Raw genomic sequence first — 142857 nt, 5'->3', positions numbered from 1 at the left:
TAGCTGACAGGAACTCATTAAAGCTAGTTTAAAGATAAAGGAAGAATAAGAGAATGGGACTTTTATCACAACTATTACAAGTATCAGAACAAAGGCTTTAATAAAGTAGTCACAGTTCTCTGTACCGTCCAATTCTTCTTATGTGAGAATGTCACTGTCTCTTGTCACAAGCAGGTTCTTTCCAAGTGACAAGAAGCTATGGCTCAAGACAGACTAAAACTATGCCTCTGAAGTTAATACTTCAGAAGAAATTGGTACCCTTTCATGGAGACCACACAGGAGGAAGAATTGGCTCACACGGTCTCATGCCTACCATCTAGGCATGCCCAGTCTGAGACCCACTGTCTTCCACACACATGCAAATACCATAAATAAATAATTGTAATTTGATTTCTAAAATTTGTTGAATAAATATTGAACTCATTAACACATCTCTTTATATCATTACCTATTTTATATTATATAAGATATGTTATTAGTATTTCATTTATTATCATTACAAATTATAAATTTATGTAATATTACTAATGAGTCTCTGCATACCTTGATAGCTTCCTAAGTGCCTAATGGGTGAATGTCACGGCTATGGGAAGGAAGACAGGTGCAGGTGAGATCATTATTATTCTTCCCACTTCTCAGAAAGAGAAATACAGTCGATGCAGTTCACTGACTTGTCTAGGATGGTGTATCTACATTAAAATTCTGACTGCATCTTATGGCAGCTGTTAGCCAGATGCTCCTACTGCCCCGTGGAATATTAGCAGCTAGAGGAAGGGAGCAGAAGAAGGAATGGAGAGAAGCTAATTACAGGCTCCCGGGTTCTCTTCTTCTGGTATCTGCTTGTTGTCTAAATGGAATCTCTTTACCTGTGTTGGCTAGGACACAGTTGCCTGTTCCCATTAACACTAATATCCAGAGAAAATCCACACAAACGTGTGTGTGTGTGTGTGTGAACACACAGAAAAGAAGCCGATAAATTCTCACCAATGCCACCCGACACTGATACTTAACCAGTATAAGATACACCCTGGACATAATACAAGCTCCAGTTACATATTAAGTTCAGCCTTTACCATGTGTCTGCACATGTGCATGCTAGGGTCTGATGCATGTTTGGGTGCATGACCTATGTCTGTCTGTCTGTCTGTCTGTCTGTCTGTCTCTCTCTCTCTCTCTCTCTCTCTCTCTCTCTCTCTCTCTCTCTCTTTCTCACACACACACACACACACACACACACACACACACACACACACACACACACACACACTATTAGACGTGTATGCATAACGTGTAATCACTCTCAAGTACATGCATACTCGAAATGCTTGGAAATGCTCTCTCCTGACAGCCTCGGATCCACCGAGAGATAGATGCCCGCTTGTACATACAGTTGGTTCTGCAGATACTGGCAAACATACCAGTAACCATGGCTCGAGTACTATAAACCTTCAAATACTCGGGCAACTTCTACACACATGCTTGCATCGGCACACCCAAGTTGTCCCTGACGCTGGAAGTCTTTCTCAAATCCGAAGGGATAAAGAGCGCCAGCTGCTGGCCAGTGCACGTGACCGGGAAGGAAGGCGCTCCCTCCCATGACGGGATGGGAAAACTATGTCTGCGGCCCCTCATCTGCCGTCGCTGAAGGCAGAACCGAGCACCACCAGAGCTGGACGTGGCGCGGGGTAGAGAGGGTGAGTGTCGTGCCCTGCAGGGCAGAGAGTGGGGAGGACCTGGAGGAACCTTGGATGCTGTAGGCGCGAGATGAGGTAGCAGAGAACTCGCCCCGGGATGGGGAAGGGTTTCTGCCTCTACCCTTCTAACTTGGTCATTACAGCAGGAATTCAAACTTTTCTAAAGAGCCTGCCATATGCCAGGCTCCGCCTGGGTGGCTCACGGGTTAAGAAGGAAAAGAGCCTTGTGGTTTACTGAGCACCTATTTGGTGCCAAGTCCTCGGGCCTTGAACTTGTGCGCTTTCGTTTCCATGACAACGAGTTCTCTCTCTCTCTCTCTCTCTCTCTCTCTCTCTCTCTCTCTCTCTCTCTCTCTCTCTCTCTCTCTCTCTGACTCAGTTACTTTAAAGACAGGCTCAGGGTTGCACAGATAGCAAAGATACTTAACCCTTTATGTCTGAATCTAATACCCGGAGTCACAGGGTTAACATCTCATTTATTCTGGATATTTCTCTAAATACATTAAAATGGGGGTAGACTGAACTCAGATAAAATAATGTAAATGATGGTCAAAAAATTAAATCAAGTTTCTCACAGTTCTCTCCTCTGTCCCTCTTTCCTCAAACAGCTTGTCTCTAAGCCTTGTCTTTGTTTTGTTGGAGACGGGGCCTCCTGCAGCCCAGTCTAGCCTCGAACTCACTATGTAGCTGAGGATGACCTTTGACTCCTCCTGATCCTCCTGCTTCTACCTACTGAGTGCTGGGACTGCAGGGGTGCAACACCACATCAGATTTGTGCAGTGCTGGGGATCGAACCCAGGGTTTGTGTATGCTAAGCAAGCACTCTACCTGCAGAGCCACAGCCCCCGCACCCAAACCTCATTTATATCTATATACTGTTTAGAGTCTCTGTGACCCACCCCAGGACCTTCACGCTCAATCAAGCTATGACAGTGGCCAGAGTGGCCTCCCAGCCCAGTCCCTCCTGTCCATCACACAAGAAAGCCTTTATCCATCTCAGTGTGGTGCTTCTCTGTTCTGCAACCACAGAACGGCCTGGTTTGTAAGCTTTCAAATGTCCTTCCCTTAAGTGACCATCTGCCAGAGACTGTCCCCCCTAGACCAGCAGCACGAATGGTGACAATGTCATTTAGCATTGTTAAAAATCTCTCTTCTCTTGGCTTTATTTATGCTCTTTCTTCTGCATGGAATTTCTTTGTTGTCGGCTGCTTGCATTCCTCAGCTTTCCACCACCCACGAACTCAGCTCCTCTACACATTTCTCTAGCCATCACCTCTGCCCTTCCTTCTAATTGAACTAGTGCGGCATATTCGAATGTGCAGTGCCTTTTCGGGTCCTAGCAGGGACATCAGATGTAATTCTGTAGTGTGCCATGGCACGGGTGAATTGGAATTCTTTACACAAGCTCAAAGTCATCTTTGAAGCTATTCTGTCTCTTTGAAGTAGTAAGAATGTTACCTCCAAGAAAATGTGTGTGTGTGTGTGCACGTGCGTGTGTGTGTGCGTGTGCTGGTGAGTACATGTACATTTGAGGAATGTAGAGATCAGAGGACAATCTCATCTGTCATTCCTTAGACATTGTTCACCCCATCCACCCCCAGTCAGGAGTGAATTGCTTGGAATTCACCAAGTAGGCTAGGCTGGCTAGCCAGGGAGTCCCAGAGATCTGCCTGTCTCTACTTCTCCAGGAATGAAATTACAAGTGCATTCCACCCTACTGGATACCTTTTGTGTCTTCTTTTGTTTTTATGTTACTTCTGGGGATCAAAATCAGGTCCTCATGCTAGTATTGTTCCCCAGCCCAAGAAAGTGCTTTTTGTCTCTACCTCCTTCCCTGTCTAATCCTGACCCTGCTGATTGGGCATCTTTTCTATACTCTGATACCGATGCTTCCTACTCCTCAGTGCTCCCCAAGGGGTACCAGACTGATGCTCAAAGTTCCCCAACCTTTTCCTGCCAGTCAGAGCCCTGAAAACTGCATTGAGTTCCATGAGAGGAACCCTGCACAAATCAATTTGCTCAGATAATCCCCGGCTATTGTCAGTCCAGTTTTGAAAGCAATTCTGTTCCAAGCCCTTTCTAAAGCCGACGGTCCTCCCCCAGATGTGTCCTCTTCTGTAAGTGCCCTATTTCTCTGCATACGTCCCTGGCCATGCAGACATCACTAACCTCTTAGGGGCCCTCCTGCTAGTGAAGGGGCTAAGATGGATGACCATGACCTTTGGGTCTGGCATTGGCAGGGCTGGTTCCCCCAGATATGCTTGACATGGGAAAATGGTTTCCATTTTTCTGGGCTCTGTTTTGTCTTCTGCAAAGTGGAAATGCCAAAATCAGGCTCTTAGAGGCAGAGACCCACAGAGGAACACTAAGCTGAGCTCCCAAAATCTAGCTGAACAGTGGGACGAGTGAGAATATGAGCAAAGAGGTCAAGACCAGATGGTGACACCTACTGAAACAGTTAACTTGAGCTAATGTAAGCTCACCCATTTCAGCTGTACAGGGAAGGAACCAGCATAGGACCAAACTAGACCCTCTGAATGTGGGTGACAGTTGTATGGCTGGGGCAGACTGCAGGGCCTCTGGCAGTGACACCAGGATTTATCCCTACTGCTTGTACTGGCCTTTTGGGGAACCCACTCCCTTTGGATGGATACCTAGACATATTATGGAGAGCCATGGACTTGCATTCCCCAAAGCAATGAGGAATGAATGGGGGCGGGGCAAATGGAAGGAATGGGAAGAGGGGAGGGAGTGGGAACTGGGATTAGTATGTAAAATGAAAAAAGATAATTTCTTTTCTTTTTTACAAAAAAAATAAAATAAGATAAATTGGACTCTTAGGACTATGAGAAGAAATGCAGGACCAGCAGGATGCCAGGCCCCCCAGAAATTCAAGGGGTTTCCCCCTCTCTTCCTCTCTCTCTGCATGTTCACGTGCCTGAGTGTGGACATACCTGTCATAAGCGCCACATTGGGCTGCTATCTGTCATAAGCCACCTTTTGGGGTGACTTCTGCCACAGTGCAGTCACAATGGGGTCATTCCTTCCAGAGTAGGGGCGTGAGGATCAGAAATGTTAGGTAGGAGGAACAGAGATGTGGAAGAAACAGAGGGGCATAGGATGGTACCAGGAGGGCAACTCAGTGGATACGGAAGCTGGTCTCGCACACATGCCCATGTGCCAGTGTGCATGCAGAAGGCACAGGACAGCCTCAGGTGTCGAGCCTCGCCTCCCACCTTGTTTGGTGCTCAGTCTCATGCTTGCTGCTAGCTGCCTTGTGAATTTCCCAGGTGTCCTAGGTCTCCACCTCCCATCTTACTATAAAAGCGCTGGCATTACAGACTCACACTACTGTCTCCAGCTTTACCTGAGTTTTAGGGATTTGAACTTAGGCCTTCTTCACACAAGCATAGGAAATGCTTTACCCACTGAACTTCCCAGTCTCCAGCTGATGACTCTCACCGAATGGAATTTCCTCAGTGGCAAAGTTGTTTTCAGCCTCTCTCAACCTGTTCTTCCATGTTGTAATCTTAAAGAAATTGCTATGTAAGCTTGCTTCTTACAACCTTCTTTAGAGTCCGGCATGTCTGGTGTATTTTACACAAATGTAGGCATGTGCACCATTTGCATGCTGTGCCAGTGGAAGCCAGAAGAGGGAGTTGGAGCCCCTGAAATGCCAGCTACAGAGGGCTGCCATGTGGGTGTTGCCAACCTGAGTTCAACCAAAACCCTCATGGTAGAAGGAAAGAACACACCACTAATCTCCACATGCACACTGGGATGCACTGTGGAATGTGGAAACACACACAGATACACAAATATAGACACAATCAATGGACATTAATAAATAACATTAAATATTGAGTCATGAGTGTGAAAAACCTCACAGGATTTCAAAAGTTAGTGTTAATTAAATATTGCAAACTATGGGACTGGAGAAACGGCACAGCAGTTAAGAGCACTGACTGCTCTTCCAAAGGCTTCGGGTTCAATTCCTAGCACTCCCACAGTGAATGTCTATATTCCAGTCTGTATTCCAGTTCTGATGTTTCCATATCCCTATTCTGGCCTCCACGGGCACCAGACACACATGTGTTGCAAATACATGCATGCAAGTAAAACACCCATACCCATAAAATAAAAATAAAATACATTTTTAAAAATTTTAGGTTATAAAATGTCTCACTAATGATTTTTTTGAAGCTTATATGTTCAAATGACATGGCACATTGACCTAAACAACACTGAAGCTAATTTCACCTGCTTCCTTTTGCCTTTTTAATGTGACCATGCGATAATTTTAAATGGCGTTTATGGCTTGTGTCCTTTCCCTATTGGAAAATGCCCATCCAATTATTCTTCCCACCATACAGGTTTGCCATGCCCAAGGCCGACCCTCTGGCAACATGAAGACAGAAGTACAAACACCCTTCACATCCCACCCAGCAACTGCGTCCTTCTCCTTTGTTGTCCTCCTTGGTCCTCCACTTGGCACAATAGCCACAGGCAGGGTGGAGCTTGCTGGTCTCCATTTCAATGACCAGGAGCCTGGCTCCACCCCTTGACTCCTGTAGCAGGTTCTTCAGTGGAGGTTCACACCTGAAGCAGCCTGGGCCAGAGGGCTGATCTGCGCTGCCCACCATGGTGAATGTTATAGTTGTTGATTTTGAAGGTCCCGCAGTATATATAGATGAAAATAGGATCCTTCGATATTATTTCCAAGACTTGACTTCCTGTGTGCCTTCAGAAATGCTTGCTGAGACAAGCACAGCCAGATCCCAGCTCCTGAGACCTCTCATTAGGTCGTAATTTATCTTTAGACCTCTGTTCCTAGGCAGAGCCAAAAGTAGGGAGGGAGAAAAATGGGAGGAATTAAAACATTTCTCAGCAAGAAGACCCCCCTGCTTTTCAACTCTCTGTATTCACTTTAAAATCCTCTGTCTCTCTTTCTTCTGAGCAGTGCTGTTTCCAAGTGGGCCCCAAACTTGAGGTCCCAGAAAAGGGGGTGTCCTGAGAGCTCTGTAAGAGCTGCAGCCAGCCCCTCTCTTCCAGGCCACCTCAGCATTTGGAGAAACTGGGAGAGGACTGCTTCCAATTTGCTTCCTGGAATTAGGGAAGGCAGGGTGTTTTCCATTAGAGAATTCTCACTGCCATCAAAGCAAATTTTTCAACGGTCTTCATCCATCTGCAAGCAAGCTCTCTGTAACCCCAGCCGCCAGCCTGTGCCTTCTACAGCTGTACATAGGGAGAATCGCCCTGTTGGATCCGATCTGGAGGTCCTCTTCCGCTGAAAATGAGGCAAGGCAGGGCAGCATTCCAGGGTCTCCTGGTGGAGGTGGGGATTGTGAGCCTCAACTGAAGCTAAAACTGCGCTTGGGTCTCTACATTCTTAGTAGTAGTTAAGTGTGACTTTGTCAACCACAAATGTATCAAAATTCTGTTGGTATTTCATGGATTATGAGCGACCATTGCATCCAAGGTCTCTTAACTCGTATTGAACATACACTGTATGTGTCACTGTACTAGGCTCCAGTGTTAAGGCCAGAGACAGGCAAGGCCCCCACTTCCCCAGATCTCCCAGTAGGAGGAGAGAGAAGCGAATCATCACTACATTTGGGTCGTGTGCCTTGAAAGGCAGAACAGGGCAGCCCAAGTGCATTATGGGTCAGATACCTTAGACTGTAGGCAGTGTTCCCAAGGAGATGAGACTAGCCCTAAGGCTTCAAGGGTAAGGTGGGCAACAGAGAGAACTTCTGGGGAGCAGGGTAGGAGGGGGAACAGGTAATCACCTGCAGTGTTGAGTGTATCTACCCCTGGATTGAATGTTTAGTGATGCAGTCTCAGTCTTGACACAGACTCTGTGGATTAAAAATGGTTAAGAAAACAAGTGCCTGCTTTTTCCGGGGCTCTTCACCACTGAGAAAAGAACTGTTCATTTGAGATCTTCAGATCTTCGTGTAAAGCGTGGTCAGCACCTGGGTCTCACGGCCTCACTCAAGGCCCAGAAAAGCATTCCTGGAATTTGCGCTTGCAACCACATTCCAGAAAAATACAGGGAAGGCCAGTATCCCCACCTCTGCCCCTTCTCAAGTCACAACATCGACAGAAGGCCCTCAAGAATGAGCCAGAGGCTATGTCCTGTGAAGTGTGGAGGGAGACGGGCTCCCAGGCTGGAGCCATGGGCTCCCAGGGCTTTCCTGGAACATGCGTACTCATGAATCACTAGCTACTTTTTTGAGCGGCTAGAAGCTCAGGACGGGACAGATTAAAACCAGACTTCAAAACACATCCAAGTTTAACACCTCATAATTCCATTTCTGGGATTTAACTCTCGTTACTTTCCACTTTAGCAAGAAGACTTGATGAAGGCCTCCTTTCCAACCCATAGCCAGAAAGAACAATTTAGATGACACTGTTTAAGGTAAGGGGGCGGTAACGGTTCATTTCTTTTTCTAACCAATTGAACCCCTCTTTGGGGAACGTTTGCTGTATGTGTGGCATTCTGTAAGCACAGCCCCAGAGACAGGGACAAAAAGGCAGACGCCTGTCTGAGCAATCCCAGGGAGAATTTCTGGCTGGGTCAGGTAAGAAAAAAAATGGAAAAGAAAAGTTGCTTGAATGAGTGATTTCCATGCCCTCTGGCGTTTAGACTCCTTTTCTCTTTCAGCAGACTCTCTGAGTCTCAAACATTTATTAATCAGCTAGTTTTCTTTTTTAAGATCTGTGTGTGTGTGCGTGTGTGTGTGTTTGTGTAGTGTGTGTCTGTACACCTCATATATGGGGAAACCCTCGGACGCCAGATGAGGACATTGGATGCTCTGCAATTATAGATGGTTGTGAGCTGCCCCATACAGATGCTAGAAATCGAACCCAGGTCCTTCGGAAAAGCAGAAGGCACTCTTAGCCACTGAGCTATTTCTCCAGCCCCTAGGCAGATAGTTCTTAAATATCTGTATATGCTTGGAAGTTTATAAACAGGTGACCCGCTGCAGTCCCATGCTCCACAGGATTCGGGTATGAAAGGGATGATAACACAAACCCCTGCAGGAGCGAGGGGAAGAAACAAAGAGTTAGGACCGAAAAGAGAGCAGCCTCGGAGAGGAGGTTAGGGGATACCTGGAAGAAAGGCTCATGAGCTTGAGGGCAAGGTGCTACCTCAAGAACAGAGATGCTGGGCCTTTGCCTGATAGAAGCCCTGTAGCTGGCCAACAAGCAAGGAAGGGAGGAGCAGAGGCTGGGGTGAGACTGAGGCCAGGTCATTTAGGGCCTTTGTGGGGTCTGTTAGGGATTCCTGTGTTTGTGGCCTACAACCAGAAGTTGCTGGACCAGCTTGAAGAATGAGGCGCCTGAGGGACGGTTTTCAACTCTGGCTGGGGTGCGTGGAAGAGGCCAGGAGTTGTGGAGTGTGCACAGGAAGGGAGGACGTTGAAAGTCCAAATGAGGAATTACTAATGGGATGGGGTGGGCTTTGCAAATCCCAACCCTGACCTCTTGGCGAGGACCCTAGCTGGACCCCACATCATGAACACTCCAGAGGGGGTTATGGTAGAGTCAGGGCTCTGGATGATCCTGTCCTTTAAAGCAGAGAGTTTTCAAAACACAGGAACTATTTCATTGTTTAGTTCTCGCTGTCTGTCTGTCTGTCTGCCTCTCTCCCTCTTCCCCACCCCCCACCCCCGTGTATGTGTGTGTGTGTGTGCTTAATTTTATTTTATGTACATTGGTATTGTGCCTGTATGATAAGCCAGTGTGAGAGTGTAGGATCTCCTGGAATTAACTGTGCAGACAGTTGTAAACTGCCATGGGGGGGGGGGTAGGAATTGAACCCAGGTCCTTTGAAAGAGCAGCCAGTGCTCTTCACTGGTGAGTATCTCTCCGGCCTCCTTTTCTGTGTGTTTTTGAGACAGGGTGCCCTGTAGCCAAGGCTGGCCTTGAGCTTGCTCTGTATCTGAGGATGACTTTGAACTCCTGATCCATCAGCTTCCACCTAAGTGCTGGGATCACAGGTGTGCCCCACCACACCCCAGAGGACAAAAGGTTGTCCTCGAATATCTGATTACCCGAGTGTCCTGAGAAAGCAGAAATATCACTTGGACGTTTTCAAAGTCATGTGGTATGCGTGTGCATAAAGCTATAAAACAGAATACAACATATCACACGTGTGGCTTCGGCGTGTGCTTCAAGGTCCCGTCTATAATTTGGGATGCTTGGAAGGAAAAACATCTAAGCAATGCTGACAACATGAAAAGCATTTGTATATCCGGGGTAGCCAATGCCAAGTTCAAATATAACTTCTGCCACTAACTACTTGCCTCTCTGGGTGCTGGAGGAAGTTATAGAAGGGAAAAAGGCAATATGGGGTAAGCATGGTCACTAGAGATAGCTGACCATGGGTAGAGCCTACTCCCTGATGGCGTGGCGATGGGTAAACCACTTCACCTCTTAGAGCTTTGCTTTCTTCCTTTGATAACGAGGGTGATTTTTGCCTTTGTAGGGCTTAATGTGCCTTTCCAATAATACAATGCAGGTAAAGAGGTTCATGTAGACCCTGGAACATTGGGGATGCTTAATAATATCAGTTTATCCCTGCTCCAGTGTCATCTCTAAGTGAAGGAGTAGGATTTGACACCCTCCCCAAGTTGGCTCTATGTTTATGTAAAAGGCTGCGGGAGAGTTGCTCCATCTAGATGGCTTGGGGGCTTGCCGCCTTCTAAGCATGCTATCCCAGTCCCCGGTTTTCTCCCCAGGGCCGTCGTGTGGATGGTGGTGTGAGCATGGGGCTCAGTGGGGAGCAGAGCTATTTGGAGTCTTGTTTTTCTCGGAGGTGCCTGGGAAGCAAGGAAACTCGTCTCTCCCTTCTGCCCTGAAAGCAGAGCTAGTCCCGCCTTTCTTTCCAAAGCTATTCCTGGCTCCAGCTGCAGAAAAGCCTGTGGGGCTGCAGGAACCTTCAGGCTCCAGCTCCAGTAAAAAAAAATAAAAATAAAACATCTCCCTGTGTGTCCCAGAGCAGCCCGCCTCATGGGCTCTGGGGCCCGCTCCAGCCAGCTGTCACGGAGAGGCCATTGACCCCTCTCTGTCAGAGAAGATTAGACTGGCGAGAGCAAGTTTCTTCCTCTCAGGGTCCTTGTAGCTGTGCTTCGGGGCAGAATAGAGAACACTGTGGTAGATATGCCCCTGTGCCCATTCCGGTCTAGCTGTCTCTTTGCCATGACTTCAGTTGTTCTGGGAGTTCGCGTATTCTTGTAAAAGTCACTCCGCCTCCCTCCCTTCTCCCCCCTCTCCCTCCGCCCTCCCTCCCTCTCTTGCTAATCTGAAATGTTTACAGGTCACAACTTTCCAGATCAGTTTAAAACTGCTCGGAGTCTTCCATTCTGCAAGACTCTGGGTGTGCGTTCGCTCCTAAATAACAGAGCTGTGGAACGTAGCTCAATGGCCGAGCACTTGTCCAGCGCACACAAGGCCCAGGGTTCAAGCCCCAACTGGGGGGGGGGAATCCGAATTACACCAGCCGTTTTCCCACAACTCTCATCTTATTTAGCAGGAAGAGGAAAGAGAGAAAGGGGTCTGAGGAGTGTCTGGGCCAGTTTTCGAGAAGCACCTGCCGTTGGTGTCATATTAACACACGTGATTTATTGTGCTGAGCAAGCCTCACACACAAAATACAACCAAGTATGGTCACCTATGCTTGTGTCTCTGTGTCCCTTTATAAACTAGCATCAGCGAGGGGAGCTCAAGCTAGCCTGAGAGACTTCCAGAGACCTTGTCTCAGAAGGAAAAACAAGGGAGCTAGCTGTGCAGCCGAGGTGTAGAGCTTCCCGGGGATGGGTGAAGCCCTGGGTTCACTCTCAAGTACTGAAAAAAAAAATGTCCTGACCCGGAGAAGACCAGGAGCTGAGAAGGGGTCAGATCGTTCCAAGGGGAACAGTCAAAGACAGCCCCAAAGCCTGGGTAGCTGTCAGCATCAAGACCAAAGCAGGGTGGGAAGGAAGGGGGCGGAGGGAGACGGGTAAAGGACCCAGGAAGAGCCTTGACCTCCAAAGCTTAAGCAAAGTCCCCACTGCCTCCAGCATCCCCACCACTCATGAACCCTGAATGAGCTCTGAGAGCATAGTCAAAGGCTGTGTGGGAGCCATGGAGCCAGCTAGTCTTCATCTCCACAAAGAGAAGGAAGGCTGGAGATGGAAAGGCTCGACGCCAGAGCTGATGGGTCTCAAACAAGGACTCAGATGACCTTCAGCCCCAGCCACACTCAGAGACTTACTACGAAAGCAAATTGTGCAGCCCCGTCCCTGAGCTACTCCCATGAGGTACCTAAAATTAGAGGGTGGGACTCAATCGTCTGCATTTTAATGAGCCCCTCCTCCACAACCTGATTGGTAGACTTTCAGATCAAAGACCACTGATTTCTTCTAGCCCTTTGCTGTTCAGGGAAGGAAACTAGGAGTCAGCGAGGGAAAGGGGCTAGCCTGAGGTCACAAAGCAAGTTACCACTGAGAGCCATCCCTGTAACAGGAAGTCATGCCCAGCGTGTTTGTTCTCTGTCCTAGCTACCTCGAAGAGGCCCATTGGTAACAATGCATCAGATCTAGTTTGTTGATAGGCCTGAAGCAAAGACGCTGATTTCTACTCCAAGCTCCAGTATGTGTATCTGCACCATGTCTGTGGGCAGAAGAGGAGCTCCCAGGATGCTCCACACTGATATTTAGTGGGCTTATGCTATTGCCACAAACGTTAAGGATGGCCCAGCCTGGAGTAGGAGGGGAAAACTTTGGAGCTGTGTAGCCTGGATCAAACCTCAGTCTACCACCTGCTAGTCACATGACCTAGCCAGTCCTGTCACCTAGTTTTTCTGAGCCTCTTTTCCATAAGGCTGTTACACTGTGAGATGGGGTGTGAGATTGACAGCTCTGAGCCTTGAGTGTGGACCTGGGCACCAGAATCACCCAGAGAAGAGTTGTTACCAGGGCCTTCCAGCACCGAGGTTGCCACGCTCATGTGGAATCACCCTCCCTCAGTCGCTGAACCCGTGTCTCCTCACATTTGCAACCCCTAGTGCCTGTGGGAAACAGCCTAAATCACCAGCAACAATCAAAGTGTGCCCGCTCTTCTAACTCGATTTGCATATTTGACCAAAGCCGTGGTCATCAGTCACTGGGGCTGTTGAGTGGCGGGGTAGGTAGGTTCTTTCTGCATTTCAGCTATGTGGATGAATGACAGCCTAATGGTGAATGGCTTGTTCCCTGCAAAGTGTATCTGAGCACAGGATTCAGCTATCCAAATTTGCCCTTAAAATACGCTGGCCCTGCCAGGTGGTGGTGGTGCGTGTCTTTAATCCCAGCACTCGGAAGGCAGAGACTGGCGGATCTCTAGGGCTACACAGGGAAATTCTCTCTCAGGAAACAAAACACAACAAAATAAAATGATGACACTGTCTAGATTAGTAATTCTCAACCTTTCTAGTGCTGCAATCCTTTAATACAGTTCTTCATGCTGTGGTGACCGCCAGGCATAAAATTATTTCCATTGCTCCTTCATAACTGTAATTTTGCTACTGTTATGAATTATAATGTAAATATCTATGTTTTCTCTATGATCTTAGGTGACCCCCATGAAGGGGTCATCCCGTCCTCAAAAGGGCTTGTCTAGATGGCTGTCTATGATGCAGGAAAGAGAGGCAGGCAGGAATGTAATTGCATCTATGCCTCCTCTTCCTGATGTCTTCAGACTGACCAGGAGCGTGTCAGAACTATGTCCACTCTCACCTGCCACAGCTCCCTTGTCACCTGCAGGTGACCACCATGATCTCCTGGGTGCTCCTGGCCTGTGCCCTTCCATGTGCTGCTGACCCGCTGGTTGGTGCTTTTGCTCGAAGGGACTTCCAGAAAGGTGGCCCTCAACTCGTCTGCAGTCTGCCTGGTCCCCAAGGTCCCCCTGGCCCTCCAGGAGCACCAGGATCCTCAGGAATGGTGGGAAGAATGGGTTTTCCTGGTAAAGATGGCCAAGACGGCCAGGATGGAGACCGGGGGGACACTGGAGAAGAAGGTAAGTGACCTGTATATACCTGCCCACTTGTCCAACCAGAGTTGACAGCATCTGTCATGGAGCAGGGGGGATGATTCAGAGTTCCTGAAACTAGCTTGCATTGATACCTCTTTATAACCAAATGGAAGAAAACAATGGAGACTCAATTCTGTGTTCCTGCCTCTGTAGAGCTTTGAAATTGCTGGGGGAGGGGAGGGTGGGCAAGCCTGTGAGCTGTTATTCAAAGGGCTTGGTTTGTAGGTGACAGCAGCCCAATTAATGGGCCCAAATGAGATTACTTGACTCACTAAACTGCGAAGACCAAGAGATGAGCTTCAGGAATGGCTTGGCCCGGATTTTTAACTCTTGTTGTCTGGGCTCTGCTTCTCTCTGTATGTCAGCTTCATCCCCCTTAAAGCCGGATGCTCTGAAATAGCAGCTTGTGCATTCAGGTCTCCATTCCAACAGCTTCATCCATATCCCCTTTTCACCTTTTCAAACGGAGATGCAGTACCACCATTTGCCAAGGTTGGATCAGATGCCACCCTAGATGTTTTTGAGTGGGTAGCAGAAGTACTTGATACTCCGTTGTAGTTGACAACCCCATGGGGACCCACGGGGTAGTAAGAGGTGGCATGGACCAGAACAGATACTGCCTTTAGGTTCCTTCCTCCTTGACATTCCCTCTAGCTCTGACCTTGCATCCCTGCTCTTGATCAGCATCCTCACACACACACCAGAAACACAGGGAGATTATAGTGGTTTTCTGTTCTTGATGCTAGAAAGTCAACCCTGACCTTGTGCGGGTTAAGTACATGCTCCACCCTGCCAGCCCAGGATAGCATTTACTTACATGGTGTTTTAACACTGAGAAGGCATCTTGAGTAAGTCACTCATCAGATCGTCCTGTAAAGCAAATGCCCTTATTATTGCAAGTTTCAAATGAGGAAACTAAGAGTCAGGTGGCAAGATGAAGATGAGCATGTCATTGCTTCAAGCACTTTAACTCTGAGGACAACCTTGAATAGTGTCTTAACTTCCCCTAACCTCAGTGTCCCCATATCTACAACAGCAATATCAACAGCACCTACCTCACCAGAGCGGATGGCGAGAACTGTGGGAAGCTCTGGTCTTGAAGACAATGTCCCAGTGTTACTTACCCCAACCTGATTTCCTGAACGTAGATTCCAAACCCAAGATGTTTCCTATCACATGAAACCAACTCGTCCAAATGTACCTCTTCCTAGGGGAAGACTTCTGACAATAACGGAAATGCTTGGACCCAAGGAGGTCTGTACGCAAATGTTTGTGAATCCACAGGAGCCCAGATAAAAGGATAACAAAGATTGTTAGAAAACACTCACAAATAACAGCAAGGTATAGAATTGCTGCAGGCTTCCATTCTGCCCTGGGGTAAACGGAAGCAGTTATCCGATCCGACCTCGAAATTGTAACAGATATGTAAAAATATCTTGATCAGAGGTAGAAATGTATAGTGCAATATGATAAAAATATCCTTAAATTGTATCAATATACAAAAATCTTAAGCAGGTATAGAGACATACATACATACATACAGCATGACAAAAATAATTTTACATTTGTTTGCAAAAACATTGTAGACAAATAGGAACGTATACAATATGACAAATATAATTTTGAATTAGTATCAACATACAAATTATTTAGACAGGAATACAAAAGCAATTTTGCATGTGTATCAAAATATAAGAATGTATGTCAATGTAAATTGTCTACAATTAGTAGTTGCTAACATAGTTTACAGGCAGGTATACTAAGCTACCCTTATTATCCTATCCTATCCTATCCCCCTTTTTCTATACCAAATTAGATTCCTGAGCCTAACTATTATTATTATGCCTCCAACCCTATAATAACTTATAACCAACCCTGAGAAAAGCCAAACCATACATCTCAACTATTGGGAGAGGAGGCATTGTTTTCTTAGAATTACTTCCAACTGTCTTGGGGTAACAATCTCTCTATGGGATCCTGTAAAAAAAAACATCTAAAACAATGGTTAAGTCTCAAGAGGACTAGCTATAACATTTGTAGCCAGTCTCTGAGTAGTGGTAAAGCCTATCTGAAGTTCTGGTTAAAGTATTGTAAGGAGGTGGACCATTTCAGCTAGCCGATTTGGAATTACCTCGCACAGTTCTCATCCAAAGCCAATCTTAGAGTGATGTTTCTTGGCACAAAGGCATCATTTATGAACAAGGTAGAATCATTGTTGTAGGGCCCCATCTTCTTACTGGAGACTTCAGAGACTGCTATTAGGAAAATTTATTGCTCACTGAGGAAAACTTAAACATTATTAATACTAGCTCAGTCAATAGAGCATGAGAGTGAAGGCAGGCAGAAGCAGCATCCTCTTCCTCAGATCTCTTTATATCTGGGACGCAGCCAGAGGTGCTGTCCACTCTAGGACAGTATCTTCCTCATCCACTTTAATCCTTCCTTCACAGCCCTACCAAGAGGCATGTCTCCTGGCTGATTCAGATCCAATCAAGTTGACAAGATTAACCATCACCCAGAGATATACCTATATCCTACGTAGAGGAAACAAAGTACCTTGTTGAGGCAAAAAAATTGCTAAAAAGTTTCCCCCATCCTCCACTTCAGTGTGTTTAACCCTGGTTGCCCTGTGGCTGGCGATGCTCAGATGTTCATTAGCACCAACACCTCTCGGGAACGAGACCTTGATGGGCATTTGACATGCCTCTCACAGCCCTGCCATTCTACCAATGCACAGCTGCGTTAAGGCAGAAGCCAAGCTCCCTCCCATATATGCTTTCCTTAAAAGGTGTTGAAGAGCCAGGGCTGGTGGCTCATATTGGAATCCCAGCATTTGGGAGGAAGGAGAAGAGTCGGAGCTCTAAAACTAGCCTTGGCTTTGCAACATGGTCACGCCAGCCCTAGGCCACGTGAGACTGCCTAAAAAATAAATACAGTTTTGTACTAAATAATAGTAAAGACAAATGCTTTTTATGGAATCACTGGCCCAAAAATGTTGTTTGTAGAAAATGTATATTTTATGAATTATTAGAATTAAAAACCAAGAAGTGTTCTCTGAGTAAACATTCGGGAATATTCTGCAGGGTTTACCAACTGATGTTTAACGTTTAGATGGTGTTTGCCAGGCACTGTCCAGTGCGCTGAGAGAACACAGGGACCAGTGACATTGCCGTTTCCCTGGAGCCTGGGAGTTTCTGGCACCCTTTGCTGTTTTGGCTAAGTGGACTCCACAGTGGTTTTTACATAACATGTAAATCTCCCTCCTTTTTGTTTTCCTGAGTCAGTCAGGTGTAGCCCAGGCTGGCCCCAAACTCACTCTGTAACCAAGAGGATCTTGAACTCCTGGTCCCCCGCACACACACACACACACACACACACACACACACACACACACTCACACACTGTGCTAAGAGTGCAGGAGTGTGTAGTTTGCCACCGTGTGCAATTTTATGCAGTGTTGGGGATTGAACCCAGGACTTCATGCTTGCTCAGCAAGCACTCTATCAGCTGAGCTGCACTCCAAGCACAGTGAATTATTCTGCTGCCGTGATTCCTAGGGCTTCCAACAGGCGTAGCAATCCTGGTTTCCCTGAAAAGACCAAGAAGAAGCACCTCTGGTCACGCCTTCAGCATTTGTCGGCTCCTGTGTCCCAAAGCCTTCTCATCGTCCTCCATCATACTCTGCCTCGGTTTTACAGGTCCCTTATAAAACCAACTGTTCTGTCTTCCAGGTCCACCTGGCCGGACAGGCAACCGTGGAAAACAAGGACCAAAGGGCAAAGCTGGGGCCATTGGGCGGGCTGGCCCTCGAGGACCCAAGGGGGTCAGCGGTACCCCAGGGAAACATGGCACACCAGGCAAGAAAGGACCTAAAGGCAAGAAAGGAGAACCGGGTCTCCCAGGCCCCTGCAGCTGCGGCAGCAGTCGAGCCAAGTCGGCCTTTTCGGTGGCGGTGACCAAGAGCTATCCACGCGAGCGGCTGCCCATCAAGTTTGACAAGATTCTGATGAATGAGGGTGGCCACTACAATGCGTCCAGCGGCAAGTTCGTCTGCGGCGTGCCAGGGATCTACTACTTCACCTATGACATAACCCTGGCCAACAAGCACCTGGCCATCGGCCTGGTGCACAACGGCCAGTACCGCATTCGGACTTTTGATGCCAACACAGGCAACCACGACGTGGCCTCGGGCTCTACCATCCTGGCTCTCAAGGAGGGGGACGAAGTCTGGCTCCAGATCTTCTACTCGGAGCAGAATGGACTCTTCTACGACCCCTACTGGACCGACAGCCTCTTCACGGGCTTCCTCATCTATGCTGACCAGGGAGACCCCAATGAGGTGTAGAGAAGCTGGAGCTGAGCCTCCAGGCAGGGACCAAATTTCTGGGGGTGGATGCTGACAGAGGAAGACCTCTGGACTGGGACTGGGGTCTGGCAGTCTTGGGAGCTTCTATTCCCTGGCTGGCCTCCTCTGTTGCTGCTTTAAAAAAAAAAATCATTAAATCCAATCTTTTGCTTTATTATTTTTCTGTTTGCTCACTAATTATCTTAGGGTACAGGCTCTGGACTAAACCATGTTGGTTACATACAACACTGGTAAGACAGTTCCTATCCTCATGGGAAATACAATTCACAAACAGAAAATATGCAAGGCATAGGGGAGTGGCTGAAACATTTACTTTTATTTAGAGTTCATCTCTGAGGTCTACTTGTAAAGAGGCATAGATTTTCAGCAGAAAACTCAGGGATTTTTACTGACGTGCGTGCCCTGTATATCCTAGGAACAAACCACTCTCACTCCCACCCCTGTCTCCCACAGCTCCCGGGAGTGTTCAAACCAGAGCAGATGCTCCTCGACTTACAGTAGAATTATGTCTGAAACACAGTACGTTTAAAATATTGTTCAGTCGAAGATACATTCAGCAGGATACATCAGGGTCTGGCCACACAGGACATGGCTCACCCTCATGGGTCGCCCACTGCCCATGCCCTGCATTGCAAAGGCCGCTCTCTCCTGCATATACTCATCGAAGGGAAAGATCAAAATTTCAGGTGGTTTCTACTGAATGTGTGTTATTTTTGCAGCATCATAAAGTCAAAAATCCATCAGTTAAATTATAATCGTGATAAATCAGAAATCATACGTGCACGGAAAAGCTGAGCACCGAAGCAGGGCCCAGGGCAATGGGAGATTGTGAAGGGACTCCCCCAAGCAAAATGACCAGGAACAGATGCCTTCGCCACCCAGGGAAGAGTGGGCGCGCTTGAGAGATTGACTGAGTTCAGAAGAATTGGAATGTTAGGAGGGAGAGATCACACAGACCCTCATGGGCATAGCCCAAGTTCCTTCCACTTAAGAAAACAGATTTACCCAGAGTATGGTAGCTTGTGCCATTATTACCAGAATTCAGAGGGAGTGTGAATAATCTCCCCCCCCCAAACAGGGTGTCTCTGTATCCTGGCTATCCTGCAACTCACTCCATAGACCAGGCTTGCCTCAAAACTCAGAGATCTGCCTGCCTTGGCCTTCTGAGTGCTGGGATTAAAGACCTGCACAACCAACACCCAATAGGGATGACCTTGAACTTCTCAGAGCAAGAGTACAGTCCTTCAAGAACCTGGGCGGGGTTTTTGTTTTGTTTTGGTTTGGTTTTTTTGTCCCAATGCTCAGTGTGCAGGGCTTAAGAAACCTCCATGCAAGAGGCTGGTGTGAGCCCAAGATCAAATTGCTAGAGCATTTCCTGATAGAGCCTTAACTCTCAAGCAGTTGGCTCTCACTGCCCCCTGGTGGATACTCATAGAATAGCAAGTAACGCCTGGACTGGTCCTGGGGAGTGGTTTCCTTAATCGTCCTCACTGAGTCACAAACAATATGGGAATGGGAAAGGCCTAGAAACCTGGCAGGACTCTGGGGCCCAGACATAGCAACATGTGGTCAAGGACCCTGTCCAGGGCTCCCATCGATGGGTCTTCCTCTGAGATGGAATGGCACCTCCATTTATTCGAAAACAGTTTTTTCTTCCTTTCCTTTCTTTACAAAATTGTTTTATCTGGCATCATGGTGAGTGCCTTTAATCCCAGAACTCAGGAGGCAGAGGCAGGTGGATCTCGGTGAGTTTGAGGACACCCTGATCTGATTTGTTATAATTTCAAGCCAGCTAGGGCTACACAATGAGACCATAATCTTTCATCCTATCCCTGGTTTCTTTTTGAGGGTCTTGGGACCTGGGACTGTCTTTGGGTCTTGTCATTATGTAGACACTGAAGAAGAAGCACAGCGGCACATCTTAGTGCCGTAAGAAGGTCTTTAGTCCAAACATCTTCTCTCATTAATACACTCTTTGAAAGGCCCCTTCTGAAGAAGCTCAGAGACCCCCAACTTTGATCACGACGCTGCAGGGAGCATCCAGTCCAGACGGAAAGATAGACATTAAGTTTGTCCTGATGAATGCATCCTGTTCTTCATGTACTAGGGCTCTTCCCAGGCAGGCTTAGGATCGAGATTAGACAGAAGAGACTGAACATTCATCTCACAAACAAAATTTAAATGTCAAAAAACCCTCAATACTTAATAGCAGTAATATTTAATACAGAATGTTAATAAATCAAAAATAATGCAAAAGCAAGGAGCAAAATTTAAAATTTGGGTAAAGATGGGATCTGACAGAGCTGGGATTCCGATGAGGTAAAGGAGGGAAGGACGGAGGCGGGGAGAGAATTCTACAAGTATAGACTGCATCAAAGCTGCACTGGAGTTTTGACCCACCCCATCTCCACCCCACCCCACCTACCTCCGTCCCATCCCACCCTCCACCCCCACCAGAACAAGAAGAAACGGCTTCCTTGCTGCATGTCATCCTCACTTGTGACACTAGAGGGCGCACGCACCACACAAACCTCCAACAAACCACAGGCGTCTGGAAGAACCAGCAGGCCTCTGCAGCAGTTTCTTAGACTCAGAGGCGCAGACAAAAGGGAGAGACTCCAGCCAAGGGTCTAGGGTGGTCATGATCTAGTTCTGAAAATAGACCAAAAAAAAAAAAGAGGAAAAAGAATAAAATCAGTCCCACCTTTCCCTACCGTTTGTTTGTTCTCAGGGCATTTGGGGGCACCCTGTGTGTGGTGTGGCAGAGAAAGCCCGAGACAGTGCCAGGGCACCTGCTCTCGGAAAGCAAGAATGGGGTCCAGTCCTGAGTGCCTTTGGGCTCCTTGTGTGGTTTGGGCCATGTCATTAACATTTGTGGCTTCAGCAAAATGAAGGGTTGGGCCAGATGCTCTCAGAACCAATTTGGGCATCAGATCTTGATTTCTACCTCCAAAGCAGCATCAGGAGAGGAGTGTAAGGTTCTAAAACACAGTAGTAACTCTGCTGGAAGAAGCTTCTGGCATGTCGGGTCTTCACACTCAGGCCTCTGCTTCCTGTGCATGTGTGTGTGTGTGTGCACACATGTGTGTCTGTGTGCATGTGTATGGTGTATGTGTGTGTGGTGTGTGTGTGATGTGTGTATGGTGTGTGTGTGTGAGGTGTGTGTGGTATGTGTGTGGTGTGTGTGTGAGGTACTTATGGTGTGTGTGTGTGTGGTGAGGGCACTGGGGGGGGTGTTTGTGTGCATGTGTGTGTGGTGAGTGCATGGTGTGTGAGTGTATTGTGTGAGGTGTGTGTGTGCATGTGTTTCTGTGGATGCAGTATGTGTGTGCAGTGTGTATGAGGTGTGTGTGTGTGCGCGCGTGTGCAACATCCGAAAAGGACGTCAGTTGTTCTCCATCATTTTCCATCTTACTCCCCTGAGGCAGCATCTCTCACTGATCTCGGGTCTAGACTGACAGCTAGCGAGCCCCAGCAATCCTCCTGCCTCTGTCCCCAATAGTGCCGGGGTAACAGACCTGCGCTCAAGCATGCCAGACTTGTATGTGGGCTTTGGGGATTTTCACTTAGGTTCATGTGATTTTTTTTTAACTTTTTATTTATTCTTTGTGGCTTTCACATCACGCATCTCTATCCCATTCATCTCCCCATCTCTTTCTATCTGCCCTTACAACCTCTCCCCGCAAAATAAAATAAATAAAATTTAAAAAAGAGAGAAAGAAAAATCTCGTTATGGCAGTTGCGGTGTGACCCAGTGAGTCACGCGGCACGCTCTTTAGTCCATGCATCTTTCCTTGCAAGTGTTCGCTGCAGTGAGTCACTGGTCTGGTTCGAGGCCCCTGGCTTCTGCTGCACCATTGATGCTGGGCTCTCCCTGGCACTCCTCTTGGATATGTTGTTGTCCTGTGTCGTGGAGATCCTGCAGCTTTAGATCTGCAGGACCAGGCCTGCACTTGCTCCAGCAGATCATAGTTGGGGTGGATGTTCGGATGGGCCAAGTCATAGCCATAGTTCTGGGCCTGAGTGATTAAAAAGTTGGTCAACCGGCCAGCTCTCCCCAATCCTCACCACCAGGGGGAGCTCTGAAGCACAGCCCTTGCTAGTTCACTCTATGGAGCAAGGAGCAAGAGGCAGGGCCTGTTGTCCAGCTTTCTCAGTCACCACCAAGGCCAGCTCTACTGTGTTGTGGGTGGGGTGCAGGGGCCACTCTCAGAGACAGCTCTTCCAGCCTATGAGGGGGTTTGAGTACCAGCCTGAGTACCCCCTCAGGGCTCAGAATAGAATGTCTATGGCAAGCAAGGATCCAAGGATAAAAGTTACCTCAAGCACGTTACCTCTGCATGTTCTTTATTTTTTCAGGAGAGGGTAAAAAGTGGAGTGTGAGGAAGTGGAGAAGAAGGGGAAGAAGAAGGAGGAGGAAGAGGAGGAGGAGGAGGAGGAGGAAGGAGAGTAAGGACTGATCTCCACAAAATTTCTAGTTTTTACTGACAGAGTTGGAAAATTCCACAGGCAAGGACAATAATAATATGCATATCAAAATCACAAAAGGGGCAGGTGGAACCCTACAAAGCAACACTCCGGAACAGGTGACGTAACCCAGGAAAGAGCCAGTATTCAAGGGGAAATACCTGACATTCCAAACCATTAGGTAAGGTTACTAAACAACCCTGAATCCTGGATTCACCCATTTTCCTCATCCAATCTCTTTTGTGATAAGCAGCTTTGGGGACACTCAGATTTGTTTGTTAGCAAAGGTGGGCACGCTGTCTTCCTGCTCAGTGCCTGTCTTCTTTAGACATTTCTATGTGGTCTGTTAGCAGGTAATTTTGTGGGATTGACTCTATTGACTGTTAGAACAAAGAGCAAATATTGTTGCTCTAATGTCTCATGGTGTGGAGGAATGGAAAGGTCATTCTGCTGCCAGTGCTGGAGAAGTTACACTGCTGAGGTGCTTCGGGAATGAATCCCATTTTGAAGGGAGGAATCATGGCTTCACAAGGTTTTTACAGATATGACGTGACTTTCCCAAAACACAAGTGTTCCTGCAACTCTGCAAAACAGACAATTTTATGTGGGCGTGTACGCATACACTTCCCAGGACTCTGCCTATTGGTGTGTCAGCCGTACATTTATTGTAAAGTCTTGTGGGCTCCAACACACCACCTGCCACAGGTGGTGAGAGGCAGGGGCATCTCTCGCTTGCCCATGCCTCCCTACGGCATATGGGGGGCAGGACCAGATCATTTATGTTCATTTTCAGGGCTGGTTCATGCATGCCCCTGTCAACAGGGTCAGCTCTATTGTGCTGTGCTGCCCAGGCAGGGTGCAGGGTCTGCTCTCCCAAGTGCTGCAGCTGGTGAGGAGGGTCAGTTCTCCTGCCTGCTGCAGGTGTCCGGGGCCAGGGGTGGGGGAGAGCATCCTTCCTTCCTCCTGGCCACCACATGGCTTCCTGTTTAGTTATTTTATCTTGATATTTATTTATTATTTGTATGTGTGTAAACATGTACACATATATGTTCTTTTGGACACCGTGCTACAGAACACATGTGGAGGCAAGATGAAAACTTTGTGGAGTATGTTCTCTCCTACCATAACATGAGTTAAGGGGTTTCCTGCTTGCCCAGTAAGCGCGTTTACCCTCAGAGCCATGTTTACCTGTAAGGGCCTTCTGTGACCAGATTTGGTTACTGCTAAGTCTACATGGGAGCCACAGCCCTCAGATGTTGTAGAATAATCCTTTTGTACACTGAAAAGATGTGGCTCTCCTTGAGGCACCTTCTGATTGGTTTAATAAAGAGTTGACTGAGCAATAGTTAAGCAGGAAGAATAGGTGAAACTTCCGGAAGAAAGAGAACCCTGGGAAGAAAAAAGGCAGGGATTCGCCAGCAGACTCAGAGCAAGTCAGACATGCTGTACTGAGAGAAGGTAAAAGGCCATGTGGCAAAATGTAGATTTGAGAATATGGGTTAATGCTGGGTGGTGGTGGTGTACTCCTTTAATCCCAACCCTTGGGAAGCAGAGGCAAGTGGATCTCTGAGTGTTCGATGCCAGCCTGGTCTACAGAATGAGTTCCAGGATAGTCAGGGCTACACAGAGAAACCTCATCTCAAAAACAAAGCAAAACAAACAAGCAAACAAAAACAAAGAAATGCAGAAAAAGAAAATAGATAATCAAAAGGCCACCCCAAGTCATAAACATACCCCCCCCCTATTTCCTAGCTCCTTGCTAGAAAAAAGCAGCAAGAGGTGAAGAAGTGTGTTCTCTCTCTCTCTCTCTGTGTCTCTCTCTGTCTCTGTTCTTTTTTCTGCCTCCCGAGTGCTGGGATTAAAGGCATGCGCCACCATCGCCCGGCTTCTGTTCTTTTTTTCTTATCTTCTTATCCTTCCTATAAACCAGCTTATACTAGCTCCTGAAAGTCTCTGAAAGTCTATTTCTACATTTTCAGGAATTTCAGGAGCTATCTGTTGAACACAGCCATTATAAAACATCACCTTTGTCTTTCTTCTGGGTTTGCTTGCTTGCTTTTTTATTTAGGCCTAGGGATGAACTCAGGGCCTCTCACATGGTAGAGAAAGTGGTCCACCACTGAGCCACACCCCAGCTCTGGCTGTCTTTTCAAACTTGCCTCTGCAGTGTTAATCTCCAGAAAGGGCAGAGTTCCTTATTATCCAGAATAATAAAAATAGAAGTAGCAGATGGCTCGATGGGGAGGACAGGAGTTTGAATCGGCAGCAGCGACAGAAAAATCAGGCAGGCATGGCAACTGTCTCATCCCTAGCAAGCTGGCTCTGTTATCCAGACTCAGTGAGCTCTGGGGTTCAGAGACCTAGCTTCAATAAAATAAAGCAGACAGTGATCAAGTAAGACACCCTATTACACACACACACATACACACACACACACACACATACTCACATACACACACACCTTTGTAGAACTATTAAGAAGGTAACTTACAGGACTGCAGAGAAGGGTGAATCTTCCAGATTTCCAGAGGACCTGAATTCAATTCCCAGCACTAACATCTAGTAGCTCATATCTGCCTGTAATACTGGCTCTAGAGGATCCAATGCCCTCTTCCAACTTTGGTAAACTCCATAGACACATAAAAATGAGTCTTTAAAGCAGGGCAGTGGTGGCACACGCCTTTAATCCCAGCACTTGGGAGGCAGAGGCAGGTGGATCTTTGTGAGTTCGAGGCCAGCCTGGTCTACAGAGCAAGTTCCAGGACAGGCTCCAAAGCTACAGAGAAACCCTGTCTCGAAAAACCAAAAAAAAAAAAAAAAAAAAAAAAAAGTCTTTACAAACATAGCTTCTTAAAAAAGATTCCGGTCCCTGAGCTCTGGCCTCTTCTCTATAAGATATATGTGCATCTTCGCCCAACCCCGTCTCCAGGGCCATCACATTGGTAACTTAAAATCCACTTATGGCCATTGCGTTTATGCTTGCAGCTATATTTATAGAGCAGAAGCACACCCCTCTCCCTGAAGAGTGGGTGACTCTTTAACATTTTCATCATTAACCATGAATCCCTCCCAGTGCTTCTTATACCCCGACACCCTGGAAGGGTTTGTCAAAATGCAGGTTCCAAATTAGATGTCCATAAGCAGAGAAAAAAAAATTCACTCTAACCTCACACTTTGTTAAAAATGACCTCAGAGTGTCTCACAGCTGTTAATATAAACCACTGAGCTAGAAACAGGAGGATAACTTTAAGACCTGGTTAAGCAACGACATCTTAACCTTGACACCAAGCATAACTGTAATGGTCTGTCCTGTCCCTTTAAGAGATAAGCCATGACCACTTCCACCCCCATCTACCCAGGCAAGCTGATCGTCAGCTTTCAGCCAGAGTTCTCTCATTTCCGTCTCTCTCTTGAAGAGGCAGCTTCTGTCTCTCCCTTCTCCCCACTTCTCCCCTTCCCCTCTCTCTGTTTCTCTCTCTCTCTGAGTCTCTCCTCTTCCCCCTTCTCCCCATTCCTTCCATAAACCACTCAACAAATATCCAACTTCACTCTGCATGGCATGCCTATCTGTCTCAGTCTCTCATCTGCCACACGGCTTCCTGCCTGGGACCTGGCTGCCTTTGTGGCCTGCCATGGTCTCGGGACCCACTGCCCACTGCCTGCCGCTGCTCAGGGACCTGTGGCGTGGTCTCATGGCCTGTTGCCCGCTGCTCAGGGATCTACAGCATTTTACTTAAACCATTACAATAAACAACTCAAGGAAAATTAGTAAATTGGGCTTTGTTTTAGTTAGGGTTTCTATTGCTGTGAAGAGACACCATGAACACGGCAACTCTTATAAGGAAAACATTTCATTGTGGTGGCTTACATTTTCAGAGGTTTAGTTCATTTCCATCATGGTACAACATGGTGGCATGCAAGCAGACATGGTGCTGGAGAAAGAGGTGAGAGTCCCACATCTTTACCTGCAGACAACAGGAAGTAGTCTGAGACACTGGGTGATATCCTGAGCATAGGAAACCTCAAAGCCCACCCTACAGTGACACACTTCCTCCAACAAAGCCACACCTCCTAGTAATGCCACTCCCTATGAGCTTATAGGGGCCAATTACATTCAAGCTATCACAGACTTTATCAAAAACCATAAAAACATTTACTTTGTGAACAATCCTTAAAAGGAGAAGAAGAGGCATTGGGGTGTTTCAGTGATTAAGCCCTGCCTAGCATGTGCTAGGCCCTGGGTTCAGTGCCAATACCACACATACAAACACATACCTGGGGATGGGATGATGGGGAATCTCATCCTGTAAATACCTCTTTCAAAGTGAGAGAAGCCATTTTCAAACCATATCTATGATAAAAGACTAATACACGGAATGGCTAAACTTTCCCAAGTCAGTAGTGAGACAGCAAGCGATGCAATGAGACTATGAGCCAAAGATATGAAGAGATGTGTCACTGAATGTCTTTGTCCTTGTTCTACTGCTGCAAAGAGACACCCTGACCAAGGCAATTATTATCAAAAAAAGAAGCCTTTAGTTGAGGGCTTGCTCACAGTTTCAGAGGCTTAGTCCATGATCATCACAGTGGGAAGCAGAAAGGCATGGAACCAAAGAAGTAGCTAAGAGCTTTATATGATCCAGAGAGAGAGAGAGAGAGAGAGAGAGAGAGAGAGAGAGAGAGAGAGAGAGAGAGAGAGAGAGAGAGAGACTGAGCCTGGTGTGGGCTTTTGAGACCTCAAAGCCCATCCCTAGGGACACACCTCCTCAAATAAGGACACACCTCCTAATCCTTCCCATACAGTCCATCAACTGGAGACCAAGCATGCAATTATACAAGTCTATGTGGGCCATTCTCATTCAAACTACGACACTGAAGACCATATATAGAAGAAGAAATACTACAAAGGATACACATAAAAGATGTTCGAGATTCTACACAGAAGAATCATGAAAATGAGAAGCATGACATCATTATATCCCCACCAAAATATCTTTTTTAAAATATTTATTTATTTATTATGTATACAATATTCTGTGTATATGCCTACAGGCCAAAAGAGGGCCCCAGACCTCATTACAGATGGTTGTGAGCCACCATGTGGTTGCTGGGAATTGAACTCAGGACCTCTGGAATAGCAGGCAATGCTCTTAACCGCTGAGCCATCTCTCCAGCTCCCCAAAATATCTTTTTAAGAAGTGCTGGAGAGATGCCTCAGCAGCTGAGAACACTTACTGCTCTTGCAGAGGACCTGGATTCAGTACCCAGCACAACAAATCCAGGGCTCCCAGCACCCATGTCTGACCTCCGTGGGCACCAGGGACACACAGAGTTCACATGTAGGCAAAACATGTATACACATACATTTTTTAATCCTTTCTTCAAAATGACAGTAAGAGCTGGTTAGATAACTCAGTAGGTTAAAGGTGCCCGCTGCAAGCTGGATGACCTGAGTTTGATCCCAGGAACCTATGTGGTGGATGAAGAGAACAGACTTGGGCTGGCAAGGGTACAGAAAGCGATATCATTCCTGCAATGCTGGTGAAGGGGCAAAAATGTATCATCCTATGCAAAACAGTTCAGTTTCTGGAGAATAAAACCTAACTACTGATCAACCAACATTGATACACCTGAACTTACCCTCCACACCCGCCCGCCATGACAGGGTTCCTCTGTGTAACAGCCCTGGCTGTCCTGGAACTGACTTTGTAGACCAGGCTGGCCTTGAACTCATAGAGATCCACCTGCTTCTACCTCCCAAGTGATGAGATCAAAGGTATGAACTCGTAGAGATCCACCTGCTTCTGCCCCCCAAGTGATGAGATCAAAGGTGTGCACCACCATGTCCAGCTCACAACCTGAGCTTTTATCTCGGAGAAGAGAGTGCATTCCCACCAGTGACTGTCAGTAGCAGCTTTATTCCTGGTTCCAGTGGCTCCAAACTGGAACCAGCCCTTCTGTCCTTCAGTAGAGGATCGAAGCTCATCAAGCCTGAGCATCCATACTGTGAAATACTACTCAGCAGTGAAAAACCTACAATCGATACATGTAGCTGCCGGATAAAGAACTATAAAAAATACAACCCTTCCTGGGGCCGGTGAGAGCTCAGTGGGTTAAGGAGCTTTGCCTACTGATCTGAGTTCAATCCCTAAAACATGGTAGAAAGAGAGGGCTGTTGTCCTCTGTCCTCCGAAAGTGCAATTTGTGGCGTGAGCACACACAAGCACGCATGTGCGCGCGAACACACACACACACATATTTATTTATATGTTTGTTTGTTTAAAAAGAAAACTATTAAATGCATAAGTAATAGCTATAGAAGTAAATACTTGGTGCCTATATATATGTACATGGGCCCGATTTGGGCATGGGCGATAAACTAAATAACAAAAGGAAAACTTCTTCTTCCTGGAGCTTATGTTATACTAAAGAGACGACCAAGTAAATGGTAAAATGGCCCAATAGGCACGACAGGAGGAAACTAGGGGCGGGGCAGGGAGCCCTCTGGGCAGGCCGGTTACAACTGAAGGGGGCTGGTCAGAGGTGCTTCTGCGGAGGTGGCATTTTAATGACAAGATGAGAAGTGTGAGGAAGTGTGTAAGTTAGGCTGCTGGTGGTGACAGCACTCCAGGCAGAGGGAGCGTCAGATGCCAGCGCCTGTCCCAGGAGCACGTCTGAGCGGAAGGAAAAGCAGCTGTGGCCTGAGGAGCCGACAGAGAGCTCTCAGCGAGCAAATCACCAAGGGAGCATGCGCTGTCCATCCAACACGCACCTTGGGAATGTTTTGTCTAATGATTTTAAATAAATAACTTGGCATAAACAGGAAACAAATGACAGCTCCAGATTCCCTGGCAGAGATGCCAAACAGAGGGAACAGAGTATGACCTTGCCCTGAAATGGGTTTCCTAAAGGATTAAGAAAAGAGCAAGTGTGTCGGAAAGAGATCAAGGGACAGGCAGGCCCCTCAACCTGGTTTCCACAAATTACAGATAAGAAGTAATCCTGCAGGACAGGCTGGTGCTGTCTCTTTCTCCCCTTTATCAGCTGTACTCTGATAAGGTAACGTGGAAATCTTAACAGCTTGGGGCCTGGGAAGTGGAACACCCTGAGCCTGCAGTTCTGCCCGCCCCCCTTCAGCTCACCCCAGGGTCAGACAACTCTCCCAGATGTTTTTCAAGCAACCTCTCATTTTGCAGTTACTTTGTATTTGTGACAGGGTGTCTTGTTGCTCAGGTTGGCTTCAAACTCAATGTGTGATAAGCTTCTGATCCTCTGGGGGCTACCTCCTAAGTGCGGGGATTACAGGTCAGGGGTTACAGGTCACCAGGCCAGGTTTTAAGTGGTGCTGAGAATCAAACCCAGAACGTTGTGCACGTTAGGCAAGCACTCTATCCACTGAGTTACATCACCAGCCTTCAGAGGACAACTCATTTAAATAAATGCAATCCTTACAGCTAGCTCCTAGATATTCAGTTACATTAAGTCAATTCCGTGAATAAGAGATAGCTTCGATTGTAGAATTTTTCCATTAAAAGGCAACCTCTACCTCTGCGAATAGATTAATTTCCACACACACATTCTCATGAGCAAAAACGTCAAAAATAAATGAAAGGATTGAGGAAACTCAGAGTGACCACATGTACTTCACAAATAATGGAATCCAGGCTCCTCTCATTAGGAGCAAACCGTGGGAGTCAGGGAGCTGGCCCCACAGTGCACCCTGCTTCTGCAGAGGACCTGGGTTTGCTTCCAAACAACCACATCAGGCAGTTCACAATGCCTATAAACTCCAGCTCCGGGGGGACCTCACCCTCTCTTCTGCCCTCCAGGGGTATGTGCACATATCACCCCCATACAGAGACATGCATATACACTTAATTTAATAGGAAAAGAAATCTTTTTTTAAACCAAAACTTCCTTTATACAAATATTAAAATACAATCACATTTCTAAAGTGAAACCACAGGTACACAGTTGTAGTCATAAAGCTACACAGAGAAGCATCAGTGGGGCAAATGTTGAACGAAGACACTCCTGAATTTCACATTTTCACCGAGCATCGAAAACCACCAATCTTTTAGTCCTTTTCTTTTCTTTTTTTTTTTTTTTTTTTTTTTGATTTTTTCAAGACAGGGTTTCTCTGTGGTTTTGGAGCCTGTCCTGGAACTAGCTCTTGTAGAGCAGGCTGGTCTCGAACTCACAGAGATCCGCCTGCCTCTGCCTCCCAAGTGCTGGGATTAAAGGCGTGCGCCACCACCGCCCGGCTTTTAGTCCTTTTCTTGTACATTATTCTGTATCCACATTCTCTGCATCTGATTGGATCTCTGAACTTTATTTCATTTTCGGTGTGACACTCTCCACAAATATATATCATCGGCTGCTGCTTTAGGGGTTGGACGTCTTTCTGTGTATCCATTGTTTGTGCCTCGGCAGCTCAAACAAGCTCTGTGCACGCAAAACCTTTCCCCAGGAAAATAAATCTTTAATAAAGAAGAAGCAGCGAGAAAAGGACTTGAACCCATAGCTATTTCTCCCAACACTTTTCCTCCATTGAGTGACTATAGCTCCATCCATACAGTCAGCACAGAAGTGTATCAACCTCCACCACGGAAGAGTAGCTTCAGTCCTCTCTCAGTGGGACCTTGGACTGGCGGGGGTGGAAGGGTTGGGGGGTGCGTGCTTTTCTCTTGTGACTCCTGGCTCCATAGTCCTGCTCCTGAGTTTTGATGTGACGTGTTACCCTTTAGAACCCACACAATTCTGACACTCTACGCATTCACGTCTCTGCTAGCACAAACATAAAGACAGAACGCTTTCCTTGGGCAAATCTTTGCATAATACTGAAGCAGGAGGAAAAAGGGCCTTGGCCTTGAGTGTCTGGAACACAATGATAAAGCCCCTCTATTTGGTGGCGGGTTTCCAATTAGCCGGCCACAGCTTGGGACTTGGCAGCTACGGTTCACAGATGAGGAAGCACCCCGAATGTCTGCCTGAATGTGACTGAAGCCAAGTCAGGGAAGACTTGCAAAAAGGGGGATATATTTCAGAGAAAAACCACAGCATTATAGGGCTGTAATATTTTGTTTTGTTTTTGTTTTTGTTTTTTTCTGTTTTTTTTCGAGACAGGGTTTCTCTGTGGCTTTGGAGCCTGTCCTGGAACTAGCTCTGTAGACCAGGCTGGTCTCGAACTCACAGAGATCCGCCTGCCTCTGCCTTCCGAGTGCTGGGATTAAAGGCGTGCGCCACCATCGCCCGGCTTCAGGCTGTAATATTTTGGAGATATATATTTATGTACTGAAATCAAAGAACATATTACTGATAAATTCTTTTTTTTTTTTTTTTTTTTTTTTTGGTTTTTCGAGACAAGGTTTCTCTGTAGCTTTGGAGCCTGTCCTGGAACTAGCTCTTGTAGCCCAGGCTGGTCTCGAACTCACAGAGATCCGCCTGCCTCTGCCTCCCAAGTGCTGGGATTAAAGGCGTGCGCCACCATCGCCCGGCTTACTGATAAATTCTTGAGTGGAAGAAAAAAATAATGGCTTTTGGTGGTGGTGGTGGTGGTGGCGGCGGCGGTGGTGCTGATGCCCAAATTAAGTTTTAGTTATTTTCACCCAAAGCACTTAACTATATCTTGACTATTTTCCTTGTCTCAGGTGTTAGTGTTTCATCTTCAGTATCATCTCTCCACTGGAGACCGGAATGTAGTTACAGGTATCAGGCCATGGAGGAGTAATGAAGGTCATTTGGTCAGGACATTTGGGGGCTTAAGGGTACTCAGCCTAGACTTAGGATGGATGCTTGTGGTTACAGCAGCTCATGGTTCTTGAGCCTTTATAATGTGCCAGGCCCTGCAGTAAGTGTTTATATGTATTACCTAACTCAACGACCTCTTTGCCGGCTGCAGTTTTCGAGCCCAACATCAGTAAGTGTTCCTCTGCACCACTGGCTCTGATGTCCTTGCCCCTCTCACCTCACCATTCTTTCTCAGGAAAATACTGATCTGTCTTGACCTCACCTCCCCTTTTCTCCACATCACACACCCCCAACTGTATGGAGAGAGAACACACAACTGTTTTTGATGAGTCTCGTTTTAAATCCAAAACAGCCTCATACTATGGTACACATTCAGGAGACTGAAGGAGAAGGACCCACATTCCAGACCCACCCTTATAAAGGAAGTTCAAGAACAGCTGTGGAGCTGTAGAGATGGCTCAGGGGCTCTGTGACTAAGAGCACTGGCTACTCTTCCTGAGGACCCGGGTTCAATTCCCAGGACCCACCTCACAATCATCTACAATGCTAAGTTCTGGGACTTCAGGGTAGAGCCCAGCTTTTTGCCTGTCTGTCTGTCTGTCTGTCCGTATTTACCTTTTCTTCATTCCTTCTCACCACCCCTAGTCAGACCCAAGTCCCTAGAACTGGGCACAGAATTGGCAATCTGTTTAAAGAAAAAGAAAACAGAAAAGAGGGAGAGCAATCGAGAAAGACAACTGATGTCAACCTCTGGCCTTCACAAGCGCACACATGCACACATGCACATGCTCGCACACACACGTCTACAAATCTCACATGGCACAAAATGTACCCTGGTAATCCTACTAGCTCCCTCGAGGCCCCCCGGTATTCTCAATGAAGATTCATTTTGCTAGTTCAGAATCTGGCTGATAGAGGTGGCAAGAGACATCAGAGAGGTTCCAAGAGCCAAGTCACAAAGGCCCTTCTGGGATGTTGGGTACCATGAGAACCACTGGAGAGTTCTGGGTAGAACAGAGATGCAGTCTGACTTAGATTACAGACTGGAAACGACAAAAGAAGTGATATAGGAAGTCATTGTCCTAATCCAAATCCAAATAAGAGACGATGTTGGCTAGAACCAGGTAGTCATAAGGAGGGAGGAGAAAAGTGATCTGATTTGTACTGTGACTTTGATAAATTTATATATTAGCTCCGGTTGCTGCTATGTGTGGATTCTTTTCATATATATATGAACACATATTTAAACACAGTGCTGACAGTTTCACAGCAATTTGACTGGAATTAATGACCCTGAACTACACATTTAAGCATTTAAAAGACTGTGGGGTGTGTGTGTTGAGATAAAATATCATATACCCCAGCCTGGTCTAGAGCTTGTCAAGTAGCTAGGGATGGCCTTGAACCCCTGATCCTCCTGCCTTTACTTCTCGGGTACTGGCATTACAAAGCATGACACCAGTTCAGCTTAGCTCTCTTATCTTGAAAATCGCGATGCTCTTAAGGACATGGGAGTTGTGAGGACTGAGAAGCTGGTCGTGTGTAACACACATGGACATTGTTACAGAAGACAGTGGTGGGACTTGGCCTGGGAATCCTGGATAGTCAATGCATATTTCTTATTGGAGAGGTCTTTAAAGAGTTTAAAATTAGCTGGGCAGTGGTGGCAGACGCCTTTAATCCCAGAACTCAGGAGCCAGAGGCAGGCGGATCTCTGTGAGTTCAAGGCCAGCCTGGTCTATAAGAGCTAGTTCCAGGACAGGCTCCAAAGCTACAGCAAAACCCTGTCTTGAAAAATAAAAACAAGGGGCTGGAGAGATGGCTCAGTGATTAAGAGCATTGCTTGCTCTTCCAAAGGTCCTGAGTTCAATTCCCAGCAACCACATGGTGGTTCACAACCATCTGTAATGAGGTCTGGCGCCCTCTTCTGGCCTGTAGGCATACAGACAGAACATTGTATACTAAATAAATAAATAAATATTTAAAAAAATAAATAAATAAATAAAAAATTAAGCCGGGCGGTGGTGGCGCACGCCTTTAATCCCAGCACTCGAAAGGCAGAGGCAGGCGGATCTCTGTGAGTTCGAGACCAGCCTGGTCTACAAGAGCTAGTTCCAGGACAGGCTCCAAAACCACAGAGAAACCCTGTCTCGAAAACCCCCCCCCCCAAAAAAATGAAAAAACAAACAAACAAAAAGTAAAGTGCCTAAAATTGAACACATTAGCAGGTACTATGTAATGCCTGGGAAATATATATGTTGTATAATGTCCTAACAATGTCAAATTATCTATATCCCCAAGCATTAACATTCCTTATTGAGTTCATGCTCACTGAGTTTATTGGTTCATGTCTGCAACTATAACACTCTAGAAGTCAGTCAGATCACTGGGGATTTAAGGCCAGCCTGGGCTGTATAGTGAGTCCTGGGGGTGGGGGGGGTCAATAAAGGGTACTTAGCAAGACCCTGTTTCAAAGAAACAAAGGAAGGAAAGAAAGAAGGAGAGAGGGAGAGGGGGGAAAAGGCTAAGCCAGTCCAAGCCAGGCACCCGTCTGTAAGAGGATCAGGAATTCAAGGCCATCCTCAGCCACAGAGTGAGTTTGAGGTCTGCCTTGACGACTTGAGACCCTATCTTAAAAAACAAACAACCTCAAGAATATTTTTATGTAACATATACCCCATTCACACTACAGTCACCCTGCTGTGCAGTAGCACCCCATAGCTTCCTGCTCCTGTTTTGCTGTAATTCAGTGGCCCTTGCTCATCCTTTTCCCATGGCTCCACACACAACCCACTCGCCTCTGGTGATTCTACTCAACCTCTGTGAAATGAACAGCTACCTTCTCTGAGTGACTGAGAGCTTGCAGGATCCATCTCTCTGGGGGAGACAGTCCTAAAGCCTTGTCATCAGAAACTGGCCTGATAAGAGCTAAGCAGCCTGGGGTTCAGGGATGGGAGGTGGAGAAAATCCCCTGGGCACCAAGGCTGCTGGAAAACAGGATAACACCTGAATCTCACAGTGTGGATGGCCCACCCAGTCTCAGGAGAAGGATGAGTGTGCCCAAGCCCACAGAAAGCCTGGAAATGTCTTGGCAGAGATGGAAGTCTATCTCACCGGCACACGGATCTCCACCTGATGCTGAGCAGGTCGAGGTGTTCCATCATGAACCCTGGGGTGTCCACGGGGCCTCGACTTCTATAAGACATTGGGTCTCACTATGGTGGGCCCTTCTGTGCTGGCTTCCATACTCTGTTCCCCATTGGTAACTCCAGAATCCACACTTTAGAGCCTCACGTAGGTGAGACGGTAGTGGCTGTGTCAGATACCTGGCCTAAAAGGATCCCAGTGGCTCAGTGTGTGTATTGACCTAGCAGAAGTTTCATAGCTTTGCCCAGAAGTCGGTTTCCCCATGGTGGGCCTGGTACTGGCTTCCAAGACGGAAATCCTGAACATAACTCCCTCCTCCAAGCTGGAGGTGTCTCCTACCATGCTGTTAGGAAGTGGGGGAGGGGTGCCCTAGGCAGCCCCTTTCCTCTTTCCTTCCCCGTGGTTATATCTTTTTGTTTGGCTAACAGCAGGCAATATGCTCTCTCACCCGACTTTTTTGTGATATCAGTTTAACATGCGCAAAGTAGCCTGACTTGGTATGTTTCTGGAGCCGACACACATTGGAGGATCTTACTGGGCACAGTCTCGCTCTGACTCCAGCAGATCCTTAACAAAAAGGCAAATAGAGTACGTGGTCACAGACATACCAACTGATGTCGGAGGTGAGTCACCCACCCCTTATCCACAGGCTGCTTAGCTCTTGCCAGGCCAGTGACTGAGGTCACAGAGAGACGAATACTGCAAACTCTCACTCAGCCAGAGAACATAAGAGTTCATGTCATATAAGTTGCTTGTAGATGTTCCTCTCATTCTTCCGTGTTCTCACACAGAAAAAGGAAGCGTTCCATGTTTGCACAGGAGGCGACAGGATGAAATAGTTGCCTAAGAGAAAGGAAGACGGAATGAATTAGAACAATGGTTTCACTTCGAATTCACACATCAGACTCACCCGGGAGGGCCTGACAAAGCGAGCGGAGAGGCAGCCTCAGGAGGGCCAAGCTGGGGCATGAGAATGTGAAAGGCTTCCAAGCTCCCAGGTGACACCCATGTTACTGGTCCAGGGACCAGATTTAAGAGCTGTTGAACGAGAATACAGGAGGCTTGCCCAGCTGAGTATAAGGTTTACAGTGGGAAAATGCCCCTCGCGGTGGTGAGTTCACCGGAAGGCTATCCCTGCGACTGTATGACTCTCCAGCCAGGCACGGCTGCTTATTGGATGGTGTGTTACAAGTAGACTCTTCAACCTGAGTTGAAGGAACTCCAGCTGAGCAAGCGCATGTCACCCCAAGACCCAAAAGAGGCAAGGGGGCTAAAGGTGGTTGTGGCGCATCACACCCGTCTGCGCTCTATGCCCTGCCATACAGTTCGTGAACCGGGCAAGCGGCTGGAGATTGAAACACACAAAGACTCACAGACAGAGACAAGGGTCATCTTTGAAACCAGAATGCCCCAAGAATGCCCCCTTGAGTGTGTACCAGAGCCACTTATTATATAGGGATCCTTAACTGCTAGCCACACCCCAGCCAAACCCACCAGAAACCACTCTCCTGCCCTCAGGAACTCCTGAGGGTCTCGTGCTCAGAGCAGCTGCAGGCTGTCTCAGAGCAGAGGAAAACAAGTTGTTTACAAGAAATTCAGGATCTGGAGGTTCATAGCTCCCAACAGGTGGTCACTTATGGCGGGGGTGGGGGGCGGTGGCTGAGTCACGCCGGAGTTGACTCTGGAAGAGGTGAAGAAAGGAGGTGAGACTGAGAGGCGGGGAAGGGTCCAGGGTTTCCAGGCTGTGCGGTGTCCGGGGCTTAGAGGAAGTGAGCTGGAGAACGGCGGAAAACAGAGCCCAGCGAGTGATTCAAAGTTGAGATTGGGGAGTGAGGGGACACCAGAATCAGAAGTGGTGGAAGGTGGGCAACTGCAGGAAGGGGCAGGGTTCTTTGAGACACGCCCACTGGACTGGGTGTTGCCGACACCGAGAAGCCAGCAGGTGCTGTGCTGGCTGGTGACAGCAAGCCAGGCATCAAAACCTTCCAGCAATCTCCGGTGACCGTAATGAAGACAAGGGGTGGGAGGTGGACTCTGAGACCATGAAGTTCACGGCCGGAAGAGTTTACAGCAACAACGACAGAGAAAGAAGCAGTTGTAGTGAGGGGACCAAGGAGGAACCCACCCCACAGCCACACCCACCATCCGGAGGTTACCCGAGATAGATAGCTCCCCCACTGAGGCAGCTGCCAGGGAAGCTAATCTGGCAGGAGCAGGCCGGGTCCGTCTGTGGTTCTCCGCTGGTCCCTAAATTAAACACCTGGGAAACGTAAAGAACATAATTGGTCTGGCAAGCAGCCCAGGCTTTGGGTTGTTTTTAACTCCCCTCAGGAGTTAAGAAAGCTGAGAGTAGGTGCTGAGAGGACTGCCCAGCAGTGTTGCAGGAGACGGCGTCAGAATAAGGCAGAGGATTTGAGTAAATCAGAGTAAACCTTAAAGGTTTGAGTCTGAACGAACAAGGGCAGGTCTGGGAGGGCTGAGCTTCTCATAATCACAGGGTCTTAAGGTCTCAGGGGCTTAAGGCAGTACTGGGAGGAGACAGGGGGTTGGGACTCACAAGGAATGTAGAGAGGGTGGAGGTCTAACCCTGATTCCACAGAGGTGGTATAAAGGCTGGAGACAGGGTGGGCCTCCTAACCACACAGTGTCTATATTAAAGGAAAAACTCACCAAGTGAACCCCCTACGATCTGCTTGGCTCATCCACTGGATAACATCACATCTACAAAACAGAAGGATGCGCCACGAGCTAAGCCAACCGGAGAAGTTTTATTGGCAGAATGGCTGAAGAAATCTGAACCAGAAAACCAAAACTGTGGAGGTTTGAATGGGATGCCTCCCCCACCCCATAAGTCTCTGGCACTTGAATAATTGGTCCCCAGTTGGTGAATGTTTGGGGAGGATTAGGAGGTGTGACCTTGCTAGAAGCGTGTCACTTGGAGCAGATCTTATGGTTTCAAAAGACTCAACGTTATGAGTTGACTCTGCCTCGTGCTTGTGATTTGAGGTGTCAGCTCTCAGCTCTTCTAGTCACCTGCTGCCTGCTGCCTGCCCTCTGCTGCCCGCTGTCTGCCCTCCACGGTCATGGACTCTAGATCTCTGGAGCCATAAACCCAAAATAAACTCTTCTATAAATTCCCTTGGCCATGTTTTGTTTGTTTGTTTTCACAGCAATAGAAAAGTAACTAAGGTAAAAGGCAAGACTATTTCAAAGTTTCTTGTGTGGTTGGTTTGGCTTGCTTTTGGTTTTTGCCCTGTTTGTTGCTGGTTGAGACAGGGCTTCGTGTAACTCAGGTTGGTCGAGAACTCCTGACCCTCCTTCACCCTTCCAAGTACCTCGATTGCAGGCATGGGCTTGAGTTGTGTTCTTCGCAGAGCTGAAGCAGGTGGACTTCCCTGTCATGCTGACTCGGACATATCAAGCCCCTTTAGGTTGGTTGCGGGAAAGCTCCTGCTTTTGCAAACTGGCCTGTTTTCTAAGTTCAGCTTACTACAAGGCATTAACGCCTGAGTTATTCTAGTTGGGTCAGGTCTATTGAGGCTTAGTACTGCTACTTCTAGGGTAATAACCACCCATAAATTTTGTTTACGCTGGGAACTCCAGGGTTTCAGTTTAGCTCCTTGCTTCCTCTTGCCCTCACCCTCGTTTCTGATCCCTGAGAAAGAAGACAGGCTCTGATGGGTTACAGAACTCCAGAGGTTAAAGCACAGACAGTGGACGCTTGCTTAGCATGCACGAAGCCCTGGCAGTACACACACACACACACACACACACACGGGAATTGTAGCTCACAGAATATACGTATGGAGGGAGACCTATGGTAATTAAAATGGTCATTCAGATCTTTACTCTAGGCAATCTTTGTGCCTTGACTTCATCATCTGTAACACGAAGCTAAGAACGGTATCCATCTTTGGGGAATTTCGGTGGGCATTGAATGATGATCTCTTGTCTAGACGAAGGTAAGCCATTGTCATTTTGTCTGCCATTATTCTTCACATGAAACATATCCCAAATCTACCTATCTCCACCTTGATGTGCACAGCACCTGGCCAAGCTACCATCAGTGGCCTGAAGTTCTGCAATGGTCTCCTTAGCAGACACCTGTTACCCGCGCCCCCACAGAAACTGCTGGCATGCCAAAGCTGCGCAGATAACCCGGAAGTGCAGTGCAAGCCATATCACTCTTTTGCCTAAAACTATTTGTTGATTCCTTATCTGTGGCGTTTATAATAAAATCCTGAGTCATTTATATGTGGATTGCCGCAAAGGCCCTCGTGATGTGGCCTTCGTCTCCACCTCACTTCCTCATCCACCAGACAGGCTGCCCTTTCTTTTCTTTGGGGTGGCAAACATATCAATCACTGCTTTGAACCTTTGCCGCACCCACCGTTCCCTGTCTGGATAGTCCCCCGTCCCCTCCCCCCTTCGCTAACTAACCACCTGTGGCTATAGTCCTCTCACGGACTCTAGTGTCATGTAGCCTGTGAGCGTTCATTTCGTTCACTTCTGTCTCGTCTCAATTCTCTGTGAGGCCCTTACTAGCCCCTTGTTTAGTTTGTTTGTTTCACTTGTTTGTTTATGATTTGTTTTATTTTGGGCTTCCCCCCAAAACAGACACTAAGATAAAGATTTAGGTATGGGAACTGTGTTTGGAAGATAAGGCCAGGAAGCTGGGAACGAGAGACAAGATGGTGCTAACTCAATGTATGGAAGTTACCAGCCACACGACTGTACTCCAGAAACCGAACCCCCACAACCCTTTAACTCCCTTAACTACCAGGGTCATGCTTGCCCAAGGTTTTCTGCATTTTTCTGCACTGGAGAAGGTTCTGGTAATCATTGGAGAATAGGAACATAGCCCACCACCGTGGCTGAACGCAGATGTGGACTAAGTGTTTGTATGTTAAGAGCTAGTTCCTGCTTCATGTTCTATCTCCTCTATTTACTGCAAGTATACACATAGGGATGCTGTTGGTAGTGCTCGCTGATGTGTCCCAAGAGCTTAGCACAGTGTCTGGCACACAGCGGGCATCAGCAGACTGGATGCTTTTATCAGTTCAGCGCTGCTGTCTTCCTTGTCTGCATACGGGGCTTTTCTGCCACCATGCAGAGCACACGGATGACACAGATGCGTGATAGGAATTCTGACTTTCAATGTCACAATTTTACCCCTAGGAATCCACCCTGATAGTAGCTATAGTTACTGAGGGACAATGGTAAACATTCCTGAACAATACTAAAAAGTTTGATCGTCAAGGGTTGTGCTGGAAAGATAATGTTTCTGGGTAATGTTTTGAAACTGCCTTGCTCTATTTAACAAATGGTGCTGGCATAACTGTATGTCAGCATGTAGAAGAATGAAAATAGATCCATATCTATCACTATCCAGTCCAAATGGATCAACATAAAGCCAACCACACTAAACCTCACAGAAGAGAAAGAGGGAATTACACTTGAACGCATTGGCATAGGAGACCACTTCCTAAATATAACCCCAGTTGCACAGACACTGAGAGAAACAATAAATGGAACCTCCTGAAACTGAAAAGCTTCTATAAAGCAAAGGACACAGTCAACAAGACAAAACAGCAGCCTATAGAATGGAAAAAGATCTTCATCAACCTCATGTCGAACAGAGGTCTGATCTCCAAAGTATACAAAGAACTCAAGAACAAATAATCCAATTTAAAAAATGGAGGACAGACCTAAACAGAAAAGTCTCAACAGAGGATCTAAAATGGCTGAAAGACACTTAAGAAAATGCTGAACATCCTTAGTCATCAGAGAAATGCAAATCAAAACAATTTTGAGATTCCATCTTACACCTGTAAGAATAAATGGCCAAAATCAAAAACACTGATGACAACTTATGCTGGAGAAGATGTGGGGTAAAGAGAACACTCCTGCATTGCTGGTGGGAGTACAAACTGGTACAGACCCTTTAGATATCTGAGTTCTCTCCCGCCTCCACCATCTGGGTGTTGGGATTACAGCCACAACACTCAAATATATATATATATATATATATATATATATATTTTTTTTTTTTTCCAAGACAGGGTTTCTCTGTAGCTTTGGAGCCTGTCCTGGAACTCGCTCTGTAGACCAGGCTGGCCTCGAACTCACAAAGATACGCCTGCCTGCTGGAGTTATAGGCGTGCACCACCACTGCCTGGCTTTTTTCTTTTTCTTTTTTATAACTGGGGGACAGCCGTGGGTGCTGGGAACCGAACTCTTATATTTTTGGTTGTGAGCCTAACCTTTAACAGCTGACCCATCCCTCCAATTCCTCCATTATGGCCTCAGCCTCCTCTGCTCAGTGGACCACTCCCACATCTTCAGCCCCTTTCTCTTTCTGGACCACTCCCCACATCTTCAGCCCCTTTCTCTTCCTGAACCACTCCCCACATCTTCAGCCCCTTTCTCTTCCTGGACCACTCCCACATCTTCAGCTGCTTTCTTTTCATGGACCACTCCCCACATCTTCAGCCCCTTTCTCTTCCTGGACCACTCCCCACATCTTCAGCCCCTTTCTCTTCCTGGACAACTCCCCACATCTTTAGCCCCTTTCTTTTCTGCTCTCTGCACACCTGGAAGCTTTGGCTCCCTGGTGGCCCAAGGGAAATAACACCCTGTGATTGGCAGTCAGAGTCTCCCCAGCTTGAAGGAGGCTTGTCTGGTCACTTTTTACTGTCTAGTCTCAGCCTTCTTCCTGTCCATTGTCTGTCTGTCAGGGAAGAGAGACTTGGAAGGTTCCCTTGGGGTCTTTGAAGTTAATGGCTCCTTTAATTTCCTCCTGCTGCAGTCATGAAGTTCTCAGCATCTTGCTCCTTTCTGCCCCACCGAAGCCTAGTTGAATTGGCAGGCTCCTATCATACACCTTGTCCAGGGCTCCATGGCTGGGGCTGGGGCTGTGTGTGGCCCACATGGAGTTAAAAAGAAAAAAAAATGTTTTAGAATCAGGGGATGTAGATATCACACAGGTGCCACAGGGATTTTTACACAGAACTTGCTTCAGGTTCTGAAGAGCAACTCCACAAGAACTTTTTTTAAATAATAAAATGTTATTATTTAATTGCCACTTATTAAATGTATTTGCTAATAAGTGACAGATAATGTATCATTTGTGGCGTTCCTAGGTATTAAATAATTATTAATTAAATAAATAATTAAATTAAATAATTTTCAAACACGCGAAAAGGAACATTTTGCTCAAACGATTTCCCCACAGGGATAGCAGAAAGCTCTGGCAAAGAGCAGTGCCTCATGGAATATCTTCAGAAGGAAGTAGAAATGGGTCTCCTCCAGGGATAAAATTCAGGGACGGGACAATATGGGAACCTGAATACATAATTTGTGGAAAGCCGTGCCAAATGAAAATATGACACCTCTGCTCAAAAGGTAAGACAAGGTGCCATTAAATCTACAGACATCTGGGCTTTCTTTTTCCTTTCATTCTATTTTCTTCAAATCGGCTTGATTTTTTTTTTTTAGCGATTCTCTTTTTAAATGTTATTTATTTATCTTATGTGTTTGAGTATTTGGTCTGCTTGTATGTCTGTGAACTACATGCATGCCTGGTGCCCTTGGAGGCCAGAAGAGGGTGCTGGATCCCCTGGGACTGGAGTTATAGACAGTTGTGAGCCACTATATAGGTACTGGGAATTGATCGAGATCCTCTGGAAGAGTAACCATCTCTCCAGCCCAATCTTGAGCGTTTTAAAATATGTGCTTATAAAGAAAAGTTTGACCCATCAGCATGAGTTTTTATCACTTGTTTTTATATTATAAAGTTCCCATTTTAAATGCAAAGATAGGGCTAGAGATCTTGGTGGCTAAAGACATTTGCTGCCAAGCCTTAGGACTTATTTCGATCTTCAGGACCCACATGGTGGAAGGAGAGAATGAACTCACGCATGCCACCCATAAAATAAGTAAATCCAATTTTAAAAGAATTTAATTGCAAAAACACTTTTATCTTACACTCAGAATCGCCGAACAGCTCAACCTCCTGTCTTGTAGTGGTTTGTGCATGAATATTTTAATTCTTATGACAACAGTAGAAATACTACACAGAACGACTGTGCTTTTTTGTTGTTGTTGTTGTTTGACTTCTTGATACATGAAATTCCAATCAGCCCTCCCTGCCTCTGGCTCGCTGATGAGTTAAGCAGAGCTGAAAGCAAAGGAGGTACGGGTGGCCCCATTATTCCTTTTCCCCATAAGAAAGCACATGACGACAGCATTTCTTAAAATGCTATTTCCTCTGGGGAGAAACTATGTCCGCCAAACAATGGGCTGAACTGACTTTATCTTGGGAACAGGGTCACTGTAGACATCACTGGTTAAAATAAGGCCATCCTGGGAACTGGGGAGATGGTCCCATGACTAAAGCACACAGACAGGGGTTTCCTTAGAGCAATCCAACAAGAAAGAATAGCCATATCGGGGAGCTCTGAGTTTGAGTGACAGCCATGGTCACAACAACTAAGATGGACAAATGATCAAAGATGATGCCCTACATAAGTAAGCTCCAGGCCTTCATATGCACGTGTACTCAAGAGCACATGTATCCTCACACACGTGTCCTCCCCCCACATCTTCAAACATGCACACATATGTTGTAATAGGAGCGGCGGGGCTGCATCCCCAGCACCCCGGCCGCCTGGCTAGCTTATGCCCCGAAATAATAACACACAAACTGTATTCATTTAAACACTGCTTGGCCCATTTCTATCTAGCCTCTTCAAGGCTAATTCTCACATATTAATTTAGCACACTTCTAATCATCTGTGTAGCACCACTAGGTGCGCTTACCGAGAAGATTCTAGCCTACGTCCATCCTGGGTTGGAGCTTCATCGCGTGTGCCCCAGAGAGCAGAGCTATCACATCTCGCATCTGCCCAGGAGAGGGGAGCATGGCATCTCTCAGCTCACTTCCTCTTCCTCCCAGCATTCTGTTCTGTTTACTCCTCCCACCTATGTTTTAACCTATCAGGGCCAAGCAGTTTCTTTATTGCTTAACCAATGAAATCAACAGATTGATATATGACACTCCCACATCACACATACACACATGAAAATGGGGGGAAAAATCCTTACTGGAATAGGGTGGTCCCACAGGGCAACACAATCGGTGTAACACCTTTGGAAGTCCAGGGGAGGGCAGGAAGAAGGCCATGAGGATGAAGCAGAGCTTGGTGTCGTGTGAATATACACCAAGGCCACCAACAAAAGTGGAGAATGAAAAAAAAACATTCTTCTCTAGTGTCTTCAGAGGCAGCATGACCCTGCTGACAAGCGACCAGACTTCTGGCATTCAGGATGGAAAGACTACTTTCTGTGATGTTAGGCCACCTCGTGAGGTGTTCTGTCACAGAGGACCCTAGAATGTATAATGCCTTCTTTCGGTCTTCAAAGCAAAGTTCTGGTTCAAGTGGAGTGCATGGCCTCCCCAGGTTGCCATTGCTCCCCACTTAATGCCCACTTGTAGATTTAGCCCACCTGCCTCTGACTCCCCCGGAGTCTCATGCATCATAGATTTGGAGGAATTCTGTCCCCCCCCAAGGCACAGGGGATGTAACAACCCAGTGGGCTAGAGGAACAGAGACGCTTTTTGCACATAATTGTTGTCTTTATCCACACATTCAGCCTCTCTGGAAGATGTAATTACAGAACACATAATCAAAGATAAACTCCTGTTGTCAACAGACTCGGGGTGTCGTGCAGTGGCAGAGCTTGTGCCTAGCATGCCAGCATAAGTCAGGTCTTGGATCTGATCCCAAGAGTTGCCAAATAAAAGCTCAAATATATATATGATAACTTAAAAGAATAATATTGAGCCTTAATTAATAATATTGAGGTAGTGGTGCATGCCTTCAATCCCAGCACTTGAGAGGTAGAGACAGGTGGATCTCTGTGAATTCAAGGCCACCCTGGTCTATCTATAAAGTGAGTTCCAGGACAGGGCTGTTACCCTCTCTTGAATAACAGAAAACAAAACAAACTAAGGGGGGTGGGATGTGGCTCGGCTTTGTAAATGTCCTAGACATTGTGAAGCAAACTGCTACCTTTTTTCTGCTTCCTGTTTGATTGTTGAGTTTAATTTGCATAGTTATTATCTAGACCCGGATTGTAGAGGATTTGGCAAATACTTTTGATTCTTCGGAACTTACGGAACTTATGACTGGAAAGAGTTTGAAAGGGTTACTTGGTTTTAGTTAAAGACCGAGGTGGTGATAAGGCAGGTAGGTGTCTTCCTTCTGCCCCATTAACACAGCCAGCCTTCACGCTTTGGGTTCTAAATAACGCCACATGAACTACTCAGACCTGGAGGAAACACTACTCAATGTGTATGGAGGAATTGTGCCACTATATTACCGGCCCAGAATATCTTCTATGGTGTGGCCATGACAGCAAAGAGCTACGAACAATCTTGGTGCCCAGCAAAAGAAAATGCCCATCATGATGGAGCCACACTGTGGACACTAGAGTACCATGCTGCTCTATGGCCATGAAGGAGCAGGGACAGAAGGATGTGCACAGTTTGCCCCGTTGGTGTAAAGGAAAGAATAATCTCTATGATGGTAAACACAGGTAAATGCATGCCCGCGCGTGTGTGGTGTTTGGAAAATAGAGGAAGGTAAGATAAGGTCTTGTTATGTATCCCTGGTTGGCCTTTACTTGCTGTCCAGCTCAAGCTGTTCTCAAATTCATAGCGATCCTCCTAGCTCAGTCTGCTGAGTAATGAGATGACAGGGGTGTATACCATGCCCTTATCACCAGTCACTTTTGACAGGAAGAAAGCAGGCTCCAGTGCAGGCTGGCCTTAAACTCACCATGTAGCTGTCCTGCTGGTTCTCCTGTCTCTACCTCCTGAGTGTTGGGATTACAGATGTGCACCACCACACCTGGTCTGTGTGGTTTTAGGGATTGAACATGGGATTTTACCCAAACTAGGCAAGCACTCTAACTCAGTCTTGTCCCCAGCTCCTATCAGTCCTATTAGAAGATTTCTCTCTCTCTCTCTCTCTCTCTCTCTCTCTCTCTCTCTCTCTCTCTCTCTCTCTCTGTGTGTGTGTGTGTGTGTGTGTGTGCAATTGTGTGCAAGTGCCCGAGGAGAAGGAGGCATCAGATGGGTATTGGATACCCTGGTGTTGGAGTTCCAGGGATTGTGAGCTGCCTCACGTGTGTTCTGAGAACTGAACTCCAGTCTTCTGCAAGGGCAACAAGTACTCCTAAGCACCAAGTCATCTCTCTTGCCCCCCATCCCCAGAAGTCACTTTTGAAGGAGACAAGCTAATGGCACAAGGTGAGTTGTGTCACGTGAAAAGGGGCAGATGGAGGAAGGAGAGCGAAAGTTTGCTGCGGAATTAACAGCCAATAAGAACATGGTGGAAACGCTAGACTCACTTGCCTCTAAGTAAGATGGTAATGGGCAGAGATTTTCTTTTTCTCCCTTTATACATGGGAGATTTGAAGGTAACTAGAATGTCGCTGCTTTAAACCTTTGATTCCTGCCAGCTTTGGAGGCAGCAGGTGGAGAAGTGGTCATTGCTCCGTAATAAGCACTTAATAAAAAGTTTAGTTTTTGAAAGATCAAAAACTTTTGGTTTAATTGGGAGAAGTAACTCCAGTTACATTGTTTCCCAGAAACCAGCACAGGAAATCGCCTTTGCTAAGGGCACCTGTGGCCAGGGACCAACCCCTAAAAGCATGAGTTTATTGGTGCAATGTGTTTTTACTCTTCAGAGATAGTGGGAAAACGGGGGATTCCTGAGGATACACAAAAGAGGGCTGGGCGACTGTGTTTAGACTCCTCTTAAAACAGCCCCGAGAGGAAAGCCTGAAGTGTGTGTTCCTCCTTCCCTTATCAGCTGCCTGGACAAACTCATAGCTGAGATCCAGGGTGGGGAGATTACTGAAAACAAAATAACGTGATTTTAAAAAAAGTGAGTAAGACACAAACGGCACCACAAGCTGTTGTTCAGGGGAGCCCCAAACCCCAAAAATGTAGCATGTAGGTATTAAAAATAACATCCATTTTTTGTAGTTATGAAAGCAATATGTTTCTTGTAGGAAATTTAGAAAACAGATATATTGGCAGGGGGTAAATTAAAGATTTCCAGGATTGAAGATGAAGCTCAGAGGTAGAGAGAGTCTGCAGAATGTGGAAGTCCCTAGGTTCAGTAGCTGGCACCAGCTCCTTCCGTCCTGAGCTCCCCCCCCCCCCGCCCCCAATCCCTTTCCTTTCATTTCTTCCTCCCTTAGTTATCACTCTGATTATAGTCAATAATTTTATGGATAGTTTCCAATTTCTTTTGTGGGTGAATAAATAGATATGAAAGTAGTAAAACCATATTCCAGTCTCCTGTTTACTAAATATATTGTGTATATTACCCTACCCCAATTCGCTACATAGTCATTCTTTTCAAAAATGCCTTTATAAGCAGATCGTTCTTAGTCAGTTCCTTTTCCAAACACTATACCATAGCACCATAGTGTGTGTGTGTGTGTGTGTGTGTGTGTGTGTGTGTGTGTGTGTGTGTAGGGTTTTTTTTTTTGAGATAAGTTCTTACATGTATCCTTGGTTGGCCTAGAATTCACTATGTGCACCAGCCTGGACTACAGACTCACAGATGTGGAATAGTTTAATTAAATATTTTGCAACTTTTTGATCTCTGTGGCATTTACAGTCCCAAGGACTCATGTGCTAAATAAACCCATGACAGTAGGGAGGAGTGATGATTGAGAACAAAGAAACGGCACATAGGTGGGAAATGCTGCCTTTCTTTGCTAGCCTAAAACATTGACAAACACAAAAGCATCCTTGAAAGATAGGCTCCAGTTTTTAAAAATTGTGTTTGTTAGTGAAGGTGGGCATGCAATTGTCCTTGTGAAATTTTTTCTTTGACGACGTGCTCACTCATGATTTCCATCCATTTCGACGTGAAGGTGTTAGGGTTTTACACATTGATCTAAAGATATGCACACATGCGTGAATATATACCACATTTGTTTAATCCCAGATATTTTATATTTTTGTGAGGGCTCATAAGTGCTAAAACTGCTTTGTCAGTGAAAGTTTATCAAAGCTCTTTAAAAAAAAATCTCACATAGTCTAGACAGGGCTTGAACTTCTGTGTAACCTAGGCTAGCCTTGAACTCCAGGTTCTTAAACAGCCTTTGGAGTGGTAATATCGTAGGCATGCACCACTATGGTAGAATTTCAAAACTGAATTATATTTTTAACCCGTAAAATTTTACTTGTAGCTGGGCGGGTGATGGCAAACGCCTTTAATCCTAGCACCAGAAGGCTGAGACAGGCGGATCTCTGAGCTCGAGGGGAGCCTGGTCTACAAAGTGAGTTCCAGGATGGCCAGGGCTACACACAGAAACCCTGTCTCGAAAAAGAAAAAAAGAAAAAAAAATGTTTTCTTACATGTAGAAAACTAGGCAGAAACTAGTCTTTTTCATAGAAATTATTTATTGATTGTTCACTTTCTAACAGGCCTGGTGGTTATCCTCTTTCGTGCGTTTTCTCATTTGATCATAATGTACCCTCAGCAGACTCGCGACACTCTATGTGGTTGAGGAAGGGGGCAAAAACACCCAGGTAGTTGGTGGCTTTGAATCTAAGTGGAATGACCAAAGGGGGTCATAGAAATCAACATAGCGGGATGTTATTCCATTATACGGCTGACTCCAGAAAATGCCTTTCTGAAAGCGAGTGTATTAAAAGGGCTTTCTCTCCCGCAACCCACCGTAAGGACTGCTTCCTTGCAATGCTCGGCATGGATGCACGCTTAAGAGTACAATAAAATACTCGCTGAGCCCCCTTTATAAGGAGGAACTCGTGCGTAACCAAGGGTGAATTTTCGGGGGCTTCAGTGGGAACTGTTTGGAAATCTACCTCCGCATCGTAGGACATGCTGAAAAGAAAGAAAGACAGGTGGAAGCGTCCGCAGGTTGGCAAGAGCAGCGTATGCGGAAGTCAGAACTTTCTGGGGGCGTCCCGGCCGCTGGTTCCACGCGCGGCGCGCGCAGGTGGCGCCGGGTCCCCGCGCCCCGGGATCAAGTCGGAGGAGTGATTGGGGACCTCCCGTGAGGCTCGGGGAAGGTGAAACCTAGCTTTTCTCCTGGGCGAGGGAGGAGGGTGGGCAGGAAGCTCAGCCCAGAGCCGGGGAAAGAAAGACTGCCTTTCCCAGCCCCCCGCCCCGCGGGGCGCGGGGCGCCGGCGGCGCATGCGCGAAGCCCGGCCCCCAATTCCCCGAGCGAGGGAGGGAGGCCCCCGGCGGCCCGAACTGCGAGCCGCGGCGGGACCGAGCGCACGCAGGGGCGCGCCGGTGGCCGGACCGGACAGGCTGCGGAGGCGCTGATCGCCAGCACGCGAGGCCAAGGGCCGGACGGCCACCGGAGGGCACAGCGCGCCCGGTGCGGGGAGGGACCTGCCACCCGCGGCCCCCCACGCGGGGACAGCGATGCGTGAGTCTCGCCCCGGCTTGAGGGCAGGATGTGCGAGCAGGACAAAGGCTGGGCGGCGGGGGAGGAGTTGGGGACTCAGAGCCGGTGACCCAGCCACCCCCGAGCGAGCTACTGCAGCCGGCAACTTTGCAACTTTTGCAGAAGGGGACATTGGAAATTCTGCAAGTTGTTACACTCAGTTCCAGATTGCCCCAGGTTGGGCGGGCGGAGAGAGGGGAGGGGGACACTGCTGGTTTTTCAGGACAGCAGGCGACCGCCAGCTCCGCTGAGCGGGGCAGGAGGGGGCGCCCGTCCAGGACGGGGACAGGGACCGGCAAGGATAAGGGTGACCAAGGGCGGGATAGGCGAAGTGTCTCCGTCCGCTGAAGCTCCCCGTGTCCTCGCAGGGTGCGCCCTGAGATCCCGGTAGCCTCGGATCTGCGGCGGTGATGGATGAGCCGTGGTGGGAAGGGCGCGTCGCCTCGGACGTCCACTGCACTCTACGCGAAAAGGTCAGTCCCTCCCAACCCTTGTCACTCGCAACGACTGGGTATTTAGAATCACTTTCGCTCTCGTGTATGTATCCCGTGTGGGACGCCCCGCGTGGGAACTCAAAACTCTTGGTGCCTATTTGTGCGTCTCCCCTTTTACCTTCATGGGGGAGTGGGAGTGGGATCTTCCTCCAGGGAGAAGACCTGGATATCCAAGAACTTGAAGTCGGTTTTTCCGGAGAGCAGAGAATAGTTATCTTATCCCGTTGGGTTTACCTGAGATTACTTTAAATGTTACTAGAATGGACTTTTTAAAAAGATACTGTGTATGCATTTCAGTGTGTAGTTCAAAGTCACACAATACAGCAGGTCTGCCTACCGTACATGATGCTGCCTTTTCCCTTTCTTGTAATAATGATGTAGCAATTGCTTTTAAGATAAAATTATTAGGCTCGTGCATAGCTCAGTGGTAAAGCCTAAAATAAATTGATGGTAAAGTAGTAAAGTTACAGTGTCGTGTAAAGAAATATTGGGTAGTTGGTGGTATTGCATTGTTAAGGTAGGAGCTGATTGAAACATAAAAGCAAGGCCTGGAGGTAATCCCAGCTCTGTGTAGAAAGAAGCAGAAGGATCTCCACAAGTTCAAGGCCAGCAGAGTCATCACAGTGAGTTCCAGGAAGGACTGGGGGCTACACAGTGACACCTTGTCTCAAAACAAGGGCAAGAAGAGATTACTAATCTAACTGGAAGAGGTTACAAACTAGTTAGCCAAGGGAGAGAGCAGAAATTCCCCTGCCAGTTGGCCTTCAGGTGGGGATGCCTGAAACATGATCCCCGCTCCCCTCCGCTCTCCTCTCCTCCCCAGGCTGCTGGTGGCCACTGGGAGGCTGGAAAAGCCCAGAGGACTGGAGGCTCCTCTGTGTTTCTTCCTTCTTGTGCCAGGGCTGGGAAGAGTCATTTGGACAGAAGTGGATCTACTGTAGGGAACTACTAGAAGCTGGAGAATATCCTGTGGCAAAAATGTATTCTCTAATGTCCCAAGGGTCTCAAAGATGACCCTTCCGCCTTGTTTTTGAGACAGGGTCTTGACATGCCGCTCAGACTAGCTGGATGCTTACTGTCTGGTCCAAGCAGTTCTCTGATTCATGGTCCTATTGCCTCCGTTTTCTGAGTGCTCTTAGCTTCCTCACAGCATCCGCCTCCATGCCTCCTCCTGTGGTCTGCCTGAGGGTCTGTGTCCGTTTTCTCACAGGAGCCCACCCTAACCCGATAGGACAGAGCTGCTTCAACTGGTACGTCTGAAAGGATGAAACTTGCAAGTATAGTCACGTGCTCAGGTGGACACAAATTTAGGGGAGAAATGTTCTCAACTGGTTTGTCAGCCCAGTGTAGGACAGAAGTTGTCTGATGGGGGCACGTGGGTCCCTGCAGAATCGGGTCCCCTTTCAGCACATGTGTCCTCAGTGTCTGTGGCAGGCCTATTTAGAGTCCCCAGACTCTCCAGGCGGGGGGGGGGGGTCCTCATAGGGAGTGAGTCTACCTGTTGACACCCCCACCCCCACTCCAGGCCTAGCTTTCCAATGTTACTTTGCTCTTTCCAGAATAGAATGTTCCAGTCTGGGGATCTGGAGACAGAATTGGGTCCTTAATAGATCTTTTCAAAAGCAGGTCATGGTGCTGGACACCTTGGGGATCCAGAAGTCAAGATCAGAAAGCAGGGCCAGGGGTAGGGGCTGTTCATGAAACAGTATGTTCTTAGTACATTTCTAGAAGTATGGGCTGAATGCAGGTAGTGAGGGCCACTGGGGAACTTGTCTTCCTGATTGGACATAACTCTGCGCATAGCTTAGGGCCGTATGGGAAGAGAAAACTTGTGGAAACAATGTAACTCGGAGTTCAGTTGCCTGAGACATTCCAGGCTTGAAGCTGACCTTAGGGTCAAATCTGATTAGTTACAATGTCCCACTTCCTCCCCATACTGCTGACTATATTCTTACTGTATTTCTGCTCCTTCTTCAAAGATGTTTAAGAATGTTTGGCTTGATGGAGTTTTAAGTGAAAATTGCGTGGAAAAGGGACGGGTACCCTGACTGATCTACTGTCTTTGAGGAACAAGAGCTGGCTCATTATCTTTCCCAGACAGGGTGATTTTTTTTAAAATTAGACATTAACTTTAATAATGTGTTCCTACTGCTGTAGAATAACTTTCCAAGTGCCTGGCACACTGGACACTCACCCTTTGTTGGATGTTGCCAGACGAACACAAAGCATGTTTGCATACAGGCTATGCGATTGTTTTTGTGGAGCAACTAGCAGCCATCCTCTCCTGATGGCTGCAGAGGGCACAGCTGCCATCTCGGGACCAATGAGAGCCCCTCTTCATCCGATGGGAGAGTCCGGTATAGCAGCATACAATAATGTGAAAAATTTAACACCGTGGAAATAAGTCTTGGTGTTGTGTGCAAATTAGTAACGGCGGCCTCTCCTGAGATGATGGTTTACCATCTCCCAGCCCAGATGCTGTGGTTCGTTCTTCCCCCACAACCAGTATTCCACTGTGCCACGTTCTTGCTTCAAGACCTGTCACTCTTCATCTTAAATGCCCAGAGGACTGGAGAGATGGTTCAATGATGGAGAGCTCTGGCGGTTCTTTCGGAAGACGCAGGTTCAGTTCCTAGCACCCACATGGCTGCTCAGAACGATCTGTAACTCCAGTCCTAGGCTATTCAACTCCCTCTCCTCTGGTCTCTTTGGGCACTACATGTACACGGCGCACAGGTATACAAGTCGGCCAAGCACCTACGTCCATTATGAATAAATGCAATATTCAGATGAAATTCCCAGTTCACACTTTTACCTGGATTTCCTGACGTAGCCTCTCTGGCCTGCTCTCTTATCTTGTCTCCGGCTCCCTCCCTGGGAGCCTTACTTGACTTCCTCTCTGTCCCTTGAACGCCTCAAGCTTTTTCCTGCCTCAGGGCCTTTGTACCGGCTGTTCATTTGCAATCTGAGTTTCTCAGTCTCTCACAGTAGCCTCTTATTAATTTATGCCCCCCCAAGTCACTCTTAGATCACCATTTTATTCTCTCGATAGCATTTACTCATATCTCAAGTTGGCCACTCTTTCTTTGCTGTCTTGACCCTGATTCTAAACATAGGTGCTCCACCTACGTCTGTCCCTAAGTTTGTTCTGGGACCTTGATGTCTGGAATGGAGAGCCTTCCCCGTATGTTCAAAATGATGAAAGTAAATCAATCATCCAGTAGTTTCTTTTATAAACTGGGGAGAAGTATTTTATAGGAATTTAAAGGTCAAGGGAGACAATCTAAAAATTGCCAGGCAGGCATGGTAGCCGTGTGTGATTCCAGCACTCAGGAGGTGTAGAGAAGGTATTCTAAGAGTAACCAGGCTAGCTAGACTAGCCAGGATTGGGGAGTTCCAGGTTCAGCAAGAGACCTTGCCTCAATAAAGGGTGAATGGAGAAGAAATTCAGTGCTAACTATAGGCCTCTACACACATGTACACATTCACACAAGCACGCACACATACACAAACATGCAAACACGCATGCATGCCGCACATGGTCCAGGTTTTTTATTTTAAGGCATCTTAGCTGTGCATAACCATCATACCAACACTTGGAAGCTGAAGGCAGGAAGATCAGGCGTTACCTAGCAAGTCGGAGGCTAATCTGAACTGCATGTGAACTTACCCTACTTCCTAGAAAAAGAAAGGTATCATCGCCAGGCAGTGGTGGCACACACCTTTAGTCCCAGCACTCAGGAGGCAGAGACAGGCAGATCTCTGTGAGTTCGAGACCAGCCTTCTCTACAAGAGCTAGTTCCAGGACAGCCAGAGCTACAGAGAAACCCTGCCTCGAAAAAACAAAACAGAAAGGTGTTGTCATCTCATGAGAACAGTGCGTGGTGGTGGGAAAGACTCAGAAGTGCAAGTAATTTGGTGGTTTGCTCAACGCCAAGTGTCTTGTGAGAACAGGACCCAGGAACAAGATGGCTCATCCAAAGACCTTCCACCCAGCCTAGACAGGATTCAGGAACTGATTGGGGGCTGGGTGGCTTTCTACCAAATGTCTCTGGAAAAATGTCTCCCATTTCTCCCTCTCAGATCACCTCTGTCCCACACCAAGCCCTTAAATTCCTCCTTTGGCCCTCCTTCTTGGTCCTGCAGCTTCCACAGAAGACCCCTTTAATCCTAAAACACGCTGCCCCTTAGCTTTGCCCCTTCTGTCTGCTGCGGGTTAGTTAAACAGTAGCTGCAGCTCCTACAGGAAAATGTGCCCCTCACCTGTGCCCTCAGTGTGAGAGAGGAGCATAGCATGCCCACCTGGGAGGCACGGAGGATGGAGGTAGTGATGGTTGTTATGGTCCTTTGAGTATCAGATTTAAACCCAGAGCTATTTTTTTTGTCCCCCCAGAAAATGCATCCTCCTAAGTTTAAAGTGAACGCAGTCTTCAGTCTTCTACCTAATAGATTGGCATAGGCTTGGGACGCACATAGAAGTAGGACACAGACAGCTCCTACCCTGAGACTCACCTCCCCACCCTGCAGGCTTTGTTCTCCACCCTGTGTGCCCCGGCCAGACTAACCTTGCATTGACTTTTCTACGATCGTCGTCATCCATGAAGTAGCTACTCCTGAAAACTGACTGTGAACATGTGGATATGAGGTCTGCCTTGCCTTAGCATTACCAGCCCAGTGTCTGGTGCAGAGGGACCTCAGAGGACACTGCCTGACCTAATACAGTCACAACATGCTGAAGGCCTAGAGAAAGAAACCCGGCAGACTTCACTCAGATGGGTTGAAGTGGTTTTAGCATGTGGTTAGGGGGTGGGGGGGCTGGAGCAGACCAAAGTGCTGGCTGAAGTGTCATACACTGGACCAAGAGGAACTCACCTTCTTAGCGCTCTAGACACCTGGGTACTGTCCTCACAGACAATTCTGGGTGGGGCCATAAGAATACAATTAGTGGGCTGGAGAGATGGCTCAGTGGATAAGAGCACTGACTATTCTTCCAGAGGTCCTGTGTTCAATTCCTAGCAACCACGTGGTGACTCACAACCATCTGTAATGAGGTCTGGTGCCCTCTTCTGGTCTGTAGGCATACATACAAACAGAACACTGTACACTTAATAACTTAACTGTGTGTGTGTGTGTGTGTGTGTGTGTGTGTGTGTGTGTGTGTGTGTGTGAGTGAATACAATTAGCCACAGAGACGGGTGTCCTGGCCTGGACCAAAGTACACTGTAAGTATCTTGGGAAAATGTGTACATATTGAGCTCAAATAATAGAAATAATTTCTCCCAGACCTCACCGAGGGGAACCAGTTCCTGAAATTATCCCACCCAAACCCACAAGGTCACCCTCCACCTTGACATGACATGGGAGACCCAGCTTTCTGGGCTCTAAGGAGCTTACAACCTAGAGGCTTTTCCGGCAGGTACTCCCTATCTTCTGGAGTGGAAGTCATGGGGCACCTTTGGGCTATCTCATCCTGCCCTAGATTGAGATCTGTTCAGTGCCATATCATCAGATACATTTCCCCTACTTCCTGAAACTGCTTCTTTGCGCACCGGGAAGACCTTGCCTACGTGAGGCTGTTCTCATTTGCTTTGATTTTGTTTACATTGCTGGGGATCAGATCCAGGGCCTGTGATTGCTACACAAGTACTCTCCCAGCAAGCTATATCCCTAGCTTTGCAAAACCATGTCTTGAAGTAGTGGGTTAGGAAAGGACATTTTTATAGTTTGTGTTTTTTATAGTTATCTTCCAACATAGTGACAAATTCCAACTTACTATAAATTTTACACCTTGCTGGCATCTGTCCGTGTGTTATCTTGTTTAGGCCTCACCTTGGTTCTGGTGCTGGCATTCAGCCCATTCTACAGATGGGGACCTGTAAGGCACAGAATGAATAACTGTCTTAAAGTCACTTTTGAAAAAATGTTTTAGCAAGGAGTGGAGACATAAGCTGGGCTGGAAGGGGATTTAAGCTCTGTTATCCAAGACATTGTAGTCTGTTTTGTTGTGCCTTGGTCTGAGGAACTATGCTTTTCATAAACCACCCTTGGCAGCTAGCAGCTGCAGGTGCTGGCCCCACTCTGGGCGTTGAGAAGAAGTGTCTGTCAAACACACCCTCTTTGATTGAACCTGGCTTGTGTAAGATACCGCTTGCCTTGAAGAAACATGACCTCTGCCACCGCCTGCCCTTGGATAGACATAGCAGGCTTTGTCACCTGTCACCTGTCTTCCATGTCTCTTTTATTTCCTTACACTAGGCCGAGTCTCTGTCTCCTAAAAGAAAAATACGACCCAAGTCCATGTTCAGAAATCTGGCTAGGAGCCAATGCTAGTGGTGCAGGCCTTCAAAACCACTACACAAGAAGCCGAGGCAGGGGGATTGAAAGTTCAAGGCCTGCCTGCACTACAGAGCAAGTTTAAGGCCAGTCTAAGACAACTTACTGGCATCTTGTCTCCAAAGTTAATTTTAAGAAGGGCAAAGAAGGCTGGGCATGGTGGCTCATGTGTGTAATCCCAACACTCAGAAGGCTGAGTCAGGAAAACTGCCATGCATTTAAGGACAGTCTGCCTTACAGAGAGTTCCAGGCCACCCTGGGATACAGAGTAATACCTTGCCTCAAAAACACAAAATAAGCTGAGAGGTGGTAGCACACGCCTTTAATCCCAGTACTTGGGAGGCAGAGGCAGGTGGATCTCTGTGAGTTCGAGGCCAGCCAGGTCTACAAGAGCTAGTTCCAGGACAACTAGAACTGCTACACAGAAAAACCCTGTCTCAAAAAAATAAAACACAAAATAAATAAATGAAGGAATAAATTAAATTAATATGGAATGATATAAAAGTAAGGAATTTAGCTCAGTAGGAGAGTTCTTGCCTAGTATTCATGAGACCCTAAATTGAATCCCTAAAAGAACAAAATAAACTGGCCAATAAACAAAACAGTCAGCTTGGCTATTGTCCATTTGGGTTTCCCACTCCCTTTCCCCTTTTGGGTTCTGAACCCGTTTGTACACAAAGGGCCATTTTCCATACGTCTGAGACACACCCAGTATTCCAATGAAAAGATGCCCTGGCCACTGTTGACGGTCGCATCTGCCTAGTGTAGATCTCGGAGTATTGGTCTTGACAAGTCCTAGCCTGCTATAACAGCAGGGCTATCTCATGGCTGTGGTCTTCAGCAGCGGGGCTATCTCATGGCTGTGGTCTTCAGCAGCAGGGCTATCTCATGGCTATGGTCTTCAGCAGCAGGGCTATCTCATGGCTGTGGTCTTCAGCAGCAGGGCTATCTCATGGCTGTGGTCTTCAGCAGCAGGGCTATCTCATGGCTGTGGTCTTCAGCAGCGGGGCTATCTCATGGCTGTGGTCCTTGGTGCCACTCTAAGCGGCTGTCCTTGGTGGCTCCTTCCTGGAAGTAAGCCTAACCGAGATTACAATACAGAGTGTTTTCCTGCTGTCTGAACTGCAAAGTTGACTTGAGCAGCCCAGGAGGGGGATACGGATGGGATGGAAGACTGATCAAAGAGTATGGAAAGCAGCTGGGGCACTAAATAGCATTCAGCTGTCCAGTTGTACAGCCCCTGACCCCAAAGCATCACATCTGTGTTTTCATTACGTGTGGACATGTAGTACTGGGAATTGAACCAAGGACCTTACACATACGAGACAAGTGCTCTACCACTTAGCTACACCCCCAGCCCTTTTTTTCTTTTGTTATGTTTGGATCTGAGGCAAGGTCTTATTAAGCTGCCAGTTAGCCTGAATTTTGATCCCCCTACCCCAGCCTCCCAAATAGATGGAGTGACAGGCCTGACCCATGAGGCCCAACTCCTTGTGAGGGTCTCAGAAGAGGATATTACAGAAACTGAATAAGGACTCTGTGTTCACTTGAGCGGCCTCAAGCCTTGGGGTACCAACGTGCTTGGTGTGAACACAGCACCCATTTGAGACTTGGTCCCAGTGCTTCTCGTCCTGAGGAAGCCCAACTCTTTCTGTCTTCTGGACCACACTCTGTCCCTGGGAGATGACAAGGATGTGTGCTTTGAGTGATTCTCCAGCCTCTGAAGCTTGTGATGCAAAGACTGGGCTTGTATCCTGGTTGCTAGGGTAGCCTGGACTCACTAGTTAAGAGAAGGCAGAGCTTGCAAGGCTGGAGCTGGCCCTGAGTTTTGACTTGGGCTTTGTCTTAAGTCATTCATTGCCTGGGCAAAGGGAATGCAGCCAGAGATTTTCTAGAATGTGAGCACCTGGCAGAATGAGGTGACACTGAGGTTTTTACACACACACACACACACTCACACACTCAGAGAGAATATGAATTTGTTTGAAAATTTTTAAAAATAAACACAAGAGTTAGAACCATGATTTAGTGATTAAGAGCACTGGCTACCCTGCTCTTCCAGAGGACCTTGGTTCAAAGCTCAAAACCCACACGTAGTAGCTGACAACCATCTGTAATTCCAGTTCCAGGGCATCCAGCACCCTCTTCTGGTATTCTTGGGTACTGCACTCACTTGGAGCACATATATACAGACAAAACACCTACACACATTGAAGGAAAAAAAGTCCAGGCTGGTTGTGAACCTGCGGTCCTGTTGCTGTAGCCTTAAGTGCTGAAACTAACATGCTACCACATCTAGCCTGTGTCTTAGTGTTTGCCAGCACCGTGCACAACGCTTTACTTTATAGCTGCACCGTGATTTGACTGCTCTCTTTGCTGCAGGATTACTTGCTTTTGTCCAGTTCAAGGGTGACATGCTGACATATAGTACGATGTACAGGTATGAAGTGTGCACACGGTTTACAGTGTGTATTGTGAGTTTTCAAGGATCTGTATAAATATGTAACTAGCATGATCAGGACAGAGGATGTCAGCTGAACCTGGGAAGCCCCCTTGTTCCTCTCAGTCACCCAATCCGACTTCCAACCCTAGATCATTCATAATCTACTTCTGACAGCCTAGAATTAGTCTCTTCCAGGGTTTTGTGTGTGGGTGTGGGTGTGCGCGTGCGTGTGTGTGTTGTGTATGTGTGTGTAAGTGTGTATGTGTGTGTGTATAAGTGTGCGTGTGTGTGTGCGTGTGTATAAGTGTGCGTGTGTGTGTATTGTGTATGTGTGTGTGTATAAGTGTGTGTGTGCATGCGTGCATGTGTATAAGTGTGTGTGTGCGCGTGTGCGTGTGTGTTGTGTATGTGTGTGTAAGTGTGTATGTGCGTGTGTATAAGTGTGCGTGTGTGTGTGCGTGCGTGTGTGTGTATTGTGTATGTGTGTGTGTATGTGCATGTGTATAAGTGTGTGTGTGTGCGTGCGTGTGTATAAGTGTGTGTGTGCGCGCGCGTGCGTGTGTGTGTGCATGCGTGCGTGTGTATTGTGTATGTGTGTGTATCTGTAATGGAGTCATGGGTACCCTCTTCTCTACCTTTCAGCTTTACATGCTGCTTTTGTGTTTCATCTGTGATATGCCTGTTGGGTTATTTCAAGTGAATCCCTCAATTGTCTCTAGCACTGTGACCATGAGCCTTATCGGCCAGCCTGTCTAGGGATAAATTCCTAAAATGGAGTTGTGCGTGACAAGGTACGATTGTAAGAACCTTGCCTGTCACCAATCAGATCCTCAAGAGGATACAGCAGTGTCTACTATTGCTGGTGCTGATGCCACAGTAACGTTGCTAGCCCAGGTAGTATCCCTGTAAAAAATTTAGTGCCCTTGGATTATCTAAAAGTGATGGCTCATTGGGTGTGTATAAAAAGACCAGGACCCTGGCGTGAGAATGCCCCAAAACAGAAAGGCAGGGGGAAGGGCACTCTCTTAGGCCTCCCAGAGGACCATGAACTTCTAACTGTAGTAACTAATGGGCCCACAACCCTATGAGGGGCTGGGAGGCTCTGCTGGAAAACTCTTGCCCCCTCTTAACCCTGGCACTGCAGTGTGTACTGCAAGTGGCAGCCACTCGGTAATTGGATGTTTGGAAGCAGAGTTTCAATTATCCTGAGGCTCGGGGTCCCTTGCAGGTCACTGCAGCAGATGGTGCCAGAGTCTGGAGTCATTAGAATAGACCTCATAGATAGCCTTATCTTTTCCATTGCTGATTTTTTTCGGTCACAAGAAAAAAACAATCCAATCAATTCAGAGCACCTCTGACTCTGGAGCTAACTATTATGATTTTTGTTTGTTGGTGTCTTTCCCTTCGATGTTTTTTAACCTATTAAATTTTTTAGACAAATTTATTTTACACGCCCCTCATGTTTCTCTCTCTCTCTTTGTCTGCCCCCCCTCGTGTGTGTGTGTGTGTGTGTGTGTGTGTGTGTGTGCGTGCGGTGTTTTATTTAAGCCAGTCACTTTTTACTTTCTTTGGCATGTGTGTGACAGACTCTCACCATGCAATCTTGACTGGCCTAAAACTCTTTATGTAGGGCAGGCTGGCCTTGAACTCGCAGAGATGCCCTGGCCTCTGTCTCCTGAATGTCAGGATTAAAGGTGTGTGCCAGTATGCCTGGCTCACCTTATATTTTGAGACAGCTTGAGCTCACTGTTCCCCTACACTGATGGCCGGCAAGCCCCTGGAACCCACCTTCCCTTCCGTGTGGTTAGCTCCTGAGGGGAAGAACTGCATCTCCTTGTCCTAAGCAGGGAGGTGCTGCTGCACAGGGGTCTTAGTCAGTGTGTGCTCATCACAGACACCTTATGGAACCAAGGCTTGTGCATTATAGCCCACGGTTGCCTCCTTAAACTTTTCAGGGGAGGGGGGCAGACAGCCTCGGTGGAAAAAACAGCCTCGAGACTTTAACTACGCACTTAAGACCCCTAGCAAGTAGGAAAGTTAGATTTGTGAAACCTTGCCACCCACTGGCCCTGGAGTTCCACCTTGGCCAAGACATCATTTTTTTTGTTTTTTGTTTTTTGTTTTTTGTTTTTTTTTTATTGTCGTTGCTGTGTAGCCCTAACTGGGCTAGAACGCTTATGTAGCCCAGGCTGGCCTCTAACTCAGAGGGATCCACCTGCCTCTGCCTTCTAAGTGCTAAGACTAAAGGCTGTGACACCACACCTGACTCAAGACTTAGTTTTTGTTGTTGTTGTTGTTTACATTCTGGCCTCAGTTTCCCCTCCCTCTTCTTCTCCCAGTCCCTCCTACCTTTCCTTCCTACCCCTTAACCCAATCCTACTCTGCTTCTGGTTAGAAAAGGGCAGGCCTCCCATGAGCGTCAACAAAACATGGCATGGCATGTTTCAGCAAGAGAAGCACTTCCCCAGGTATTAAGGCTGGGCAAGGTGACCCAGTATGAGGAGTAAGGTCCCAAAAGCCAACAAGAGAGTGAGAAACAGACCCTGCGCCCACCGTTATGAGTCCCACAAGAGGACCAAGCTATACAACTGTCACCTACATGCTGTGTGCCTAGGTCAGTCCCATGCAGACTCCCTGGCCGTCAGTTCAGTGTCTGTGAGCCCCTGTGTTCCCAGGTTAGTTGATTCTGTGGGTTTTCTTGTGGTGTCCTTAACCCCTCTGCCTCCTACACTCTTTTATCCCCTTCTTCTGCAGGATTCCCCAAACTCTGCCTAATGTTCGACTGTGGATCTCTGCATCTGTTTCCATCAGTTGCAGAATGAAGCCTCTTTGATGACAGTTGGACTAGGCACCAGTCTATTAGGATAGCAGAATATCGTTAGGCATCATTACATTGACAGGTTTTTTTTTTTTCTCCAGTTGTGTTTGGTTCTATCCTAGGTCTCTGAGTCATCTGGTGGGTCTGGTGCTCCAGGCATTGTCAGAGGTGAGCTTGCTCTCCTGGCTGGCATTCGTTGGTCACTCCCTCGAACTCTAGGCCACCCTGACCCCCACCCAGCACATTCCATAGGCAGGACAACTGTAGGTTGAAGGTTATGTGGCTGGGTTGGTGTCCCATTCCCTCCATTTGATGTCTTGCCTGGTCACAGGAGCTGGCCAGTTCAGACTATATATCTACTATTGCAAGGAGTCTTAGCTGGGGTCATCTTTGTAGGCTCCTGGGAGGTTCTCTCGTGCCAGGTTTTTACCTGGCCCTGAAATGCTCCCCCCACCTTCCAGAAGTCTTTCAGGACTCTTCACCTCTGTCTCCCCAAATCTGATCTCTCAGGTTCCCATCCCCACCTGCCCACAGTCTACTCATGAAATCTTTTCTTTCCCATTCCCAGGGAGATCTGGGTGTAACCCACTTGAACCCTCCTTGTTACCTAGTCAAGACTTTTAATGGGCTTGCTGTGAACTAAGAAGTGGTTATTTGTAGTATGTAGGGTTGCAGTTGTGGGTGTCACAACATGGATTCCCCCTCAGACAGATGACGCCTGGGCCATCACTGAGCTGGGTGAGAAGGTGGGTCTCATACAAAGCTTTTGACTTGATGATCAGTCTCCTTTCTCACGAACTTTGGTTTTGACAGAGCTGCAAACAAAGACGCGATTTTTTGCACATTTTAACACTTCTGCCTTCTCATCCATTTCTCCGTGTGCATTTCCCGGGCCCAGCGACATCACAGAGAAAATTCTCCATCACCCTGAGTACTTCAGAGTTTAGTTCTCATGGTTCTGTGTATTTATTGACAGAGTCACTGTGTAGCCCAGGCATGCCTCGAGCTTGCTCTCCTCCTGTCTTAGCCTTCTGAGATTAGAAGCTTGTAAAATTTTGCCCAGCTCTTATGGTTACTTTAAAACCCAACTGAGAAGTAGTTTCTGGGAGATCTCATCAGATCAATGGGGGACACCTTGCCGGGGATGGGGACCACCCAGGAGGTGACATTTCTAGGGGAGGAGATTCTAGTCAGGAGGAAGAGGCCAATGCATCCATCCACCTTTAGGCTTTGCTGCCCCTGAGTTAGGGGAAGCAAACTTCGGATATCTCTTTGGACCGTCTGTGAGGCCCACTAAGGAGCCTTCGTCTACAGCATTTAATGAGCTCCATAAATCACCTTCCCTCCTGATGCTCTGCCAGGGGAAACGATGTCCCAAGAAATCTGCCCTGAGAACTTTAGCGTAACTAAGGACGTTCACAGAAGGTCACTTGCAGTCATATGTTAATGACTGTAAGACCCAGTTATGACAGTGTCCCTTTAACGGTGCTTACTATGTGCTAACAAGTTGATGTCTGTGGCCACCATTTAATGAGTGCTCAATTGTCTGTAAAGAGCTGGATTTCCCTGCTGTTGCTAAGCCCTCTTGCAACCCTCTCTAGTGTGCCCTATGATCTTACAGAGAGGATGGGCTAAGTTTAGAGAAGTGAATAACCTAGACTGCAAAGCTAGGAGTTTGGAAAGTTCAGTATGGCTCCACAAGTACACACACACACACACACACACACACACACACACACACACACACTGTCTCTGTACAAAAGGCAAGAGGATTTGCCTAGGGAGCTATTGTGAATGGTATTTGAAGGATGAGGGCAGGTAGAGTGAGCTATGTTCTAGCACAACCCAGGGCAGCATGTGACAGTCACACAAAACATGAGCCCCATGGAACTATCTTAGTGATGTAAAGGAAGACCGGAATGGGCCAAGAGTGTTGGCTTTTTGGGATGCCGCTCTCCCTAGAAGTTTGCATCTTATCCCCAAAGCATGTGGAGGGCTGCAAGCAGAATGTGAGACAGGCCTGCAGGCTCGCTGTCATTGGACCCTGGTTTTCAGGGGCTTTGTAGCCATCCAAGGCAGTGAGTGCTGTGAGAGCCAGCACAGGAAATGCATGAGGGTCTAGAGAACCAGTGGGCGGAAGCAAAAGGCTGCAGGTCGCTCCCTGGTTGGAAGAAAGGCACTCCCTCACTGGGTCTGTCCAGCGTTTTCACAGCAAACATTCTTGGGGAGTCCCAGAAGGAAACCCTGACTGTTGGTGTTAAAGGTCCTGCTGCCGGCTAAAGGAAGCTGTTTACTACTGGATGCCTACAGGATACCTGCCAGAGACGACCAAATGGATGCCTTGTTAACATAATTTCATCTGGATATGGAAGTGGCTTCAGAGAGGTGAAGAACGCAACCCAGTTGGTTGAGTGCTTGCTTAGCATGCACAAAACCCTGGATTTTATCCCCAGCATCGCATAAAACAGTCCGGTGGCACATACCTATAATTCCAGCTCTCGAGAAGTGGAGGCAAGAGGATCAGGAGTTCAAAGTCATCATCTTGGACACATAGCGAATTGGAAGACAGCCTAGGATATGTGAGGACCCTGTGTGAAGAAGGAAATGGGGGGGGATAATTGTTCAAACATTCCTAGTCATCTTTTTATGTCCCCCTCAGCTGACTGCACACGAAGCATTGGGAGCCTCTGTGATTTCAATATGGCGTCCTTTGCCCTTTTTGAACTGGCTTGCAAATGACGTGCTAGGGCTAGTTCCTGAACTCTTGATTCCCTGAGTCCGAAGTTTGAGAGATAGATGTCATTCCTAGGGCTACTGTAACAAAGAAGTAGCTGGGGGATTTAAAGCAGAAATATATTCTGGTTCTGAGGTACAGGTTTGAATCGTGATGTCAACTCTCAGAGGCGGGTTCGTTCCTGCCTCTCCCAGCTTCTGGTGGTTAATGGCAGTCTGTGGCAGTCCCTGGCTTCTAGCTGCATCTCTCCAGTTCCTGCTCAGGCTTCATAGTGTCTCTCTTTTCCTTGTCTTCTTTCCGTGTGTCTCTTCTGTTTTGTGTTAAAAAAAATTTTTTTAAGTTTTATTTTATCTGCCTGGCTAAATGGCCTTTAATCCCAGTACTAGCGGGGCAGAGGCAGGCAGATCTCTGAGAGTTTGAGGCCAGCCTGGCTCTGTTTCTCTTTGAGACTGGATCACTTTTGTGTAGTCCATGGTGGCCTTGAACTCGCAAAGATGCTTCTGCCTCTGCCTCCTGAGTGCTGGGATTAAAGATGTGCCACCACTGCCTGGCCTCTATGGCTAACTAGTAGCTCGCTCCACACTCTGAGGATCCTCAGGCAAACTTTATATGTTACAGCACAAACAAAATGTCACCACTCATGTGGCCAACCTACTGTCATTTGAGAGACTCGGAGGTGAGTGAGCAGGGGATCAGAACCCCAACTCAGAAGTAATGGTGGAAGTTAATTTTCTGTTGATCCATGCTGGGCTTCCCTAAGGTGCCTAGGAGAAGCTATATAAGGAACCTGAAGATGAGTGACAGGAGCTAGGAGTATCAGTGAGGTGATTTGGGGTGAATAGCCATGCTGACTGCCATTGTAGAACTCTTGTTGAGCAAGTACAGACCTTGGTTCACCTCCCAGTAGAGAGAGGGGGAGGAAAGGGGGCGGGAGGGAGAGAGAAGAGGATGGGACTTGCTGTTAAAGAGAAAGGGAGAGGAGAGGGAGGGAGAGAGGAAGAGAAGGAGCAGGAAGAGGTGGAGGAGGGACCCAGAGAAGAGAGTTATAAGACTAGATCAATTAGAGAATCAGCAGCAAATCAAGGTCACATTGGCCTGACCCTAGGTAAGGGGGTGTGGGAGGATGAGGAGTCTCCTCAGTGCAGGCGGTGTGACGGATGTGGTCATATCTGGCAGCTGACTGACTTGAAGACCTTGGGGATGTGATGAAAGAGACCCTGAATGCTATCTATGGGGATGTTTGGGGAGGGGGCTCCAGGGTCTGAGTGGGATGGCCGACCAATGGGCGGTGGCCAGGCATGTGTGGTCACTGTCAGATGGGCTGGCTTGGTACTGAATATTGCTTAGAGAGCCTGTGACTGCGGCTCTCAGGAATGAGGAGATTTGGGGAACTATCCCATCTGCCATTTGCTGAGGAGTCCAGGGGGGCCAGTGACGGATGTCACAGGCATGACTTCTCACCCTGCTGGAAGGAAGTTGGGTCCAACTTCCGCAGAAGGGGATGTCACCAGCACTGTTGGCTTTTGGAGAATGTTGAAACCCTGTCTGCTGGAGCTGTTCACGCCTTACGGGAAATGCCTCCTCAGGCTGAACCAACCAGTCGCTGAGAGGAGGAGGGGAGACTGGGGCCTAGCTCAGAGGCCTTTGAAAAGTCCCTCCTCCCCGCCCCCTTGCATTTTCTCTTTAGATTTGCAAGTCTCCACTTCCTGTTGGTCACCTTAGTTGCACATAGTGTTTCTTCACCTCTTGCTTTAAGATGAATATATAGGCTTCCAAATGTTGTATTTTAAGTCTCTGTGTGTGAATGTCCGGCAGAACTCTGTATCTGTCCGAAGGCTATGCAAAACTGATTATCACATGGAGAGATTCCAAGCACACATGAAATCCAGGGAGAGGTGGAGAAGCTTGGGGAGCTGGATTTCAATGAGTGTAAAAGAAAGGCGCTGTCTCTCCATGCCTTAAGGTGGCATGCCTCATGGTCTAGCAAGCTGTAACACAGGGCTTCCATGGGGAGGTAGGGAGGTCTGTGTTCACAGAGAACTGGAAGCCACCAGCGTTGTGAGGTGTAAAGTATCTGTGAGATGGGGTAGGGCTGTGTGCTTAATCCTGACCCTAGTCCTTCTGCCTTTGGTAGGCGCCCAACCCTTGACTGCCTGGGGCATCCTTGTGCCAGGTTCTACTGCCCGTCAAAGGTGTCTCTCAGGCTGCTAATGTCATGGCCACGGGGAAATTCATACTGAGGCAGTTCAAAGCTGCAGGTTTTTTTTTAAATTATTTAATTTTATTTTATGTGCATTGGTGTGAGGGTGTCAGATTCCCTAGAATTGAGCTGCCATAGGAGGTGCTGGGAATTGAACCTGGGTCCTCTAGAATGGGCAGTCAGTGCTCTTAACCACTGAGCCATCTCTCCAGCCCCGGAAGCTGCAATTCTTTTTTTTTTTCTTTTCCTCATTTGGTTTTTTTGAGACAGACAGGGCTTCTCTGTAGAGCTTTGGGCCCTGCCCTGAAACTCGCTCTAAAGATCAGGCTGGCCCCAAACTCAGAGATCCACCTGCCTCTGCCTCCCGAGTGCTGAGATTCAAGGCATGCACTACTCCACCCTCGGCAAAGCTGCAATTTTTAATCGCAGCCAGCTTTTCCTCAATCTCTTGAGTTTGGAGGAGTCATCAGGTTATGAAGCGCCATGCCAGGGATTGCACCAGAGTCCTGCCTTGCCGATGCTCTGGAGTTTCCTTTTCGCCCACGCTGCTAGTCATCAGTCAACCACCCTAAAGTTCTGTCTCGCTCTGAACGGCTGTCACTTTGCCCTCCAAAAAGGAGGTAGTGGTGGCACTGTGTGGCCAAATAAATTTAGTGTACGGTTCCCCCAAGTCGTATAAATATTCTTCACTGACTAAGTATTTCGGACTGTGTCCATGGGTACTTTAGGAGTGAGCAGTGTGGTAGGTGTTGTCTCCCAAACTGGCCTATGGGACCCTTGCCTTTGAATGTCACAGGACTGTTTGCCTTGTCATGGAACACACATTGAAAAACATTGCCTTTGATATGTCTGATAGGTAGATAATATATCTTTTTTTATTTATTTGTTTTTGTTTGTTTTTCGGGACAGGGTTTCCCAGTAGCTATAAAGCCAGTCCTGGAACTCGCTCTGTAGACCAGACTGGCCTCGAACTCACAGAGATCTTTTTGTCTCTACCACCTGAGTGCTGGGATGAAAGGCGTGTGCCACCACCGCCTGGCAATTTATCGTTCCTTTTATGGTCTTTTTTAAAGTTAAAAAAAAGAAAAAACAAAAATTGCAAAATTTCTCTAATTGTTAATAAATTCTTCATAAACTTTATTAAAACTAAAAATATGACAAAATATTTCTAGTTAATAAAAATGTGGGTTTCATTATATTTTCTTGCATATAAGTCACTGTACTTTGTTCATATTTATAATTCTTCTTGAGGCTCACGAAGCTCTGTTAAAGCACTTGTCCTAGCTATGCTCAGGCAAGAAAAATGCTTCCTCTTTATCTGGAATGCAGATCGCCACTTTCTCAGACCCCCCTGCTTCATGAGTGTTACAATTGCCCACTGAGATGAGCTCATCTGTAGCAGAATTCTAACTGGTCTTAATAAATAAAACCTGGAGTTAGTTATTACGGGGTGAAGGCTGAAGGATCAGAGAGGCAGAGGGGCCAGCGATTAGAAAGACCTTTGACCTCTACTAATGCTCAGACCAGAGGAGCAATCCTGTCCTCTGACTGTCTCCTCAGACTGCATCCTCAGACTGCAACTGTCTCCACCAAACCTCAGACTCCACTGAGCTCCTGTCTCCTCCTGCCTTATATTCCTCTCTCTGCCCAGCCTATCACTCCTGTCTCCCCATCCCAAGTGCTGGGATCATCTTTGTGTGAGCTCTGTTTCTCTTTTAGACAGATTCAGTCTTGTGTAGCCCAGGGTGGCCTTGAACTAACAGAGATTCCTTTGCCTGTCTCCCAGAGCCCTGGGATTAAAGACATGCACCACCACTCCCTGGCCTCTAGTGGCTTAGCCCTGCACCCTGATCTTCAGGCAAGCTTGATTTGTTAAAACACAAAGAAAACATCACTGCACTCAACACTCGCCCTCACCTCCGTAGTCCTAGTAGTGTGAGCCATTCTCACAAATAGGAGCTTTGGGCAATTGCTGAGCATCTCCTTTGTATCATATATTGGGGTCACAAGCAGAAGGACAGGAACCCGGTACCCAGGGCTGCGAACAGTCTGTCAAGGAAGGGCAGTAAGAGCGAATGTGGGTGAGCCAGTGAGCCTGAATGGATGAAAAGTCTGAGATGCTTAGGGAGTAATTGACAGAAACTTGGCCGGGAAATGACTTCTAAGCCAGTGCCTGAAGGAAATAATGCATACCAGAACCCCAAGTGTGAAAATTTGGGGGGGGTCACTTCCATCGCCATAGAGGAAGCCAGTGGTAACTGGTTGGACTTCAGAGTACATAGACCTTCAGATGCCAAAGTTTCAAGGGGCTGTTCACCTACTTGGGTCAACAGCTACAGGACTAGCTGGCTCTGGCTCTTGTCTCGTGCCCCTACACGGAGAACTGGCCGTGCATACTAGCACTGCCAGCACTTCTAAGCCCCAGACAGACATCGAAGAGTTTGCTACTCCGCCAAGGTCAGTGCCACTGTGCAGGAGGGGTTGCGGAGGACATGGGGCACATATCTGAGATCTTTGCCTACCTGGCCAGACACCCCCACTGCCTGTATATGTAGCTCAGTGTGGGAACTCAGTGCAGGTTATCATTCATATGTCCTTGTTTCCCTGAACTCTGCCTCTGGGGTAACGCTCTTTCTACTGGAGAACCCCCAAGTTGGTTCACCAACAGTGGTTTCTTTAAATATACATCGCGTTTACTTTTCACTTGCTTGTGTATGCGTCTGTGGGTGTGAGTGTTTGCGCATGTGCGTGTCTCTGTGAGCACAGACGTGGGCATCATGTATGGAAGTCAGAGGACAACTTGCAGGACTTGACTCTCATCTTTCATAACGTGGGTCCTGAGGATCATCAGGCGTGATGGCCAGCACCTTGACCTTCTGAGCACGCTATCTCACTGTCGTCCCCCCCACACACACACACACCAGCAGTGGCTCTAAAGAAATCAAATCTGACCTGACATCACCACCTCCCCTTCCTTTTGAATGGCTCTTCTTGTCTTGGAAGTGCTGCCCCTGTGTCACAGCTCTGGGGAGTCCCTCTGTGGGGAGTGACACCCCCCCCATTGGTTACCCAGAGAAGAATGCAGGATAGTTAAGGGGACCTGAGGGGAAAGGAGAGCATCAAAGGTCAAAGGAATCTGAAGGATTTCCGCTAGACATTCCGCTCATTCATTCATGCCATGCCTTCACTGGGAGGTATTCATTCATCCTTACCGTGTGGTAAGCAACAGTGTTTCGAAATACCTGCTGCTTGTAGCCCAGTGGTGGCGGCCCACCTTTAATTCCAGCGCTTGGGGAGGCAGAGGCCAGCCTGGTCTACAGGGCAAGTTCCAGGACAGCCAGGACTGTTACACAGAGAAACCCTGTCTTGAAAAACCAAAAGAAGAAAGGAAATACCTGCTGGTTGTGAGGAATTCCTGGGACAGAGGCTGGGGGGAGGTCTCTCTAAAGAACAGTGCGGGGACAGAGGGCCGAAGGAAGAGAAGCAGTCCCCGTTTCTAAAATCAGGGCTCACAGGACATTGCTGCGAAATAATGCACAGCCATTGAAAACGTACAAGAAGCTCTCTGAAGGGGAAGCAGGGAGCCGAGTGTCATCCCAGGTTTTGAGAGTCACATAAAGCCATAGAGAATCCACTGTCCTTTATCCTGAATCCCTCTGAATCATAAAGGAGCTGGTGGTGTCCATCTCCCCCCTCCCCCACTTTAATCCCAGCACTCTGAGTGGCAGGTGGGTCTCTTGAGTTCCAGGACAGCTATACAAAGAAACCCTGGGGTGGGGGTGGGAGGAGAGTCATAAAGGATCATTTGGGTATTTTAATGAAAAGCTGAAGAGATGAGAAACTTGGTCACTTACAGCGGACCCGGTTTACTTCCCAGCAATCACAGTGGCTCACAGCTGCCTCTAACTCCAATTTCGGGGCCTCTGTCGCTCTCTTCTGGCCTGTAAGGGCACTGCACATACACGGTGCACATAAACTCATGGAGGCCCAGGCCTACATATACATACATACAGATAAGCTGTAAAATTCATCGGTGAACATAAAACTTAACAAAAGTTACTCAGCAGTAGGGAACGACTGAGGAATACATTGGCATGCTGCGTGCATGTTAGGAGGGCGCGGACGCTCAGGAAGCATGGCAGCTTCGCCACTGACGAGCTGATTAAAGGGGGAGGGGAGAACATTTGAGTTTGGCCCGAATACAATAGCGACCAAGCCCTCTCCATACCTTTTCTTTTCTTCAAGCTACAAATCTAGTAATTGAATTATAAAATTACTTATTGATTTTTTTTTATTCAGACAACATTGAAAAGCTTGAAAACAAAAAAACCCTTGCAAAATGTCAGCCCATTTCATTACCTGCCCAGATAACCACTGTAAACGTTTTGGTGTGTATCTCAATAAAAAAATATTTTTTAGTCAATGGTAATTATTAAATAAAACAAACAAAACACCAGCTATGGTAACAAAAGCAGGTTTTTGTAAGGTACGATTCCCTGAATTCTGGTGACCATAGCCATCTGTCCCTGGCCTCCATCTGCTCATCTCTACGCGCACCTGGGACAGAAGGCGTTCCTGCCTGGCTCAGGTGATAAGGGGCCAACATCTGGGGGGTGGAGATAGTCTGGGAGCGCCTTTCATCCATCTGTTCCTGTTGTCTCCTCCCTCCTGCAACCACGCTGCTGGCTCTACTGGTGCTGAGAGGAAGGTCACCCTGCCTGGCCCCGTTCCTGCAGCCCACCCTGCCAAGCTGGTTGTCGGGTGCCTGCCAAGCGCCTGCCCGATCTTGAGAGAAGAGCTTTGCAAGCTGCCCTGGCCATGCTGCTCCTTTGTCCCTGAAATCCAGGCCACTCGCCAGCAAGGCCTGCTTCCTGTGCTCAAGCTGCTGCAGCCTGAGAAGGCTTAGGTCAAGAGTGCTTGGGGATTGAAGAATGCAGATCCTTAGGGCAAAGCCGTGTAATGAGTGCTTCTCCCCTGCTAATTGGGTTAGCAACGTAATCAGCTGGACTTTCAAACTAAACAGGGCAAGCATGCTGCAAGCCCCGAGCCGCTGTCCCTCTGCCAACATAGCACCCCTCTCTGGGGGAACAGGAAGAAACTCCTGCTCAGCATGACTAATTCCATTTGGTTTGGGGGGCCCTGCAGAACAAGCTAATAGACAGCTGCCCTTTTCTCCAGAGACTTCCTTGGCCCCAGCTGTCCACACACCCCAAGGTAGAAAACTTTGTTCCTTGTTAAGCAGAGCAAGTTCCTCTGAGAGCCGTCTAGCCTTCCACTAAGCTCCAGGCCTCAGATAACACCCCCTCTTATCTGGAGTTTGATTACCCAGCTCCCCGGAAGGCCCATTCTCCATTCTCACTGGGATGGCTTGTTTGGTGTGTGCCAAATGCGTTAACTTTACAGCAACACGACCCGAATTTCTCAGACGAGGCCGCTGAGAGTCAGAGTTTACTAACCCAAGGTTAGTAAATAGTAGAACTCAGTTTCCCAGCCAGGGCTGCTTCCATGTGTCGTTTGGTATGAGGAAGGACGAGCATTCTCTTTGTCTCAACGTTTTCAACACCTGCTCGCGTGTCAGCCGTTAAATGGGGCGTGGGGCAAACTGTATCTGTAGCACGTGGCCTTGACTGTCTGGAATAAGCAGAATTTTGGCCGTGAAGAACAAACATTGGGAATGTAGGTCGGTGGGTAATGTGCTTGCCTAGCTGACCCGATCCCTAGCAGCACAGAAGCCGGCTGTGGCTGCACACACCGGTGAGCTGCTATGCCAGCACTTGGAAGGTAGAAACAGGAGCATCAGAAGTTCAAGGTTACCTCTGGCCACGCAGTGAGTGAAGGCCTGTGTGAGCTACAAAAAGCCACCTCTCCAGAGTGGGGCAGGATGGGGGGAGATAAGCAGACGTGAGGAGAGAAAGGGGAGTCCTCTTGGAACAATAGAAGTCAGGGGGGCTCTCAGGAAATGACATTTAAGTATTTGAGGGTCAAGATGAAGTAGGAAATCTATCTCCCAGAGCTAGCTGTGGCTGCCAGCATCTTGTTAGCCTGTGCCTGGACTTTTCTAGAAAGGCTTTCTCTCCCTGGCTCGTTGGTGTGCACCGCTGCCTCCTGCCTTGTTATGTACCTTTCTTGTGGGGGGTGGGGGTGGGTTTTTTGTTGTTGTTTGAGATAGGGTTTCTCTGTTGCTTTGGGGCCCATCCTGGAACTTGCTCTGTAGACCAGGCTGGCCTCAAACACAGAGATTGCCTGTCTCTGCCTCCCAAGGGCTGAAATTAAAGGCGTACGCTACCACTGCCAGGCTCTGTATACCTTTCTTTATGCTTCCTCTTCCAGAAGCTACTCAAGGCAAAAGAGACTTCTTCCCAGGAACCTGTGAGAGAACATATAGGGCGCTCTGTGGAGCTATCTTCTCTCACTTGACAAGAGGGAGGGAAGATGTCAAAGCCGCTGAACTTGGCTGTGTCGAGCTCCAAGGGAAAGAAGCCAGGACTTCTTATATCTGATTGTGCTTTGTGACTGAACTGCTGATGAGGGTAGCACGGCCCGGGCAAAGGTCATTTGGCAAAGGCTAATGTGGCAGCTGCAGCTTGCCAGACACTGATGGCCTGAATTTAGAGTCCCGTGCTTAGAGGGAACAACCAGGCAGCCTGTGGGGTTGTGGGGTCTGCTGGGGGTTGGGATGCTAAGGAAACAGCGGCCCTACGGCAGCTGCCTTGGCTTGAGCCCAGCGTTGGGTTGGTGCAGAGATCTCATGGAAGATCTCAGACCAGGTAGAAACCCTACTCTAAACCTTTCTATGGCTTCTCGTTGTCCTCAGGGCTGGACAGATTTTTTAGGTCGTACCCTCCCTATCTTCCCAGTCTGCTTTATCTAGGTTTTGCGAGACAGGGTTTCTCTGTGTAGCCCTGGCTATCCCAGAACTGACTCTGTAGACGAGGCTGGCCTCAATTCAGAGATCTGCCTGCTTCTGTCTCCTGAGTGCTGGGATAAAAGGTGTGCGCCACCTGGCTCTTTTTTTTTTTCTTCCCTTTTTTGGTTTTTCGAGACAGGGTTTCTCTGTGGTTTTGGAGCATGTCCTGGAACTAGCTCTTGTAGACCAGGCTGGTCTCGAACTCACAGAGATCCGCTTGCCTCTGCCTCCTGAGTGCTGGGATTTCTGTCTCCCGAGTGCTGGGATTAAAGGCGTGCGCCACCACTGCCCGGCTTTTTTTCCTTTTTTTTAAGATTTTATTTATTCATTATGTATACAATATTCTGTCTGTATGTTTGCCTGCATGCCAGAAGAGGGCACCAGATCTTAGTATGAATGGTTGTGAGCCACCATATGGTTGCTGGGAATTGAACTCAGGACCTCCGGAAGAGCAGCCTGTGCTCTTAACCACTGAGCCATCTCTCCAGCCCAACCCACTTGGCTCTTGAACCACTAAGTGTGACCTGGCTCTTTTAACCACTAACTGTTCCCTGTGCTTTACAGATAAGCTTCCCCTTGCTGCATCTTCAGAGGCAAATTCTCACACATCTTCCAAGACTTAACCTCTCTAGCCAGGTGGGGCACACATTGGTCATCCCAGCACTTAGGAGGCAGAGGCAGGTGTATGGGGAAGGGGAGGCGGCATGGTGGAGGAGGTGAACATTCAAGACCAGACCAAGCTATATAGTGAGTTCCAGGCCTGGCAAAACCAGAGAAAAATCTCTCTCTCTCTCTCTCTCTCTGTCTCTCTCTCTTTCTGATGTCCACTGGCCCAGAGCTGTTCCTTGAATACACCTTCCTCCCTCCATTCCTCAAGAATTAGTTATGGGGCATCCAGCTGTTGTATTTACACCGAGGTGCTGGGGTTTGGAATCTGCCCTCAAGGACTGCAAACTTCTGGAGTAGCCACAGAAATCCACCAAACAGTGTAGACCAAAACCATGCAACACTGGCAGGCGGTTTTATTCATGTAAGCTGGGAATAAGATATTTTCATGATTTCAAAATTAGAATGTTGACATGCTCATGGCGGCTCACGCATGTAATCCCAGAAGCTAGCGGGCCAAGGGGGAGTTTGAAGTCAAACTGGGCCAATTTGCGAGTTTTAGACCAGCTTGTAACTACAAGAGACTGCCTCAAATAAATAAATAGATAGATAAATAAATAAATAAATAAATAAATAAATAAATAAATAAATAAAGCCAACCATAGTGACTCAGACCTGTAATTCCTGCACCTGGGAGGTGGAGATAGTGGGAGTTCAAGGTCATCCTGGCCTGCACAGTGAATTTGAAGCCATCTTGGACTACCTGAGACCTTGTCTCAAAAACCAAACAAGCCATATCCTGGGTAACACAGAGCCTTCGGAAGTATGAACTTAAAGCAACTGCCAGTGCCTGCCCTGGGTCTGCACAAGAATGAACCTGTCATCGGTCAGGCGCGACGGAGGAGAGGTTCAGAGAGCCTCGTCCCTTACTCCTGAATTTGCTACTGTTGCTAAAATCCATTCTCAGGGAAGAAGTTGGTCTAGCCTTTCACTTGAGATCTCAACTATCAGGCACTGCTTGGCCAGAGTTCACCCTGGGGGAACCAATGGATTCGTCTTTCTTCCTTATAGAGTATAGGGGTTGCTTAAAGGGGTACTAGTGCTCCTCACCCCTTCTCCCCCAAAAAGCCACACCTGGAAAGCCTTGACCCAGCAAGGGTGAGAGTTTCCTATAGCTTGGTACACGGAACCTCCTTCACTGAGTCTCCCCAGGTCTTTATATACTCTATCCCCTCCCAGAAGCCGTATGTAGTGAAGGCAGAGTTGGACGTAAGAGTGGTAGAGAATGGCTAGATAATCGGGTGACCCTCTTGCGACCCTAAGTGGGTCTAAACAGTCAGCAAGCCCAGCTGGGGTAATCCTTCTGCAAGAGGGCACAGCAGAATGCCCCAAGATGGTAGGTGCTTGGCTTGGAGAACAATTATGATGACGACTGATGCACTGAAGGAGGAAAAGTCATTCATTACCCTCAGTAGTGAACCCACGGGTGACCCCACATGTTCCCATGGATAGTTCCAAACTAATGCTCACACGGATAGTACTGGTGAAACTAAGTAGTGAACCCACGGGTGACCCCACATGTTCCCATGGATAGTTCCAATCTAATGCTCACACGGATGGCACTGGTGAAACTAAGTGCCACACACATGCACAGAGACACACACGGCAACAGACAGCAATACACATCAAAATGTCAGAATGAAACCCATTATTTTGGCCTCTGGCTCTCTTGCTAGTTCAGCAAAGCCTTGGGATTAAGGGACTTTTTAAGCCTAGGTTTCTTCATGTGGGAACTAAGAGACAGAAAGGAATTTATCCAGGCTCTGTACATCTTCTGTGTGCAAAGCTTAGGGCTGCAGAGATAGCTGATCCTGACCTCTTGTCCTCTGAGGACAAAGCGGAAGAGAAGACATGCTTGGGAGATCTGAACCCAAGCTTTAGCCAGACCGGCCTTCCTCCCTTTGGGGAATATGACGGTTACGCATCTGCAACTTTTCCTCATGGCACGGCCATGTTCTCATTTCTCAAAGGTCTGTATCAAGGGGCTGGGGTTGCTGGCTCCTGCGGTGACTGAGTGCAATAGGAGGATTTGTCACGTTGCTTCCTGCAGTAGCTGCTTTATTTGACTTCCCTATTACCTGTATACAAATATTCTAATTTGCTTGTATCCTCACCAACCTTTTTCATTTTTAATTTGTATGCTTTTTTGGTCTGGGGTTTTGTTTTGTTTGTTTGTTTTTTCTTTTTAAAGTTACACCCATCCCCAGGGAACGTGAAGTACCATTTCCCCTTGGGTTGGTTTGTATTTCCCTAGTGACTAGTCACATGCAACATCTTTTCATTTGCTTCCTAGCCATGTTTTAATCTTCTTTAGAGAAATGCCTTCTCCGTATGTTACCTATTTTGTTTTATTTTTTTAAGATTTGTTTTTATTTTGTTTCTATGCATATGTGTGCACATGTGCAGGTGCCTGCAGAGGCCAGAAGAAGGTGTCACATCCCCTGGAGCTGAATTTGCCCAGGTGGCCGTGGGCTGTAGGCTGAAATCAAACTTAGTTTCTCTGGGAAAACAGTAAGCCTGCCCTCTTAATTGCTTAGCCATCTCTCCAGCATGAAAGTTTAATTTTAAAATCTCCCTTATATTTTGTTCTGCTGCTTCAGCTTTTAGAATCATATTTAAGAAACCATTGCTTTTGTATAAAGTCATATATGCATTTACCCAAGAGTTTTTTAGTTTCAAGTCCTGCATTTAGGTTTGAATCTGCGTTGCTGAAGCTATATCCCTGGGGCCTAAAATAATGCCTAGTATGCAGAAGGTTTGTGATACTTACTGAGGGAAATGAATGAGTTCATATCGCTAGTAAATGAATGAATAGACACGTCTTTCTAGTCTTAGTGTGCAGCTGGTTGAGTAAAGGGTTAGAGGAGCATGGTGCTGGGTGCAGTAGTAGGGCCCTTGCCCAGCCTGGGATTGGCTGTGGGTTTGATCCTCAACACCATTTGAGAGGTGTAGTGACATAGAACAGTTTGCTTAATGTTACTAGTAAGCACTCATAATTCTTTGTCTGCCAATTTCCCTCCCGTTTTTCCTTCAGTTTTTGTTTCTCCGCTGTTTCCCTATTTGACCCAATGTCACTAAGACATGTGGGAGAGAGAGAGAAATAGAGAGAGAGAGAGAGAGAGAGAGAGAGAGAGAGAGAGAGAGAGAGAGAGAGAGAGACAGACTACATTCAGCCACACATGAGAACTAAACTAGCCCAGAATGTCTGCCACAGGTCCAGGCCAGAGGACCAATGGGAACTGTTTGGGTTGTGAGCAAGGCAGTCTTGGTGGCTTCGGGATGGTGATGTTCCAGACCCAATGAGACACATTCTGGACAGCCCAGCAGCATATGCCAGCATCCAGCCTCCAGCATTCCTTAGTTCTGTGCCTGCAGCCTTTGTGGGTATAGAGGCGGATGTATGACCTCTGCCTCATCCTCTCTTGGGCCTGCCCATTCTCTTCTTCTTGCACTTTGCTCTCCTGATACCGGAGTTTCCGCCAGGAAAATAGTGCTAAGGCCAAGAGCATGGAGATGTTTCCTCAACAAATATATCTAACCTACCTTGACTAAAAGGCAAATATCTTAGGTATATGGGGAAAATTATTGTAAAAATATTTTTTGGACCAAGGTGTGGTGGTGCACAGCTGTAATACCAGCACTTGGGAAGCTGAGGCAGGAGGATGGCTATTTCCAGAACAGACTGGGATACATAGTCCTTTTTTTTGGGGGGGGGGGGCGAAAGTAGGGAGTTAAAGAGATGGCTCAGCAGTTAAGAGCACTTTCTGTTCTTTCAGAGGACCCAGGTTCAGTTCCCAGCAGCTCACAAGCATCTATTCCAGAAAATCTGATGCCTTCTTCTGGCTTTCTAGAGCATCAGGAATGCGCACGCGCATACACACACACACACACACACACACACACACACACACACACTCCACATATATACATATAGGCAAATACTTACACAATACAATAAAAATAATTTTAAAAAAAGATTTGATGGTTTACATCTGAAATCCCAGCAACTGGGAAGCTAAGCCAGCGGAATTTACTTGACTTCAAGACAGGCCATGACTGCATAGTGAGCTCTAGCCATAGAGAGAGACCCTGTCTCAAAACTAAAAACATATTCTTGGTCTAATATTTCTTTCCCTGGTTTTCCTTGTGTTCAGCAGATAAACTCGGAAAACATGGCAGAGATTACAAAATAGATGCTACCTTGCGAGAGGAGAATGTTGGTGTTCAGAACCTGCAGTGAGAAACTGACAGTGGAGACAGAAGGCAAAATATCCACCATGAGTGGTCACGGTAGACAGGACTTGCTAGTCATTGGACTATTCGTTCACATCTATTTGTTTGTTTCCTGAGTCATGTCCTTGTTGTATGCCCTTGGCTGTCTAGAACTCACTGTGTAGACCAGGCTGGCTTCAAACTTTCAGCTGTCCCCTGCCTCTGCCTCTTGGGTACAGGAATTACAGTCATGCCCAACAACACCTTTTAGTTTTGTCTTGGTTTTGTTTTTTTCCCAAATGGGGGAAAGCAGTCATTCACAGTCCTAGGGATGGAGGGAATTACCAGAGAACCCTGAGAGGTTCCTGTGTGCTAGACACCCGCCATAGCTTCTCATTAAATCCCAGCTCCTAAAGAAGAAACAAAGGAAGAGAAGTGACTCAGCTGTTCTGAAGAACCGGAATTTGGATGTGGGTCACTACCTCCAGGCCTCCATTCTTTTGTTGCTCTAAGGACATGAACAGCACATTCCTTGGGGAAATGCCTGATTCTCTGTCATCACAATGGTCGTAAGGGCCTGTGCTTCGGGAGGGTGGATGGGAATTGGTCTAGGGTTTCTAGAACACAAGCACCATCACTTGAGATCTAAAACGGTAGGAATGTAGAGGCAATCGCTGCCCACCCCTGCCAGTCCACAGGCAGGCTTTGGGTCACAAGCCCTTCACCTTTTTCTGTTTGCCTTCCTCCAGGAACTGAAGCTGCCTACCTTCCGTGCCCACTCCCCGCTCCTGAAGAGCCGTCGCTTCTTTGTAGACATTCTGACCCTGCTGAGCAGACACTGCCATCTCTGCCCCTCAGCCCGGCACCTGGCCATCTACCTGCTGGACCACTTCATGGACCAGTACAACGTCACCACCTCCAAGCAGCTGTATACTGTGGCTGTCTCCTGCCTCCTGCTGGCTAGTAAGTAGAAACACTTCCTTCGGTGGCCAGCTGAGTTGCTGCTTATTTCTACAAGCTTTCCATGGCTTCTGTGTGCATCATTTGATGGCTTTGTGTCTATACCATACCAGAGAAACTAATAAGTATAGGTGGGGTTTTCTCCCACCAGCCAGTGCCCAAATAACCATACAGAGACTTATTAATTATAAATGCTCCGCCGATAGCTTAGGCGGATTACTAATCAGCTCTTACAACTTAACCCATATTTCTTATCTATGTTCTACCACGTGGTGGTATCATTTTTCAGCGCAGCTTGTTCATCTCCTGCTCCCTCTGTGTCTGACTGGTGACTTCACCCCTCTCCTCCCCAGCTTCCCCCTTCTTCTCACAGTCTGGCTCTCCCACCTAACCTCTTTCTACCTAGCTATTGGCCATTTGGCTTTTTATTAAACCAGTGAGAGTAAAACATCTCACAGTATACAAAAGAATTATTCCCCAGTAAATAAGGATATTCACAGTTCGATCTTAATGAATCTACACAGTGACTTTAGAAGACAGACAGTCTTGGTACCTGATGTTATCACGGCTCAGAGAAGCTTCAAAACTTGTTTGGGGCTGCCCAACTAGTATATGACAAACAGTATTTGAGACCGTAGCTGCTTGGTGCCTGCGCCCTTGACCTCATGTCTCCTGCTTCTTTCCACGAGGACTTTGAATGGGCCCTCGCATTCACTATTTTTAGAGGGGTCTAAAGATGGAACTGCTTGTTTTGGACCAAAGTTGGATCCACAATGTAGTCACCGGGCCTGAGCACATTCCTTGTGCAGTCTATACCTTCCAAAGAAGCCTCACTGAAAACAGCAGATCTCCGGCCATCTGTCCTTCTTGGTGAGGATCACTGCAGCTTAGAGAAGCTCCTGACCACACAGGTCTCCTATGTCACCTTGCCACCTAAAACTGCTCTGTGATAGACCAAGAGCTTCCGTCCAATGGCCAGACCTCAGATTCTTTCCCCTCTGGATGTGTGTCTTTCTCCTCATCACTGCCTGGATGGCAGTCACACTGGGGACCCCTGTCCCATCACAGACCTCTGCCTTCATTGCTTCTCGCTGCATTTGTGAACTTAGGCCACCCGCCCCTTTCACCACAGCCGAGGTCAGAGATATATAGAGACACAGGATTGGGTACTTGGAATTAACACCCACTAGGGATGGAGAAATGGCCCAGTGGGTAAAGTGCTTGCTGTCAGTTTGAGTCTTCAGCCACATAAATGCCAGGCGAATGCGACAACCCGCCTATAATCCCGGCACTCGGGAGGTTGAGATGGTGTCTGCAAGGCAAACTGACTAGTTAGACTAGCTATGGGTTCAAGTGAGAGATCCTGTTTCAGTAGATAAGGTGGAGAACAATCTAGAAGACATCTAATGTCAACCTCTAACCTTCATGGCATATTGTCACATATGTGCCTATACACACACAAACACTACATACAGAGAGTTCCAGAGAGGGAAGAGAGCTTGGCACATCATAAGTCCTCATAAGAGCATTTGTGGAAACAGCTAAAGGAACGAAACTTAGGCATCCCTCGGGAACTGAGATTCTTCTTCTCTGTACTGTCCTTAGTGTTAGGGAGTAGAATGTTCGTGAAATCCCGGTCTTAAGCTAGCCAGCTGCCATTAAGAACATTTTCTTGGCATCTAATATCAATATGTTTACCCTTGACTTAAATCAGGTTTTATGTTCTCCTCCATGCTGTGTTACTACCCTAGGTTATTGAATATTTCCTATTGTTAGGAGGGTGGCACCCACAAGCTGCTGTGGTTTTCTCTGTTCTTGGCACACTGCTCTAAGCCCCGTGGTCACCGTCACTCTGTTAAACACACATGCTCGCACGCACGCACGCATGTGCGCACACACACAGCAGTTTTGGAATTTTATTTATTTGTTTGCTTGGTTGATTGACTGGTTGGCTAGATGGTTGGTTGATTTTTATTTATTTATTTATGAGACAGGATCTTGCTTTGTAACCGTAGTGAATCTGGAAGTCCCTGTAGAGATCAGGCTGCCCTCAAACGTTGTGATTCTCCAAAGCATCAGAATTACAGGCATACGCCACCCTGCCTGGCAGGAGAGTGAATTTCAAGTTTCCCAAACCCTGTCTTATTGTCACCTAGGACCTCCGCCCTATTGTAAGGTTGTCTCTAATCTGGACCAGCTAGAATTTGCAAGTTATCAGTGGGAGCTAATTTTGCTCAGAGCCCGGCCTTTTGTAAGCATCTTATCACCTCAGGAAGAGATGCAGAGGCCGGTGAGCCATCTCCATCAGAGACGGGCAGAGCAGGCATCGTGTTACAGACACATCATGGCCTTTGGCCTGCTGCTTCTGTGATCTGTGGACTGCAGCGAGGCCTACTGGGGGCAGGAGACTTAGATTTCCTTGGGGCTGTGAGTTCTCCCCCAGCATCTGTCTGGGGAGCTCACACTGGGGTCCCCATTGTGCTGCTGTCGCCGTGGTGGAGGAAGAGGGCCTTCCAGATGGAGAGGCAGACTCCCCCACCCACATGTTGATGGGCCTCAGCCAGCCTGGGGAGGCAGAAACGGAGTTCTCAGAACACCTGCCATATGTTCCAGGGCTCAAGGACAGCCTGAAATCCTATTCGCCCCTTCTCCCTTTCCTGGGCTCACTGTCAGCCGCAGGGTAGGTGGGGTCGGTCACCTTGTCTGGGGAAACTTGAAGTTCTACTGGTTCGGTATCAAATTACTGAGATAAGGAAACCTGGCATCGCTGTCCCCACCTGTGAATCTAAAGGGATTTTGCTTTTTTAAAAAGATTTATTTTTACTCTGTGTGTGTGTGTGTGTCTGTGTGTGTGTTTATCTGAACGGGAATACGGGTGTCCATGGAGGCTAGAGGCTTGGATCTCCTCATCTAATTTGGGTGATGGGAACCTAACTGCCCCAGGTTCTCAGGTTTTATGTGTAGGTATATCCATATTTGTTTGTGTGCATGTGCGTGTGCACATGAGTGCACCTGCCTGTGGAGGCCAGAGGTCGACTTCAGGTGTCCTCTTTGGTTGCTCTGTAGTTTATTTTATTTATTTATTTTTTTGTGGGTTTTTTTTTTGAGACAGGGTTTCTCTGTGGTTTTGGAGCCTGTCCTGGAACTAGCTTAGCTCTTGTAGACCAGGCTGGTCTCAAACTCACAGAGATCCTCCTGCCTCTGCCTCCCGAGTGCTGGGATTAAAGGCGTGCGCCACCACCGCCCGGCTTGTAGTTTATGTTTTGAGATAGAGTCTCTCACCAAACCAGGAGCTTGCCAATTTGACTAGGCTAGCTGGCCAGGGATCCTCCTGTCTCCAGCCCCACAGCACTGGAATTATAGGCACACACAGCCTCCTGCAGCATTGTGCACGGGTGCAGGGGATCCATCCTTAGTACTCTTAACTGGCTGAGTCATCTCCCCAACTCCAAATTCTGAGGTTTATAACACTGTTTCCAAATAAGGGCTTTTGCATAGATGAAACTTCTCTTTCTGCCTTGGGTCCCACAGCTCTCACAAAACAAGCAGAACCTTAGGTAATCAGGTAGCCAGCCTATGGCAAAGAGGCCCCTTAGTCTCTATGACGAAGTTAATTGTGTCTCCTACCTCCACACAGGATAGACACAGAAGTATCATACAGGACTGGGGTAGAGTTTGACAGTGGAGAACTTACCCAGCATATGCAAAGCCCTGGGCTCCACCCTCAATCAAACAACAAAATCAAAACAAAACAGTAAACATCATGGGGAGGCACATCTTTAGTCCCAGCACTGGGGTGGTGGTGGAGGCAGGGGAAGGCAGATCTCTGTGAGTTCAAGGCCAGCTTGATCTACAGAGTAAGTTCTAAGCCAGCCGGGGCTGCACAGTGAGACCCTATCTCAATAACAAGAACAAAACAGTAAACGTACTATTTAATAGAGCCACCCTCTTTTTAATCTTTCACCTTACCCATCTTCTGTCCTTCAACTGTTCTTTTTGGTGTTTTTGTTACTTAATTAAAAGGATTATACGACAACATGGAAACTTGCAAACTTCAGGTGAGTTGCTTCAGGACATCCTATGACAGGATGGCCGGTCCCTGCTTCATTTCTGTCCTGGTCTCTTTCCGTAGGCCCACCAACCAGTCCATCCAACCAGCATGTATGGTCATGATGTCATATGCCTGCGATTTTAGGTTCAGAGAGGCAGTGTAACTTACCCCAAAGTCACACGGCTTGTTTTTTGGGTTGTCTTATAGTATCGTGTAAATTCAGCAGTTTAACCGTTTTAAAGAGTACAATTCAATGGCATTTAATAATTCAATGGCGTTTAATAATTCAGTGGCATTTAGTAGATCCATGCCATCTAGTGTGCAGCTGTCACTCTGTCTCACTCTAGAACATTTTTTATCACTTTAAAAGTAATCCCAGCTGGGCGGTGGTGGTGCACACTTTTAATCCCAGCACTCGGAAGGAGGAGGCAGAAGGATTTCTGTGAGTTAGAGGCCAGCCTGGTACACAGAGTGAGTTCCCGGACAGCCAAGGATACAGAAAAACCCTATCTTGAAAAACTAGGAAAAAAAGAAAGGATGAAAAGAAGAAAGAAAGAAAGAAAGAAAGAAAGAAAGAAAGAAAGAAAGAAAGAAAGAAAGAAAGAGAAAGAAAAAAGAGAGAAAAATTCTGGAGGGTTAGGTAGATTCAAGGCTGGCCTGGGCTACAGCCTGGGTAACTTAGTGAAACCCTGTCTCAAAAAAATAAAAACAAAAAAGAGGGCCGTGGATGTAGCTCAGTGATGAAGCACTTGTTCTGAGAGACAGGCACTTCCCTTTCCTTTCCACCCCAGCCTTGGCAACCACTCGGTTGCCTTCTAGCTGTCTGGTTTGTGTATTCTGGCTTCTCATGTAGGAAGGCTCATACAGTGCGTGAGCAGTGGTTTCCCTGTGTCCGTGATGTAGCGTGTATCAGATCTTCCACCGACTCATCCATCGTGGATGACACGGTCTGTTTACCCAGTCCTCTGCTCACTGATCACTGTGTAGTTTTCTCGTTTGTGCTTCTGCTCTGAGCATTCAGGCACGGGTCTCAGTTAAACCCCTTTTCCAGATCATGTGTTAAGTCTGAGTTGAGACCCTGTAGTCACCTGGAGCTGATTCGAAAAACTAGACAGAGCTGGATGGTGGTGGCTCAGCCATTAATCGTGATACGTGGGAAGCAGAGGCAGGCAGATCTCTGAGTTCAAAACCAACCTGGTCTGCAGAGGGAGTTCCAGGACATCCAAGGCTGTATAGTGAAACCCTGTCTCAAAAAGCCAAAAAGAGAAAAAAAAAGTAACAAAGCTGTTGAATCCTTAGCCCTGGACAGGAACCGGAGGGAGAGAAAACCAGAGAGGCCAGAATGGCCTTTTTGTCAAGATCCCATGGCCTTAAATGTTAGGCCTAAAGCTACAAAAGAACATGAAACATGTTTCTACCATTTAAAAAAATAATTTTTGAAAATCTACAGTTTTCAAAATTGGTGCGATGGCTAAGTGGGTAAATGTGCCTGCAGCTTGAGCCCAGCAGCCTGAGTTCGTGAACCTCAGACGTTAATGTAGATAATGTACTCCACTAAGTTGTCCTGTGTGACCATTACATGTGTACCATGGCTTGCATACTTACATATACGCATTGTGAACACACATGTGTACCCATATGCAATATTATTTAATATTTTTAATTATAGCCGGGCGGTGGTGGCGCACGCCTTTAATCCCAGCACTTGGGAGGCAGAGGCAGACGGATCTCTGTGAGTTCAAGGCCAGCCTGGTCTACAAGAGCTAGTTCCAGGACAGGAACCAAAAGCTACAGAGAAACCCTGTCTCGAAAAATCCAAAAAAAAAAATAAGATAAAATAAATATTTTTAATTATATATACAAAATGTACTTTCCCCTGTACTCGCAGTCTATACCCACAAATTGGTTTGTATTCTTTCTGACCTAGGTGAGCTTGGTGTGTCTTTATAATTGGTGGGGAGAGGGAAACTACTCTCAATTCCTAGCAGGAAGACAGCCATAGTTTATCATGCCATCATAAACTCCCAGTGAATGCAGCGACTGCCATGCCAGGGCCTGTCTCTCCATTCTTTCCCCTCATTCATCTTAACCCCACGGGCTTTGTCTCCACAGACTTCTGTTGCCTTCCATGGCTGCTTTCAGCCCCCACACCCTCCCTGGGAAAACAGTGCTCATTGCTGAGTGGTTGCCTGTGTGCTGGAAGCCTATGGCTCCTGGCCGACCGCCTCAGGTCTGGAAAGCCGTGGAAGGTGGGGGTAGTGGGATGATGGTACTTCTGCCTCTTAGGGTCATGTTCTGACTGCGTGTGTGTGTGTGTGTGTGTGTGTGTGTGTGTGTGTGTGTGTGAGAGAGAGAGAGAGGGGGGGGGGGGAGGGAGGGAGGGAGGGAGGGAGGGAGGGAGGGAGGAAGGGTGAGAGACACAGAGATTCCCATTCTATACTGTGCCTGTGGAGGTCAGAGGACAATTCAGAGAAGGATCAGTTTTCTCCTTTTATCCTGATTCCTGGGGATCAAACTCAGGTCACCCGGCTTGGCAGCAAATACTTTTACCCTCTGGCCATTTCCTCAGCCCCAGCCTTAGTTTTTAGGTGAGGCTGAGTTCTTTCCTGGCTTTCAAGTCAGTCCCTAAACCTCCCTGGAAGAGTGGGAGGTAGCCATGAGATCTCTGTCAGGACAGCGCATCCCTGTCTGGATGGGGTCCTTTCTTAGGCAGGGTCCCTTAGTCCTGAGTGAGCCTGTCGCTTGTAGCTCACCTGCACAGGGGCTCATCTCCTCAGTACAGGTCTTTAAAAATTAGAAATCCTTTATCAGTTAGAAATGAGATCCAAAGAATAAAATAAAATCACTTTCCACCATTCTAGACAGGAAGGAAACCTCTGGAAGGCTTCTGTGTCAAATTGATCTGGTATATTTTTGTGGAAATGTGCTATGTCTATGCTGTTACACAGTCAGCTAGCTGCTCCCCATGATTAGATGATTCTGCACTTAAGGCTCATGGATTTGTCTAACTGCACCCTCTCTCCCCTCCACCTCTGGTGCTGGGGAATTGCACACAAGACCTTGTGTGTGCTAGAGAAACACTTTTCGCCTGAGGTTCATTCCCAGTCCTTCATTTAAAAAAAATTAAGCAAAAACCTCTGCTGCTGCTTTCATCCATGCCTGTGGGCGGAGCAATGGAAGTTGCTGATTGCCCTTTCTGTGTTTTCCCAGCCGAGGTGGAAAGGGGAGGAGCTCTACCTTTGTCTCATCTCTCCCGTGGTAAACAAGCCTTCTCCTGTGTTCCGGTTGAGGCTGTGTTTCCTCACAGTTTTATTGGTGGCCCTGCCACTTCAGGTGCCCCCCATACCTCTTCCTGCAAGGCTATTGTCCTGTTTTCTGTGCTCAGGAAAACTGTGTCCTGCCTCTCTGAGAAGGTGCCTGTCTTTCCTGGATAGGTGTTCAATGTGCTTCTTGCCCTGAGTTTGGTGTTAATGAATCATCAATACAGCATGTTAAATGGAAATAAACCCTTCAAAGTTACATACGCTATGTATGTATGTAGACCGACTGGTGACGTGTGGCTGTCAGAGGCTCCTGGGGACCTCACCCCCATTTCTTCCCCCTAAAGGCAATGAATGGTTCAGTGTTCAAGGTGACTTTATAGCCTATGACCATCACAAGGAACAAAACCAAGCAGGATAAAAACACGTAACTGGGGCCTGAGAGATGGCTCAGCAGGGAAAAGCACTTTGTAAAAAGTCCCATGACCTGAGTTTGTTTCCCACATAAGGGTGGAAGGGAAGAACTGATGTCACATGTCACAGTTGTGCATGTGCACTTGTGCCCCCACATAATATCGGATAGATAGATAGATGATAGATAGATAGATGATAGATAGATAGATAGATAGATAGATAGATAGATAGATAGATAGATAAGATAGACAGGCAGACAAATAAGTAGATAGATAATACCTGAATGGGTCCTTTCACAAAGTACTTTCTTCGGTCTGTCAGAGATGATCTTTGCTCTTTGTTGTCTACAGTTCCCCATTTTGTGAGAGGCATTTATCTAATGATATCTGCACTGGTGGCACTTGAAGTAGGCATCCACTTTCCCCCCTGCTGTGTGCATCCAGATAGCCACTGTCTTGTTCCCTGCCTCACTGCATACCTACCTGAGTCTGTAAGAGGAAGTCCTGTCCCACAAGTGGAATGTTTTTGCCATAGGGCAAGTGAGGGACTGGAGACGTAGCTTCACGGGACAGTATTTGCCTACTGTGTGTGAGGCCCCTGGTTCAATCTCCAACACCACCACCAACACACACACACACACACACACGTATGTACATACGTATGTACTTTTTGAACTTTGGCAGAGGGTACTAAAGTGGTGGCTCAGCTGTTAAGAGCACTTGCTGCTCTTGCAGAGGACCTAGGTTTGGCTCCTAGAACTGACATGGCAGGTCATAATTTCTATAACTCTAGTTCCAGGGGGATCTGATGCCGTATTCTGGCACTGCACATACATCGTATTCTTACGTGCATGGAGGCAAACACTCATATTCATAAAATAAAAAGCCTTAAAAAATCTATTGGCAGCTGCACAGTGGTACACACCTTTAGTCCCGACATTCAGGGGGCCGAGGCAGGTAGATCTCTGAGTTCAAGGCCAGCCTGGTCTACAGTGTTCCAGGATATCCAAAGCCACACAGGAAAACTCTACTCTCCCAAAACCGTGTGTGTGTGTGTGTGTGTGTGTGTGTGTGTGTGTGTGTGTGTGTAAGGTAGGTATGCAGTGAGGCAGGGAACAAGGTCTAGGTGATCTTTTCTTGTTTGTTCTTTTGAGGAATTTTTTCCCCTGTTGAACAGACTACCTTAGAATTTGTTCTATAGCCCAGGCTGACTTCAGACTCTCCACCCCCTGCTTCCTCTTTCCAAGTGCTAGGGTCGTAAGCATGTACCATTCCCATCCATAAAAGTCTCCACCTAAGCAATAAATTGTCAAAACTGACTGGTGTGCCTGCCTGTCCCTGGCTTTCACCGGTGCTCTGGTGGCTGGCCCTCTGTGGGAGAGAGCATAGCCTTTTTGCACATGATCCTTGTCCTGTCTGTGGATGTTCAGAGAAGGAATAGAAGGGTGCTGGTTGCTTTGGATGCATCTTAAAGCCAAAATCAATAGTCCTGTCTCTTCAGGTAGAAGCCAGTGAAGGCTGATGCCCGCCAGGCTCCTGCACAAGGGTCTCAGGAGATTATAGGGAAAGCCTGGCTTTCTCCCAGGAAATCACCATCACACTACCCGGTGTCCCTCCCACCCGCGCACCCCGCCCCTGCTTTGATCAGTCAGTAACTGTTACCTCTGCCAGAACTGCTGCTCCAGCAACGGAATGGGAGGGGGCTACCCTTCAGAGATCTTGCTGAAAATTTCAGAAACTTGAAAGTGGTCTTAATCCCTTGTGGTAAGCAGGGAAGAACTAAGCCGAGGGAGGCTGAGCGCAACAGCTTTCCCCGCCCCCACCCCGGAGCTAAGAATGTTGGAGCTAAGAATGTTTGAGACGTCTCCGAGGCTGTCATTGCAGGCATCAGAAGCAAAGGGGGGGATTTTTCCAGGTGATCTTTTTCAAGGGTTCTGGCAAGGTGTGAAAGTTCTTACTAGAGTCAAACCCTAGTCCTTAAGGAAAACAGACCCCAGAAATACAGGGAATGATTTGCTATTTCCTCATAGCTCGTGGAAAAGCAACCAGGAACACCCCCATTTCCTTTGTCTTGTTGTGGGGGTCATTTGCGGAAGGCTCAGCATTTTAGAGATTGGATTACAGGGGGTCTTCTATTTTTCCCTTCCCCAGGGCCACCCAGAGCTGCTACAGGATTGGGGGCTCCACTTCTCAGCAGTGGCATTTTGTGGTGGCCAGATAACCTGGAAGAGGTGGCCTCTCTGCTGAGAGCTGTGCCGAGGGGGTCGCAGCACCGGCTCAAACATGATATCAGGGGGCATGGTGCTTTTTCCATTTGCCATTCTCATCTCTGCCTGCTGGCAGGCTTGGAGCTTTGTCGGGGGAGGGATTTTATTTGAGAGCTGCTTGTCAGACAGATGACTGGGCCAGAAGCTCTTAAAATTGTACAAAATGCCTTAGCAGGTTAGAGCCCAGACTTGTTTGTCCCAGAACTGGGGTTCTGAGAATCTGTAGCGCGCCCCCCCTCCCCTGCTCCCCTCAGAAGTTTTAGATTTCAACTGATTGAATATTCGTTGTTGAGTAGCTCTCACCCCACACAGGTGTTAGACTGCCCCCCACCCCCCATCCCCGTTCTATTAGGGACGATGTAGACTCTAGAGAGGTGCTATGTAATAGAAGTAATGTTCACAGTAACCCTAGATGAAGACTGCTCACCCTGTCCCTGAGTACCTGCTTGGCGGGTACACTGAGCCCCTATCTTCAAGTTGCTCATCATTGGGAAAATGCTCCTCAAGATGCAGGCTTAGGCCTGCATTACCAACAGATCTTGGGACGTGCTCTAAGAGCAAGCCCTTCTAAGAGAACAATGTGTCCTTGCCGTAAAGGGAATAAGCAGCATGCATCATGAGCAGGAAGAGTACCAGAAAGCTGGAGTCAGGCGCCCCCTCTGTGTGCCGTGCTACCTGAGGACTGGTAGGAGCGAGGTTCAGCTATAAAGTCCCTCTGTGGTGAATATTTGCATCTTTTAAAATATTATTATTATTATTTTATGTATGAGGTTTTTTTTGCCCACTTGTATATCTGTGTGCCATGTGTTGCTGTGCTCATGGAGGTTAAAAAACAGAATCAGGGGGCTAGAGAGATGGCTCAGTGGTTAAAAGAACTTGCTCTTGTAGAGGACGCAAGTTTGACTCTCAGCACCCACATGGCGCCTCACAGCCATATATATACATGGAGACAAAACACCCATTAAATGAATGAATGAATGAATAAAAAGTCTTTTGAAAAATTGTCTTAAAGAAGGCATCAGATCTCTTAGAGTTACAGAAAGCCACCGTGTCGGTGCTGAGGATTGAACCAGGTTCTCTAAGGGCAACCAGTACTCTTAACTGCTGAGGCATCTCTCTAGCACCAAATATTGGCATCTTGACCACATTGTGCCCCTTATTAACGCCAAGACTACCTTATGTCCATCACTAAACCACTCCCTTCCCTGAACCCCATTCTCCTATTTCCTGCTGATATCCGGAAAGACTGGCCCAGGAGGCCTTGTCTGTTACACGCTGTGCTCCCCAGGGAAAACCATGTGGAGAGTTTTCTAGATCAGAGCCCTGACTTAGCTTTCTGGGATGCTCAGGTTTGTGGAGTACAGGTTTCATTAGCTCAATGGTGAGCCTTGGCCACAGCAGCTTCCCTTTCGCCAGTACCAATCACCACCTAGCTAACGTGGTTGGTTGTTTTCGTCAGTGTTAAAAAGCATTTCATACTCAAGGGAAATGTGCTGGCCTGGTGGTGAGATTAGAACTCACTGCTGTGTTTGTTCTGTCGGCATAGAGTTTTAAGATTGACTTGGGGAAGCGTGCGTTGCCTTTCCCCTTTCCCGTCTTAATTTTAATTACAAGCATTTTGGTGTCTAGACAGGAAAAGTCTCCTCTTTGTCACCAGCATGGTGGGGTTTCTGGGACTCTTCTAGGAAAATCTGACGTCTCCTGACTTGTGGGCACTTGTCAGAGCAGGTTCGTGCCAGAATATCCCTGGCCTCAGCAGTCTCACATTCTGGATCCTTCTATGGCAGTTTTATTCTGCCACTTCTGGAGTCTGCCATCCCTTCAGCGGGGCCTTGTCTTCCGAGGAGTTAAAGATGTTTTTCCTCTGTGGGAGAGTGAACTTTGACTCTTGTGGAAATTTAGAAGACAAGAAAATAAAATAGAAATGTCTGACAGCTCCACTGTATTGTCCCCATCCTCAGAATGTGGGGGCGGAGGGGAAATCTGCCATGAGAAATGGAATTGCTAGTGTTTATTGAGATTTATGTGCTATGCAAAGTTTTCCTTTTTTTAAATACGCTTTTATTCATTTAATTCCCAAAACAAACCCTAAGGAGGTGAGTGTTTCCCTACCTAACAGAGGTGGAAACCAAGGCTCAAGAAATAGATAACTTGTATAAAAAGGACACACCCAGGAAGATAGGTTAGTAGGAAGGGGGACCGGGTGAATGACTTGGAATGGCTTGGTGGGTCTTGTCTCACAACAGCAGCATTTGCCTTTAACCCGATGACCTCTGTGCTTGGCAGTACCAAAATTACCCAGGTCAGCAGACAGGTTGTGCAAGCTCCCAAATCCTCTGCTTTCTAAGCTACAGACCCACGCTGACTGGAGGGTTGCCTCAGCCCTCAGGACTCTCTCCTGTGTCAGGAAGTGACTCCCCTCATAACCTCAATCAGTGGGCCATAGTTGTCCCTCTTCTTCCTTCTTTCTGCTCCCGGCAGATGGGGGAACAAAGGATCTAGGACCTCTGGTGTCTGCACCTTCGGCCCTACAACTAGGAAGGCTTGCTGTCTGCCAGCAGAGGCCCCCTCAGACCCAGTCCAGAGGCAGAGCCCACAAGCGGGGATGGACAGTAACTACTCAGCATCATTCATGCTGGGACTCTGTTCTTCCGCATAAAGCACTTACCCCACCCGGTGCCAGCCGTGCACGTGACAAGTGGCTCCTGCCCCATAATCCTCGGTTCCAGCCAGTGGAATTATTTGGGTCACTTATAAAGTGGGACACAACGGAACCAGGGATTGGCTGGGGCTACCCTGTGATGTCATCGTTCCTGTGTCTGCATCCTGAGGTAGCGACGTCCCCGCAGGGAGAAGGGAAGCCTGTGTGTGACCCAGCTGGCTTGATGCCACCACAAACCCTGAGAGGCATTTCCACAATTTCCTCTTGAAGAAAACAGCCACTCAGAGCCTCGCTGTAGGCTCTTCCCCAAACTGGACTCAGGGACGGATTCAGGCCTTCGGAAATGGGCTCGTTCTCGTTCCTCCACCCATCCGTCCGTAGGTCCATTCATGCGTTATTTATCCAGCTTGCTGTGTACACACACTGGAGACAGCCATTGACAGAGTGGCTTTGCTTTTAAGAGAGATGAGGGGAAAGGAAGGGAGTTTTCTCTTTCTCCCTAAGGGAGGCAGCAGCCCAGAAAGACAGGGGTCCCAAGGCCATCTTTATGACAGATATACCCAAGGCTCCAAACCCCAAGGACAGCTGGTAATAAAAGTTTGTTCCTCCAGGAAATCCCTAACTTCAGCATCTTTAGATCAGAGATGTACCCAGCTGCAGCAGGACCATCGTGTTGGGTGCTGCCTGGTCCCCAAACCCTGTGGTTATTACAACTTCCTTTCTTTCCCAGAGAATAACAAACACTGATGTAAAGGGGGCCTTCTCTTCCCTTGTCCCTGGCTTTCTCTGTCCCTTTTTATCAAGGTCCTTCCAGAAACCTAACTGCCATTGTATCTGTATGAAGGATGGGACTAGTTCTGGCTACCATAGGATCTAGAAAGGTACTGTTCTGAGGGCACTAACCCAGAGTGCCACCTTGACTCATTCTGTTATTCCCGTGCCACAAAACAGAAAGCATAGACCCAAGGGATTGATCCTCAGCCCAGAGTACACGCCAGTAAGTGGCATGGCTGAGCCTCTGACCTCTTACCTCTGCGCTATTAACACAGTCTCTCCCAAGGACGATGTCCTCGGGCAGTTTCTGGGCTACCATCTGATCAGCTTTTCAGCCATACTGCCCCATCTGTGTCCTAGTTCCTGGAAAGACACCAGCTGGGCCTCCCTTGGGGGAAGAGTAGGAAGTTCCTCTGCAAACTGCCTAGGTTAACTACAAAAAGCCAAAAAGGTTGGGGTTGGTTGTGTGTGTTTTCCAGTTGGGCCAAAGGGTTCATTCATTACAGAAAGTATCTTGGTAATGAGTGACAGATTTAAATTCTGTGTCCACAGAAAAAGCTAAATCCTATTGACCATACAGTCTTCACTAGAAAGCCTCTAGAATTCAATTGCTCATTAGCATACAGGAAATCGAAGATGAAAATATTTGTGGGGCAGCAGCTGACCTCACACTCACGCCTACGGGAAGCCTGCATCCACAGGGTTATCCTCGGAAACTGTGGGTTGCTTAGGGAGCATGTATATGAGGATGAGGTCCATGCTTGTGGTATAGACAATTCTAAACATTGGAACCATTTATGAAAGAGAACCAAAGATATCTATTGAGTATTGTCCTTAGGCCAGAAGCAATGCTCTGGTGTTTTATGGAGGATGTGTGCCCTGGCCTCCTGGCAGCAAGCAGCCCGACTTCATCCTGCATAAATACAAGAAAGCCAGGTGTGGTGCTGGGTGCAGCTGAGAACCACGTATCCACCTCCTAAAGCTCCCAGCTTGGTGGGCAGACTCTGTCTTTTGCTCTAATCAGCTGGGAAATCCCATCCCTGAGGAGACATGGATCTGGGGAAGAGTCAAACCCAACACTGCCCCCTGTTTCACTTCTACCCTCTGGGCTGAGTGGACGGTGCCATACCTGAGGAAGAAGGCTGGGGTTATAGTGTCCACACTCTGCCCCCAGAACCACTTGTACAGTGGGTTGAAGTGGAAGGTGCCTATTGTTAGGATGATTTCACCCCTTTTCAGAACCTGTAAGGAAATACCCTCTGACGTTAGCCGCCACGCTAGCAGTTCATCGGTGCCCAACTGACAAGACTCTCAAAGTTGCCAGTTTGGTGCAAAAAAAAAAAATACCTATCATATTCTGTAAATAATCCAGCAGCAGGTGCTACCACTGATGGCCACTTCCTTTGTGCCAGGAGTTCCTTTGTCTGTTATGTAACCTGGAATAGCTCTTGAACCCTCTCCCCTGCCCTGTGAGGCATCCATCAGCTCAATTGCTGAGATTCACACAATGATACCTAGAGTGTGGCCAGAGACGTGAGACTCGGGGGACAGTGTCCTCTATGATCTTCTCTCTGATCACTGGTTCCAGTAAATAAAGCTGGCTGAGTTGCTCCCGTTCTGGTGACCACATCGCTTTCCTCTGAGGAGGGAAGAATCCGAGAAGAAGCAAAAGGATTGATACCTCAAAGATGTCTTGAGAGCCTGACCAGCTTGGGCTGCTACTCCTAGGACCCTGGACACACCCTCGCTGGCAAGGCTACAACCTGGCAACCCAAGCCCTCTGCAAGAGCAACAATTGCTCTGTCCATGTGACACCCATGCTACTTGGCATGTCTCATATCCACCTCGAAAGACGTCAGGATCCACGCTGGCACGAGGCCAAGCCAGGATGATAATGGGGCAGGGTTTTGTCCCTCTGATCCAGCTCCCCTATCACCCTCATCAACGCCATGCTGGACGGGGGGCAACCAGCTGCTACCCTTTTGTCAGGTGGCCACAGAGTCCCAACTCCTGATTCAGTTATGGTTCTTGTTCTCAGATGAGGGGCGAGCTGTTTCTAAGAGAAAAGCATTCCTGATGCTAAGTGGTTCTTGTTTCAGAATCGTTGCCTTTGCGGAAAGGACTGCCAGCTGTTGCTGTTTTGAAACCCAGTTTCTTTTTAGCCCAAGACACTTTGGCCTCCTCTGAGCCTAGGCTCAGAACCGAGATGGGGAGCAGGTACCAGCATCCTGCATGGGTACCAGATGGGCAGTGAGCCCAGCATCCTGCCAACCACGGGAGAATGCTAGGACTTAACGAGGGGCAGCCTCAGCAGTTAATAAAGAACTGTGCCACACCTTTAATCCCAGCACTCGGGAGGCAGAGGCAGGTGGATCTCTGTGAATTTGAGGCCAGTCCAAGCTACAAAGTGAGTTCCAGGATAGCCAAGGCAGTTTTACAGAGAAGCCCTGTCTTGAAAAACCGAGAGTGGGGGGGGATGAACAGACTGTGTGGAACCTGAAGTTTCTCAGAACCTCATTCTATGTGTTTTTGTTTAGGAATTTTTTTTTAGGGGGCTAGAGAGATGGCTCCTTTTGCACAGGACGTGGTTTCATTTCCCAGCACCTACATGGTGACTCATAACCACCCATAACTCCTAATCCAAGGGGTCCAATGCCCTCTTCTGACCTCTGAGGACACCAGCACACATATGGTGCACATACATACATACCTGCAAACAAAGCATTCCTATGTGTAAAATAAAATAAAACTTAGAAATGTTTTCTTTTAGAGGCAAGGTAGATAGATATCCTGACTATAAGAGCTGAGTACTGCCTTCGCAGGGGTTGTTACAACATGTTTTCTTCTTCCTGTTTTTTTTTTAACTTTTGTTCCTATATCATAAATTTTCCAGAGTAGAGAGGTTTGCAAGGTGCAGGGTTCAAGAGAAGTGGGGCGGTGATGGTTACGGCCCCGTTGTCAAGTGTGTGATGTCACTGAACTGCGCATTTTAAAGTGGTAAATTTCCCGCTATGTGGTTTTGAGTTTGCAACCACAGTCTTTTTTTTTTCTTCCCTTCTAAAAGGGAAGGTTGGGGCTGGGGGGATGACTCAGTGCTTTCAGATTTCCACACTGTGTGGAGTAAAAGCGAGATTCTGTGGCACATGGCTGCGATCCCAGCGCTGTGGGGATGGAGGGGTAGAGACCAGAGGATCCTTGGAGTCTGCTGGCCAGCCACTCAGGCTTAATGAGCAAGTTCCAGGTTCGAAGTAGATGCCTGGTATCTGTCTGAGCCTCTACACCCACCCGTGTGTGTAACCAGTCTTTTCTGTCCAGCCAGCCACCTCTGAAATAATGTCACAGAGACTTATTAATTATGAATGCTCGGCCTTAGCTTAGGCTTATCCCACTAGCTCTTACAACTTAAATTCACCATTTATACTAATCTATGTTCTACCACGTGGCTTTTACATCACCCGGTCTGTGTTTGACTCCTATCGAGTCTCCATGGGAACTCTGCCTCTCTTCCCTCCCCCTCTCTCCCCTAGATTTCTTCTTCTCTTCTTCTTCCAGGAAATCCTGCCTATACCTCCTGCCTGACTATTGGCTGTTCAGCTTTTTATTACACCAGTCACAGCAATCTACCTTTACTCAGAGTTCAAATATCCCACAACATGTGTACACACATTTGAACACACACACTCACACACAGGAAAGAAGGAAGAGTGTGAGAGAAAGAGACCTCTCTCTCTCTCTCTCTCTCTCTCTACACACACACACACACCCTAAGCACAGGATTCAGGAGGCTGATGCCTGAGAACTGCCAAGAACTCAAGACTTAGGCTATGTAGTAAGATCCTGTCTCACCAGCCTCCCACCCTCCAGGGGAGAAGGGATGGAAGGAAAGCCAAGCTAGCCACTGTGGCCTAGAATGTTCAGAGTCTAGGCCAATGGAGCTGGAAAGATAGCTGCTTACTTAAGAGCACTTGTGTCTCTGTTATGCTCAGACCCACAGAGTCCCCCCCAAAACCAACAAGGAGACCAAGTCCTATATGTAAAAGCAAAAACCCTTTTTTCAGGTTGGAACTCACAGGGAGAGTCTAAGGCGCTGGCATGACCAGAGAGCCCAAAGCACAGTTGGGGTGGGATTTTTATAATAGCAGATGTTGGGGTGAGGGATTTCTAAGGCTCAGGACCCATAATTGGCTGACATTTATCTAGGGTGTCCTGGTGAAAACGGAATGGGTATGTGCTGGGCTAAGGGACATGAGGTGATCCTATCTGCAATGGTTGGAATGTTAGGTATTTCCTTTGGAACTTTAGGTACTTTTCCCTTGGATGGTATGTTCCTGCGTGGTGCCTGGGTGGCCTCTGTTGAGTCTGTTACCCTACAGCTCTCGCAGAGGACCTAGGTTTAGTTCCCATCATCCACATGGTGTCTCACAATCATCGGTTATTCTAGTTCTAGAGGATCCAATGCTCTCTCCTGACCTGTAAGGGCACCAGACATGCGTGTGATGCACATATATACATACAGACAAAACATTCAAAGTGTCTTTAAAATGAGTTTAAGCCAACCCAGGCCTAGTGGTTCACATTTGTAATCCCAACACTTGGGAGACTGAGGCAGGAAACTTGCCAGGCCTGAGCTACATAGTGAGCTCCAGGCTAGTCTAGTTTAAGAGACCCTACCTTAGAAGAAGTAAATGCTTTCTGGGAGTGTGGGTGTTTAGACCAATGGGCTGGATTTCCGGTCAATACCTAGCTCTTTGTACACCAGCCTTGGGGTTGCCACTCAGTTAGCCAGGTGTGCAAATGGGTTAACTGTTAAGATTAAGGCTAGGAAAAGAATTTAAAAGAAAAAACCGTGTATGCAATGACAACATCTGTACAGTAGCCATTTCAGCTCCAATGTCACCATTTAACCAGGAAAGCCTAACCCATAGGAAAACATCACCCATAGGAGATCATCACCCATAGGAAAGCCTCACCCATGGATGCTGAGCCAGTGAGACAGAGTTGTTGGGAAACAGGACATTTTGTCTCGAGGTATCACCTTGGTTTTATAGGTTGCTTATGAACCTCACAGGGAAAGGGGGAATCCTTTAGACCAGAGAGAACCCATGTCCCCACCTTAGCCAAGCAATACAAGCTGGCCTTTCTGTTGCTGGGATACATTGACTATAGCTGTAAATCCCAGTATGACTGGGCACCTCTCTGCTTTGCTGCACACTATTCAAAATGTGGCTGTCCACAGGAAGCAATCCAGCCAATCAAGAATGGGGAACATTTTAAAACATAGCTGGTCTCACATTCTCCAAACACTAAGAAATAAGACTGAAAGATTTTAGACTCTTCGTGTGAGCCTAGTTTGACTCTGGGATCCAAAACGAAGGGGAGAGTAAATGTGTTTTCAGAACCCCTGGAGCAAATCACATGTGGACGGAAAATTAGAATGTTATTGCATGTAGGTTTGTAAGCTTAGCACTTGAGAGATAGAGGCAAGAGGACTAGAGTTCAGGGACAACCTTCATGGCATGGTGAATTTGAGACTATTCTGGGCTACATTGAGACCCTGTCATAAAAACAAAAAATAAGTTATTGCATTAGTGATGGTGTATTCCTATTATTAATATTTTACCGTGTGTAGAAAAATATCCTCAGGATGAGATGCTGGGGTGCTGGGGGTAGTGGCATATCCCATCTGTAACCTGCAAAGCCCATATTTTATATACAACACACAGAACTGGAATAAGTATGGACCAGCTGAAGACAAGACGGATAGGCAACTGCTTTCTGTGCATTTTGCTCATGAGGAGGAAGCGTGCTTGGTGGTGGCAGCACTGGGGACAAAGGACCACTTACGACTGTGGGAGGAGGGGAAGAAATGTCTGCTGGGCACGTGCACTGCTAGGAAACCCAAAGCCATTCCTGACTGCTAAGTGTGTGTGTGTTGGGAAACAATGTGTGTGCTATGAAGTCATTGTGGCCAACAGAAAGAAGCAGGGACTCTGCAGCTACTTCTGGGGATAAAGCTCTCATCATCTTTTTGTCTTTTTGAGCCCTGGGGATGCTTAGGGTTCCTTTGAGGACTCAGCACAGTGAGGCACAGTGCCTTCTGTGTCCTGGGCGCAAGAGAAGCACTTTCCATTCTGCGGGATCATTCTCTTTCCTCATCATAAACAAAAGAACAGCCTGGAGGGTTTCATGCCACTAGCACCAGAGCAAACTTATTGAGGATGCAGGCCCAACCCTGCCTGACTGTAGCCTGCAGTGTGGAGGGTCCCCAAGAGGCCTTCCCTGCTTGTCTGGGGAGTAGAGGGAGCCAGGGAAGTGAGATCCCTTCTCCGCAAGCCATGACTCCTCCTTTGGGGGTTAATCCTCTGAGGTTTGGTAGCAAGGTTCTGAAAGGTTTGAAAAGCAGGGAGGGGCAGAGGAAACTAATCTGAGTGAACACATCAGCTGGTGCCTCCAGATAGATGGCTGGCCACCAGCGATGCTGCTCCAGGGTCTCGGGGCCACCCTCAGTGTACAGTTCTGCCTGGGCTAGGTATTCTGCCACTTTATGCTTCTCCCTGCCTGTCCTCCCCACCCCCAATTAAAAAGAACAAACAAACTCATGGTGATGAGGGTGTTTCTTGGTGGTAGAGCACTTCCCTTTTATGTGGGAGGATGAGAACTCAGTCTCTAGCACCAAACTAAGGCCAGGGGAGCATCATATCTGTTTAGTTTACATGACCAAGATTAGCTTAGTTCTTATATAAGGTTCAGGAAAGCATCAACGTGGGGCGGGGCAGGGGGAGTTGCTGCTTTTAAATGATTATTAAACTATATGATCTTGCTTTATGCACTTTTTATAGTTACTGGATAGACTTGTCTTAAAAGGGGGTTAGGGGCTGGTTCAGTGATTAAGAGCATGTGTTGTTCTTGCAGAAGACTGGCTCCCAGAACCCACAACCATCTTTAACTGCAGCGCCAGGGGATCTGATACCTTTTGGATCCTGACAGCACCTGCATTCATATTCACAGAGACAGACAGACAGACACACACACACACACACAATTAAAATTGCTAAAAAGCAAAATATGATTGTGCACGCCTTTAATCCCAGCACTCAGGAGGAGGCAGGGGCTAGTGGTTCTCTGTGAGTTCAAGGCCAGCCACAGCTACATAAGACCCTACAAAACAAACAAAAAAATGAAAAGATTAATAAAAAATATTGTTTAAGAGGAAATTTAAAATCTGAAAAAGTTAAATAGACATAGGGTCATTAGAGGAAAACATAGGAACGCTAAACTTCCACGAGAAAGTACAAACAGCATTAGATTCCAGGGGCTAGAGAGAACAACCATTAGTCTGCCTACAGGAGGTCTTAGAATCTGGTGGTGGTGATTCCTGTTAACAGGGCCTTTCACTAAGCTTTGAAGGACACAGGAGCATTAAAGAGCACTCCACAGGGGAGGATCATGGGATTGCATCCTGCTGATGAGGAGGAAGGCCTGGTTGAGAGGCTGCAGACAGCAGCGGGGCCCAGGTTGCAGCTGGAGAAGAAGCTCCTCCCCTTGGACAGTTTCCCTTTGCGCTCACCTGCCTCAGTGGGGGTGCACACTGCAGGCAGCACCATTGCAGCCACACACTGGGAAGAAATTGCACTTGACCAGAGTGGTCTCTGTTTTCTCCCTGTGGTAATCCACTTACCCTCTCTGCACATCCACCCTTCCCCGCCCTCTTGAAAGGCTGTTGCTGGCTCCCCTGCCCAGGGTTTCATTTCACTTAGCGGAGGCATCCTTGCATTTAGGATAGGTGTGTTCCTCAGAGCAGCCTCGGGTGGGTACTTCTTACCTTTCCTGAGAGATAAAGAAGCTGGTGACTAAGTGCATCAGAGAGTCAATTACCACAGCCGTGGGCAGGTACACAAAGGTATCTGTGCCCTTCCCAGCCGTTCTGCGCGCTGTGAGGCTATCCAGAGATCACAGGTGACAGACAGGTCATGGCTGACTCCCAAGGGGCTCAGCTGAAGAAGGCTTACCCAAGGCAGTAACTCAGAAGGGGCGTGAAAGACAGCGAGCTTGGCCGAGTGAAGAGGGAATAAAGATGGGTATTCCAGGCTACAGTGCCGTGCAGACAAGACTGGGAGACATAGTGCTTTCAAGGAACTGCCAGTGGTGGGGTTCACTGCCAGATGTGGAGTGGTATCCCCAGAAAGGAGAGCTGAGTCTCGCAAAGTCGGCCTATCATGTCTCCCAGTAGCTTCTGATGTCGACTCTCAGTGCAGGAGCAGCTCCCCTGTTTCTGGCTATTGAGTTATAACCCAAGGCCTTAAAGCCTGTATTTTTAACCATTTCCCAGAACCCTTTAGTATATGGTTAGGCTCCATCTGTCCATGGCGGCACCTCCTAAGAATTCCTTTGGGGCTTTCTTCCTTTTCCTTTTTCCTCCCTCAATTTGCCGGTCTTTTCTGAGCTCACCTTCCAAGCAACCAGTGTCCAACACATCCCAAACTAAAACTACTTCGGCGAGAATATGAGGCCCACTGAGGAAGTGGAGAGCTGTGGACAGGCTCTTCTGCACCTGGAAGGATGGGGATCAGACTTGAGGCCATTACGGCGCTGCCTGAATTGATGAGGACCAGACAGACAAACCTCGCCCCTAGAACCTAAAGGCTGCTCAGGACCGCATTCCGGTGCCTTCAGTGTTCTGGGCACCTGTCTGAGCTTTAGTGTGCATTTTCTCGCGGACTCAAACAAAAGCTGTACTAAGCCGTCAGGTCCCCTTGCAGTTGGGGCCACAGAGAGATTGAGACACCTCATCATCATCACCTAGCAGGAAGTGATGGTGTGGAGATTCGTGGTCCAAAGGTGTCCTTTTATTCCTGGGCAGTCCCTCCTACCTGCTGCTTTCTGTCACTCTTGTGAACTCCATCCAGATACCACAGGGGAGAATTTATCATCCCTGGTTCAGCTTCTAGTAAATTCCACTTCTGCCTCCCCGCAGGTAAGTTTGAGGACAGGGAAGACCGCGTGCCCAAATTGGAGCAGATAAACAGTACGAGGATCCTGAGCAGCCAAAACTTTTCCCTCACCAAGAAAGAGCTGCTGTCCACGGAACTTCTGCTCCTGGAGGCTTTCAGCTGGGACCTCTGCCTGCCCACGCCTGCCCACTTTCTGGACTACTACCTCTTGGCCTCGGTCAGCCAGAAGGACCACCACTGCCACACCTGGCCTACCACCTGCCTCCGAAAGACCAAAGAGTGCCTCAAGGAGTACGCACACTACTTCCTGGAAGTTACCCTGCAAGGTGAGGGCACAGAGGCAGTGGGGTGAGGGAGGCGCACAGGGGCTGGGATCAGATGGCTGAAGAGGGGTGTCATCCAGAGAGGACCTTCTTTCCTGCCTAGAGCCCCCACACCCATATTGTTAGGGGAAAAAAAATCCTAAGGCAGGAGGCTTCGCCAGCGCAAAGAAATCCAGTTAGGTCAAATCAAACCAAATTAAAATGCCCATTGTTTTATTAAATACGGTGCTCTTGGGTGGTCGAGCGCATGGCGGGGAGACAGGAAAGTGGGGAGCACATGCAAACCCAGAACCACGTATTTCTCCTCTGGGAGCCCACTTAAATACCCTGTGGGAGTGGTCCCGACCCTACCCCCAGGGAGGGGTCAGGACCTGGCATGCTGGGATTTGGAGTCCAGACCAACGCAACTCGCAGGCCAGGGGGACTGGGATGGATGCCAGGGGCTGGGGCTATGCTCCAGACTTAACACATATCACTCCCACTTTGCAGAGAAATGCAAGGACATCCCCAGTGTTCCAGAATAACACATAAACAAAATAGCAGCTTGCACAAAAGCCACTAGTACCTAGACACTAGCAACTCACCGGGGACATTTCTTATGAGAATCTCGATCCTTTCAGGTGATTTAAATCACAGTGACTCACAAGTAGCTCATTGCCAAAGGGCTGTCATCACACAGATTAAATAGGGTGGGGGGGAGAGTGACAATGTTCACATCTGTGTTAGCAGCAAGTTGGCTTGTTTGGGGGCTGGGAAGGTAGCTCAGTTGGTAATGTGCTCGCTGTGAAAGCATGGGGAGTTTGGAATTCAAGGTGAAGAACCCACACAGAAAGCCAGCGTGGTAACACACACACCTGTAATCCCCTGGTCATGGGCTCTATAAAAAAAGCGGGCTGAGCATGCCACGGGGAGCAAGCCAGCAAGCAGCAGGTCTCCATGGCCTCTCCATCCGTCTCCTGCCTCCAGATTCCTACCTTGTTTGAATTCCTGTCTTGGCTTCCTTCAATGGACAGGATATATAAGTCAAATAAACCCTTTCACCCCCAAGTTGCTTTGAAACCCCTTTCAAAGTAGTTTCGTTTATTCCCATTTTATGTATGAGGCAATATATACTCAAGAAGTGAGATCACTTCCTCGAGTCCCCTGATGGCTTTAAGTTGGAAGTCTGACTCAATGACTCCTACTTACAATTATACCACTCTAACCGATTGATTGATGCTTTCAAAGGCAAAACTTGTAGTGTTTGAAAGTTATGAGCAATTAATAACAGATAGTGATGCACTGGACCCCAAATATCAGTGAAAAGTGTAGATATGTCCACTATATCCATTCAACAGAACTTCAGATGTGTTGATAGAATGTAAACTTTCTTGTGCTTGTGAGATTGCTCAGTGGGAAGATGGAGCTGTTTGATCCCCAGCTCCCACTTCCTGAATCCCGAATCCCACTTGGTGAGAGGAAAGAATTAACTCCAGCCATTTGTCCTCTGACCTCCACATGTCCAAATGTCGGATACCTCATGTGCCTACACAGTACATAAGCAAATGTGATTTAAATGTTAATGTTACTTCATAAGCCTAGACAGAGTTATGAGTATCAAACTCGTACAGCCATTTGTTTTTCATCCGCTTTTCAGTGCCTGCTGAGGACCAGACATTATTGCTATGCACAGAGCCTTTAGGTAATAACCAAGAAAGAGAATAAAGATCTTTGTGGTTCTGTTCGTAGCCCATCAGCAGACACCTGCATGTCGCTGGGAGCTGTAGACACCGTTTTAAAGAATTGTCCCTCTAGGCTGATGCCAGAAACCACAGACTGAACACCCAGACCGAAGACCCAACACTGGTCTCCTCTCACCCCATTTGTAAAAATCCAGCGTTGCATAAGCCCTTGACTGGTTTGGCTGCTGTTGGACAGACCGAGCAGGAGACGCCATGGAGACGCTTTCCAGTACTCACGCGCCTCCGCAATTCTCTTTCAGATCATATCTTTTACAAATTCCAGCCTTCTGTGGTCGCCGCAGCCTGTGTTGGGGCCTCCAGGATCTGCCTTCAGCTCTCTCCCTACTGGACCAGAGACTTGCAGAGTGTCTCAAGCTACTCCCTGGAGCATCTCAGCACGTGTATTGAAATCCTGCTGGTGTAAGTCTTGGTTGTCTGAGTTTCTGAAATGATGACCTATTTGCCCTTGGGACACCACCCCGGCTGAGGGGGATGTTCCTGAGTCTAGGACAGATACTGGTTCCCCAGATAAGGTGTAGAAGCAGCAGAGAGCCCCTTACAGAATTGGTATTTTGGAAAGTGGGGTGTGGTGGGATGCAGCTGTAATCCTAACACTTGGGAAGCTGAAGCAGGGGATTGAAAGCTGGAGGCCAGTCTAGGATACATAGTGAGACTCTGTCTGAAAAAAACTAAGACGTAGGACTTAGAGAAATGCCTATTTTCATTGTATTTTTAAGATCGGGGAGTGAGGGGAAAGAGGAGTGGGACGGGGACGCCTGCTCTTCTATGTCTGGACTCATTCTATCATTTTGTTTGTTATTGAGACAAGGTATCGTGTAGCCTAGGCTAACCTCAGTCTCTTTATGTAGCTAGTGGGGTATCCTTGAACGCCTTGCCCCCTGCTCCTGAGTGCTGCTGGTGTTACAGGTGTGTGTGCCAGTTTAGTTAGTGCCAGGGGTCAAACTCAGCTTCATGCATGCTAGGCAATACTCTTATTAACTGAACTCCATCCTGTTGGGGCTAATTGACCTGATTCCCAGCGAGAGTTTGTGAAAGATCGTGAATTCATTCTCTCATGAGTTCCTTTTCTCAGCAAGCTACAAAGCTGATCGCTTAGAATCTAACACTGTGACATAGATATGGGAGCCAAAGAGTACAGAACAGCCCTTAAGTGGCTACCTCTAGTCAACTCCCTCTTCCGCCAGCTGATAGTAATAACCTCTGTATGCAGGCCTAATAGATCCGGAGTCCGGGTAAGCAGAAGCAGAAGTCCTTCAGCCCCTGAAGACACAGCTCTCAGCTTCCCCCTGCAAGCAGCTCTGCTGAGCTACCTGAAACATTAGCCCGGCTCCCTAAGCCGTCTCTTGAATTATGTGCTTTTAGAAGTTCCCAAGTCAAACTTGGTGGTGGTAGCACACGCCTTTAATCTCAGCACTGGGGAGGCAGAGGCAGGTAGATCTCTATGAGTTCAAGGCAAGCCTGGTCTACAGAGTGAGTTCCAGGACAGCCAAGGTGACACAGAAAAAAACGCTGTCTCAAAAAGCCAAAAAAAAAAAGGTTTCCCCAAGTCAGAACCCAGCCTGTTTTGACAATTGATGGCAGTATCAGTCACCAGGCCAGCTGTTTGTCCTTACCAGCTGTTGCCCTGGGAAATCCTTGCTCAAATAAGTCGTAGACACCATAGGCTCCTTTCTTCTATGCACCTTTAATTGTTTTTACTTCTCAAAGCATTTTGAAATGGGGAGAAAATAGCAGAAAATACCCACTGTGTCCCCTCTTTTCAAATGTTTGCTTGCTGTCTACAAGCTAAGGATTCACCCAGCTGGGGATGGAACTGGCCCAGAAGAACCCAGAAAGTAGAGCTGGTACTCTCTTAAGTGCTGGGATGCAGGAGTGAACTGAAGCAGATGGGATCCACATTACCCTCTGAGGTTTTAATAGCCCAGATGCGTTGGTGCAAGGGCTTCAGGGACAAATCCGGCTGATCTTGCACAGGGTCAGAGATGTTGTGTGACAGAAGCAGCTCTAAGCTGAGACCTGGACTCTAGTTGCTAAGCCAGCGAGGCTGTGTCATAGCTTGCCATTACAGACTAGTATAGCATGGTGCACCATTCTCCCCGGTCCCACTTACCAAGGAAGATAAGCAGTTGTCTGGTGACCTTTGCTCTCCAAGGCTCACCTGAGTCTTTTCCTTTCAGAGCCTATGACAATGTTCTCAAGGATGCTGTTGCTGTCAAGAGCCAGGCATTGGCCATGGTGCCGGGCACATCACCAGCTGCCACCCAAGTGCTGTTCCAACCGCCCACCTACCCTACGCTCAGCCAACCGCCGTCAACACTAGCCCAGTTCCAGAGTCCAGCACAGGACTTGTGTTTGGCTTATCGGGACTCATTACAGGCCCACCGCTCAGGAACCCTGCTCTCAGGAGACACTGGTCCATCCCTCCACACCCCATACCCAACCCTCCAACCCTTGGATATGTGTCCTGTGCCTGTGCCTGCATCCCTAAGCATGCAGATGGCCATTGCAGCTGAACCCAGGCACTGTCTTTCTGCCACCTATGGAAGCAGCTACTTCAGTGGGAGCCATATGTTCCCCACAGGTTGTTTTGACAGCTAGGCCACATTTGGACCACACGGAGAATCCTGGAAGACCCGGATCGAGGAAGTGGACACCTAAGAGGGAGAGCTCAGTCAAGGGAGGCAAAGAACCTAGTACCCTTCAATAGTGAGGGTCTATGTGCTTTGAAAAAAAAAAAAAGAGAACAACCCAGAGCCAAACATCCAGGGACATACCTCACCCAACAGCGTCTCTCTGGGAAACCTCTTCCATGTGTGGCTGAAGGACAAAGACGTGGCTCTGTGGCCATTCCCTTGAGCTGGGGGAGCCAGTGGAGCACATCAGACTTGGTAAGAGGCTTGGACATTGCGGACTGCATAGAGATCAGTAGCACATCCGGGCTTTTCTAAGACTACTCGTCACAGCTATGCCACTGAGAAGAGAAGGGGCAGCCGGGCAGTGGTGGCGCACTCCTTTAATCCCAGCACTCGGGAGGCAAAAGCAGGCAGATCTCTGTGAGTTCGAGGCCAGATTGCTCTACAGAGCAAGTTCCAGGACAGCCAAGGTTAAATAGAGAAACACTGTCAGGGAAAAATCAAAAAGAAAAAGAAAGAAAAAGGAGTTGGCACCTGGGATATATATCCTCTGTGTCTCTAGAAGATCCGTCCCGAGTGTTTTTCTCTCCTTAGCGCCACACCAAGGGCACAGTTGTCTGTGTTTATGCCCGAGCACTGGCCCCAGGAGGTACAGCGGCTATCTTGCCCTTTATTTTTTTTTTGAACCTCAAACCTTTTTCGCCCTTCTAGATGTTTCACGTGCTGCTGCTTCCCAGAACAATCCAGCTTTCTCTCCTGTAGAACCACCTTGTTTACATACTGTGTCAGGGATTCTGGGATACTTGAAAATTCCGTAAGAGGAAAACGTTTGAATTGCCGCACTGTCTGTCCCACGTTGAGGCTGTGTCTTTTCCTAACCCAGCTTGTGAGCAAACCGGTGTGTAACCACAGCGGGTGGGGGGGGAACACACCTCCCAGGCTCTCAGCTCTGAAGAGTCCACCCCTGGCATGCTAGGGTTCCCTCCACCCCCCCTCCACTTGGACTCAGATCACTGCCCCCTGGTGGGGGAATGTTGTTGAAAGGAAGACAAAGGTTTGAACTGGTCCTCACTTCCCTCTATGCTTGTAGTGCTAAGGTGAAACCAACCCCAGCTTTGAGTGTGGTCAGTAGTAAAAGGTAATGATACTGAGGGATATTTGAAAAGTAGGGGATGACCATGGGATAGGACGCTAGCGTTGACAGGCCAGGGATTGCTGGAACAAAAGCCAGTGTGTGGGGATCTGCAGTTGGAGGGCTCAGGAAGACTGTCACCATGTGCAATATGTTAATGACTCTGACTCATAGCTTGTGCTTAGGATGTTCTTGTGGGGTTTTTTGTTTTTTTGTCAGGGGACATGCTGTTCACCCATCAGAATTGGGAGGGTGCAAAAGACCGCAGGAACAAATTTTAGTTTTGTTTTTGAAAAGATTGTGTCTTTATTTTGTTTTCCTTTTCTTATTCTTTTTTTTGGGGGGGGGGGACTTTTATTTTACAACAGGTCTAGTATAGCTAAGGCTAGCCTCAAACTTAGTAAGTAGCAGGAGGCTGACCTTGAACTCCTGATCCTCCTGCTTCAGCCTCCCTCCCTCGGGTGCCACCACACCCTGCCTCCCGTCTTGGTTCTCTTTGACTCATTTGCCAATCCAAGAGACCACGGCAGGGACTGCCAGGAAGGCGGCCGTGTGCTGCTGAGTCGGATTCCACAGTGATAGAACTTTTCTAAACAGATGAATGTCTCATGGAAGCAGAATAAGGAGAGAGCTGGATGAAGATGAGGCGCTGACATTTTGTCAGTGAGCATAGGAACCTGCACATTTGTTTGTTATTTTTTTTGTGTGTTTTTGGCACCCACCCCTTCACCCCCTTTCCCAGCCTCTTTGTATTTATGTGCAACTAGTTTGAAGTCCAAGTTATTGTATCTGTCTGTTTCTAGGCTGGGGCCCCAGAGCTAACCTGATTCCCAGGACCAGGCGTCCTGCAATAAACATAAACACATCACCTGCTTTTGGTCTCTTTCTTCTTTGTCTGGACATCTCGCTGCAGGCCAACCCTTCCCCTCCTCTCTCAGGTCCACCTCTGCGAGAGTCTCCTCCCGAAGGGATGTGAAAGAGATCAAGGGGTTTATGAGTTTTCTCCTTGCTGTGACCTGATAGAACAACCTAAAGGAGAAAATGTTTATTTCAGCTCATGGTTTGAGAGTGCAGTCTACTGTGGCCAGGAAGCCATAGTGGGCAAGAACAGCTGTGACAGCCTTGGCAGGATTAGGAGGGTGTTTGCTCCCAACTCTGTGGACCAGGAGCAGAGATGGGGCAGGAAGAAAAGCCGAGCTATCAACATCAAAGGTGGGTCCCTAGAGATCTACTTTTCTAGCTAGGTCCCAACTCCTAAAGATTCCACAGACTCCCAAAACAATGCCACCCGCAGGGGACCACGTGTTCAAATAAGGGAGCCTGTGAGGGATATTTTACAATATTGGCACCATCAGCACAAGACCAGCTGCTCTGGACCTGAGCTGTTCCCTCTAAGCAGGAGCTGGGCTTCCCTAGGCAGAGGAGTATGTTGTTGCTTGTTTTAACTCTTTACTCTTTTTTTTTTGGAGGGGGCAGCGCACACACACACACACACACACACACACACACACACACACGGAGGCTTATTCGGTCTTATAAATGCCTGGCCTTAGCTTGGCTTGTTTCTTTCCAGCTTTTCTTACCTTAAATTACCCCATCTACCCTTGGCCCCTAGACTCTTTTTTTTCTCTGTTTCTGCATCCCTTTCTTTCCTTCTGACTCCATGGCTTGCTGTGTAGCTGAGTGGCTGACCCCTGGAGCCCTCCTAAATATCCCTTTTTCTCTTTTTCTCCTTCGAGTTATTTTTTTCTGCCTGCCAGCCCCACCCATCCTTTCTCCTGACTTGCTATTGGTCATTCAGCTCATTATTAGACCAATCAGGTGTCTTAGATAGGCAGAGTAACAAATGCAACCTAAAAGAATGCAACACCATCTTTGCATCATTGAGACAAATGTTCTACAGCATAAAGAAATGTCACACATCTTAAAACAATATTCCACCACAGGAGTATGTGAAGCTTGACCTTCCAACTCTACTCCTGCATCAACCATCACTGTCTGTCTAGTGGCAAAGCAATCATAGACTCGCTATAAGGAATAGAGTCACACAACCATGGAAACTGGCAAATCCAGAATTTTTAGAGCGCCTGCCAGCAGGTCGAAGATGCTGATGCAAGTGAAGTCTAAACTCTGCAGGGTGGGCCAGCAAACCAGAAACCTGCTGGTGTTCTTTATGGCAGCCTGGAGGCAAAAATTCCCTTCCAGGGAAACTTGAATCGTTGCTGTTAAGGCCTTTCCCTGGTTAAAAGGGACTCGCTTGCTGTTCTTGAAGTCACACATTTTAAGAAATAATCTCACCTGGAAAAAAAATCTTCACAGCAACTCCTAGACTAAGTTTTGTTTTGTTTTGTTATCAAATAACTGGGCACCGTAGCTTCACAGGGTTAGCCTATATAAATAATTATGGTCCGTTGCTGTTGAGAGACAAATTGGTCGGCCCCTCGCAAGCTGTCTTCTTCCCTACTAAAATGGGTGTGGTGACAGCTCTTGCCTGTTGGGGTCTCATGGTCAACAATATAATGTACGTCAAAGTCAGTATCTCCAAATTAGAGGTGGTTATTATACAGTTCCTCAAACATAAGACAAAGCTGGGCAATGATGTTACACGCCTTTAATCCCAGCACTTAGGAGACAGACAGGCAGACCTCTGTGAGTTTGAGGTCAGCCTGGTCTACAGAGCAAGTTCCAGGACAGGCTCCAAAGCTATAGAGAAACCTGTCTTGCAAAACAAACAAAAAAACATAAGACAAGCTGTTATTGTAACAATAAAGGCATTTTGGTTGCAATAATAGCAGACTATGTTCCCCAGGCTGGACTTGAACACCTGGGTTCAGCTGACCTTCCCATCTTGGCCTCTCGAGTTGCAAAGGCACATGCAGAAGGACACTGCCTGTCTAAGACACCTGCCAAGGGCTGGGAATGAAGGTCAATGGCAGAGCTGAGTACTTGGTGGCAGAGTACTTGTCTAGCATACCCAGAGATCTGGTCGTAGCCCCTGCAACACAGAAGGTGGAAAAGGCAGAGAGAGAAGAAGGGAAAACAGGATACAAGTGAGTAAGATGCTCGCCGTAGAAAGGTGAAGACCTGAGGTCAGGTCTTCAGAACACACGTCTTTGTGTGCCGGGTACAGCCGTGTATGTCTGCAGTCCCAGCCCTTACGCAGCAAGACAGGAGTTGGAGACGAGACTCTGCAGATTCCCAATACCCACACAGCAGCTCACAACTGCCTATAACTTCAGGATCTGACACCCTCGCACAGACATGCATGCAGGCAAAACACCAATACATATAAAATAAAGATAAAGAGACCTGGTCTCAAGCAAGGACCAATATTGAAGGTTGCCGCCTGAACTTCATACGTGCCATAGCATGGGTATACTCACAGGAACACACACATCCTACACAAAAAGTTGGAAAAAAAATGGTTTTAAAAAAAAAGCAAGCCAGCCTTGGTGATCTGTGTTTGTAATCCTAGCACTCAGTGGGCTCAGGCAGGAGGCTTATGATTTTGAGAGCCAGCCTGACCCTAATTCAAAACCACAATGTGTGTGCTAGAACTATGGACTCCAGCCTCTACTGTGATGGAGAATGTCAGTCCACTCTTCTCGGCCCCTGATCTCCCTCCAGGAAACCATTATGAGAGCTGTTGTCCTGTGGGGCTCAGGGGTATTCGCCCAGTACCTGAGGTGACAGGTACATTGCTAGGTGACATTGTAAGGCGTGAAGGGTATGTGGGGACTGTGTCTGTTGGTAGAGAACTGGCACACTCAGCCCCCTGTACTCAAGGCTCATTGGGCAGGGGACTCTAGGCTCAGAGGATTCTGATAAAAATAAACTGAGTTTACAAAGAGCAATGGATTCAGTTTGGACATGCCCTTTCCTGTGGCTCTATTCCCCATCCGTTACCATGGAGACCACTGAACTTTTGGCCTGGTATGAGCCCTAGGCAAAGCTGAGCCACAGAGTCACGGCCCGAGCCTTCAACTAGAGGGATCACACAGACATGGTATTCTGTTTAAGACTTTGTTGCCATACTAGATCACGACTAGAAAAGGCTAAGAAGCAAACACTGCTGGGCAGGTGAGACACACGCACACCTTTAATCCCAGCAGATAGACTCATCTCTGGGCTTGATGCCAGCCTAATCTACAAAATGGGTGTCAGGGCTACTTAGCAGGACCCTGTGTGTCCACAAAAAAACGACAACACAAAGGACAGAGATGGCCTGAAAGGCTCTCCTGGGGTTGTTGAGTGGGTGAGTTCACACCCAAGGAAGCTGCAGAATGGCCAGGAGGCTTCTCTAATTGGAATGAGGAAGGAGCAGAGCCTTTTGTTTGTTTGTTTGTTTTGAGACACGTTTTTTCTGTGTGTAGCCCTGACTGTCCTGCAACTAATTCGCTCTGTAGACCAAGCTGGCTTCAAACTCACAGAGATTCTTCTGCCTCTGCCTCCAGAGTGCTGGGATTAAAGGTGTGTACCACCTCCACCCAGCTCAGAATCAACCTGTTTAGTCAGCTTCCTCATAATACAGAAGTGAGAATTCTTCAGAGATCCAAGGAAATATTGACTGTGCAAGGCAGAGGAGAACCCACATCTGGACCCTGTGAGCTCTCAGCTTCTCTGTCGTACATACCTTTAATCCAGTCCTCAGGAGGCTGGTGAGTGGAGGCCTCAGAAAATAGACCATAAAACCCTCCTTGGCTCTCGCCAGTATTTTTTTGAACTGAGCTGTGTAAAGGGTGTACACAGCCAGACTCTGCTTCCGATGAGAACCTGCTTCCTTCTAGGCTCCTGCTATCAAAGCCTGGTCCGTGACTACAACACTATTTGACCGCTCTCATCTAGACTGTTCACACTTCATCCCTTCGAGATGGGCTCCTTGCCCATTGTACCAGCGAATTGCAGCCAAGAGAACACTTAGTAACAATCAAGAAATACAATTTGTTCCTATAACCGAGGGCATCTGCTCTGGGTAACTAGTGGGTAGAGATTAGGGGTGTTGGTGAACATTCCACAAGTAGAAGGCAACCCCTACCCCCATCCCCACCCCAGGACAAACTGCAAATGGCTGTATTCTGGACTTGAGAAGCCGCTTGAGGTCTTGGCTTACTTATGTTGCAAATGGGACCCCGCAGTAGCTTTGGGCACTCTCCTTACTCCTGTATTTGCTTCAAACCACCTGAAATGCACTTGCCAATTTGTCTACTTGGAGTAACACTGGCGTCCTAAGTCAGAACTTCAGGAACTTTCCCACTTGTTGCTCACCCAAGAAGTTTTTTATAAGACCTAGACATATAGAGGTATAGAATGGGTATATAAATAAGACATTTATGATAATAAATCATATTCATTTTGAATACAGCTCTTTGGCACATATAAATTAACACTTATTAAAACAAATTTGCATACTGATAAGATAGGTCTTACAGAATTTTTACATAAAGAGTTAAAATTTTGACTGAATGTTTCATACTTTAGAACATAATGGCATCTTTGATAGATATATAGTGAGTTTGAGAAAAGCCTGGGCTAGATACCTTGTCACGATCAATCAATAAACACCATTTTTACTTCCTTTTTCTCTTTCTTTTTTTTGTGACAGGATTTCTCTGTGTAACAGCCTTGACTGTCCTGGAACTCACATTGTAGACCAAGCTACCCTCAAACTCACAGAGATCCCCCTGCTTCTGCCTCTCATGTGCTGGGACAAATACATTGCGTACTTTTGCTTTTCATAACTGAACCATTATGTTTGTATATGAATAAGAAAACTTGCCTGGCAATGTTGGTGACCCAAGTCTTTAATCCCCACATTCGGGAGGCAGAGGCAGGCAGATCTCTGAGTTCGAGGCTAGCCTGGTCTACAGAGCTGGACAGTCAGCATTACACAGAGAAACCTTGTCTCAAAAAAAAAAAAGGTGCAAAAAGCTTATTAGGTACAGAACAAACACTGTAATCTAAACATGAAGTAGTCTGGAATCTGAGCTGCTGTGTTTCAGGTAGTGTGTGTTGGTGGTGCTGACATACCAGCATGCACGGTGTAGAGTGTACAGACTAATCTGTCTCAAAAAACCAATAAATAAATAAAATTGAATGTGAATTTTAACTATATAAATTCATTAAGTTGTATAGTCTTTGGATCTAGTTAATTTCCCTTTTTTCTGTTTCTGTTTGTTTGTTTCGTTTTGTTTTCTACACGGGGTTTCTCTGTGTAACTGCCCTAGCTGTCCTGGAACTAGCTCTGTAGACCAACCTCCTCGAGCTCAGAGAGATCGCCTGCCTCTGCCTCCTGAGTGCTGGGATTAATGGCTTGTGCCACCACTGCCCTGTGATTTCCTTTATTTTTAACATAGAGTCTCTCCCTGATGTTAAAGCCACTGATTATATGTAAGGTAGCCATGAAACTTCCAGATGACTGTACGTGTTAGCTAGCCACTGAACTTCAGGGATCTGCTTATCTCTTGATCTATTGGGTTTCCTTACAGAGCATAGCTGAGGGATTTCTCCCAAGAGTGTGGGTGCTCCTTTCCCAACAGGCTGCACCTGGAAAGCCCTGCCTAGCAAAGATTAAGGCTTCCTCACAGCCTCAAAGATCGAGCCCCCTTCCCTAATCTTCCAGGCAGGACCTAGAGCCTCTATTCCCTCCCTGGAGCCATATGCAATTAAGGCAGCATTGCATGCAACAGGTAGGGACAGGCTGGGTTCCAAGGGTCCTCGGAGCCTCCCTACAACATCCATGAAAGGCTGTAAGCAGTCAACAAGCCCAGCTGGGATTGTCCCTTTGCAAGCAAGTACAGCTGAACTCCCCAAAATTGCGATTGCTTGGCTCAGAGGACAGTCACACATGCACCACAATGTCCATGTGCATATGTGTGTATCTGTGTGTGAGGTATGTGTGGGGTGTTTGTATACAGGAAGATCTGGGTCTTCTGCTCCATCCCTCTGTTTGACTTCCTTGAGCCGGGATCTCTGAACCTGGAAGTAGGCTGGAGTCCATGAAGTCCCTAAAATTCTCAAGTCTCTACTCCCCACAGAGCTGAGGTTCTAGGTCTAAGCCCAACCACGCGTGGCTTTTTAATGAGGTGCTAAATATTGACCTCAAGTCTTCATGCTTGCTGAACACTCTCTGAGCCATCCCTTTAGCCCCACACTGTGCCTTTAAAGGAGTCTGAAAACAACACGGTGGCAGATGGTTACAAAGTGTTCGCAGGGGGGGGGGGGGAGGTGGGCTGGAGAGATGGCTCAGTGGTTAAGAGCACTGCCTGCTCTTCCAAAGGTCCTGAGTTCAATTCCCAGCAACCACATGGTGGCTCACAACCATCTGTAAAGAGGTCTGGTGCCCTCTTCTGGCCTTCAGGCATACAAAGTGTTCGCGGAAGTGTGCCTCCCTTTTCCACCCGTGGCCGCTCCCACAGATGGGGAGCATTGCCCTCCAGATTTAACATCCACACCTCCCTCGGCTGTGGTAGAACCCACAGGTATCTCAGGGCCAACATCTGGCCAGTGCCGCCATCCCTGGACGCTTCCCTTCTCCCGTTCAGGAAAGAGCTGCCCAAAGACACCAGTAAAGAGAAACAAAGACACTCTGGGAGCAGCAGTGGCCATCATGAAGCACGTTTATTGGAGGGTTGTAGCCCCTCAGAGCCCAGCCAGGTGGTGGTGGTGGGGGAGCTCAAGCCAACCTCTTGCTTATTCGCTCATAGGTCACACCGCCACTGGTGAAGATCTGAAAGAAGCAACCAGAACAGAGAAAGTCAGTGCTACTCCCCAGACGGTGGACCCTGAGGTGATCGTGGGGTGCAGGGGAAGCAAGGTCAGCCACCATTGATATTCCTGGGTGGATGCGAGGCAGGTGCACTGCTTTCTGGGGCTTAGATTTTCCTGTCAGTTACAGCACCCACATGGCAGCTCATAACCTATCTGTAACTCCAAGATCTGACACACAAAGACATGCAGGCAGGCAAAACTCCAATCCACATAAAATAAAAAATAAATAAATGATAAAACGGAAATAATAGCAAGCTCTGCAAACTTACCTCCACCAGCTTGTCACCCACAATCTCCGAGGTCTGGTAAAAGTTGGGAAAGTCTGCCACCACCTTCCCATTCTCCAGCTTCAGAGTAGCCTGGGAGAGAGACAGAGCATTGAACACAAAGCCTCTCACCACAGCCTAGCAAGTCTTTAGGCATCACTTAGGTTATTTTAAAAATAGCATGTGAGTCAGGTGATGGTGACGCATGCCTTTAATCCCGGCACTAAGGCGGCAAAGCTAGTTGGGTCTACATGAGTTCAAGGCCAGCATGAGTTCCAGAACAGTTAGGACTATTAACAGACAAACCCTGTCTCAAAAAATAGAAAAAAAAATAATATTTGTAGGACTGATTCGGTTGGCAGAGTGCTTGTCTACCACACACAGGGGTCTCAAAAACAAAGGGAAGGGAGAAAATAGCTGGGAAGATGACTCAGTGGGTAAAGGGGCTAGAGTGTGGATCCTCAGCACTCATACATGACAGCGTGTACCTACAGCAGCATCCCCATACCACACCACCCTTACTGGGGAACAGAGACAGGCAGATCCCAAGGGGCTACTGGCCAGCCAGTCCAGCAGAAATGCAAAGCGCCAGGCTCAGCCAGAGATCCTGCCTCAAAAAGTAAGGTGGAGAGTGTTAAAGAGGATAGAATCCTAATATGAACCTCTGGTTTTCATAAACACATGCACAGCTGAGTATACATACATGTATATGTGCATACATGATAGATAGATAGATAGATAGATAGATAGATAGATAGATAGATAGATAGATAGATGATAGATAGATAGATAGATAGATGATTGATAGATAGATAGATAGATAGATAGATAGATAGATAGATAGATAGATGATAGGTAGATCGATAGACATAGATAGATAGATAGATAGATAGATAGATAGATAGATAGATAGATAGATAGATAGATAGATAGATAGATAGATAGATGATAGGTAGATATATGATAGGTAGGTAGATAGACAGACAGATAGAACAACTATTCAGTAAATATCTGAAGTGAATTATGTTAAATACTCAGCAAATATTGGTTTTTTTCTTTTCCTTTTTTTTTTTTTTAGGAGGGGGCCAGTATTGAGACAGGGTTTTTCTGGCTGTCCTGGAACTCACTCTTGTAGATCAGACTGGCCTCAAATTCACAGAGATCTGCTTCCCTCTGCCTCCCAAGTACTAGGATTAAAGGCATGTACCACTAGTCCCTAGCTAGCTTTTTCTTTTTGAGAAGAGGTTTCACTAGGCACAGGCAGCCTTGGCTGGCTCAGAACTCACAGAGATAGCCTGCTTCTGCCTCCTAAGTGCTGTAATTTGCAGCATGCACCATGCTCAGAAAATAGACTATTTTCATTTGTTTGAGTTCTGAGGTTGTCTGTCCGAGACAGCATCTTTCTATGTATCCCTCGCTCATCTGGAACTCACAGAGAACCTCCTGTCTCTGCCGCCTGAGTGCTGGATTAATGTCGTGTACCCCACCAACACATCAGCTCTTTGTATCTCTGTGTTGGGTTCCTTACTAATGACAGCCATTCCCCAGCAGAAGCATTAAAAACACCAAGCAAGAAAGTTTTTCACACAGAAAAGGCTAAGCTATAGACAGAAGCCTCAGCCTGAGGAGCAGAGAGGCCCTATCTGAGATGGAGAAACTGGTCTTTAGCCTGGGAAGACAGGAAAGGGCAGCCAGGGGCCTCTCACCTTGAACTTCTTGCCTCCCATGGTCTGAATTTCACTTTCTTTGCCAATGGTGAACTTGTTGGTCATGATGTTGGTCCCAGAGTAAGACTGGGACCAGGTGAAGTCCTGTCCATTCTGCTGGATCTCTGTGATGATCTTCAGGTTCCGTGCCTTTGTGGTCACATCGTCTGAAACACCTGTGCCCCATCACAAGCAAAGAGTTCACATAGGATCTACTTATCACCCGGATTTGGAGAGACAGCTTTCCTCCCCAAAGGCAGGCAAGTCTGCAGGACCAACAGAGTGCCTGAGACATAGATAGCAGACGGTTCAAATCCCAACTCTGCCATGAGACCTGTGGCTTGAGCAGTTCACTGCCCCACTGTTTTCCATTACAAAATGGTGACAGTAAGGTCTGACCCTTAGAGCTGTTGTGTGAATTGAGTCCAATGTGGTTGTGTCTCGCACAGCCCCTCACAACTACTTGGTGTTCTTCAATAACAACAAATCTTGAGGAGATGGCTCAGCAGTTAAGAACACTTGTTCTTGCAAAGGACCTGGGATCAGTTCTTAGCACCCACATGGCTGCTTACAACCATCTGTAACACGTGGTACATAGACATGTAGCAAAACACTCAAATACATAAAACAAACCTAAATGTTTAAAAATAATAATAATAGCAAATCTTCCAACAATAATATACCAATATAGCAGAGGCTTGCAAAATCCAGAAAGTTCTGGAACAGAACTCACAGCAGACCATTGCTAAAGGGCAAGCAGATAAAAAGGGGGTATATATGAGGAAGGTAAAATAACTGGTTACGAGCTGGAGAGATGACTCAGCGGTTAAGAGCACCGCCTGCTATTCCAGAGATCCTGAGTTCAATTCCCAGCAACTACATGGTGGCTCACAACCATGTGTAGTAAGACCTGGTGTCCTCTTCTGGCCTGCAGAACACTATATACATAATGAATAAATAAATCTTAAAAAAATAAATAAATAACTTGTCACTCTACCCAAAATAGCACAGTAAGGGAAGAAAGTTTGTTGACTGACTTTGAGGATTTTCTGGTCAAACCTGGTTTCTATATTACCTCACTGGTTATCTCTCCATGGCAGGATATAGTGACAGCACTCAAGAGAGGGTCCTCAGTGTTAATGACCTCTGTCACTGACTTAGGTAGATCATGCCAAGATGCCACATCAAGAATATTGGAACAACCTTTGCATGTAGCAGATGTTCAATACATTTGAGTAGAGCTAGGAATGTGTCTCAGTGGACACAATGATTGCCTCACATGCACAAAGCCCCAGGTTTGATTCCCCAGCACTCCATAAAATAAGCATGCACGTGCCTGTAATACCGGCACTTAGAGAAGCAGAAGGTTCAGAATTTTAAAGTCGTCCTCGGTTACAAAGTGATTTTGAGGCCAGCTTGGGCTACATGAGACCCTGTCTCTAGTAACAACAACAAAACATTTGAATAACTAAAGATCCAAGCTCTGCTTCTCCAATCACAACTATGTGACTTGGAATACTAATGCAACTTGGTTGAGCCTCAAGCTCAAAATGGAAGATAAGAAGGGACTAGAAATACTGAGATTCCAAGCCTTTTAAAAAATCAAATAATGTCTTACAGCTTCAATATCCTTAGAGACAGGACAGAATGCTCTGCAAAAGTGTGGATGGATGGACGGATGGACGGATGGACAGATGGACGGGTGGGCGGGCAGACGGATGGACAGACGGACGGACAGATGGATGGATGGATGGAATTCTATCCCACCCTACCCCAAAGGTTTGGGTTCAAGCAGCCAGCCCCAGGGAAGGAACACGAAGAAACTCACCCAGGCACTTCATGAACTCGTCATAGTTCTTCTCACTCTCAAACTCAAATTTGCCACTGAAAGCCATAACGCCGGGAGAGAGCTGGCAGCAGAGAGCAGCGAGCTGAAGAAGAAGGTTGGTACTGAGGAGTCTGGAGTCTCAACTTATAAACGCTCCCAAGGCTCAGCCCCAAAGTCACCCCACTCCTCAGACCTGCCCCTAATTAGGAGGTGTTTGTTGTTTTATGATGTGGGCAGGACACGGAGGGGCAGAGCCCCAAGGTTATTCACCCAGGAAAAACCACCTGCAATCCCACTGCCTCTCAGCAAGGTGAGGGTCAGGACAGCCACAGAGCGTGGTCATTCACCTCTCTGCTCATCCCACCCTCCATTCATCCCTGCCCTGCCCTTTCCCCAAGTTTGCCTCATCCTTCTTTCACTTGCTCTTTTATTCACCAAGCACTGCATTGCACTGTATGTAGTGACCCAGAAGAATGAGGTATGCATCTTTCCCAGGGAGCACCCAGGCCAACCCAGACCCAAAGCATTTATGGGCAGTGTGTAAGCTCGATGTGATCTGTGCCTCTTCACACATGGAGGTCCCAGTCTTTGGGGTGACAGCTGCCTGCTTTTCTTGTTGGTTAGCTTGTTGGGCCTCACAGAGATAGCAATGCAAAGTACCTACAAAGGCCCTCACCAGCATCTTCATCATCAGCATCTTCATCGTTCCTACTGTTGAATACAAAGTTTTGGCTGGGCATTGTGACCCCTATCTATAGCCCTAGTACTTGAGAGGCTGAGGTAGGAGAATTGCCATAAGACCAAGGACAGCATGGACTGCAGAATAAGAATAAGGTCCTGTTTCAGAAACAAACCAAAAGCAAACAAATAAAAACTCTCCTTTTCTGGGGTCTCCTCTCTATGAGCCCCCATCATTTCTGTTCAAAGCAGAATTAGCCACAGTTGCTGACTCCCAAACTTGAGACTAAGTTATTTCTCTTTTCTCTCTCTCTCTCTCTCTCTCTCTCTCTCTCTCTCTCTCTCTCTCTCTCTCTCTCTCTCCTCTCTTCTCCCTTTTTGAGACAGAGTCTCAAGTAGCACAGATAGGCCTCAAACTCCCTGTGTAGTCTAGGATGACCTTAAACTCCTGATCCTCCTGCCTTGCCCTCCCAAAAGGTGGATCTTCGGACAAACACCAATACATTTGATGTTTATATCATCTTAAATTGCTCAGTGGTAGAGAGCTTGCCTAGCATGGGCCTGGTCTTGGGGTCCATCCACAGCACCACAATCAGTCGTCAATCCGATTCTAGTCTATGTTAATTTATTTTCTCCCTGGATCTTTGGGTTATTTTCAGTTCTTTTCTATTATAGTTAAGTAATTATTACTCATATATCTCTGGGTGTGTATATCTCAGATAATGAGCTAGGACTAACTGCTAAGGATGGATTCCTAAGCAAGAAAGAGACCCTGTGCCTGGGGAAAACAGCTTCCAAGGGAAACAAGAGAGCAACATGGAAGGGAGAAATACTGGGATTAAAGGGTACAGTGGGGAAGAGGGCGAAAGGGGTGAGGAGAGAGCTGGGGAGAAGGTGGGAAGAACCAATCAAACTGGGATATGTATGAACACTCCATATGTTGTACAGGACCCTTATTGTTTTTGTACAACAAATAAAAAATAAATAAAGGGATAGATTACTAAACATAATATTCCCAGAAGAAACAAGTGACAAGGTGTCACTGTGTAGTCTAGGCTGGTCTTGAGCTCAGAGATTTGCCTACCTCTGACTTCCGGGTCTGGGTTTAGAGGTATATGCCACCACACCACACCAAAAAAGGTCTTATATTTAAAATATACCTAGAAGGGCATTGTGGTGCGTGCTTGTAATCATTGTACTTGGGACTAAGATCTGAGACCGAGGCAGAAGGTTTATCCAGAATTCCAGGACAGCTGGTGCTACAGAGTGAGACACTGCCTTAGAAAATAATAATAATTGATTAATTTAAAAAATAATAAAATAGGGCCACCAAGCCGGGCGGTGGTGGCACACGCCTTTAATCCCAGCACTCGGGAGGCAGAGACAGGTGGATCTCTGTGAGTTCAAGGTCAGCTTGGTCTACAAGAGCTAGTTCCAGGACAGGAACCAAAAGCTACGGAGAAACCCTGTCTCGAAAAATCCAAAAAAAAAAAAAAAGAAAGAAAAAAAAGAAAAGGGCCACCAAGCCTGATGGCCTGAGTTCAATCCCCAGGACCCACCTGATAGCAAGTTGCCCTTTGGCACACATGTGGTGTGTCATGGGTCCACACACACGCACACACACACAATAAATAAGTACAAGGTAATGATTTTTTAAGGAATAATAAAGTATTTATAGCTATCACTGCCATTCAGAAAGGCTAGAATGGTTTCCATTCTCTCCCACAGCCATGTGAGAATTTCTCCTCCAGAGTAATAATAATGAAGAAATAACAATGACAGTGATAGCTAATAGGTATTGGGCCTTCTGGTTTATTTCATTCATTGATTCTTCCCAAACAAGTGTGCGAAGTTGCAAACCGAAATTCAGAGCAGCGGTGCCGGAAGACATGGGTGAGAAGCTAGCAGGACAGACCTATGGCCTCTTTAGCCCCCACTTAGCTCCCAACCCACCAACTTCTCCCAAATGAGGAGCATTGATTTCTCCCAAACTGTTGCTCAGCCGCCGAGGACAGGATGGAAGTGGTGAGGGGTGGAAAGGACCGAGTTGGCACCGGGGTGCCTGACTCAGCTCTACCCTCTTCCCGTGGTGCATCTGACCCGCCCCTTCCATCCACCCACACCCGTATCTTTTCTCTTATTGTGGGGTTCATCCGCTTGAACATTCAGCCTCCCAGGAAGGGTAAATGAACTCCAACCGCAGGTTTTATGGGGCCATTGAACCAGTGGTGCAAATATGCCCCCGTGGAGATAAGAATGAGTCGAAGGCTACTCCTTTTGGGCACCCCAACTTCCCCCCTGGACTCTGGCTGTGTCTCAGACAGCCACCATATCCTGAGAATATGCAGAGTAAGGAGTGGGGACCTGGGTCCTTGGGTCCCTGATCGAAGAGGAGGCCTGGGCTTCCTTCTGCGCCCCTTATCCACATCCTCATATGGATATAAACTGTATTTACCAATTAAGTCTCTCAGTTTCCTGAGCCCTGGGTTCTGTGTGAGGAAATAGTGAAACACCAGACAGTGTCTAGCAGTTTATCCCTCTTCCCCACCCCTACCCCCTTTTTAGCCCTAACCTTTAACTTACCTTCCCTGTCAGGCCCTCGAACAAACCATTTTCCCTTTCAAGATTTCTCCAAGGGCTGGAGAAATGGCTCAGAGGTTAAAAGCACTGGTTGACCTTCCAGTGGTCCTGAGTTCAATTCCCAGCAACCACATGGCGGCTCACAACCATCTGTAATGAGGTCTGGTGCCCTCTTCTGGCCTATCTATACATACAGATAGACTATTGTATACCTAAAAAAATAAATAAATATAAAAAAAAGATTTCTCCTTTTTCTCTTTTGGGAATGGGGATAGTGGGGAGGAGATCTCAAGTAGTCTAGCTAGCCTCAATCTCCTAGGTGAAGATGACCTTGAACTTCTGTCTCCACCTCCCCAGTGCAGGAGCCATAACACTCAGACTGGTGCTGGGATTGAACTCCCGGCTTCATGCACCCTAGGCAACACGCACTCTACCAGTAGAGCTACTTCCACAGCTCAAGAAGCTCAGGAGGACTCTGCATAGCTCAGCTGTCATTCCTTTTAGCAGAGTTGACCCCAGTCTCCTTGCTCATAACAACTGATGTGGAGCAAACCTCATCTTCCCAGCAACCTTCCAACTACATTCCCCCCAGCTGGGCCACCCTGATCAACTATGGAGAGACTTAGACTGAGCCCAGGATAGTCTGTAACTGACTACTTAGCCCAGTATTATGGTTTCAGTCTAGAATGTCCCCAACATACTCCCTTTTTTATAATGATTTTATTTATTCTTAAGAATTTCATACAATATATTTTAATTGTATTTCTTCCCTCTCCCAAATGCTCCCAGATCCCCCCCTTACTTCCCTGCTCACCCAAACTCATGTCCTTTCTTTCTCTTAAAACAAAACAAACGCAAACCAAAAACAACAAAATCAGGGAGTCCGGTTTGTGTTACTAACTGCTCCTGGGCACAGGGACTGCCCTGGAGTGAAGCTGATACCTCAGTTTTACTCTACCAAGAATAGATTTTCTCTCTCCCAGAAGCTACCAATTACAAATAGCTTCTTGGTTAAAGATGAGACTTGGAGCCCCACTTCCCGACCTCTGTGCTTAAATTTTGTATGGGTCTTTTTTTTGGGGGGGGGGGTTTCGAGACAGGGTTTCCCTGAGTAACAGTCCTAACCATCCTGGAACTAGCTCTTGTAGACCAGGCTGGCCTTGAACTCACAGGGATTCACCTGCCTCTGCCTCTGCCTCCCGAGTGCTGGGATTAAAGGCATGCGCCACCACCACCCGCATGTGGCTTGATCTTACACAGGGTTTGGGCATGCTGTCACAGTCTCTGTAAGCTCATATGTGCACCAGCATGTTGTGCCTGGCAAACATAGTTCTACCACCTCTGGTTCTCCCGCATGGATCCCACACAGGCTTGCATTTGAAATACCTGGACCCCAGCTTGTGGCACAATTTTGAAGGCTTTGGAATCTTAAGTGCGTGAAATCAGGATGAAGGAAGAAGGCCGCTGAAGAGAGGTCTTTGAAGGTTATATTCACGACTGCTCCTGGCCTCCTTTCTCTATGTGCTGGTTTGCTCCCTGTGAGCAGCTGTGGTCACAAACTCCTGTCACTGCAGAATAAACCGCTCCCATCTTCATGCTCTTTCCACTGTGATGGACTGAGGCCTCTGAAACCATGCGACAGAATAACTGTATTCTAAGTTATTGATTTCTCTCATGTATTTTGTGACACTGATCAGAAAAATAAACTAATATACCGAGGCTAGATTCAAACTCATGATCCTCCTGCCTCAGTCTTCTCAGTGCAGGGATTACAGGCATGTGCCACCATGCTTAGTATTTGCTGTTGTTGTGTTTTATTTTGAGATAGGATCTCACTATTTAGTCCAGGCTGGCTTTGAACTCAAAACCCTCTTGGTGCCTCAGCATCCTGGGTACTGGGATTACAGGAGTGCACCACCAAGACACTGTTGTTGTTGTTGTTAGTTTATTTGTTTGTTTGTTGAGCTTTTAGTTTTTTGAGACAGGGTGTCTCTCTGTAGTCCTGGAACTCAATATGTAGACCAATCTGCCCTCAAACTCAGAGATCCACCAACCTCTGCCTCCCTAGTAACTGGGATTAAAGGTGCATGCCACCACTGCCTGGCCAAGACACTGTTTTCAATAGCCACATTCACTGTGAAGATACATTATTGCGCCTTAATCTATTACTATTTCAGCCAGCAATCGCAACTCCAAAGTTATTTTTACTGACTGAGACTGCAGCCTGGCGAAATCTGTTCCCATAGGCACTGGCCCCGTCGCTGCCACGAAGGTAGCTTTAGCTGAGTCTCTATTGCTCTATTTATAAATAAGACTTGAGATTCAAAGGCTAGGGTGAAAACCTGCAAGCTCAGGCAGAGGAGCAACTAGCTAACCCTCTGTCATTACTGGCGTCTTCCCAAGAGAGCAGCCCTGAGCTCTACCACAGCATAAAAAGCCAGGCCACTCCAGATCCGTCCCAGCCTCTTCCTGGGCGTCTGACTCTCCTGGATGCCCTCTGATACCCTATGATTACTTTCTGCCAACTAGTGCTCACTCAGCCTCCTGACCCGGGGTTAGCTTTATTTAATTAACAAAAATGCAAAGTCGGGGTTCACCGTATGATTTGATGTCCCCCCAACAATACATCACAATTTATTCAACCAGAGTCTTAGTGCTGGACAATTGGGTTAAGAAAAGTGCATGCATGGTAAGAACAATATAAGCGGTACTGAGGACCAGGCACCGGCACGGGCAGTATTATTTGAGGTATTGGGTGTGTGTGGCTGAACTTCTACTGGATGTTCAGGTCATTAGCTAATGGAGGTCACTAAGACCCGAAAAAGACCAAATTTCAAAGCATGAGCCTAGATGTGTATTGTACAGGGGAAGAGTCTAAGGATGCTTGGCATGGCTGCAGCCGTGTCTGAATCCCTAGCACTGTACCAAAAAAAAAAAAAAAAGCATAGTTTCTACTAAACTCACAGCATATCTGCACCAAAGTCAAAAGTTGTAAATTAAGCTGTCATAAGCCGGTGACAGCCTAACTTAATGAATATTACTAGCTAATAAGAAAATACGGGTTGAGAGTGGTGGCACACGCCTGTAATCCCAGCACTCAAGAGGCAGAGGCAGGCGGATCTGAGAAATCAAGCACAATCTGGTGTACGTACTGAGTTACAGGACCACCAGGGCTACATAGTAAGAGCCTGCCTTAAAAAAAATAAAAGAAGAAGAAAGGAGATGTGGGAGAGGCGTTAGGGAGGCAGCTCAGTTGTCAGACTACTTGCCTGGCATGCACAGAGCCTTGGATTTAACCCCTAGCACCACGTTAACTAGATGTGGTAGCACCTGCTGTAATCCCAGCAGTCTGGAGGTAGAGGCAAGAAGATCACAAGTTTATCTTTGGCTACATAACAAACTAGAGGTAAATCTAGGCTACCTTGTCGAGAGAGAGAGAGAGAGAGAGAGAGAGAGAGAGAGAGAGAGAGAGAGAGAGAGAGAGAGAGAGAGAGAGAGAACTATTGACCTAGTGGAGAGAACTATTGACCTAGTGGAGATATGTGGGTTGGGGCTGGGGGAGCCTTGATGGATAGTTCCATAGAGATTCACAGGCTGCAGGATCTTCAAAGGCCAGCTCTTTGAGGAACATGGTAGCATTGTGTTGGAAGAGAACAGGTTGATACTGTGCAAGCCAGATTAGTAAGACTTCCCAGCTCATCAGTGTTGTGAACTACCCACCAGAGAAGATTGCTTGGACACAGGTTAAGTTGAAACCAATAGAAAGTTAAAAGTTAATATTAGCTGGAGGCCCACTACACTGGGTAATCAAGATTCCAGTGTAGCCCTGAATGTTTCTCTGGGTGAGCTTTTAAGAACAACAACAAAAAAAAACCCCAAACAACAAACAAACAAACAAAAAAACACATCTTGGTTTGACATACTTCAGTTAACAAGAACCGTTAGCCAGAAGCTGAACTACAGAAGTCAAAAGGCAAGGGGCAAGGTTAGTACATTTAGAGACTGTCTCAGAACTATGAATGTTAATGGTTAGGTCTTTGTTTTTATTTTGGCAGGTGGTACTGCCTACCTGCTGGGTTTTATGGCCTGCGTGGTACTTCCATCTTGGAGTCAATTGTTCTAAGTTGGCCTGTTACAATCAACATTGAAAGAGAAGGTGGCCTAACTCCATGTCTGTAGATCCCACCTCAAGTGTGGCTACATTTAGGAGGGAGGAGAAGGAAGGGTGAAGGAGGTCTAAGGACATCCAAGTAGCCTCACCTCCAAATTCACACCGAAAGCAATCCAGGACTCTCACAAAAAAAAACTGCTTGAGGCCAAAGTCAGATGCCAAAAGATCTTCCTACCCTGCCTGCAATTATCCATCACCCACTTTCCTGCCGCTGGCTAACTGTGATTAATTCCTGTGGCAGCCACAGGAATCATACCTAATGAATTTCTAATGAACTCATTTGGTGTTAATGCGGTGTGTAATTCTGCAGGACACTCATTACGGCTTAGCCTGATTAAGCCTCTAGTTATTGGGAACTACTATGGCTCCAAGCTCAGAAGCAAAGACAAGAAATTATGTAATGCAGGCAGCAAAATTATGGAAAGGATCGAACATATGGAGAATGCCAAGAAGAGGCGTGGCCGTTCCTATTTTTTCTCTTTCTTTGGAGTACCTAAAGGTCAAAATGTTTGAGGGGCATTCAAAGGACCATGTCTACTGAGACACCATACACACACCCCCAACCCTGTCTTCTGCTTAGTCCTGAATCTCTAACGTAAGGAAGGATGCTTTTGCATTTGAAGTGCTATTCCAAGGCTGATACCAGAGTCCACAGGGCAGTCAGAGATAGTATATCTCATCTGATCATCAGAGTGTACCATTTGCTGTTATTAAACCCCTTTGATAGATAAGGAGGTTGAGGTTCACAGAGGTGAGGTGACTGAGTTCCAGTACTCATACCCACTGGAAGCCACGTCGATTTTCCTGCTCACCTCTCATTTCTTGCTAACTATGATTTTCAAGTATACAGACTCATTGTTCTACCTAGAGCTAACATTAAAGGTTGGAGCCCTTTCTGATAGTTTATCCATGTGTTTTTCTTGCATTGTACATTATTCTACTTTTCTTTTGTTATAACGAAATAACAGAGGCTAGGTAACCTAAAAAGAAAGGAAGACTACTTTGCTCATAATTTTGGATGATCAAAGTTTAAATGGCAAATGAAGTCTTACAAGGGCTTCCTGACTGTATCACGTTATGGAGTAACTTCTGTGAGAGAAAGCTCACATGGTATGAGGGTAATCTAGATGTAGGCATGGTGATACATGTCCGTAATCCAGCACTTGGAAGGCTAAGACAGGAGAAATGCCAATAGTTTCTGGCCACTCTGAACTACATAACAATATCTATCTCAAAAATATAAACAGACACCTTTAGTCCCAGCACTTGGGACTCATGTGACTCGCTTGGGCTTCCTCCCAACATGGCAGCCTCAGGATGGCTGGATTCATTCATAGATGGCTCCTTCCTAGGCTTCTTCAAGCATGGGCTCAGAAATGTCAGAGCATTGCTTCCACCACAAATGTACAAAAGGAGGATAGAAGATTTTCTTCTTGACAGATAGTGGGAGAGATACAAGACTCGTTGGCAGCCGCCTTTGGAAACTACCGCTGTGAGAATTTGTACTGGACATCGGGGTAGCTGTCTGAGCGCACTGTGTGTCTAAAAGTATGCATCAAATGGGAGCATGTATATGTGCATATTTGCATGTGTGTATGCACCTGTTGGCTTAACAGGCAGGCCTGTGTGTGCATGAGTGAAGACTGTGTCAGCCTAGACACATAAGGAGAGATGGACACATACAGGTCTCTCTGTTGTCCCAAGCTAGGGGCTGTATTGTGAGCAGAAAGAAAATGTGTGCAAGTTAGTAGGGGAAGTTCACAGGGTTGACCCTCATTAGTAGCACTTCTTGGCCGGGATCCCTGAGAGCTAGTCGTAGATAATGAAACAAACTAATCAGCAAACTAATCATTACTGGATCTTGTCCTTCCCTAGGAGGCCTTGGGTCCCCAGCCAAGTGGAAGACCCTGCCCTTGTCACCACCCATCAAAACCACCACACCAGCAGTAAAAACGGAGATGTCCACGTCTCTTTCATTTCCAGAGAAACTTCCAGGCCTAACAGCCAGTGGAAAAGCTTTGCCACAGTGACCCCCTTCCTGCCCCACCCAGGGTGCTAGTCTTCTGGAAGAGCAGGAAGCCAGAGCTCAAGGCTGCTTGCAGGGTGAGGCCTCCTGCCTGGGGAAGGCTTCTTCTTCATTAACCACTTGTGTTTTGGGATAAGGAAATACAAGGGCGCTGGGTGTGGTTCTGCAGGCCTGCAATCCAAGTACTCGGGATCATAGGTTTGACCCTGTAGACAAGCCAGCTTGGTCTACAGAATGAGACCCTGGCTAAATTTGGGAAGGAGAGGCAAAAAGACAATGCTTCAGCAGATAAAAGCACTCACCACCAACCCTGGTGACCTGAGTTCAATCCCCAGACCCTGCAAGGTAGAAGGAGAGAACAGACTGCCACACATTGATTCTTTTTATTTAAGAAAAAAAATAAGAGGAAGAAGAGTTCAGCATTTAAGAGCACTTATTCTTTCGGAGGTCTCGGGTTTGATTCCCAGAACCTATATGGTAGTTCCCAACCAATCTATAACTCCAGTAATTACAGCACTTGAGAGGCTACGGCAGAAGGACCACCCTAAGTTCAAGGCCACCCTGGGCTATATAATGGGTCCTTGTATTAAAAAAAAAACTGGATAAAAAGAAGAAAGGAGAGATACAATGGCAATTAGTAGCAGTGAAGTAGAGACTTGATCCTTGTGGGAAAAAGGGGGGATTTATTTTCATTTCTGAGATATGATCTCATGTAGCCCAGGCTGGCCTCAAATTTCCTATGTAGCTAAGGCTGGCCTTGTCCCTTCTTCTTAGTACTAGGATTATAGGTGTGCACCACCATGTCTCACTTTGCCTATTCTGTAACAGCAAGAAACATGGTATCTGGGAACACCATGCATCATTTTACTTCCATCTGTGAGTCTGTCTGTAGGATCAACCAGGCAAGTGACGCAGCTTGGTCAAAGATGGCTGGCAGAGCTTCCTCTGTGAGGGTTCCATTAGTCCTCCCGCCCTCCCCCAACCTCTTCCTTCTTTCTACCTGAGCTGGGTTTGAGGGTCTCTCAGGTATGGCCTGGTCAGAATGAAGGCTAGCCCCCTCCCCAGAGGAATCCATGGCACAAAAAGATACAATGTACCTGAAGACAGGCATTCCTGTGCTTTGGCTGGTGCCAAGATCTCTCCCCAAAAGAAGAGCCCAGAGGGGGCATTCTGTTTTCTGTGGCCTCTGCCCACAAGGAGAACATTCAGCCTAAGAGTTCAAAGATGGGGGATCTATCGCAGTTCTGACACCTCAGCTGGGCAGGTGGCCTGGTCTAGAGACTAACTCCAGGCTCAGCTCTAAGCATTCACACGTGTCCCTCACAGCCCTAACACACTGAGCCTGGAGTTTAAGCAACCTGCCCAAGCTCTTTAAACAGCAGAATGAGGATTTCAACCTGTTTTACACCGTATTTCACTTTGGGCTGGAGCCTCAGTTTATTCCTCAGTGAGGCAAAGCTGTCCCCATTTTTCCTCAGCTTTCCAAATCTCAGGAAATGAGGTGTGGGGTGGCCACTCAGTGGAATGTGGAGCCCTTGGGTAAGAAGAGCAGTTCTCCCTTTGGTTCCTCCTAGGCAGGCTTCCCAGGAAGCATCATGGCTTTCTGGCTTTGGGGAGATTCAGATTAAACTGTGAACTCCCTGGTGGGCAGAGAGGTCCCGCCGTGGCATAACTCTGTCCCAGCTACGTCTGACCCTAGGGCTAATCACAGGGTGGGTCCAACCTACCTGGGCCACAGAGATTGAGGAGAAGGGCTGGAAGTCAAGTAGAAGAGGAAAACCCTGCAGAGAGCAGAGAGAAAGACTGGAGACAGCAAGGAAGAAAGAGGAGAGAGGAAGGAAAGGCCTCAGAAGCAAAACTAGCAAAACGTCCCAGGCAGCTGGCAGCCCTGCAGACAGATGCTGTGAGTTGGAGCCCCCTCTAGTGGTCACCTGGCTGGGGAAGGTGCGAGCCTGGTGGACCTGCTAAGGGTAAGAGGACCATATACTACCCCAGGGAAGCCAGCTGGTAATAGCAACAACCAGATCCCCACAAACGAGCCATATAGACAGCCGGCAGGAGAAAAGGGCCCTTCTCAGTGTCACACGGAAAGGTGTAAAGAGTCCCCAGGCTTCCTTGACCTGGGACTTCTCATTTGCTTGGAATGACTTCTCCCCTCCTTCACACCCATATTACTGTCTTACTCCACAGAGCAAGATGTGACAATGTGACAATGTGTCAGTGTCATACAGAGCCAAAACACCAAAGATCTCTGGAGCCATCAAGGTGCTTGTTCGTTTGTCTACTCAATAAATACACGCTGAATGTCCACTGTGTGTGTGTGTGTGTGTGTGTGTGTGTGTGTGTGTGTGTGTATGTGTGTGTGTGTATGTCTCAAACTGCAGGCCCTGAGGGCACAGTGAAGACAGGCAAGAGCTAGGTTCTGAAGGCAGGGTGGGGGCAGCCTAGACTATGCAGCGACTCCCTGTGAGACCCTGTCCAAAACAAAAAGAGGGGGTACTGGGGAAGCCAGGTGTGTTGGTACAGGTCAGTAATCCCAGAACTCAGGAGTGGGAGCAGGAGGATCAGTAGTTCAAGGCCAGCCTTGGCAAAACAAGACCTTGTTTCAAAAGAGCAGTGGTGATATATACCTGCAACCCCAGAAGCAGGAAGATGAATTCAATCATTCAAGGTTAAATTGGGCCATATAGCACGAGCCTGATCATGAGATAAAAAGACTAGGGGTCGACTTCCTGTTGCCTCTGAGTCAAGATGTAGCACCACTGTCTGTCTGCCGCCGTGTTCCCCTTTACGATAACGGACTGGACCTCTGAAACTACCGCTGGGGATGCCTGAGAAGCCTGAACCAGGATAAAAGTCAGAGCTCCAGACCTGGGGAGGACGACGAGCGCTTCAGGTTTCCAGGACAAATGCTGAGCAGCAAAGGCTACACATGTGCTGCGTATTCACTTGGGCTGGCAAGATGGCTATGGGATAAGGACAGAAGTCACCGAGCTTGACATCCTGAATTTGACCCTCATGACCCACATGAGACAAAGAGAACTGAACCCTGAAATTTGTCCTCTGACCTCCACATGGAGCAGTGGGACCCATGCAACATACCCCATAAAAATCAATAAATAAAATGTAATGGAATTTAAAGAAAAAAAGGAAGGAAGGAAGGAAGGAAGGAAGGAAGGAAGGAAGGGAGAGACGGGGGGAGGGAGGAAGGAAGAGACTAGGGATGGCTCTCAGTGGTAGATTATTTGCCCAGTGCTCGGGGCCTAGCCTAAGTTCCCAGTAAGCAGGAGTACAATGGAAGGTGCACAAATACTTGAAAAGGTCATTTTCGGATTGGGAGGGGGAAGGACGTGGTCTAACAAGGAAAGTTTGTATGGACACCATGTGGGGAGGATGCAGAAAGGGGGCGAGTAGAGGGGGTTCAGGCAAAGGCTGAACTTGTCCAGAAGCTGGGGCAGTGGGAGCGTAGCATGGTGAGTGTATGGATGGAAGGACAGTGGGGTTGGAGCTCTATAGCAAAAGAAAACTGAGGTCAGCTACAGGGAGGATTGTGGACTGTGCACAGCAGGGCTTTGGATTTGCTGCTGAGGACCAAGTCAGCCATCCTACAGCTTTGGGGGTAGAGATGTCCTGTGCAGATTTACACCGACTGTCTGATTAGTTGACCGATTCCTGAATAGGCATGGTTAGCCTGGAATTCACTGTGTAGGCCAAGTTGACCTTGAACTTTGGGGCCTTCCTGCCTCTGCTTCCCAAGAGTCAAGTATTGTGCATACTAGATTGTTTCCTTTCTTTTTAGAGAAACTCCTCAATAGCCCAAGCTGGGCCTGTATGATGATATAGCCAAGGATGACCTTGAATTCCTAATCCTCTTGCAACTACCTTGCAAGTGCTTTATGATGGTTTTCGCCCCTAAGGTCTGATCATTTACTTGTTACATTTAAAGATTTGTTATTTATTTTTGGCTGGACTCAAACTTAGAAGTAGAAGAATCCGCTCAGCGAGGACATACTACATAAATCTCTTGGCAATCTGTTCCTGGAGGTTTTCTTTGGCTTCCTTCATTCTCTTGGCCGAAAGTTTAGCATATTCTGCAGCCTCCTCCTTATTTTTCTTGGTGCATTGATTCTTCAGAGCAATAGGCCAGTGTTTGTGTTGCAGGACACATGGAATAACAAGACACTGAGTCTTGGGTAGTTTGGTCCTGCACTTCTTCCTTTCTTGGTTTAAGGGCTTTCTGGTTATCATTTTGATGGGTCTCACCTTCTTTAGAGAGGTTGAAAAGCTTTTGGATTTTGCTAGCTCTTTTGGTCCCCAACCTCTGAGGCATAGTAGCATATGTCAGTTAAGGAAAAATCCTTCTCTCTCTGTAATGGCAAAACTGGGCATTTTCCCCGAGGGGCAGTAGCAGGCCCCTGTGGGTAGGAGACCATAGTGGGCCAGAGGAGCAGCCTGTCTCACCACCTGAGGCTTCTGTGGGTCCCAGGTGAATGGAACGTGGCGGGTGACTCCCACTAGGAGCCACGGTAGATGAGAGACAGAGATGGATAGGCACACAATGCAGAGTGAGTGAATATTTATTTATTTAGTGGGCTATGGAGGGGAAAGAAGAAAAGAGAAGAAGGGGGAAGAGCAGAGAGAGGCAAAGAGAGAGAGAGAGAAAGAGAGAGAGAGAGAGAGAGAGAGAGAGAGAGAGAGAGAGAGAGAGAAACAGGGAGAAAGGGGAAGGGGTGAGAGGAGAGGAGAAACTACCTCTTCAACAACGTGGAAAAGAGAGAACTCAGGCTGGAAGCAGAAGGAAGATATGACCCTTTTGAGGGGAGGGAGTGGGCAGAGCTTGTCTCTTAAAGAGACAGAACAGACCATTACACTCCCCCCCTCCTTTTTTCACAATAATCAAGTTGAGAACACTCAGATTGGCATCTATAATATTACAGACTTACACTCCCTCTCTCCAGTTCTCTTCATCTATAACAAAGATGCCCCTGACTCAACAGCAGGCACACTGTGTGGGTCAAGACACCTTAGTTCATGAGGAAACCTTGTGTGTTGTTCCCACCGCCCATGCGGACCACGTGACCCTTCCACTCTTCACCCAGAGCATCAGCAGTTACTTCTGTAGCCATGTGTTTAGTACAGGGCTTACAGTCATCATCCACTTCAATGAGTTCCTGACAGCTGGCAGCTGGAAAGGAGATGCACAGCTGCATCTTAACAGGGCTCATCACCTAGGAGGTGCCATGAAAAAGAGCTGATTCCCATTTTTACCGGGTTCTTCCATCTGCTTTGTGGAGAATAAAGGCTATAAAGAGTGAAGGGGAGAGCAGGAAAACCAATGAGGCTCTGTGATCAGGAGTCAAATCTTAAAGATTTTTGTTTTGTTTTATTTTGTTTTTAAAGGAAAGAGTTACTTTGGCTCCCTGTTGGAGTAGACACAGTCTGTGGTGCTGAGGAAAGTGTGACAGCAAGAGTTTGAGGCTGAGACAACTAGTTACATTGTGTCTAAAGAGAGGTGAATGCTGATGCTCCCTAGTGAATTTAAGAAGCCAGGTGGGGGCTGGGCAAGGTGGCCTTTAATCCCAGCCCTTGAGAGGCAGAGGCAGTAAGATCTCTGTTAGTTTAAGGCTAGCCTGGTGTACAAAGTAAGTTCTAAGACAGTCAGGGCTGTTTCACGGGGAAGCCTTGTCTCAAAATAAAAAACAAAACACACACACACACACAAAAAAAAACAAAACAAAAAAACAAGGTAGCCAGGACCTGCAGGGGAGTGTTTGAATGTAGGGAAGCACGCTAGGTGATTTCCATTCCTACTCTCAGTGGTGGGGGAACCACTCAGCATCTCCCAGGTCACTAAGAGGAGGAAGAAGTGTCCAAGGTTCTGGCAGGAGGGAATGGAAACCCACAAGGCTAGAACTTGTGAATGTTCAGGATGTGCAGACCCAGGGACCCTCATACAACTCTCCCTTTGTCTGCTACCGTGCTCCCTACACCTACCCCTCTCTCCTCTTCCTCCCTTCCATCCTTCCCTCTGCAGCTCCTCACACACACACACACACACACACACACACACACACACACACACACGCTCTGGGGGGCCTTATCAGGAGGAAGGCAGATGGAGGAACTGCTGTTTCTGTGTCGTGTCTGAAGCTCCCTGCCTTCCACATTCTTCCCTGCTTACTGTGGAGCTCCTCCCCAAACCCACGGTTCACAATGGGAGGCCAATTTGTCTCCCTGGGACCTCTGGCAATTTCTGGAAACATTCGTAGTTGTCATATTGAGAAGCAATCGGTCTGGCACGAAATGGGGCTGTGGGCATCAAGCCTGCACTGGGCGGGCCCTCAGGACACAGAATGTCAACAATGCTGAGGCTGAGACCCAGCCCCGGGCTCTGCTGTCACAGCTGGCAGAGGCTGTGTTCCCAGAGGTTCTGCTGCCAGCATGTAGCCATTTCTCAATGGGAGCTGCGCGTCCATGCTGTCTTTCCGTGTGAAGTAGGCAGAAGTATTGTCCCTAAGATCCCCCCAGACAGGAAGAGGGCTGAAGCCTGGGTTTGGAAAGTCTGTGCTTTAGCTGGCCTCTCTCTAGTGAAACAGCTTTTGTGGCTTGTGTCACTGCTCTTAGCGAAGGGACATGCTGCGTCAAGCTATGTGTGTCTTCCTGGCGAGTGCAGTGTGCATAGAAGATAAGAACTGCCTGAGCTGAGGCAGTGTGGGCAGACCTCTGAGATCATCCATGTGCTCTGGCAGAACCACTTCACAGGGCTGCATAATGGAACGCAGCACAGGGCTAGGGGATGCCACTCTTACAGGCTACCTTATGGGGCTAGTTAAGGATTAGGATGGGGGAAGCATCAGGTTTTGTCTCGGGAGTGAACACATATTGCTTAGTACAAATCTCGGTTTGCTTTCTGTTGCTGGGATAAAAACACTGACCGAAAGCATCTCTGGGGAGGAAAGGGATTTACTTGGCTTCCAGGGTATAGCTCAAGAGAAGCTGAGGCAGGAACCAAAGCAGAGACCATGATGGAGTGCTACTGCCTCCTGGCTTGTTCTTCATGGCTCACTCAGCCTGGTCCTCCTGCCTAGGGGTGGTACTGTCCTCAGTGGGCCAAGTCATAACACATCTATCATTAACCAATACCACAAGCAGGAGGCCAGCCCAGGGGACTTCTTCATAGCTCTTCTGTTCTAAGGAGGAGGAAAAAGAGGAAGATGCGGAGAAGAAATGACCCATTTCAGCCTCCTGAAGTGTGTATCATCACCAGCCTAACTAAAAAAGAATTAAAAGTAACAAGAGAAAGGATCGCTATGGGGCTTTTAGATGCAGAGGTAGCCAGGCTAGCAAACACACTGAGACAGGCCTGGGACCAGGGGGAGGCGCTCTGTCTCTCATGTCTTTGTCCGGACTTCAGAATTCTGCGTATTTGTTCATTCTGTCCACACATACTCAAGCCCACTACGCGCCTAATTGCACTGGGCCTGAACGGCATCCTGCTGGTGTTCCAGCCAGTAGCATCCTAGGTGAGAAAGAGGCCCAGCTGGAGCAGCAAGAAAGCATGGGGATTTTTGATGGGACTCAGAAGCCTGTTGGTGTTGCCATAGCCACCCTCTGCACTCAGACTGTCTTTCAGACAGGCAGTGGTGGGGCTCACCTTTAACCCCAGCACTGGGAGGCAGAGAGAGACAGACCTCTGTGAGGCCAGCCTGGTCTACAGAGCTGTTTCTAGGAAAGCTAGGGCTCTTACACAGAGAAACCCTGTTTCGAGAACACCAAACAAACAAACAGATTTTCAGCAGAATTGGAGCCCATAAGCCACGTCTGGCCTTATTATGTGTGATTGTCACCCGAGTTTCAGCCCAGGACTGATTCTCCATCCCCATAGGTGCCCTGCCGTCTCGGCTGAAGGCACATTATAAGGCAAAATGCCTATTGGATGACTCTGTGCCAAGGTTTGCTCTGCCAGGGAGAGAACAGAGGCAGGGGACATCAGATATGTGTTAAGCACAATGACAGTTACATACAGAAGTGTGCCAGATGTGGCAGATTCCTGGAGAACGGCTGGGGGAGGGAAGAGAAATAGTGGGTACCGGATAGTTCTAGGGATGGGACGAGTACTAGGAACATGGCAAAATGGAAGTGGCATAGGAGGGCAGGTAGGGGTGGCCAGGAACACCTGGTCGGGAAGGTATCTAGAGCTATTATCCATATGAAGGCCTGCAAAAAAATACAAGGGGTCAAAAGTGAAGAGAGGGGATCTGGCTCCCTGGGGAGTTTGAGGGACAGAAAGGAAACCACTGAGGCTGAGCAAAAGAAATGAGAGTAGGGGGATAGGGCAAGAGACAGGCCAGGTGTAGGTGGCACAATGTCTCAAGGTATATTTTGGGGTTTGATTTCAAATCAGCTAGGAAGAGCTGGACTCAGTGGTGTTATGTCTGTAACCTCAGTTCTTGGGAGGCTGAGGTCATCTTGGGTGCCCTAGCTTGCTTTCTGTTATTGTGAAAAAAAAAAAAAAAACACTGACCAACCTGGGGGAGAAGGGCTTATTTCATCTCACAGCTTGCAGTCTGTCTTGAAGGGAAGTCAGGGTAGGGACTTCAGAGAAGAGCCCGGAGGAAGGAACGGAAGCACAACCACAAAGGAACCTTGCTTACTGTCTTGTTGTTTTTACGCAATCTAGTACCACCTGGCCACAGGAGGCACCACCCACAGTGCATTGGGCTTCCACATCAAACATTAATCAAGAAAAGACCCCTACAGACTTGACTGCAAGCTAATCTGATGGAGGGTGTTTTCTCAGTTGAGGTCTCTTCTCGGGTGACTCTAGTTTTGTGTCAAGATGATGAAACATTAACCAGGAGGTTGAGCTACACAGAGAGTTCAGAGTCGACACTACAATGCTAAGACCCTATCTCAAAACAAAGCAAAAAACAAACCAGGGCTGGGAGGGCTGGAGAGATGGCTCAGTGGATGAGAATGCTTGCTGTTTTTCCAGGGGATCTGAGTTAAGGTCTCAGCACTCACATTGGGCAACTGGTACTCACCTGGATAACTCTCCTTCCAAAGGATCCCCACACTTTCCTGGCATCCACGGGCTCCTAAACAAATGTAGTGCACATAAACACATGCAGGTACACACACATACATATAAATACCAATTTTATGTTGTTTCTGAGACAGGGTCTTGCTATTTCAGCTCTAGTTGTCCTGGAACTTGCTATGTAGATCAGGCTAGCCTTAAACTCAGAACTGTACTTGCCTCTACCTCCAGAATGCTGGCATTAAAGGCATGTGCCACCACACCCAGCTAAAAATAAATTTTAAAAAACCCAGTATGTATTTTTAAACCTAGGAAAACCTGCATGATTTGAGGCAGTGTTGTGCAATGATCCAGCTTCTTTTCAATTTGATACAAGAAATGGAATTCTCAGGCATATTGAGCACACATTACCAACAAACTACACCTCTGCCCCTGATTTAGGATATTCTGATTTAGAATATCAAAATAAAGCCAGGTGGTGATGGCACAGGCCTTTAATCTCAGCATTTGGGGGGCAGAGGCAGTTTAATCTCTGTGAGTTTGTGGTCAGCCTGGTCTACAGAGTAAGTTCCAGGACAGCCGGGGTTAACATAGAGAAAACCTGTCTCAAAAAAGGGAAAAAACAAAACACACAACAACAACAAAAAATTAAAAAGAAAGGAAGGAAGAAAGAAAAAAATCAGAATACCTGGGGATAAAATACCAAACTGCTTGTCAGAGAACTTGCTTAAAATGTATGAGGTCTTGGGCTCCATCCCCGGCTCTGCAAAAGGTGGTACAGGGGAAGGGAGGGGTGCCAGAAAGATGGTTCAGTGACTATTTTAAAAATCAAAAAGAGAAAATACCAACAAATTAAAAACCCTTTGTTATGATGTCAGTTTCTTCCCTATAAAATGGGGTTACATCATTTTCTCCCCTTCGGTTATCCAAGACAGGGTTTCTCTATATAACAGTTCTAACTGTCCTGAAACTCGCTTTGTAGATCAGGCTGGCCTCAGACTCAAAGAGTCTGCCTCTGTCTCCCAAGTGCTCGGATTAAAGGCATGTGCCACCACTGCCCGGCTGGGACTACATCATTTTTAATCTCATTTACCCAAGATGACTGAGGTAGTGCATAACAGGAAGTAACACAAGTAGCTGTCTCATCATAAGTGCTTAAGAAATGGGGCAAGCCTGGCCTGGTAGTGTCTGTCTGTAAGCCCAGCACTTAGAAAGCAGAAGCAGGTGGACTGCCATCAGATCAAGGCCAGCCTAGGCTGCATAGCAAGATCCTATCTTGAAAAACCAAAACAGAAAAAAAGCAAAAGGAAAAGAAAAGGGTTAAAGACGGGACCTAGGTCACCATGCTATGCCCCAAGTTTCCAGGTTCTGCTGAGGGTAGACACAGCAACAACCAGCAAAATAGCAATGTATGTACATAGCAACAAAATAGCATTGTATATACACCAGCAACAAAATAGCATTGTATGTACACATCAACAATCAGTAACAAAACAGCATTGTATATACACCAGCAACAAAATAGCATTGTATATGCACAGTAACAACCAGCAACAAAACAGCATTGTGTACTCAACCCATTTGTTGCTGACTTCATCCATCCCCTTATACCTGTGGAATAGCAGCAGCCTCTTTGGAAGGTGTTTTTACTTTCTGTTTATTTACTTATTTTTGTTTGTTTGCTTGTTTATATGAGAGAGTCTCACACACCCAGGCTGGCCTCAAATTCCCTAAGTAGCAGACGACTTTGAACTCCTGATCTTACTTCATCCCTTGGTGCTGGCATTACAGGCAGGTGCCACCATCACCTTGTTGTCAGCCAGCTAGTTGTTAGCAACTTGTAGATAAAGAGCTCCAGGAAGGCTAAGAGACCGGTTCTACACTCCATAGCACAAAGTCAGGTTCCTGTTTTAATACAACCTGGTAGCTAGGAGTGGTTTTTAAGGTTTTATGATGCAAGGGAAAATAAAAAAGTAAAATTTCTTGTCCTTTTTTTTTTAAAAAAAAAAAAAGATTTATTTATTAATTATTCTGCTTACATGTGTCCCACCAGGCCAGAAGAGGGCGCCAGATCTCATTACAGATGGTTGGGAGCCACCATGTGGTTGCTGGAATTGAACTCAGAACATCTGGAAGAGCAGTCAGTGCTCTTAACCTCTGAGCCATCTCTTCAGCCCCCCCCCCCTTTTTTTAGACAGGGTTTCTTCATAGCTTTTGGTTCCTGTCCTGGAACTAGCTCTTCTAGACCAGGCTGGCCTCGAACTCACAGAGATCTGCCTGCCTCTGCCTCCCAAGTGCTGGGACTAAAGGCGTGCGCCACCACCGCCCGCCCTCCCCCCCCTTTTAAAGTAAATTTCTTGACTCTTGGGCATTTTAGGAATCAGATGGCATTGCCAGGTGTGGTGGAGTTCACTGTAATCTCAGCATTTATGAAGTGGAGTCAGAGCCAAGCATGGTGGCCTACGCCTTTAATCCCAGCACTGGGCAGGAGAGGCAGGCAGATCTCTGTGAATTCAAGACCAGTCTGGTCTACAAAGCAAGTTCCAGGACAGCTAGGGCAGTTACCCAGAGGAACCTTGTTTTGAAAAACAAGAAGAAGGAAAAAAAGACTAAGTGGTGGCAGCATTAGGAGTTAAAGGTCAGCCTTGGCTATATGGGACCTGCCTCAAAAAGTCTAAATTAAAAGGGCTGGGTGTTGGGGGCTGGAGAAGAAGGCTCAGTGGTTAAGAGCACTGTTTATTCTTCCAGAGGACACTGGTTCAATTCCCAAGACCCATATGGCTGCTAACAACTGTCTGTAACTCCAATTCCGAGGGATTCTACACCCTCTTCTGGCCTGTATGGGCACTGCATGTATATGATTTTTGGATATCATGCAGGCAAAACACCCACATAGATAAAATAATTTTTTTTTTAAATTAAGGTGCCAGGGAGATGGCTCAGCAGTTAAAAGCACTTGTTCTTGCAGAGAACCCAGGTTCAGTTCCAAATACCACACGGTGGCTCACAACCATCTGAATCTCCAGTTCCAGAGGATTTGATACCCTGTGCTGACTTACATGGGCACTAGGCACTTATGTAGTACACATACAGACAGACAGGCAGGCAGGCAGGCAAACAAAACACTCACACATAAAATAAATCTAAGAAGCAATTTTAAGTCGCAATTAAAAGTATTTAGATTCAGCTTCCATAGACAAAGTATTGTGGGAATTCAGTCACACTTATTCATTTATACTTTGCCCAGCCACTTTTGTTATGGCAGAGTCGAGTCAGCATGAAGAGACCGTGAACAACAAGTAAAGCTCAAAACATTTCTTCTCCAGCCCCTGAAAGCAGAAGGATAAGTGAGGACTGAATGAAAAAGAAATAAAAAAGACAGAACAACGTGACTGCTCCTAGGTATGGTGGAGGAGAAAGTTTATTGTAGATAAAAGAGGGAACATAGCCAGAGGCAGGGACAGCTGGGAGAATCCAGAGTAAATCAGACTGAGATGGGTCCTGTTGGGGAGAGAGGGGAGGAGGAGAACCAAACTAAGAGGCCAGGACAGGGAACGAAAAGGCCAAGTAACAAAAATGGCTGGGTTATATAGGGAAGGGCTGCTGCAGTCCTTGGGCTGGAGAAGTTCGGGGTAGGGGACAGTGTATGCCAGCCATACCCTCTAACAGGTGAAGACTGAAGGACGCTGGGGTAACCTGGCAGCAAGGTCCGCTTTGGTATGCTAATGGGCACCTCAGGACCCTTTGTCCTGAGTTTGAAACCTAACAAGGATGTTGTCTGAGATGACCCAGTGTCCAGCAGAGACTCTGGAGGAGAGAAGTCGCTAAGGCAGACCAAGAAAGACACCATGGGATTGGTTCAAGTAGGACAGACCTTCAGAAAATCAAGCGCGGTTCAACCCCCCTCCCATTAAATAAGAATAGCTAAGGCTGCAGCATGCCAGGGGCCACACAGAAGGTGGCGGACAGCAGGTTCTAGATGCTGTCTTCCCTCTAGCTGGGGAGACAGAGAAACTGGGGGAACCTAACCTGGGAGTTATAATGTGCAGTCCGCTAAGCCTCACACCCCTGCAGCCTCTTTTGTTCAGCTGTGATTTCTCCACGAGAAAGGGGAGGTGCCTGCAAAAGCTGCCTCCCTGCCTTTCATCTTAGCTCTTGGCACAGCACCCACTGTGACTCTGGAGCTAAGTCGTTGGCTTCTGCAGTCAGCTTATTACCTGGGCTCAGAGATTTGCAAAGACTCCCCCTCCCCGTGCTCCGTCCCTTCAAAAAACGCAAAAGACACACTCTGCTTCTCAGGACTCTGAGGCAACATTTATCTGCTTTGGGAAGATAAAGAAAATCCCAGAAACAGCGGGAGAGCAGCCCAGAACAGTCTGTGACTGCTTTCCTCGCCTCCATTCTGACCTCCCACCTGCTGGGATCCAGCAGAATCCAGAGAGTTTCCTGGTGGAATGAATGAAGGGTGCTACCCTGGAGGAATTCTGGAGCCTGGGGAGACAATGGAAATAATCGGAAAAGCCCAAATCCTGGCTCTCTTGTTTGCAATCCCAACACTCAAGGAGTCAGAGATACAACAAGCAAAATCGGCCTGGTCTACATTCTGAATTCCTGGTTACCCAGTAGGACATTGTTCCAGAATAAAACAGAACAAAAACAGAATTGTTTTTAAGGGAGTGGCTAGGAACTGGTCCCCACAAAGTTCTCGTGTTACTCAGCACCCCCAGATAGATCTGTATCCTGGCTCCACCCTCACAAACCATCCTTGTAGGGTGTCCTTGGGAGCTCACCTTTAACCCCAGCGCTCGGGAGGCAGAGACAGGCAGATCTCTGT

General features: G+C 47.4%; 3 protein-coding genes and 1 pseudogene across 4 annotated transcripts; 2 read left to right on the top strand and 2 right to left on the bottom strand.

Annotated features, from left to right (window-relative positions):
- The first annotated feature begins 1567 nt into the window (after positions 1-1567).
- On the top strand, positions 1568-18273 carry C1qtnf2 (C1q and TNF related 2). 2 transcript variants are annotated; one of them, XM_075941296.1, is made up of 4 exons: positions 1568-1694; positions 8045-8115; positions 13484-13736; positions 17483-18273. In XM_075941296.1, exons 2-4 carry the CDS (start codon positions 8101-8103, stop codon positions 18094-18096), a joined length of 882 nt encoding a protein of 293 aa, XP_075797411.1. In that variant the 5' UTR covers positions 1568-1694; positions 8045-8100; the 3' UTR covers positions 18097-18273. The 2 variants fall into 2 exon arrangements, with proteins under 2 accessions (XP_075797411.1, XP_075797412.1); XM_075941297.1 differs by lacking the exon at positions 1568-1694 and adding an exon at positions 6207-6338 and having other exon boundaries at positions 17483-18261.
- A 31532-nt stretch (positions 18274-49805) lies between these two features.
- Ccnjl (cyclin J like) lies at positions 49806-108814 on the top strand. Its single transcript, XM_075941295.1, has 6 exons — positions 49806-49968; positions 50355-50459; positions 79543-79756; positions 102155-102457; positions 104436-104595; positions 106374-108814. Exons 2-6 carry the CDS (start codon positions 50397-50399, stop codon positions 106792-106794), a joined length of 1161 nt encoding a protein of 386 aa, XP_075797410.1. The 5' UTR covers positions 49806-49968; positions 50355-50396; the 3' UTR covers positions 106795-108814.
- A 6745-nt stretch (positions 108815-115559) lies between these two features.
- Positions 115560-119655, bottom strand: Fabp6 (fatty acid binding protein 6). The gene is made up of 4 exons (XM_075989654.1): positions 119529-119655; positions 117701-117876; positions 115998-116087; positions 115560-115687 (listed from the first exon to the last, which is right to left on the bottom strand). The coding sequence occupies exons 1-4, from the start codon at positions 119593-119595 to the stop codon at positions 115634-115636; spliced, it is 387 nt and encodes a 128-aa protein (XP_075845769.1). The 5' UTR covers positions 119596-119655; the 3' UTR covers positions 115560-115633.
- Positions 119656-132938: 13283 nt separating this feature from the next.
- LOC142859487 (small ribosomal subunit protein eS6-like) lies at positions 132939-134193 on the bottom strand (annotated as a pseudogene).
- Positions 134194-142857: the final 8664 nt, after the last annotated feature.

Source organism: Microtus pennsylvanicus, chromosome 11, assembly GCF_037038515.1.
Source record: "Microtus pennsylvanicus isolate mMicPen1 chromosome 11, mMicPen1.hap1, whole genome shotgun sequence".
Taxonomy (NCBI): domain Eukaryota; kingdom Metazoa; phylum Chordata; class Mammalia; order Rodentia; family Cricetidae; genus Microtus; species Microtus pennsylvanicus.
This window is presented reverse-complemented; position numbering and strand designations above follow the sequence as displayed.

Bases quoted from the DNA above. Each gene is read 5' to 3' on its own strand.
- C1qtnf2 (XM_075941296.1), top strand. The intron at 13,737-17,482 runs GTAAGTGACCTG...TCTGTCTTCCAG, and splicing joins GGGGGACACTGGAGAAGAAG to GTCCACCTGGCCGGACAGGC.
- Ccnjl (XM_075941295.1), top strand. From the start codon at position 50,397: ATGGATGAGCCGTGGTGGGAAGGGCGCGTCGCCTCGGACGTCCACTGC. The intron at 79,757-102,154 runs GTAAGTAGAAAC...GCCTCCCCGCAG, and splicing joins CTCCTGCCTCCTGCTGGCTA to GTAAGTTTGAGGACAGGGAA. The intron at 102,458-104,435 runs GTGAGGGCACAG...ATTCTCTTTCAG, and splicing joins CCTGGAAGTTACCCTGCAAG to ATCATATCTTTTACAAATTC.
- Fabp6 (XM_075989654.1), bottom strand. From the start codon at position 119,595: ATGGCTTTCAGTGGCAAATTTGAGTTTGAGAGTGAGAAGAACTATGAC. The intron at 117,877-119,528 runs GTGAGTTTCTTC...GATGGGGCACAG, and splicing joins CGAGTTCATGAAGTGCCTGG to GTGTTTCAGACGATGTGACC. The intron at 116,088-117,700 runs GTGAGAGGCCCC...TCTCTCTCCCAG, and splicing joins TGGGAGGCAAGAAGTTCAAG to GCTACTCTGAAGCTGGAGAA.